The sequence below is a fragment of the Eschscholzia californica genome, unplaced genomic scaffold, assembly GCF_041429995.1.
Source record: "Eschscholzia californica isolate CP2 unplaced genomic scaffold, dmEscCali1.0.p SCAF_1, whole genome shotgun sequence".
NCBI lineage: Eukaryota > Viridiplantae > Streptophyta > Magnoliopsida > Ranunculales > Papaveraceae > Eschscholzia > Eschscholzia californica.
Window position 1 is genome coordinate 55,550,798 of NW_028238198.1, and position 144,179 is coordinate 55,694,976.

Consider the following 144,179-nt stretch of genomic DNA (forward strand, 5'->3'; position numbering starts at 1 on the left):
TGTGTAACTAAATTTTTTTATTTTTCTTTAAACTTTAAATCGATATAACTTTTGTTTGAGATGTTGGATTTCTATAAAAATTATATATTTAGAAATGATTTTTCATTAGCTTTCTAACAAGATCCACTTTCAATACTTTTTTTTCAAAAAAAAAACCAGAAAAAAACGGCGTTTTTTTCCTTTACGTTTTTTCACAAACGTGTTTGCAACAATCTGTTATGCAAACGTGTTTGCAACAATCCTGTTCTGCAAACGTGTTTGCAACAATCTGTTCTGCAAACGTGTTTGCAACAATCATGTTCTGCAAAAGTGTTTGCAACAATCTCATCTGCAAACGTGTTTGCAACAATCTCATCTGCAAACGTGTTTGCAACAATCTGTTCTGCAAACGTGCTTCCGAGACAAGCCTTACTATGTAGACCTATTGGATTTATTGAATGAGGTGACTATCTTTCTTTAGAGCATTTTAGTTTTTGTTTAATTTGAACACTCGAAGTTATTTCTGACTATTTCGATGTTTGAACAAGTTGAGTTTCAAACAACTTCGAGACAGATGATAGATCTAATTACCACACTTGAAGGAGAAAAAGATCTGTCGAAGTACACATTATCTGTGTAAGTACAAGAATCGAATTATGAAAAACTAAAATATTAGAAAATGACCATTGTAGCAAAACACATGTGGTGTTGTTCTGCAAACAAGTGTTTACAACAATCTGTTCTGCAAACGTGTTTGCAACAATCTGTTCGGCAAACGTGTTTGCAACAATCTGTTCTGCAAACACATAACTTGCAAACTCTGAAGAATATCATCTTGAGTTGCATATCCTGTAAACTCGATTTGCAAATCGAGAATATAAACTAAGAGTACGTGTCTACGAAATCTTGAGTTTAGAATAGATTTCATCATTCATCATATAAAACTCATGAAGAAATTTTTTGGTCGACTTCAAGATCAAACTTTCAAAAATTTTATTGTTTTCTACTTTAAGACCAAAATGTAATCGTGGAAGTCCATAACAGATCATTTTTTTAAGCTTTTGATAAAAAATATTTACGAGCTTCATCGATTTCACCACACTTTAAATATATATCAAGCAAAGAGCTAACAACAAATACATTTCTATCCGAATCCGTTTTTGTATTCAAAGAATTAATTTGTTTTCCATTTTAAAGTATTGCAAGACTCCCACAAGCATTCAAAATACTAGCAAATGTGTAATCTGTTGGATATAAACTGTGTCATTGAAAAGCAATCTAGCCCAGGCAATTTTTCTGTGTTTCGAATAACAACCTGAAGTCCACTATTCAGACTGAGTACAAGCACTCCAACTCTCATAACCTGAAAAAAAAATCATGGAGTTCACCTAATAAGAGAACTACTTACAAAAGTATTTTGTTCAAACCCAAATCTCATAACCCATTTTGTTGACCTGACAAGGAAACTACTTACAGAACTATTTTATTCAAACCTAAGTTCATGTTAGATGCAGGAACTTGCGTCAGCCTCAAAAAAAGATGTTTCAGGCTAGATCCTGATTTGCAGTTCGTATAACCATATAGTGCATTTAAATGACTACGCGAGATGATGTTTATATTTACCATTGAGATGTCTGAGAAGTTTGAAAGGACATCAGTGAGCTCAACAATGTCAATATGGCGACTGACGATCCGATCCCTCACTCGAGCCAATTGTTTTTCGTCCTCTTCGACATCTTGAGTATCATCTGCAAAGGTATCAAACCATTCAATCGAAGTGAAATTTATTCTTGAGTCTTGAAACTTGTTTCGTTGCCCGAAGAGAAGTAGCAAATTTTACCAGCTTCATTTTGCGTAATACAGAATTTAATGGTTACCTTCATGATCAACCATCCGTTATCTTCATTAGGCAGTTTTTTACCTGTCACGATAAGTATCTCTAGTTAAGAAAAATGATGGAATGGAAAGAGTGTGGCCGGGGAAGAGCTTAAAAATGGTATAATTATCAATGGGTGCCACAATATATCGGTCTTCCTCAATTGAATGGTTAACCTGGTCAGAGTTTTGGAGTTACGCTATTAAGCTTCATGTACGCTTTCATAAGAATGTATAAAAATAGAGACGGAATTACCGTGAATACAGAATCTTAGTTTCCGTAACAAAGAAATTACAATACAGTGTACCTCGCTATCCGAATCTGAAGAATCACCATTTGCATTGAATCAACTCCCAAGTTGACTTCATGATCATCTTCGTTGTTAGTGTTTTCATTCTGACACGGATCAACCGATCAAGGGCAGTTTTAACCTGCATAATGAACAACCTAAATTACTTAAGTACACCTGTTTTTTTCTAGTAAGACGCCTTATGGGAGATTGTATTGGATCTTAGCTGATATACCAATACAGGTGATATATTCGACCAAGTTACTTATTTCTTTAATCCTCCATATTCTATCTCAATCAAACAGTAAGTAATATATTTAAGTAGCAGAAACCAGATATTTTAGTCCTTACTTCAACATTTCAAGGCTTGTCGAAACTAAAACAACTAATCGGAGTCGTTATCAACATTCAGGAAGCATAATTCCATGTGTGTAATAATCAAATCAAGCTGAGGTTTTGCATAACCTTACTGATTACTAACCAAGTTAACATTAAGCAATTTATGAAATTAATGATGATTTCATTCTACTTGTACGGAAACAAAACACTGATTTTTGTTCTTGATATAGAGATACCACTAGTTAACCATATCAAACAACTAACAGCAGAAACCTAAAACTCAAAACCCAATCACGAAAACGTATAATTACTTAAGGAAAAAGTAAATTGCACAAACTGAAAGAGGGAATCTTACAAGAACAAAGATCAATTTGGAGTCAGGACTCCAAACAGCTTGCAAATACGCTTTTTCTCGTAATACTGAACCTGAATCTCTCTTGTACTTCCCTAATCTGATCTTATGCTGAGTCAAAATTTAGTATAAATCTAAAAACACAAGTTTAAAAACAACAAATTGAAATCAAACAACTGAATTATAACAACAAATCGATCGAGAGAAGAGAGAACCTGAGAGGAGCTCCATAGTTCAATATGAGAGGGAGCAACAACAAGTAAGAGACGATTAATGAGTTTAAGGTAGACGATCTTCTGAGAAACATGACAAAGTCCTGGTTCGAGAGGGATAACTTGAGGCCATCCGTATGCCATATACATCTTGATTCAATTGTTTATGGATGTGAAAAGGAAGATTGGAAGAGGAGAAGAAGATCTTAGAGAGAGAAAGATTAGGAAATTGAAGAGGAATGAAACATTTTAATGGAGATTGGAGAAGGACAGAAGGTGATTTGAGGAAAAATGGATCTGACTGCGATTAAGGAGGAGAACAATAAACCCTAAAATGGTTCTCGATTTTTTCTCGGGAGCAAGAGTTTTAAGGTTAAGGATATTTTGGGAAATAAAATGATAGAAAATGACCTGATTGATAATTACTAATATTATTTGAAACCTTATGTATCATTCCCGATATTATTATGACAACTTTTGGTTAATAGAAAAAAATGATGGTTTTTTTGGTTATTATGGTAATATTTTGAACTCAAATAGTCATGTTCCCTATTTTATTATAGAAAGAACAAGTACATAAATTAACACTCTTTAATGCACTGCCCGTGGGCCCCGTACCAAATGATGCTCTTCCCACACTAAAGACCAACTTTTTTACAATATTTGTCTAGTACGGGTCTACATCAACAGTCCCCGAAAGGAGAGGTGTGGTCCAAATTTGATATTGAAGTTTAACCAGAGATATGGTTGACTACTATCAAAACTTTATATGCACCCTTTGACACACATGGGAGTGACACTAGGCAGGTTTAAAGTCAAATAAACCCACTAAATCAAAATGGTCCACAACAAATTGATCGGACACATTCTTAAGAACCTTATTTCGTACTTTTTGTTTCTAGGCATTTGAGTTTTCCTTGAATTGTGTAAATAGACCTATGGAATTGGCTAATATAGTTTATAATATTTGGATATTTGAAAGAGTACAATATTTTTATATATTTTGATCTAAGTCATGTATGTTTAAACACATACTACTTTCCTGATGGAGACCATCCGGCGAGTGGGCCTCTCGGCCAAGACGCTATAGAGCCAAACGGCTAAGTTGCTATATTAATATAGTTTCCGTATTTAAGTATTATGAGTTTCTATAATTAAGAGTCCTAGCAATCAAGGAAAGTGTCCATAAGTTGTTATCTTCTTTTTATTTCCTTCCTTATTTGAGTCTATCTAGAAAATATTAATCTCTATAAAAGAGAAGTTCAGTCTGTCTATTGAATCATTGAATTGAATATCGAATAAAATCCTCCTTGATTGCATTGTTCTTCTTATTATTATTTAGTTTAATCTTGTTTAGTTTAGTTATTTAGCAATGAGTTCTTTAGTTAATTCGCTTCCGCAACAATCTACATCAGCTGGTATCATGAGCCCTCAAAATCCTGAGGAGAAAATAACAAATTTTTTTTCTTCACCAACACATCCGGAACGAAACAAGGTGTTTAAATCACGCCTAACAATTAACAACAAAGTTTGCGACTTCATAATCGACAACGGTAGTGAAGAAAACATGGTTTCTAGTCGTCTGGTTGCAGTACTACAACTACAGGTAATTAATCACCCAGTTCCTTATAAAATAGGTTGAATATCTAATCAGAGAGAGCTGTCAGTTACTAAACAATGCTCGTTTTCCTTCTCCATCGGTACTCATTACCATGATACAATTACTTGTGACGTGGTGGACATGGATAATTGTCATATTATTTTTGGAAGACCTTGGATTTATGACGTAGATGCTACACATCATTGTCGAGATAACACCTTCGAATTCCTTTGGTTGAATAAACGAATTTGTCTCCTACCACTGCCGGACGAACATCATCAACCAACAAGGAAGGATGTTCGGTCTCCACCAACCGAACCGAGGGGATTCCTTCTAGCAACGAAGGACTCTCCCACCGTCGGCAACCATCCACCACCGGAGGTCCAAACATTGCTCGATGAGTATAACGACCTCAACCCATCTTCTTCCCAACCATCGTTACCTCCATTGAGAGAAATTCAACACCAAATCGACCTTATACCTGGAGCTAACTTACCAAACTTACCACATCACAAGATGAGCCCGCAAGAGCATAAATTACTACAAGAACAGGTGGAAGAATTATTGAACAAAGGTTTTATCCGTGAAAGTCTTAGTCCTTGTGCAGTTCCAACATTGTTAGTACCAAAGAAAGACGGAACCTGGAGAATGTGTGTTGATAGTCGGGCTATTAACAAAATTACAATTAAATACGGGTTTCCAATTCCAAGACTTGAAGATATGTTGGATCACCTTTCCGGGGCTACAGTGTTTTCAAAAATTGATCTAAAAGCAGGTTATCATCAAATCCGTATTCGGGAGGGAGACGAATGGAAAACGGCTTTCAAAACAAAGGAGGGTCTTTATGAATGGTTAGTTATGCCCTTTGGACTCTCTAATGCACCTAGTACTTTCATGCGATTCATGAATCAAGTTCTGAAGCCATTCTTGAATAAATTCGTGGTTGTTTACTTCGATGATATACTCATCTTCAGTAAATCTAGAAGTGACCACCTTCAACATATTAGAGAAGTTTTCGACACCATGCGTCGTAATTCTTTATTTATGAATGTTCCGAAAAGCCACTTTTTCCTCAATGAAGTATATTTCTTAGGTTTTCTTATTAGTAAAGAAGGTATGAAAGTTGATCAGGCAAAAGTTCGGGCAATTTCTGAGTGGCCGACCCCTTCATCACCATCTGAGGTACGTAGTTTCAACGGTTTAGCTTTTTTCTATCGAAGATTTATACGTGACTTCAGTACTATAATGGCCCCTTTAACTGATTGTTTAAAGAAAGGGAAAATCACCTGGGAAAGCCAACAGGAAGAGAGTTTTCAATTAATTAAACAAAGATTATGTTCAGCTCCGGTATTAGCTTTTCCGGATTTCTCTAAATTATTTGAAGTGGAATGTGACGCTTCAGGTCTCGGGATAGGCGCAGTCCTCTCCCAAGAAAAACGGCCTATAGAGTTTATGAGTGAAAAACTCGGTGAAGCCCGTCGTAAGTGGACCGTGTACGAGTCCGAATTTTATGCCCTTTACCGAGCATTGAGACATTGGAACCGTTTTCTTATTGGTGTGGAATTTGTGTTATATACGGACCATAAAGCTTTACAAACATTGAATGATCAACGTTCCGCTGATCCAATGCATATGAGATGGATTTCGTATATTCAAAGATTTAATTTTGTGATCAAACACAAATCGGGAAAAATTAATACGGTAGCCGACGCCTTGAGCCGTCGAGCTAGTCTACTAACGACTATGGCAGTCCACGTTCCGGGGTTCGAATCACTCCCTACCTCCTACAAAGATGATCCGGATTTCGGCCCTATTTGGGAGGCTTGCACTACAAACCGGTCTACAGGTGAGTTTTTTTATTTCTGACGGTTATCTTTTTCATGAACAGCAGTTATGTATTCCTAATTCTTCTCTTCGTGAACATATTATTCGGGAATTACATAACGAAGGGCATGTGGGAAGAGATAAGACTTATACACTTGTGTCTGATCATTTTTTTGGCCGAAATTACGACGGGATGTAACCCGTATAGTTGAACGTTGTTATACATGTCAGACTAGTAAAGGTAATACTCAGAATACAGGTCTTTATACACCACTACCGACTCCGGTAACTATTTGGGAAGATTTGTCAATGGACTTTGTACTTGGTCTTCCCCGTTCACAGAAAGGTAGGGATTCAATTTTGGTAGTGGTTGATCGATTCAGTAAGATGGCTCACTTCATCGCTTGTAAGAAGACAGATAATGCTTCTAACATTGCGAATTTATTTTTTTGGGAAATTGTTCGTCTTCATGGTTTACCGAAGAGTATTGTTTCTGATCGCGATGTGAAATTTCAAAGCCACTTTTGGCGATTTTTATGGAAACGACTCAATACTAAATTGAATTTCAGTAGTACTTGTCACCCTCAAACTGATGGGCAAACTGAGGTCGTTAATCGTTCATTAGGGAATTTACTTCGTTGTATTACACGTGACAAGGGAATTAATTGGGAAACTGCTCTTTCACATGCTGAATTTGTGTACAATAGTACTGTTAACCGAACAACGAAGAAGGCTCCATTTGATATTGTGTATACATCAACTCCTAAACACGTGTTGGATCTCGTCCCACTACCGGTTATACCAGAATTTGACTCCAATGCCGAGACTCTAGCATCGTCCATATTATGCCTCCATGATGAGGTTCGGCGAAACATTGATTTGGCTAATTCCACGTACAAACTGTCGGCCGACAAACATAGGTCACTACGGTCCTTCGAAGTGGGTGATTCGGTTATGGTCCATATATCTAAGCTTCGTACTCCAGCCGGGACTTACAAGAAGCTTGGTCAAAAGAAGTTCGGTCCTTTCAAGATTCTTACAACGCTTTTGTTATCGATCTTCCGCCGGAATTCAATATTTCTTCCACGTTCAATGTCTCTGACATATTTCCTTATCACCCGGATGAACCTATTTATGACAACTCGGGGACGAGTTCTGCCTCGGTGGGGGAGTATGATGGAGACCATCCGGCGAGTGGGCCTCTCGGCCAAGACGCTATAGAGCCAAACGGCTAAGTTGCTATATTAATATAGTTTCCGTATTTAAGTATTATGAGTTTCTATAATTAAGAGTCCTAGCAATCAAGGAAAGTGTCCATAAGTTGTTATCTTCTTTTTATTTCCTTCCTTATTTGAGTCTATCTAGAAAATATTAATCTCTATAAAAGAGAAATTCAGTCTGTCTATTGAATCATTGAATTGAATATCGAATAAAATCCTCCTTGATTGCATTGTTCTTCTTATTATTATTTAGTTTAATCTTGTTTAGTTTAGTTATTTAGCAATGAGTTCTTTAGTTAATTCGCTTCCGCAACAATCTACATCATTTCCCTTAGGTTATGTTTAGGCCTCATTCGGGTACACACGTAGCTTATATGATGAGCTATTATATAAGCCCATAAATAAAAGCGTTTTTTAAAAATCTGTCTGAGTCGTTTGGTACGCTACATAAAAAGTGTTTTTATATCTTAAAAAACTAGGTATGACACTTGGTAAAAAAATGTAATCTTCATATTGTAGTTATCAAACAATATGCTTATATCATTATATTAATAAAAAATTTATAAACATTAAATACTAAAATAAAATAATAGAACTTTTTTAATTTTCATAAACACATAAAGATCAAAATTTGAACCTAATGCAGTGGTGATAGTGCTCAACGGTGGTGGACGTGTTATGGTGGTGCCCAATGGTGGCAGAGTTATGGTAGTGATGGTGGAATGGAGGGGGTGTTGGTGGTTAGGGGGTAAAGTTGCAACTACGGTAGTGAAATGGGGTTGGTGAAGGTGGTATAGTGTGGTGGTGGAGTGGTCGATTTGTGCCGATGGTGGTGAAGTGGTTGTGGTAGTGGTGGAGTTGCACCGAAGGTGAAGCTACGTCGGAGGTTATGGAGTTGCGGGGGAGATGGTGAAGCGTTCGGTGATGGTGGTAGAGTGGTGACGAAGGTGGTGGAGTGGTTGTAAAAAAAATTTGATGGTTGTAGAATAGTTGTGATGGTGGTGGAGTTGCAGCGAAAGTGGTGGAGTGGTGGTGATGGAATTGCGCCGGAGGTAGTATGGAAGTGGTGGAATGGTGGCATAGGTGGTGGGGTGATGGTCAGAGGTGGTGGAGTGATTGTGGTGGTGGTGGGGTGGTTGTGATGGTGGTGGATGTTTATTGATGGTGACAAAGAAAATATTTTATTTTATTTTCATAGCTAGCTTTTAATAAGCAGCTATAAAAAAAGCCACAAAATTGTGGCTTCTGCTTTTTAGAGAAAATGGGCTTTTCTAGCTTAAAATAAGCTACAGCTTTTTTGAACCGAACGCGTAAAGTTTTCAATAAGCGCTTAAAATATGCTAAAAGCTTACTTTTAGTTTTTTTAAGCGGAACCAAACGAGGCCCTAGGTCGCCATAATGAAATGTAATTCCCAAGAATCACATTTTTACAACGTGGTTCTTGGAAATTATATTATTTTAGTCTGATGTTTGGTTTGACTAGATATAAGAATTAGATTTGTGTCTAATTCCTTACTTAGTGTCGATTCCTATAGGAACAAGAATGTAAATTTCAAAATTATGTTTTTTCTTTTTACTTTTTTTCTTTTGTTGAACTTACAATGAAAGGAAAAAAACAACAAAAAGGAAACTAAACAAAATCCTTAATAAAAGCCGGGAGGGAGTTCCAAATATTCTTTCATTGATGCTTCCTACCCTATTTGCATCCACTTTTACGTTGATTGATCTCGAAATGTAAGAGAATTTGATGTTAGTAAATTCGTTTTTCAAGTGGAGGATTTCGTCTAAGTGCTTCCTGGATTGCCAAAGAGTGGAGTAGCTTAGATCTTCCAAATACGAAATAACATTGAGGTTGTCACTCTCTATATAGACGTGGTGAAGCTGAAGATCTACGGCCCATAAGAGAGCAGATTTAATTGCTAAACATTCGTATTCTTCCGTATTTTGACCTCTGACTGTATCTGCAAGCACTTTTTGTAAAATTATGTTATTTTCTTTTACTTAAACTACATATATTACACCTCGACTTTGTTATATATTTTAATCATCTCCATATGATCCTACGTCTAGCTATTAAACCCTCAAGAAATAGTGTAAAGATGAACTGTAGGTTTTAATTTGGCATGAAAAGGCTCTCGGCTACCGTTTATCGATTTTGATGGTAGGTGTACAGTAAGTCTCCGCATCAAAATCTATCAAAATGGGGATGAACAAAAAACAAAGATCACTCCCTCTCTTTCTCTTCATTTCATCAGCTTCAGTACATCCAAATTCCCTGCGCTGAGATATAAAATTAAAATTTATGGAAATTAACTTCATTTTCCCATACTAAAACTCTCGGCTGAAATATTTTATTTTTAAATGGTATGAAAGCGATTTAAATGAACAAAAAACGAGAAAGAAACAAATATAATGAGAGAGAGTGGGTTGCTATAGTGGTGGTTGAAACGCCTAGGTTGTTGATTCTCTTAGGTGTTAGTTTGTTAAAGATGATTTAAACATCAGTTATTCTAATATTTTATGAACGATAATTTTGTCCATAAATATTAAAACAAATAATTTTCGGAATGAGAATCACAAACCCAACCCCTCTAATGGTTTTTTTTACCTCCTTTAGGGGAATCTTATTCCTCTGAGAATAGGATTCTCTTTGCATTTCTGCGAGCCAAACAATAATCATGATAGTGATCCCCAAGAATCACATTTCATTCCCACGCTATTCCCGGACGCTAAACACGATTTTATGGTTCGTACAATATCACTTATTCCCTTACAAATAAAAGAATTTCTCTGTGGAAATAGATATTTCCACCATTTGGTACAAATTATATTTCCATGACTTTAATTCCATAGAGAATTTATTTCTGTAAAATACTCCTATCTTATACCCCCCCCCCCCCCCCCCTCCCAGGAATTAGTTTCCATGAAAAGTCAGAAATTTAAAAAATGATGATTTAATATAATTGGATACTTGAAATCTAATATATGTAATATTTATCTATATATGTGTTCAAAATGATCATTTGAATCATCAATATTAGCAAAAAATATTTTTAACTAATGTCAAATGATACCGGTGTCATGTTATAGTAACGAAATGACATACTTACCCATATATCGTCAAAATAACATTTTTAGCTTTATGATGTCAAAACTAGACTTTTATCCTTATATAAGACTAATGTCATTTAGGCAACAAAAGAAGTAAAAATGTCATTTCAGTGGCGTAAGGGGAAAAATGTCATTTTGGCAACACAAAGATAACAATGTCATTTACCATTATATATGCAAAAATGTCATTCTAAGAACAGAAGAGGAAAATTTTCACTTTCATAACATAAGAGGTAAGTAAAAGCTCTTACTTGTACACAATATTAAAATTCCAACATATGATTGTCATATTCCTGGAAGTTAGTTGTCAACTAAATAAAGAAATTATGTAATTCCACGAAATAACAAGTTGACAAGCAAATGAAAGAATTCTTATTCCTACAGAATATATTTCATGAAAGACTTTCTGTGGAAACTCTTTCGTTTCCATGACATTATTTCTCTGATATCAAAAACAACCTTAGTTCTCTTCATAGTAAAATATATTTTTTATGTTTTTCTCACTCTTTTTAATAAGATTATCTTCTATATGAGTAAGAATTATGTTCCAGGTGATGCGAACTAGCGACACTTTAATAGATTTTTAGTTTAGGTCACAAGTTAACTGTAATCTTAATTCGAATCATTTATCTTTCATGCGGTTAGAAATAACTTAATCACGCGTTTAAAACTTACTTCACAGTGCTAAAGTTAACACCGCAACCCATTTTGAGTTTTTGACGTCGTTAGTTGCATACTTCTTATATATTTGGGTGCTCTCTTCGACCAAATTGCGAAGAAAATTTGAACAGTCACAAATTCGTTCTTCAAATTTATTCTCTATAGTGATTTTAATTTTTTTGTAATTATTTGATCACAAATTTTTTAATAGTTAATATGAAATGATAGTGAGATTTTGTAGAAATACTTCTTTTTCTAAAGTTTTACCATGTAAGATCGATATGAAAATTTCGTCACAAACAAATATTTTTAGAGAATCAGTTACTCTAGCTAGTTTTTCTCTATTTGTTCATATGAAATAGAACTCTTACGTGGTAATAACAATTAGATAATCACATCTGCATCTAGAGTTAATACATACTTTTACTATAACTTAGATGTTTGGATTCACAATACAAATTGACAGTGTATTAGGGATTAGTGAACTTCATTTACAGTAGCTAAGGTGGATGAACAAATTAATTTTTAAGGTTTATTTTAAGGGTTCATCCTGTTTCTGCCCCTAAATTCTAACCAACTCGCGTTTTAGCTCCCGTAAGTATCCGACAGTTTGATTTGCGCGACAAAGGCTAAAAAGTTTTCAACTTTTTCAGAAATACCCTTAAGAACCTAAATGGAATTAATTTTCAAAATTTAAAAAACATTAAAGGTCACCTCATCTCCTTTTCTTTCCTCCACTTCTTCACAGCTCACCTCCATATCATCTCTCTCTCTCCAACTCAAAATCTTATGCGGTGAAGGTCGACGACCTTTAAATTTTAAATTTTCTTTTATTTCTTCTTCTTCATTTTTGTTCTTCTCAATTCTTCTCTCTCTTCACTAAGGTTTGGAATTTTTCAAACTCTAGGTCTTGTTTGGGATTCTCCAAAACCTAAATCTTCTTTGGGTTTCTCCAAATATCCCAGCCGATTAACTCGCCTCGAATATGAAAAACATATATCTTCAGTTAAAAAATATATTCAGCAACATCAACACTAATTGGGCATCATTTGAACGTAGATTCTCTTTTTCGACATGGTACTCATCTCCAATAAGTAGATTTTCAAAATCAATTTGAGAAATATTAAGGTCCCGAATTTGTCAAAAGGGAAAGTAGCATCAGGATTCAAATTACACTATCCACACAAACTGGTAAGCCCGATACTAATAAGGATTGATAGTCATTTCGTGGCTTTTCACGTTTAGACAAACCATCTGGTCCGTCTGGTGGTGAAAGGTCCCAGACCAGACCTGTCCGTCCACGTAGCCCAGATTAAATTATTTTCTGTACTGAACTATACAATACATATTCAAACATGAAATAATAAGTCGGGGAATGGTTGTACACCTCATGACGAACTTTTCCTTGTCTGGTAGTAGGTTGAAAAGTTTCAGTCGATGTAGAACTCATATTTTAAGAATCTCCTTCTTCCATGATTATCTTCTTTTAATAAGATGATATAACATAGTTCAAAGATGAATATCTCACTCGGATTGATTGTTCAGTTTATTTGAGTTGCCGCTGTTTAGTATCGGTGTCGGAGATTGTCGATTGTAGTGTACCTTTACCTAGGATTTTGTTTTGAAAAAAGAAAAGGAATTTTGTTTTGGAAGAAGAAGATTAAAATAGAAGGAGGTGAACTTTATCTACGTTGGGTGATTGGGTGCTTATAGAGAGCTCATTGACCCGAGTCAAGAAAATAGCCGCCCGCTTGTAGTAGTTTGGTCGGGTGTTTATAGTAGCGCCCTTGTTACCTTTCCTTCCATCCAAACCATCTTCACTATCCTTCAACCTTGTGCTTTCGACGAATGAGTTTAAGAATTCATTTTAATGACTAATTAAGCTATAAAGGTATACACTCATTTTCGGCAAACACCCAAATTTTAAGATGAAAAAATCAGCTATAAAATGTATAGACATGAAAGTATGATTTTAAGTTGTGAAGGAGGGATTCAATGAACAAGATCAGTACCCCTACACTTCGTCCGCAACCTTTTGGCGGGGGTGTGGCAGAAAAAGAGAGAGAGAACTCCAAAACTTTATGTAGGTCCTCATAAGATAATTTGAAATTTGGGCAAAACTCCCTATAAATTTTTTATTTTGGTGAAAAATGATCAATCAATTATTTTCAGTCTTCAGCTCCCTGTATACATTTTTAATTTGCAATAACTTGCAACAGTTTTGCAACACGTTGCAATAGTTTTGCAACACGTTGCAACAACTTTGCAACAGCTTTACAAAACTTTGCGACAATTTTGCAACAGCTTTACACACTTTGCGACAGCTTTGCTACAACTTTGTACAAAACATTGGGTTTTTACTCAAACAAAATACAAATATTTGATATTTTAACGAAAAAAAAATATAAATTGAGTTTTTAACCTAGAAAATTATAACTTGTCTTTTTAACTAAAAAAAAGTTTAAAATTGAGTCTTTAGCCAAATTTCCATTAATATAAAACTTAGCATGGTTCTTTATACTATACATACTAGAAGATATAATTCCGAATAATTTAAACTAGATAAGATTTTTATTCTAGATACATCAAAATGAACATTTTAACTATGTATTTGGTACCACAAAGTACTCAAAAAAAGAAGGATTGAGCTGAATTATATTTATTAAACAAAAACAAATCTACTTCTACACAAATGCACTTTATTTTTGTTCTCAAAAACACAAAAAAAATGAAAACAATAAATATTGAACTTGAAATTCCCTTATCAATATCCTAGAAGCACCATCTAAGGTAATCCTAATTGACAACTCCACAGAATATTCGAAAGGAGAATTGAACTCATGATTTCCTGCTTGTAAAAAAATCCTCACCAATTAAGCTACAACTCATCTACTATATACTTTAAGAGGAACTTGGTGTTTGAGAGGACCCAGTACTGCGACCGCACTTGTGGCATCCCTTCTCACGCTCCTGCCTGTTGGAGTAGGTTACCGTCGCAAGTCCAAGGAGGCAAGGGCCCATCTCCCCACACGCATTCTCTGATGATACACACAACTTACCAGTTAAATAAGAAGATCCTCCCGGAGTTAGCAGTAGCACCCATTGAAAAAAGTTATGAAAAGAAAGACAGCGAAAGAAGTAGAAAAGAATGAATATCGTCACTCAAAAGGAAAAGCACTGAATCACTAAAACTAAACATCCAATTATACTTCTTACCTTATTGAGTAATGGCACAAGAGTCTTAGTTTAGCATTCAAATCTCTTTTCTTGTCTTCGACTACCTCGATATTTGGGTGAACCCCGGCAGAAAAACTTTGTCCCTGTGAGTTCTTTATTGTTATCCTGGAAACAACATACCCCCAAAAACATTTCTTCTCCTCTTTGTTGTTCTGCTTTACTTGTTATGTCTTCTTCCACAAGGGGGATGTAACTTCTTCTCTTTATAACTTCATTCACATTTCTCTTCCTCTATTAAGAAATATATGAATCGATTTAAGTGATTACCAAAAGTCTCGACATGAACAATTTCCATCTTTGAAATGGTGAAACCTCAAGGAATCTCTTAAAGTGATCTGAACCCCAACAATCATGGACATGAACTTGATGGCATTATGGCAATCTCCACAAACTCTTAAGTTCTTGAACACACGTATAGATGATTCACCATTCAAATTTAATATAGCAAAAGCAACGGCAAGCTTCTCACTATGACTGCACAAAACTTGTTCTTTCTCCTCTTGATCCACATCTTGGAGGACGTAGTCCGTGTTGGGTAAATAACCAGCTAGCCTCATCTTCTTACCCAACTCATCTAGAAAATCATAGATTTCATCGCTCAGACCGTTCTTCTTATCTCCTGCTACAAAAGTGTACACCTTATTCTTCACTTGAACCCAACTACAACCTGGCATTTTTACTATCCCTTTTTCTCTCATTAGTTTCCTAATTTTGGATGCATCATCCCATTGTTTCGCACCAACTAGTATGTTAGATAACAATACATAGTTACCTGGATTATCTGGTTCGATCTCAAATAAGTGTTCTGCTGCAAGTTTACCTAACTCTACATTCTTATATACTCTACAAGCTCCTAATAGTGCTCCCCAAGCACCGGGAGTTGGTTCTATTGGCATTTTTGTGATAAAGTCGTATGCTTCTTCTAGCTGACCTGCACGGCTAAGAACATCAACCATACAAGAATAGTGATCTTTATCAGGTTCAATCATGTAAGTTCTGCTCATTGAGTTAAAAATCAATTTGGCATCGTCAACAAGCCGTGAATGACTACAGCCGGATAAAACTGCGGTGAAGGTAACAGAGTTTGGTTTCATACCCGAATTCAACATTGTGTGGAAAAGAGATAAAGCTTCGTCTCCATTCCCATGCATTGAGTTTGCCAAGATCATTGTGTTCCAAGCAATGGTATCTTTTCTGGGCAAGTCATTGAATACTCTCTTAGAAAATTCCAATTCACCACATTTTGCGTACATGATAACAAGACAGGTCGCTACCATTATATCTTTGATATACTGATGTCTGTAGCTATATCCATGGATTTCTTTGCCTCCCCTTAGGGTTTCTAAATCGGTGCAAGCTGGTAAGACACTGGCAACTGTTATATGATTTGGGTTGTATCCGAAATGTTGCATCCGTACAAGTAAATCAAGTGCTTGCTTCGTTCGTCCATTTTGTGTACAACCACCAATCATGGCATTCCATGTTGCAGTATTCAACTTAACTCCTTCATTCTCCATCTGCTCGAAGAGATTTAGAGCTTTCTCACATCCTCCATTATTGAAATTCATAGTCAAAATCACATTCCAAGATACAGTGTCTCTCCTAGACATGTTATCAAAGACAGATTGGGCTTGTTTGATGCTTGAACAATTAGCATACATTTTAACTAGTCCACTAGTAATAAAAATGTTATGTCCCATACCATTTCTTATCAAAAAACCATGAATCTCTTTACCCAATTTCAAATACTTTAAATCCGAACAAGCGGGAAGAACGGATGAAATTGTCAAAGAGTTGGGATTCACCCCATTCAAACACATTTGACGAAAAATCATAAGAGCTTCTCTTGGATACCCACAGTTAATATGACAAGACAAAATTGAAGTCCACGAAATCACATCTCTAATAGGTAATTCGTCAAACACCTTCTGTGCACCTTGAATGAACTTACATTTCCCATACATATAAATAAATGCATTCCCAAGTAAAAGATCTGACCCAAACCCATATCTAATTGCATCTTCATGAATATCTTTAGCTTTAACCAGATTTCCCAACTCAGAACAAGCCTTAGCAACAGATAATAAGACCAATTTATCAGGTTCTACATTCATTTTTCGCAAATTCATATAGATTTCAATTGATTCTTTGGGTAAACCATGTTTCGTATAAGCAGATATTAGAATTGTCCAAGAGGGAAGATCTGGTTGAGGAATTTTATCGAACATTCGATGAGCATTCTTAATATCACCAGAATTGGCATATAATTTCATGAACTTGACACTCAGATGGGAAGGAATATTGGTGGGTATCTTTGGAAACATTTTTTGTTCACATAATTCTTCACTGCATAGTAATCTAAGAACAGAATATATGCTTGACGAGATTGAGTTCTTGAAGAGGCTGTTTCTTTAGGTTGTTCTGGCGGGAAGGCTGGAAGCTCATAGTAAAAGAACGGTTAGACAATAAGTTCAAATCCTGTAACGGTCCTATAATGTAACAGGTAGGTGAAAGTGAAACAGTCTAACTACTGGAGTTGCACAAAGGGTAATCTTCACAATCTGACCAATTTAGGCGCCAATAAGACTTCGGAACCGCCTTTAAAACTATCCCTGCAACATACGAAAGGCCGAATCCTTAATTTTATCACATCTAATCTAATCCTATATTATAAAACAGGTCAGTCGGTTATGTTAGGTATAAATATGAATGACCATTTTTAATGAGAGTTTTATAAAGATCATATTCGACGGCTGATATGAATCCATCTTTCTGTAAAACTATTCAATATGGAAGGGTAATAGTGTCATTGATTATTATTATTTTTTAAATACCAAAGTCAGTTACGGATATCCCTCCACTAAATCAGTTATAGATTCCTCTCCATAACTACCACCCCATTTCCATAACTACCACCCCATTTCCATAACTACCACCCCATTTTCTTCTCATTCTACTTTACTTCTCACGGTTTCTCCAAGGAAATCTCCCCACTAAATGGATTATGGATATCTCTCCACTAAATCAGGAGTATCCTAAACTACATAAATCACTTGCCCACAACCGGACACATATTTTTCTCTTTCTCCCTCTTCTCTGTAACTTTCTCTTCGCTACTAATGTTGGAATCTAAAATATGAAGATTACCGAAATTATTGAAGTTGTTAATTCGCATAGAAAATTTTGAGAATATTACGGCGTTACCCAAGAAGAATCTGTCGCGTCTGTAGGACACGGTGGAAACGTAGTTATACAAATGTGACATCATCGTTTAGTGGAGAATCTAGCAGCAGAAATAGCTTGTTCGAAAGAAGGTAAGAAACTCTTCTTCTTTGACTATATAGATATGTTTGGAGCTTTTTCTCTAAAATATATTTCTCTACATGATGTTGTAGAGATAGATTTTCTCCTGAAACAATTTCACACATTTTCTGCTCTATAATAGTCCTTATATAGAGAGCCCTAAAGTTAAAATCATATTCCAAATATGATTGAATAAGAACTCCATAAATGATAAGACTCATAAACCTTTTCTGAGTGGGAATCCCACATGGAAGTTCTTTCCATCTAGGATTCCTTTTAGATATGGCCCGCCAGGGCAGCTAGTTGGGTTCTAGTTGAGCATTATGATCCCTAATTCGACCAGAGTAGATGATCTTCTGGATAAACTCATCATCATCATATTCGTCAAATTGACGCATTCGCATCTTGGTTAAAGGACACTCCTTCAGAAGGAAATCTCCTTCAGACCGAAAGGACATATCCTTCAGAAAGAAATCACTTTGACCGAAGAAATACATAAGTAAACCCTCGTCAAAGTCATTAGGAAAGTGGACTCGAAAGAGCTCTTCCACCTGAACCCTGACTTGGGAGGTTGACACGAGTCTCCTAGAATGTTTAAAAAAGGATTGTTTAAATTATATGATTGATATAGGTGGATTCTTTGGCGAATAAAAAAAAATCTCAGGGGAATAAAGTCTTAGTCAGTTAAGATTGACTTAGAGAGTCAACGGTTGGTAGCCTAAGTGGTTCCAAGGTGTTGACATAAACTCCATAAATCCCTGGAGGTCCCAGGTTCGAGTCCCAGAGAAGGTAGAATTTTTGGTTATTTGAATTGGGATTATTAGGGTGTAAATAATGTTGTTGGACTTTAGGCCTTGCCTAGTTGGGCTATAGGCCCGGTCTTGTTAGTGTTTGAGTGGGCGGTTATCGAGCTTATCACATCTATGATGTATCAAGTGCCAAATGTAACGACATACGTAGATCGTAGTCGACTTCCAAGAAAAAAACAAATTGACTTAGAGGACATATTTGTTTTTGGTCCAAAGTTAAATATGTTTGTACTTTAGCCCTTAATCTTCATCTCCCCCAATTCCACCCACAAACACCACCACAATAATTTCGGTCCACAACCATTATCACCATTAATTCTCTTTCTCCTCCTCTCACTCTCTCTCTCTATCTCTCCCTCCTTCCCCTTTTCTTTCTCATCCTTTCCTTGTTTCCCTTTCTAAAAAGCCTATCCGTTGCCCTGCTGCCATGGTGAAACGAAGAAGACGAAGGGGAGCCCCTTCATCATGGCTGTAACAGTAGATCCGCTTCCTTCATTGATAGATTGAAGAAGGACTCGAGCCGATTCCAAACCAATCCTCGAAACTATGAAAGCCCTAATTTGTTCATCTTCCCAATTTATTTCAGTGTCCTTGGAGTTTTCAGAAAAGGGGATTAACAACTTCACCCATCTTAAAAGATATACATCTATGATACAATCAGGACATCCAAAGTTTCTCTTACAATTTCAAATAATTCATTTGTTAGTCTTTGTGATTCTTTCATCTTTACTGTTAGGGCACAAAATTTACTATAACTTCTTAAAAAAATGAAGTTGAAGTTAGTTTCTCTTACAATTTCAAATAATTCATTTGTTAGTCTTTGTGATTCTTTCATCTTTACTGTTAGGGTACAAAATTAACTATAACTTTTTAAAAAAGTGAAGTTGAAGTGAATCCTAATATAGTTCCAGGATAAATTAATTTTGCTTCATATAATTTTAACTTGATTTCAAATTAAAGAAACTCCATTGAAGCAACTCTGATGAAGATATTTATATGGGTATACCTGGATGCTTTGGTGAAGATGAAAATAAAGATGAAGGATTAAAAAGTAATCAGAATTATTTTTGGACCTAAAACGAATATGCGCCACAGGTCAAATTTTATTGACCCAAAATCTTTATTCCCTAGAGATTTTTTTATATCCCAAAGTCGCGGCCTTGGTATAACAGGAAAAAAAAATGATAAGAGCAAAGCCAGTGTATTGGGCTCCCAAAATTCAAATTTTGGGAGCCGAGCCCCCATATTTGGCTGCCCAACCCGGGAGCCTCGGGGCTGGGCTCCCGGTGGGACTGGGAGCCCGGGCTGGGGGGCTCCCAACCCCAAAATGTTACCATTGGGAACCCAACGGTAACAAATGGGGTAGGGGATCCACCCCACTTAAAATTTTTTTTTTTCAATTGTTTTTTTGTTTAAATCTTCTTAAAATGTTTTGAGCTACTTTGAAATCTTTTTTTTTTTTTTTTTTTTTTTTGTGTTTATCTTTTCGAAATTATCTATCTCGGGTTGGACTCCGTGGGCTGGGGCTCCCAAATTTTGAATTTGGGAGCCCCACCCCACCCACACATTCAAAATTTGGGAGCCCCACCCCACCCACACATTGGAGTTGCTCTAAGAGCTCTAAAATTGGGAGCCCAACCCCATCACAGTAGGTTCGCTCTTCTACCGTGCCTTTCCCGAGCCAGAACGACTGAACTTACTTATAACCAAACCGAGGGTGTCTATAGAATTTCCCCTCAACCTATCACCCTGGGATCCTCACCGAAAGCTCACCTGAGAAGGCACACGAAAAGGGAGAAAGTCCCTTCTCCATATCTTATCTGGTTTCCTGCAACTCGCCGCAGCTGTAGATATCAAAGAGGTAAACAATTAGGTTTTCATCCATCTTTACATTTCAAAACCCTTCGCTATAATCAATCGAACATTGTTTTTATTTTTTTGTACTTTCGCAAACTAGGGTTTAGCTCAATCTTTTTAATTTCATTAAACCCTCACCCTCAATTTTGAGTTGAAAATCAATTCAAAGTTTATTTCTTCTTGAGTTTTCAGTTTCAATCATCATCTAAGGCATCTGAAGTATCATCTGAACCTTTAAAAAGTAACCCTAAAAATGCTTTTTCCAGAAATTTGAAGATTATGTGGGGAAACACAGTGATGAATTCATTGTTATATGTATCTTCTGCGGCTGTATTTTCAAAGACAAGTCATTTCATCACAAGGAATCCTTCTTATTTATTAGGGTTTTCTAGTTATGTATCATTATCATTGAAAAGAAGGATAAATTATGCTGGTATTCAAGCCATTAATTTACATGTAATGTTGAATAGATTTTGTTGTAACTCCTATTCTTCTGCTGCTCCTCGACGAACACGGTCTAAAAAATTGAAGGAGGCTGATCCTCAACTGTTGGTTATGGAGAAAGAGAAAGATGCTTTTTATGTTGTTCGAAAGGGGGATATCATTGGTGTTTATCGGACTTTAGCTGATTGCCAAGCTCAAGTTGGAACATCTGTAATTTTTCTCTTATACTACCATTATACTTTGTTGTAGTTCTTTTTGGTGGATAGAGTGTGGGTAGTGATGTTTTCTTGTGTTTTTTCTAGGTATGTGATCCTTCTGTTAGTGTGTTCAAAGGGTATTCTTTGCCTAAGGAGACTACGGAATATCTTAGCTCACGCGGTTTTCAGAATGCCTTGTATACTGTCAATGCCATAGATGTAAACGCGGATCTCTTTGGGGAGCTTGTGCCTTGTCCATTTCAGGTGAGGTACTTGAACTTTCTTTCTCTCTTAAACATGAATACGCAGTATGTATTGAGTTTCAGGATCTCATTGCTGTTATTACGTCTCTCTGGATGAGAGTAAATTGGGTTGAAATACAATGCTCTTGATGAAGGTTTCATTTTTTACTTCGGTTTTGTTTTCTTTTGAAAAAACTGAGCTGAAAACATAGCCAAGGGTTTCGATATGTCAGTATGTCACCTTCTGATGGTGCTATATTTCAAATAGAGATGCTCCAAAAGACACACATTCATAAATGTTGGTGGAAAGATGCTGTACATAATTTTCTTTGCAGGTAGTATGTGTTAGCGAGTCTTAGGATCTCATTGCTGGTTCTACATTTCCCGAGATGAGTGTAAATCTGTTAAAGGAGAAGACGTTTGATGAAGATTTTGATTTTATTTGGTTATGTTTTCTTTTGGAGAATTGCAGGTGAAAAACTTTTTCAAAGATTTCAATTGGTCATCTTCAGATGGTGCTATATTTCAAATATATATGTTCCAAAAGCCACAAATTCATGTGTCGGTAGAAATATGTTCTTTTCATTATGTTCTTTGCACATGCTCTAAAATCGTCAGATTACTATCCAGAGCGAAGCTTTTGAGTGACACCCATAAATGGACTCTGGGCCTGAATTTGGTTGGTTAGTAAATTTTGGTTAATAACTGTAGCCTGAAATACTGTCATTGGATTCCACATTGTAGATCCGCATAATGTGCTCTTTACAAAGAGTAGGATTTTTTATTTCCCATTCTCTACAGTTTTTTGCTTCTCCTTTATAACTTGCATTTGGATTCTAAATGCTCATTCTCATTTGGTGTATTTTTCTGGTTTTTGAAAAGTGCATTCTTACGATTCTAATGGTGGTCGATTTGAAGCTAGCCAGGAGATAACTCGTAAAACTATTAAATTATTCTCTTACAAATTTTTTCTCCTTTTGTTTAACAATTCTTTTCCTCGAATAAACTATAGTTAATTCTTATATTTGAAATTGTGCTGATTCTCCGATACCAAAATCTTTTTCAGCAACCACCACTGGAAAAGGTACTACCGTCAAAGAGATCAGGCGAAGTCCTGGGATCGAGCATAAACTTTGTAAGTTAAAATTTAACGACATAATATATTTAATCCATATATTTGAAACTGTTGCTAGTTTGCCGAAATCAAATTCTCTTGTTCTTTCCAGCAACCACCATTGGAAAAGGTACCACTGTCAAAGAGATCAGGGGAAGTGTTGGGATCGAGCATTCACTTTGTAAGTTAATATTTAATGATTATTTCATCATAAGGTCCTGTTGAAAGTAAATACAGTGAAGCCCAGTTCTGCAACAGCATTATAACTTAAACTATCCTACTTCTATGTATGGAGCTTGATGTTCGCTCTGTAATCATCAATTCATAATCTTATGTAGAACTGAATCATGTGTCACATTTGTACAATAATATCTAGAGGAGTGGCTTATGTCATGATCGTATTCGTATGTTTAGCTAAGTACGCAATGATCCACAGGTTTTTCGTTGAGTTTTTAAGGTGTTTTACCTCTTTGTATAATTGTATATGCTTTCACTTATTTTTCTTGGATATTCTTGCTGTTTTCAGAAACCATTGGACTTAACCACACCTAGCAAGCATATCAAATTAGATCCTTCGGTTACCTGTTCTAAAACTGTAAGTTCATATTCTTATCATGAAGATCGATGCAGTGAAAGATGTCTTTGTTGATATGATTGGATGTACTATTTTGATCATGTTATCCTGGAAGCTAATTACGTTTGATGCTTGTAAAAGTTAAAAATGTTGATTCCAAAACAAGACCATACGCCTCGTAACTTTTTGTAATCAATTTTTATTTAACTTAAGATTAGAAGAAATGATTCTTTTTTTCTCAATAAGTTGGAAAAATTATTAAAAATGGTGATGGGAGGATAGTACAAACCAAAAACTGATCTTTAACTTCTCTGTGACAGCTATAAGCAAGTAGGTGTCCAACTTGGACAAACCAGAATCCCTTACAGTAATTCAAATTTAGTGCTCTCACTTTAATGTAAACTATATAACTACGAATGATTAGGAGAATAATAAAATAAACTATAAATTAAAATATTCATATCATAACTTAATCAATTTCTCTTCAACTATTGTTCTCTCAAATTTTCTCTCTTTAGAATCAATTTCTTCTCTTCTTTTTTCTCTTCTCAAACTATTATTTGCAGTATTTAGCTATGTTGAAAAAGTCCTGACTAGTCCCCTGCTGGTCCCCGACTACTCCTCAGTCCCCACTTTGCCGACTCGCCTAGGATTGAAAACACTAGTCGGGCCTAATTTTGCCTAAAGCCCCGACTCGGCCCGACTAGGGTCGAGTTGACTAGTCCCGCTAGTCGGGACTTATAAGGGAGATTTTTTTCTTCTATTTTCCGACGAGAAGGCTGCTCTAGGGTTTGAAGTTTTGGCTTCTTCACTCATATTCTCATCTCCAAACATCATTCAAACAAGATTCAAGTAGATTTTGAAGATATTTTCCTCTTCAAACCAGATTTCAAACAAGTTTCTCTCTCTATCTTCTTCATTTTTCTTTTAACTACTCTTTCTCTCTCTCTAGAGACCATATGTTGCTTTTTCATCTAGTATGATTTTAGATTACTTTGGTTGGTCTGAATTTATTCATATTTGTCTCAAATGTTTATATTTATACATATACATAATTACTTATACAAAAGAAATTATATATTTATATTATACGACTAGTCCCGTGTAAATACGACTATTAGCGACTAAGCTCAGTCCCGGGTCCGTCGACTAGTCCCCGTTGCCGACTTTTTCAACATAGGTATTTAGGTCTTATAGCTTTCAAAGTCTCGAACTTGCTATTATAGAGATTCTTAAAGATCTTTTGGTCTTTTGTTATCTCTAAATACATTTAGTTCTACTACGACTAGTAGTTTCTAGAGTTTTTATTAGTAAATTTCCAAAATTTTAGATATCTTTACATGTTTCAAGAATTCAGAACAGCAATTAAATATTATATGCATCAAGTCAGATTTTAATTCCAAAATACTCCTAAAATTCCGAGTCATACCCGAGATTCCAAGTCACACGAGTCAGACCAAAACTCAGCCGAGTCACTTGGAAACCCCTATACTCGGGAGCTCGGCCAAAATCGGGTCGGACTACCCCCCGAGTCCGAGCAGGGTCCCGAGTCACTCGGCTCACTTGGTCGAGTTTAACTGCATAGTGCAGGGGATAATTGTCTCTAGATTACTAGGATAATGTGCTTTCGATTTTTCTCCGCCAATTGGTGAAAAGGTTGTCATTCCTTTATTATGACCCAAATAAATTGCGGCTCTTTTTCTTGTTTGTATTTGAGGTTATCTCCCGAAACGTTCTGCTAAAAAACTATTCAATTATCACAAAACTTATTCTTGTGTCGCGTTCTAAATCTTAAAATATTAATCTACAGGCCTCTTGTATTCTTGAGTTTGATGGTGCTTCAAAGGGAAATCCTGGACCAGCTGGTGCAGGAGCAATATTGCGAACTGAGGATGGACGGCTGGTATACTTTTCCTTGGACTGTGATATCTTTACATTTAACAAGTTCGTTATTGTACTCCTTTTGCACAATTTAGCTATCTGACCATATGTTTTGTAAAGCTTTGTCGATTACGTGAAGGTGTAGGTATTGCCACCAATAATGTGGCTGAGTATCGAGCAATGATTTTAGGTGTGAAGCATGCCCTAGAAAAAGGGTTTACAAAAATTTCCGTTCAAGGTGACTCAAAACTCGTATGTATGCAGGTTCGTTCTCTTGCTTCTCTGTGTTTTCTACTAGATTTATTGTTGTATCCTGAACAGTAGACCGGAGCTTTTTATTATTTGCATTATCTAGACCAAATTCTTCGGGTTCTAATAGTGCCATTGAACTGAATTCATTTTTTTTACATTAGATATAGATGAACACAAGACCATCGAGGAGATTATAATTCGTTTGGCAATGAAAAGTAAAAGTAATTTTCTTTGTAGTAGAAGTTCTTTTACTTAAAAATTCATAAATAACATAAAGTTAGTTTGGCAAAATACCTGCTTAAAAAACACTCACCCGGTAACCATTACTCGCATAAAAACCACCTATAAAACCATCTTCCTCTAACCAAAAATTAACCTATCTTCCTCTCTCTCCCAGGCATTCTTTTCTCAGTAGACTTTTTTCTCTGGTTTTTAATGTATGTAACTTTTTTATTTAGAGGAAGATGGGAAAGTGGAGCGTTAGTATCTAGGCGTCTATTTCAAGCCTGTGGTTGTTATGGCACATTTTGTAAGATTTTTGTTTCGCCAGGTGCTAAAACAACTCCCCATTAATGGAAAAAAGCGAAACAAGTTGGAACTTTCTATCGTTGAGACATCATTACAAACTCTTGGGGTGGTATCTTATTACAAGTTATTTTATTTGAATATCCAAAAATTCCCAATCAAATAGCCACTTTCTTTAGTTCTTTGAATTAGAAGACATCTTAGTTTTCCAGACCTGTGAGAAAGTTCAAACTTCCCCTACTTGTGCAGAGTCATGAGAGGGAAAGTTGATTGTTTAGTAGTTAATTTGATGAATCAGATCCTTCGATTCAGTAACTTTCTCTTTTTAGTGTTTATACAAAATGATGAATACCCATTATTTATAGGCAGGAAGAGTCAGGAATAGTGTGGCATGATGTACCGACATAGACAGAAACAAAGTCCATTAGAGAGAGAAATAGGAAGATGAGTTGTTCTACGCCCAAAGTATTGCCCACCTTTTCTCTCCAAAAAGATGGATTTTTTTTTCTACTTTCCTCCCTAAAACTGACTTAATTTTGAAGTCAAAAGCAAAAAAGATGAACTTAAAAAAGTAGTTTTTGACTTAAGTTAAATCGAGTTCATCTTTGCGTTGCCAAACTAACTTCTATACCTTTTTGCTTAAGTAAAAAAAGTTACTTTTTTGTGTTGCCAAATGACACCTTAAACTATGGGCAAAATTAATAACCATCATCTTGGAATAGCTTCCTGAACGGGCAACATCCTATGTTTCCTAGTTTCTCGTAATTATTGTCTTACATCTTCTCTAATCGATTAATTGTAAGCACTAGTTGTCAAGTCTTGTTTGTAATTTAAAACCTTTTGTTAGACTCTGGGAGCTGTCATGAGACTCATCTTGATTGATAGCATGATTTGGATTGCTTGAAACTATTTTAGGCTTGGTATTATTTATTGCTGTTGAAAATATAAATTTAGGCTTTGGGTCTGTTGTTGCACTTTCCTGTATTTGGATCTAACTTCTTGGTCATACTTCCCATCTACCAATTACTGTTATGCAGTTTGGCTGGATAAACCAATGTTAGTAGTGGTATCCTACCATGTTTTTGTAATGTGGTAAGATAGGGTTAACCTATTTGTTAAGCTTCTAGGTCCCAGTATGTTTTGTACTATTTGACAATCATTAGAAAGCATATATATCTTATTGGTGGACACAGATATCTTTACACTCCAGTGATCTCATTTTTGTCACACTTCAAATATTAAATTTAAATAGCTAAATATAAACACTTTTAGCTACTTGACTTGTTAATCCCATAATGTTATACAAGAAATTTTGTAAACTAAGGGTTAGATATTCGATACTCTAAATTTAGAATATTGGATCGCCGAAATACCCGAAAGGGGAATGATAATGCGGACCAAAAGGGTAGAGTTTCTAGTAACACTAGGATAAGCCCATTTATCAGCTTGATGGTACTTCCTTGATTATACGTAATGTGCATGTTCCATCAAACAGGTACAGGGTCTTTGGAAAACCAAGAATGATAACATGACAACCTTGTGTAAGGAGGCGAAGGAGCTCAAGAATAAGTTCAATTCATTCCAGATTCGGCATGTTCTGAGGGTATACCATCTCACCTGAATGTTTATATGTTTGCAAGCCTCTTGCCAAATGCATCTCTTTCGGTTAAGGGCTGACATCCTAAGCATCACGAGGATATGACATGAGTAACTCGATTAGTTTTTAAAAATGGTTAACCTCAGTATGTGCTCAATAATTGTGCAAGTAACCTGCTTTTTCCCTCTATATTGACTTCCAACAATTGATGTTACATGCTTGCCTTCTGTTGACTGGTTTTATCAGTAACTGTATGTGATATTACTATTCAAAATTGAAATGCCCTTGTAGAAGATTCATAAGAAGAAGCTCGTGTATCATCTAATAGAATTAAAGGGGTCAACTTATTATGATATGATCGGAATGTGTCTTAAGGTCTTTGTTGTCGGATGGATTTGTAAATGAGGGGCGTACACAAATGCCACAAAGCGTCTTCCGAAGTGGCGCAAAAGTAAAGAATATGAATCCATTTGCTTACCCCCAGTATTTACAATTCCTATCAGACGTACCATCAACTTATTTATTTCGTACAATATTTCGTAATTTGCGAGTGTTACAGTCAGACTTTCTGTAATTTTCGATACTTATGGACTGTAACAACACATCTATTTTCTTGTTACGTATCATAGAACATGTAATGGTTTTGGATTTGTGCAAAGGGTTCTTGTCCATGAACCCCATGGTAGGGTCTACATGAAGATGATCCAACTCTGATTGTTTTGAGGATAACTTCGAAGTCCATGGACTGTCAGATATTAATTCTTTAGTAGTTCAGCGGGTTCTTGTTTATCATGAACTGCTCACGCATCATCTATTTACTTTCTGCATTTATTATTATATTCTGATAATGTCCTCTCTAACATATTTACGCCTTTCTTCCCTAAGGAATTTAACTCCGAGGCTGATAATGAAGCCAACAAAGCTGTCCATCTCCATGGTAAGAAAACTGAACCTATTAACTCTTTTATCTTTCATTTGATTTGGCCCTAGTAGTTGATATATCTATATATTTATCCAGATGGTGAAGTTGAGGAAGATTGTGAGATATAGTGCTCGAATGCCAAAATGCAGCTTTTGAATCCTCAAACACCTGCTATTAGTCGGCTCAGTTTTTGGTAGCCTTTTGGCAGGTTTACCCAAAAACTTCGCGGTACATGATTACGGCTCGGACAACATGTAAACGGAAACCATCTTTCGTGGGTGCTATTAACATCCTTGTGATTCCAGTTTTGTCGACCACAATATCGTTATTTGTTGTAATGAAGATATTTAGCAGTTATTAACCGGCGAAGTATTTAAGTTTTGGGACTGCAAAGAGAACTTCCTGAAAAGGTTTTTCAGGTGAATATGTTGCCTATGATTCATTCTTGGAGATTGAAATTAAGATGTGAAGAGAATTCTTGCAATAATACCAACATCATTTCTTTTAAGATCTTTTTATATTTTATGCAGTGGATTAAATTGCTGTAAAGTACAGATGCCCATCTCCGGACTATTTGGTAAAATAGTTGCATGCGATTAGGTTATAAAAACAGACCATGGTGATCGTGAAAACAAAATATGTTTGACAATTTGAATTACCAAATTTTGACCATTAAATGAGACAATTAATGAAAATGACTATTAACATTAAATAGTTGCTTGGCATTCGAGGAAACACTTATTACATTATTCAAACACAAGGAATACTTACCTAAAATTTTCACATTTTAAAAGAAACGAATGTAAAATAAATACACAAATCCATTATTATAGATGGTGATTGCAAACTGTCTTCTTGGTTCACAACGCTTGTAGATTCGAAGAAGTTTAGTAATTCATATCCAGAGTTCCTCATTCAGATACTGTGTTCTCAGTCACCCCTTTAATGATTTCGGTGTCGCCAAGTTGACTAAAGTTTCCTTTCTCTTTGAAAAGCTGAGTGTGGTGATGCCTACAGTAGAGTTTGTGCTCAGGAGCAATATAGTTTGATGGACTAATTACACAACCTCCATATGAACACTTGAAGCATGGCTTGTGATATGATGCTCCATCCACTGCTACCTACAAAAGCAACACGATCCACTACTAAATCAATGTTTTGAAGAGAGGATGTTAGAATCTCCCATTTAAGCAAGAAAAAGAATTGAGATGATGCATCATTTAGTAGCCACTAAGGTCTGTGCTTTTGAGTCAAGTCAATCCGCGAGTCACTTGCGAGCCCAACTACTTGGTCAATACATAACAACTAGCACAAATGAGATTCAGTACATGAATACGAGGAAAGGGTTTAGGATACTTCCCAGTGAAGAAGCCCAAAGTGTCTAACGCATATTCCTTAACCAAGTTAACTTTTTTTTTTTTTTGAATTGGTAAGCGTGTGCCTCGAACCCTTGACGTTTAAGTTGGAAGACTTACCTCTTACCACCTGAGCCAAGGGTTGTTGGCGGAACCAAGTTGACTTTAGCTAAGACTTATGAATCCTAAACCCTTGGAGTCTGGGCTATAGGTGAGATGCCAGTACCTTGGAGTGCGCAAGGCCTTCTAGGTAGGCAACAAAACCTGGACCATGTGGTGGCTGCACCTATCCGGGGACAAAATGGCAAAGGTAGCTAGGTGTTGGGATTTACACAGCCTAACTCCACAAATCTAAGTATTGTGATTTGGGAGTCCTCGAAATGATCAGTGGTATATCGACTATTGGCAAAACCAAGCTGTGTCTTAGTTAACTTCCTATCCGTTAATAATAAAATTTGTGAAGAACAAAAACTAACCTTCTCAAGTGGATACACGGTTTTCTTGCAACCAACACACTTATCTTGAGTTCCAGCAAACATACTCGAAACTTTACTGCTAACAGGGGGCTATGAAGTTTCAATCAGAAACACGAAAAGGTATTATGTGTTTAGTCTTATGTAATATGAGAACAAGTAGAGCTACTACACAAACTGGTATGTCTAATGAAAGGAAAGTAACAAGTTTTCCATGAAAGTTACCTTATCAATAGGCCTCATAAGAACTTTAGGAACACCTAAAAAGGAAGAAAAATAACAAATTTTAGTTATGAGATTAAAAGAAGCAAAGCTAGAAATAAATATAGAATTCTGCAAATTCATACTAAAAAGTCACAACTCTTTCGACAAACTTAAACAAAATATATATTCATTGAATCTAATTTGAAGATAAGAAACCAACACTCACTCTCGAAACTTTTGTCCAAACTACCCGTCATCTTGAATAGTTGATCAAAGTGAGGCCTGCAATATAGAACACCTTCGAAGGATGAATAGTTTCCAAGCTGCAAAAAGAAATAGAAAGGACACAGAACATAAAGAGTTGCAGAAAGATTTAAATTTCGATAAACGCGACATTTTGTTTTCAGCAATTCATGGAATAATGAATCGGGGAAAAACATATGACTGTACCAGCTACAAGAAAAGACCTCATGATAGTCAATATGGGCCCTCATAATAAGGGTAAAAGTGGTACTCAAGTCAACAATTCCTGCCCAAGATATAAATCAGGGAAATATTCTCATATATATCTCCAAGATATAGATACACTAGAATTAGGATTATTTCTATGTTTACATTATTTATTTCCAACCATTGTAATTCTCTTCCATTATAAATAAACATGGAGGTATATAGTTTTCCTCAACCAAAACCTAAATCTTTCATGGTTTCAGAGCTACAAAACTCTAAAGAGTACAGTTTAGATCCTATTTTGCTTCCGCTTAAACGGCGGCGGTACGCTCTTCCATGACTACCGTCCGCCGGAATCATTGTTTTTTTTTTCTCTTTTATTTTTTTCTCTAGTTTTTTAATTAGTTTAGTTTATACTTCACAATAAATTTAGTGAAGGTTTACAATTGAAATTTTTTTCTTTTTTATGTTTTTTTTTTTCAATAAGGTTTCAATGGTGGAGATTCTAGTTATCAAAAGTATCGGTTATGGGTTTGGGAGGTTTTTGTTATCAATGATGGACGAATTATTTATAAAGGAAAGGGGATCTTCAATCTTAATGAGTTTTGTGGATGGACTTAAATTGGTGTTCAAGAAAGTGTAGGGTTAATTCATTATTGGTGCAAGACGGTAAGAAAAACAAAGTGGTGGTTTTCTTTTTTGCCGATCGATAATATCGGCCGTCGTGATTTGTCGTCATTTGGAGTGCAAGGTTGCTGCCTCCTCGTCGATGTTTTGTCAGTTTGTCTTCACAAGGCAGATGTCTCATGTTGTTGTCATGAGCCGCTGAACCTAGAATGGTTATGCTCACTAAGTGCAACCTTTCTCGTTGTTACTATGTCATGTTTGTTCGTTGTTACTGCCGTAATATTTCTATCGATCTTCACCAAAAATAAAAGTTTCTTCATCAACCAATTCCTTTATTGCCTTAATGAAGAATGTGTCAAGGAATCGTCTCATCAAGTTATTTCCCAAATTGAACTTCCAGTTTGATCCTCCGTTCAATTTGCGGGAGGGTAATAAGGGTAAAAGTGGTACTCAAGTCAACAATTCCTACCCAAGATATAAATCAGGGAAATATTCTCATATATATCTCCAAGATATAGATACACTAGAATTAGGATTATTTCTATGTTTACATTATTTATTTCCAACCATTGTAATTCTCTTCCATTATAAATAAACATGGAGGTATATGGTTTTCCTCAACCAAAACCTAAATCTTTCACCTCCCCACCCACGATGCATGGCGTTCTTCGACTGATCATTACTCTAAATAGTGAAGATGTTATTGACTGTGAACCCATATTAGGTTATTTACACAGAAGAATGCGGAAAACCGAACAATTATACAATATTTACCTTATGTAACGCGTTGGGATTATTTAGCTACTATGATTACCGAGGCAATAGCGGTAAATGGACCAGAACGGTTGGGAAATATTCAACTCCACTTCCATTAGAACATTAAATGCAATTGTCAAAGGGTAACACAAATATTTCTCATTGAACGAGAGCCCTAACATGAGGAACTAGGTATTGGAATAATATACAAATCAGTTATATTGATTTGGATATCATAACCAATCATCACCTTATATAGAAATATTATTAAAACATAATGTTGATCAAAGAGAATGGGAATGCCCAAATAATATGAAGGCAATCCAACAGAGTAGTAGTGTCAATCCAACTATTATCATATTAGTATTCCTAAATAAGTTATATTGTTTCTTTATTTATATTTCTAATTATGTAAATAAGTTTCATATAAAGTCTGTAAATGCTGGTGTAAGTGTAAATGAATGAATAAAATTAAGTCGCGGCTTTGGGGAATAAAGAAAAATCTTCGGGGCATAAAAAATTAGTCAATAAAGATGTATTTAGAGGGCATATTCTTCTTTTAATTCAAAAATTAACTTGATCAAATATTGGCCCCTAATCTTCATCCTCTCTCTCTCCCCCCTCTCTCGTTTCTTACTTACAATCTCTCCCCCCCCTCTCTCGTTTCTTACTTACAATCTCTCCCCCCCCCCCCCCCCTCCTCTCTCTCTCTCTCATTTTCTTACAATCTTTCTCTCTCCCACTGTCTCACATCATCACTCTCTCTCATTCTCTTTCTCTCTCATTATCTCTTTCGTTCTCACAAACTATTTCTCTATCGTTCTCACTCTAGATCTTTGTCTCTCTCTGTAGAGATCACAGAGTTTGTGGCCACGAAATGGTCAGAGCCACGAAATTCTCGTAGGGTTTCGCCCGAAACCCTCCTCGAAACCTGGTTCCGGCGAAGGGAACACTTCCCCTCGCCGGAACAGAGAGAAATAATGAGATATCGATCGAGAAACAATAAGATATCGATCGAGAGAGATAGATAGGGAGAACAATAGAGAGAGATAGTGAGAGAGAGAGAGACCGAGAAAGAAGGTAACAGTGAGTGAGAGATGAGAGAAAAGAGGTGGCAGTGGTGGTCGGAATTGTGGTGGTGGGAAGTTGTGGTTGCGAAGGTGATAAAGAAGATGAAGATTACGGAGCAATATTTGATCAAGTTCATTTTTGGGTTAAAAAATAATATGCCTCCGAGAATGTATAAAAAAACATGAATTCCCTAGAGAATTTATTCCCGGAGATTATTCTTTATGCCACAAAGGCGCAACATAAAATTAGCTTTGAATCACATTTCTCTCTTGTATCTCTCTACATCTCTCAATTTTTACATGATATAAAAGCAAGGTTATTAGTGGGATGTTCCATTCAAGTTACAAGGAGATTCATTGTGGTTTCGTTCGATCCTCTTACGATCAAGCAAAGGATTGTCAACTTTTTCGCTTATTACCATTCCAAAGGTCATTAACAAATTCATAACTTTTTTTTCCCGAGTTTTTTCACATTTTTGTCGAGGCTTTTATTAAGTCAGAAAATTAATATCACACTGTTCTGGAATTATTTTGACACTACTCTATTTTTTTTATCACCGTTACCATCAAAAGCAGATGAGAGAAAAAACTTTTATTCAGGAAGGAGAGATGTTGACAAAATTGAGTTAAGCAAAAACCCACAAGATATTTGAGAGGTAAAAGGGAATAGATCATCCATCATCAGTAACCAATTGAACCCAAACTAGGAATTGAAGATACAAAAGAAAGTAAAATTGGGATTTATCATTTAACAAGCAAAAGCAGAACCATCTAAGAACTGATGACGAAGTAGTCAGTCATATATCTATATAATCTAGAGAGAGAGAGAGAGATGAAACCTTGAGAGTACCCTTGCAATGAAACGGAAACAAGCTTTGTGATAGATTTTGTTATCAGCAGTGAGTTGATCCACTAAGTACACTGTCTTCTCGCAAGCCTTGCATTTCTGGGTCGTCCCTGCAAACGTAGCCATCTCTCTCTCCCTCTATTTTTTTTTTCTTGTCCGACTACAGAGTTGAAATGGTGTCTTGTCTGTGAAATACCAAATCAAATGGTCATATATATCGGCAGTTTCATAAGGGCATAAGGTAATGAAATTAACTCTGAGATAAGATACATTTACAAAGGGATTTTTGAGCTAGGGGTTCAAAAAGTGGGGGGTAAACCCAAAAAAAATCCACTCTTGCCCAAAAATTAGTTGCAGGTCCAAATGTCAGATTTTTTTTTTTTATCCCCCTCTTGCCCTTGGACGGGACATGCTGACGTTTTCTTGAAAAAAAAAATGTCTGGTAAATAAAATAATTTACCAGTATACGAAAAATTCAAAGTTTCAAAATTTTTTGAAAATTTGAAAACGAAATTTCAAATTCCCGCCCAGCAAACCATCTCTTCCCGGTAAATAAAATAATTTCCCTTACACAAAAAATTCCAATTTTCAAATTTTTTTGAAATTTTCAAACGAAATCTTTTTTTCGAAATTTTCAAATTTTTAAACGAAATTTCAAATTCCCGGGCAAATTTTGAAATTTTTTTGAAAATTTTAAATTCCCGCCCAGCAAAAGTGTCTAGTACAGAAAAAAATTTCCAGTAAATAAAATAATTTCCCGGTCTCAAATTTTTTTTTTCGAACTTTTGAAATTTTCAAACGAAATTTCAAATTCCCGCCCAAATTTTTTTTACGAAATTTCAAATTCCCGCCCAAAATTTTTTGAAAATTTTAAATTTCCGGGCAAATTTTGAAATTTTTTTGAAAATTTTAAATTCCCGCCCAGCAAAAGTGTCTAGTACAGAAAAAAATTTCCAGTAAATAAAATAATTTCCCGGTCACAAATTTTTTTTTCGAAGTTTTGAAATTTTCAAACGAAATTTCAAATTCCCGCCCAAATTTTCAAATTTTTTTACGAAATTTCAAATTCCCGCCCAGCAAAAATGTCTAGTACAGAAAAAAATTTCCAGTAAATAAAATAATTTCCCGCCCAAATTTTCAAATTTTGTAATTTCCAGTAAATAAAATAATCTCCCGAAAATTTCAAATTTCCAGTAAATAAAATAATTTTCAGAAAAAAAAATCGTTTCCCGAGAATTTTCGATGGCAATTTTGTAATTTTCGATGGCATGAACGGTAAATACTTTATTTTCTAAGGGCCCTTTACGTAATTTTGACCCCCAAACTGACACATTGGACCTCCCTTTCATTTTTAGGCAACTTTGGGTGAAATTTTCATTTTGGCCCCCTTTTTGGACCAATGGCTCAATCCCTCTTTACAAAGTCATCAGCCTTAACATTTGATTAAAAATCTATCAATTAATAGAAATGAAAACCACTCTGTCTGAATTTTTTATGTCAATTGGAGAAAATAATAAGATAAAACTTTTTACGATAAATGTTATTTGGCTTCAAAATGAGGGTCAACGACATCCAAGAAGTTGATGTAGTCGGCTCTCGTTAGTCTCTCTTCACAAGGCCGGATCAATAGAAGCCGGCCACTTAAGTTTTCTAGGTTGTGGGAAACCCCTATTTTCAGGCTAAATAGCTTTTATTTTTATATCCTTTGTTAATTAAACACACAAAGTGCTTGGTCTTTATAATCTATTATATTAAAACAGCTCGGTCGATTACTCAAGGTATAAGTCTGGCCATCCATTTTTCGTGTAGATTTTTCTTCCGACGGGTGAAAATATTTCAAAACTGTGATTTAAAATTCGTGTAATTAAGTTCCCCAATAGAGGTTATTTTGGTCATTTAAGAAAAATTCTCCCACGTTTTCTGGCTTCACCGAACCCAACTTTGTGTCTCTCTCCCTCTACTCCGACTATACCTCTACCCAACTATTACTCCCACTTTCTTTCAAAACAGTTCTAAGTTCAGTTTTTATCTTTCCCACAAATCCGAAACTCCCTAACTACTCCTAAAGATCTCTGTATCTCAATTTCAAGTCTATCCAAAATCTTTGCTTCATAATTTCAGGCGTTCTTGATTATATAACAAAGCTTATCGAGTCAAGGTGTTCTTGATTATTTCAGGCGTTATTGATTATATAACAAAGCTTATCGAGTCAAGGTGTTCTTGATTATCTCAGGCGTTATTCGTATTTGTATCGAGTCAAGGTGTTCTTGATTATCTCAACACTTGAAGTTTCATATTTTGATTATTTCTCTCTTCTGACAATCGTAACCTTCCTCTACAACGATTTCTAATCATAACCCAAAGTGAAGGTAAGTAGTAGAAATCTTAGTTTGTTTCTTACTTTTATACTTCAAGAATTTAAAAGTCAGTTAAGATTTTTGTGTAATTTTTTGTAGGAGATTGAAATTGTTCACTTAGGAGACTCATTACCTTTCAATTTCATCTTTTTGTTTGTTTGTAATCGTAACCCAAAGTGAAGGTCAGTAGTAGAAATCTTAGTTTGTTTCTTACTTTCAATTTCATCTTTTTGTTTTCTTTTACTTTTGATTCTGAAATTTTAGTATTCATAGGATTAATTTCAGTATTCATAGGATTAGTATCACAATTTTTGTTTATGCAAGTTTATATGAAGCTTCAATGATGCACTAAAGGTGTTTGATGAAATGTCTGTTAGGTAAAGCTTCATATTTTGATTATTTTTCAACATCTTTTGAATTGCTGTGAGTTTTCTTTTTTTCCTTCCATTTTCTCTCTCTCTCAAAATCACTTCTTTTTTGAGTTTTTTCTTCTTAAAATGCTAACTCAATGTCGTTTGATTATTTCAAGGTCGGACCTTTGGCTGCCTACTATCAAGTACCTTTGCGCCATATCCTATTGGTACGTATTTAATCTGAAATTTCAGTATTCATAGGATTAATTTCAGTATTCATAGGATTAGTATCACAATTTTTGTTTATGCAAGTTGAAGTTCATTACTTCAAGGTCGGACCTTTGGCTGCCTACTATCAAGTACCTTTGCGCCATATCCTATTGGTACGTATTGAATCTTTTTGTTGGTCATTGTAGGTTTATGACGAGATGAGCTTACCCAATGGAGTAATGAGACTTCAACCAAAAGGAGGACATGGTCATCATAACGGGTATACTTTTGGATACTATCAATTAACCGATGAACTAAATGTACATACATGTCCGTTATGTGATAGGTTTTGGACCTTTTCTCATTAATGAACTTTAACTCTCTCATTAATGAACTTCAACTCAAATGGCCAGATGTGATATGAAAAGCCTCAATCTGAAAGTATCTTTTAATTGAGTGATATCTTAAACTTTATGATAGGCTGAACTTTATTCATAGGATTAGTATCACAATATCTTATTGAGTGAAATCTCAATAAGATATTGCTCTCTCTAAAGAAGTAGTGCATTCTTTTAATTGATGATATCTTAAACTTTATGATAGGCTGAAAAGCGTGATGGACCATTTGGATCGCTGTCGGGAATTTCCTCGGTTGTGCATAGGTTGGCTTTTTCAAGTTCATTAATTTAACTTGCACTTCGCAGATTAGAAAAGAAAATCTGAAAACGTTAGTTGGTGAAAAACTTGAAATATAACTCTCTTTTACTAGGGATCGGATTTTGCAGTCTGGACGATCCACCTTCATTTGGTTCTTTTTTTTTCATTTAGATTTTGCATCATAATCAACTAATTTGATCATTCTAGGTCTGAATCCCTAATTATATTTGTTCTCATTTGTTACGGTTCTTCTAATACTTGGTTTTATGATCTTAGAGGAACTTAGATCAACTTGAAGCACTCTCAAAGAAGCTCAAATTTAAAGCCCTTTAATGTTTCAAATGCTACCCTTTTACTGAATTTATCATTAACCTTCATTTTGTTCTTTCATGGTTTTTGATAGGCCTAAAATTAGGTCTATTCTCCAAGTGTAGGGGTCAAGTTATAGTATTTCTAATAAGATCGAGTATCGTTCCAAAGGACAAGCTATTTTACCTAAATCTCGAATTAAAACCCCCTTTCAAATTTTTGATTTGATTTGGAAACTAGTTAAAGAAAGAAAACAATACTAATAGACTAATAAGAATGAAATCAAGGTGAGAAAAAGGATCTAGGGTTTTCGATTTCACCACATAAATGGACTACTTAAGACAAGCATTCAATCAACAAATCACTTTTTGTTTATAACTCAAACCTTAGCTTAATGAACTAATTAGGTTTCGGATAATATTCTTTAATAACACAATTCAAAATCAAGAATATTTGATTGACTATCATATAAAACTAAATTCCTACACTATCATTCATTATCTAAAAGGCATATCTCATCTAATAATTCAATAAAAGCATGAAATATCTAATTATAATGCATGAATGATAATAAGGTTATGGAATCAACATGAAATGACAATCAATAGGCATTGAAGCTCAATATAAGGATTCATTGATTTATAACATCTCTCAAAATAAGCCCAAATATGGGTTTCCTCTACACCCTAGATACAAATTTAGCTACTCATGGAATCTAAAGTAATATTTATTGAATTTATAAAGTAAATGTAATTACAAAAGATTAATGGAAAGAAATCACCAAGAATGTTCAAAATCCATATTCCCATGTAGCTCCATTTTGATGTCCAATATTAGCTCCAAATGTCTCAAGAATATTACCCAAAACTCCAAATAATAGCTTATTAGAAGATAAAAGAAGAGAAATTTTGAAGAGAGATAGAAGAAGAAGAGATTTTAGAGAAGAAGTAATGGAGAAATTAGAAGTTTAGAAGAAGAAATTAGGAGTAGAAAGAAATTGTAGAGAATAGATGAAGGTGGCTAGAGAAAGGTGAAAGAAATAGGTTTAGGGTTAGAAGATAGAAGGAGAAGTGTCTTAGAAATTAGAGAAGGAAGCCTTTTGAGAGGGATTTTAAGTCTAAAGAGAAATGAAAGAGGTAGAGATTTATTTATAGGTGGGTTGATGGCTAGGGTTTTAGGAGTTAATTGGGAGAAAATGGGAGAAAGAGGGTTAAAATAGGAAGTTAGGGTTGCTTTCTACTCAAGAAATGATTTCTTATTGGTTGAACATAAAGTGAGACAAAAAGGAAGGGGCTTTTAGGTAATTTCGGGGGTTAAAAACGAGAAAAAAGGGGACCACGGTATTCTGTCCGGTTTGTGCATTCAGGACGTGCCACGTCACCTGCTATTATCCCACCAGCCAGAATGGTGCCCGAAAGTGTCCCACCAGTCTACATTGTTTGACTCCAACTTTGACTATGCATATCTCACTCTTCCGGACTCCGATTTGACTTCCGTTTTCTCCTACGGACTCGTCTCGACCTCTACTTTTCACCCATGCACTGAATTTGGCCAAATCACCAACATATCCTCGACTCTAAATGACCAAATCATTTTCTAACCGTTTTCACATCTAACTCTGCAAAACATACCTAATCAAGAAAACCAACCATTTTATTATAATAAAGACTCGAAACGTACTAACTCGACTAATTTAAACGACTCCGATGGGACATTTTCATGACCCATCAGTTTTTAATGTTTATGTGCTTATATTTTACTATTCTTGTGCGAGGTTATAGGGAGGTTTTTGTAACTTTGAAGATATGCTTCGCTCAACCACTATGCTGTCCAAAGTGGTAAATTCATAACACCTTCCGTAAGTTGTAAATTCATAACACCTTTGTTTCATTAACATAGACCACTAAGTTGTGGTTTTGGGTGAACTATCTATAGTGGTACACCTGTTGAACTTAACTGTGAAATTGGTAGGCGAAATTTAGTGGAATGACACGTAAAAATGCAGGATATGGTTATTGTCACATGTTAATTTCTTTTGCTAATGCTTGATTGAATTGGTTGATGTCATAAACCAATTCGTTGCAACCAATGCTGAACTATGGTTGATGTCATAAACCAATTTATTGAAGTAAGAACTTTTATGTGGAAGAAAAGGTTCTTCGGTCCTTAAAATCTGATTTTAGAGTTTTCTGTTTGTAAAATCTGATTTTAGTTCCATATTGTAAACATATGTTGTAAACATATTGTGTATGTTGTAAACATATTGTGTATGCAGGTTTCTCTGTCTCTTTTCCTTTGATCCCCCAAAAATTTGCGGTAGAGAAATTTCTGGCTAGAGGTATACAAATCTCTCTCTCAAAATTTAAATCTTTAGATTTCACTCCACTCTCAATGTTTAAGCAGTTCAGACATGTTTGTATAGGTCTTTCAGGATGGCCTAACACGTCATTAGAGTTCAATACGCATATATTCTTCTCATAGATTTGTATATTCTTCTCATAGATTTGTAGATTATTTTCTTATAAGTTTTTTGAATTGCAGGAAAGTGTTTGTAACTTTGAAGAAATGCTTCACTGAATCTCTATGCTGCCCAAAGTCGTCGAAACCTTCGGTAAGTTGTAAATTTCACAGCTTTTATACTTCTAAATCAGGACATTCAAGTTGTTTAATAACTTCAATTTTCTTATACTCTCTCTCTCTCTCTCACACACACACACACACACACACAGAAAGACAAACACACTGACACACATGTAGTTATCTTCATGAAATCTGACCATGTCATGGCAGAGGTTGATTAGCTGGACTATAGGTCTCTTATTATGGCCTAAAACGTCATTAGAATTCAATTTAGACAGTTAGAGTGCTTATTTTATATCTCTTTTGATTTCATGGTCATTCTTGGTTGATCTTCTTTAATTTGATTTTTATAATAGATGGTTTTTTGAATTGCAGTGAGGTTATTTCATGGCCTTTTGAAGTTCCTTGGTCTATTTTTATCTTACAAACCTCTCCTGACTTTCTATTATAATCTGTTAGATTAGATTATTTTGAAATTAGACAATCCTAAAGCTATATAGAGAGTCAGAATAATGCTTTTGTTAATTTACGTCTAACACAAGAACATATCACTAAAAAAAATTTATACTATATTGTGTTTACTACATTTGTAGGTGAAATAAAATCTAAAGGGCATGGATTCTAATCGTGAACAACGAACTCCACCGACAGAAGGAATTGAGACATATCCGGACGTAAGTATTAACATCTCTTTGTCTCTCTCTCAAACGTGCACACACACTACCCCTCCTCTCTGACACACATTTTCATTTTCTGAATGACCCGCTTCAATTTTGACTTTTACCAGCTTCCAAACTTGACGGTTTGTACAACGTCTAATCAAGTTCCCTAGGAAAGTAGAAGATTCACACGAGAAGAGAAGGGAAAAAGAAAAGCAGCAGATTTTGATGTAAGCATTAAATATCTATCAATTTTAATGTCACAATATGTAGTATTTGAGTTAATTTACATTTAAACTTTTTGGTAGGATACTCCGTTATCACCACGCACATTAGCCCAACGGACGCGTCGTGAAAGAGAGATCTTACAACGAAGATACCGTTCATCGTTGACAATTGGTGAAAGAAGAGAAAGATCTGAAGAGGTGTTTAATTAAAATTGAGACTGCATATTTTAATTTACATTTATAATATCTAATTATATATTTGTTGATAATATGAATTTTTGATTGTAACTATCAACTTTTGCTAATTTCTTAATAGATTGTATGTGAACCTCACATTCATAATGCTATTCCTGAAGAGGTTAGTGTGCGTGCCGTCATTTCATTTTGAATTTAGAATTTGGTATATTGAATTATATTTCTGCTGATGACAAAAATATTTGATTATAATTTTTAACTTTAGCTAAATTTCTTAATAGATGGTATGTGAATCTCACGTTCATAATGCTATTCCTGAAGAGGTCATTGGGCGTATTGTCGTTTTACTTTAAATTTTGAAAATTTATAAAAAATTTATATTGTAAATTACAATTTCATTTTAGTGGACTACTTATCATTTTACTTTTTAAATTTAAGGTTCCAAGTATTATTAATTATTAAAATTTGATTATTTTTTATATATTTTATTTTATAGTTGACTATGCATAATCTTCAAAACGAGCAACCTGAGAACGAAATTAATGAAGTATCATCGATCGTACCTCAACTGAAACATCAAAGTCAAAATAGTGATCACTCATTGCCAAATTTGACCCAAAACAACTTTCAACTCTCAATTGAACGTCATTTCCTCGGACCTATGGATATAGTTTGTCCGAACTGCGAGGCTTTACATTGGATTGACGAAAAATTAGTGAGGTCGTCTATTGTTAGACCAAAATTTGGAACGTGTTGCTTGCAAGGTAAAATACGTCTTCCTCGACTGCTGGAACCACCTCGAGCTCTAAAAGAATTATATGAAGGAAATAATCATCTTTCATCTTCATTCCGTTCAAATATACGACGTTACAATGCGGCGAACGCATTTACAAGTCTTGGATGCTCATTGCAGCGGAGAATTTTAACGTCAGGTGGTCTAAATTCTTTTACGATACATGGAGAATTGCGTCATAGAACAGGGTCTCTCTTGCCAGATCGTGGCACAGAAGGTTCATATGCTCAACTATATATTTATGATGATGCATACGCTGCTTTAAACATTCGTTCCGCAAGAAATGAAGACCTTAATGTAGATGTCCTGAAGATTATTCAAGATACTTTGTTAGAGTTTAATGTATTTTATCCCAAATATCGCCAGGCTTATTCTATTCTTAATCAGGTGAACAAAACGTCCGACCAAAATATACCTGTCTATCTACATTATAATTCGGCGACGAATAAAAGACGTTATAATCTACCAACTGCGGACGAAATAGCTGTTATATTGCCTGGAGATGGTACTGAAAAGCCTATGGTGAGAGATATTGTTTTACATTTAAGGGGTAATACAGAACTAATGCGGATATCTGAATGTCATCCAGCTTATTTGCCGCTCCATTATGTATTGTTTTTTCCATATGGTGAGCTTGGATGGGAACCTGATCTTAAGCAGTGAGATGTTCAAAATGATCGACAAGGTAAGGTACGGATAACTCAAATGGAGTATTTCAGTTATAGACTCTTTCAGAGGCCTTCAGAATATTCTACTATTCTAAGAGGGAAAAATTATTTTAAGAGTTCTTAGTAGATGCTTGGGCTTCAACAGAACAAAGTCGATTGATGTTTATCAGATGTAGGCAGGATGTGCTCCGTTCTGAGCTTTACTGTGGTCTTACTAATATAGCTGGAGATGGGTTGCCTCCTGATCAAATTGGTAAAAAACTCATTCTACCATCTTCATTTACAGGTGGAGCAAGAAATATGTTCGAAATTTATCAAGATTCTATGGCTATTACTCGATTCAACCATCATCCAGATATTTTCCTCACCATGACTGCAAATCCGAAATGGCCAGAAATAACCAGTGCTTTACTACCACATCAAACGGCACTGGATCGTCCAGACTTGGTCGCACGTGTATTTGAGCTAAAACGAAAACATCTGATGAAAGTGATAAAAGAAAATAATGTTTTTGGTGAAGTTGTTGCTCATGTCTACACGATTGAATTTCAGAAACGTGGTTTACCACATATGCATGCCCTTATATTCCTTGGAAAAAAAGACAAGATTCGGGATGCAGACCAGGTCGACAAAGTTGTTTGTGCAGAATTTCCGGATGAAGAGGAAGATCCCTTATTATTTAATACTGTTAAAAATTGTATGATCCACGGTCCTTGCGGAGAAGAAAAACCAAATGCACCGTGTATGAACAAGGGTAAGTGTACGAAAGGATATCCTAGAAAATTTGTAGATTCTACAGTTCTGGGTGAAGATGGTTATCCACTCTATCGTCGTCGTAATGATGGACGTGTTTTTAGTGTACGTGGTCGTAAAGTTAACAACCTAAATGTGGTTCCATATAATCCGTACCTCTCTAGAATGTTTGATTGTCACATCAATGTTGAAGTGTGTGCAAGCGTCAGATGTGTGAAATATATTAACAAATATATTTATAAGGGGGGAGATTGCACGACTATGGTTATTGGGGGGGGGCAGATGAGATTAAACAGTATCTTGATTCAAGGTACATTGCTCCGCCTGAAGCTGCTTGGAGACTCTTCGGTCATTCGTTGCATGAGTAAAATCCTTCTGTTGTGAGATTGGCAGTACATCTACTGGGTATGCATAATATAGTGTTCGATCCTACAGATCTACCTGAAGTTGTTCAACAAAGAGCAGAACTACAAAGGTCGACGTTGATGGGATATTTTTTGTGTTGTAGAGAATTTTCAGATGCAAGAGTCTATACTTATCAAGAGTTCCCACAACACTTCGTTTGGGACAAAAGTCATAAAATATGGAAACCTAGACAAAGAGGTTCTGCTATTGGCATAATATATTTTGTTAGTCCAAACGCAGGCGAGAGATTTTACTTGAGATTGCTACTCACAGTTGTATCAGGTCCGACATCGTTTGAATGTTTACACACAGTAGACGATAATTTACATGATACCTTTAAATTGGCATGTGTTGCACGGGGTCTTTTGGAAGATGACGACGAGTGGATACAATGTTTAGAAGAGGCAAAGTTTATGAATTCTGGTTACCAGTTGAGGAGGCTTTTTTGTGTCATTCTCATTGAATGTTGTCCGTTAAACCCACACCTGTTATGGGAACGATTTGCACTTAATATATGTGATGATCTTGCACATAACCTTCGTACCACGCGTGACATTCCTAATCCGATTGAGGAACAAATACTTGATTTTGGATTGTTTCTTCTCAATGAGCTACTTCTAGAGTCCGGAAAAAACCTTCAAAACGACTTTCCCTCCATGCCAAAACCGATTGGAATATGGACTGAAATTGTTGGTAATAGGTTTATTTGGGACCACAGGCAACTTCAAATTGCTATTGAGATTTCAGATGTTGACTCTAATGTTGAACGTCTAAATTACGCACAAAAAACAGCTTTTCACTCGGTAACTGAATCCGTTAATGAAGAAAGAGGTGTGATATTTTTTTTGAATGGTGGAGCAGGAACAGGTAAAACCTTTTTGTACAACACGATTGTTGCTAGCTGTCGTGTAAACGGTTTTATTGTTATCACAGTAGCTTCTTCTGGTATTGCTTCTTTACTATTAGTTGGAGGTAGAACTGCCCATTCCACTTTTCGTATCCCTCTGGATGTTCATGAGGATTCAATATGCAACATTGGTAAGCAGACTCCACACGCAGATCTATTTAGACAAACACATCTAATTATTTGGGATGAAGTTCCTATGCAACACAGATATTGCGTTGAGGCAGTCAACCGTACCTTACAAGATGTTCGTGATGACACCAGACCGTTCGGTGGTATAACAGTCGTCATGGGGGAGATTTTCGACAAATTTTACCTGTGATACCAAAAGGAGTTAGGGAGCAAATCGTAGGTGCGTCGCTTAGGCGGTCATCTATTTGGGACTTTATTAATGTCCTCACTCTTGACCAAAACATGCGGTTATGTCTCGAAGAACCTGCAAACCTCCATTTTTCAAATTTTTTACTCGAGGTGATTTTTATTTTCTTTCAGTAACATAAAGCATTATATTTAATTTCATTTTCTTTTTCAACTATATATCCTTTTACTCATCATCTTTTATATTTTTCGAAGATTGGATCAAGTACAGCCGAAAGAGTTAACTTGCCGTCTTCTATCAACAGATGCAATAATTTGCATTCTTTGATTTCTTCGACTTATCCAGGATTACATGTGGTTGGAACAAGTTCTTCTGAATATTTGACGGAAAGAACCATTCTCTCCGCACGTAATGACGATGTTAGTGAAATCAATATTTTGGCATTAAATATATTTCCTGGAGAAACAGTTACTTATTTTGCTGCCGACAAAATGGATGAAGCTGAAGCAAACGATTACACTAACGCTGCTCGCTATCCCTCTGAATTATTAAATTCTCTTAATCCACCTGGATTTCCACCGTCCAAATTAGAATTATAAGTTGGTTGTTCTGTTATGTTGTTACGAAATCTTTCTCCAAAAGACGGGATGTGTAATGGCACGAGATTGATGGTTATCAGATGTGCGTCTCGGGTACTTGAATGTAGAATTTTGAATGGAGATAAAGCCAGAAACTTGGTATTTATTCCAAGGATTTCTCTATCACCTACACAAGGCGTCAATTTCCTGTGAAGCTAGCGTATGCAATGACAATAAACAAATCTCAAGGTCAATCAGTAAAATTTGTGGGGGTTGATCTTCGCACTCCAGTATTTAGCCATGGACAATTGTATGTTGCTTTATCGAGGTGCACATCTGCTACTAAATTGAGTATATTGTTGCGGGAAGATGAAAAGGCATTCACTACGACAAATGTCGTATATCCAGAAGTATTATTGTGATGATTCAGCATTAAGATATTATTTAAGTTTTTTTTCCATTCAGTCGGAATTAATAAATCATTATCTTTATGGTTAATAGATCAATTTTTAGTTTTCCCTTTCAATTTCATTTTAATTTTTTTTACCATGAAATACATGATAACTAGGTTCCCACCGCGCCCTACGGGCGCGGTATATCCCTCTTGGCTAACGCCGTTGTGGTTCATTACGCCCCGATTTTACGAGTAAACTAGGTTCCCACCGCGCCCTACGGGCGCGGTAGTTCCCTTTTGGCTAACGCCGTTGTGGTTCATTACGTCCCGGTTTTACGAGTAAAGTATTTTCGAGCATTCTCCGAGTCTGCTTATACTGTGGGATCTATGATCACGTCGTTGACATCACGTTGGGTCGAGCTTACCCAAGAAGTGTAGGTACAATGATGTCCATTTTCACACAATGTGGGGTCACGCGAATACCTGTCATCCGAAATCATGTACTGATTTCGAATGAAATCACGTACTGATTTCGGATGACAAGTAAACACATGACACCAAAAGGTATGAAAATAGGCATCATTGTACATACACTTCTTGGGTAAGCTCGACCCAACGTGATGTCAACGACGTGATCATAGATCCCACAGTATAAGCAGACTCGGAGAATGCTCGAAAATACTTTACTCGTAAAACCGGGACGTAATGAACCACAACGACGTTAGCCAAGAGGGAACTACCGCGCCCGTAGGGCGCGGTGGGAACCTAGTGCTTATTAATATTGGGTCAGCACAACTCTTTGAATATTTCATAAGTTTACAGGAATGTTTTATAAAGTAAGATTAAGATTTATTTAATTACACTTGCACCAGTTGATAGTTTTGAGTCGTTCAACTAATTTTTTTTATAGTTAATTTCTATTTGGCCCCCTACTTTGTGACCAGCTTTCTTTATAAACCCTTATTTCTGTAAATTCAAATATGACCCCCTTTTTCGGTGTAAATGTCCTAACTACCTTTCCTATAAATATTTATTTAAAATAAAATTAAAAAGAAAACATAAATTCCACCTCACTTCCCTCCCCGCCACTTATCTCTCTCCACGTGACTTTCAAAAAAAAAAAAAATTCTATGTCATCTCTCTCTCCAAACCACCTATCTCTTCTCCGACAAAGGTCGTCGGGAAAATTTCCCGGCCGGCAACCTCCAAACTTAAAAAAAAACTCTCATCTCTCTCTCTCTCTAACCACTCCGGCGAAGGGAGAGATGAGAGATTTTTTTTGTTTTTGGTAAGTTAACAAACTTTATTAAGTTTGATGCAGTAATTGAACTTCTCCATAGGATGATATTGAAAACCAGTCACATCTACCATCTACTTCAGGAACAACCTTCGGTGACTCGTGTATGGGAACATCCGCTTCGGATGCAAATACTCCAATTTTGACAGGAGAAGGTGGGGGATTCTCAGGGACCATGAACTTAAGTATATCTTGGATAAATGGCACTCTAGATATTCAGAAAGTGGATTTAGATTTTATTGATCCCTTGGAATTAAGACTTGAACCCAACACCATAATGTAGATCACATTCTTATGGGAATCTCTAAGGAAGTTGGACAAAGATGATGAGGGTCTTAGGCGTGACAAGGGTAAAGATTCTGTGTACCATAATTCAGCCTCTCAGTTCCATTCTTCTTTCCTCAGTTCCTCCATAGTGTTTATGGACCAGGCAATTCCGAGGAGTGAAAGTTTGCCAACGGATGCCTTTTATTTTTCAAATTGTGCAACAACAATTGATACTATGATACACAGCTCACATGTTATAGCGGATTGGGTGCCCTTTTCGTCCAACAAAAATCAAAATAGCATAGGTGACGCAGGATCAGATATTGGAGCAAGGTTTGTTTTTCTATTTGTACCTTGATAACATAGATCTGTTGAAGAACAGACCAGAACTCCGGCGAAGGGCGCCGAAGTGGTTAGAGAGAGATGAAAGTTTTTTTTTTAAGTTTGGAGGTTGTCGGCCGGAAAATTTTCCGATCGGGGACCTTTTTCGGAGAAGTGATAGGTTGACTTGGAGAGAGAGATGACATAATTTTTTGGGAGATTTTATAGGGCCCCCTCGTTTTTGTTAAAAGCCCCCCCCCCCCCCCCCCCTCGATGATAATTTACCAAGTAAAATGGTTTATGGGGAGGCCTTTTAACAAAATTGGGGAGGCCATATAAAACTTCCCTAATTTTTTTTTGAAGGTCACCGGTCGGAAATTTTCCGGCCGGCGGCGCCCTTCGTCGGAGAAGAGAGAGGTGAGTTGGAGAGAGAGGTGACGTAAGAGGGAAGTGAGGTGGAATTTATGTTTTCTTTTTAATTTTATTTTGAAAAAAATTTAGAAGAAGGGTAGTTAGGACATTTACATCAAAAAAGGGGGTCATATTTGAATTGACAGAAAATAGGGAGCCATAAAGGAAGCTGGTCACAAAGTAGGGGGCCAAATAGGAATTAACTCTTTTTTTTTTAACTATATACCTTCATGTTAGATTAGGAATAGATCTACTTTAGATCACTTACAAGAGATCCGAATATGTTATATAATGGTGATCAATATATACAATTAAATATCTTATGTGGACAACAATTTTCGAGTCCGTTGTAAGTCAACAATATTGATATTATTGACTTATATTTGCTGGGGGGCAATATTTAAACAATAATTAGTATTTCGTCCATAAACAAATATAACAAAGAAAAATTTATCCCCCTTATATTTGCTTTCTTCCTTCTTCTTCTCATAATCATAACCACCCAAGAAAGGATTGTTCTTATTGAACAAACCGTAGTAAAATGCATTGTAACCACCAAAAATCAAACCCCAATGTAGAAAGAGTTGGTAAGAGAAGTGCAGAAGAACTTGAAGTTAGAGACAGAAAAGGAGGAATTTGATTGGGAAAGGGAGATGAGTTTTTAATAAAAATACACAGACCTAGAGAGGGAGAGAGTCATCGCAGGTTGGAAAGACTACTTGAATGGATTAAAGTGATAATAATTATAATAAAAATAATAATAATAATAAATGTATAAGTTTAGGGTTTTGTAGTTTTAATGGAATTGAGATGAATGGATTAGGTTTTTCTACAGAGAATTTAGGGTTTGAGAGTTCTGATCAAATAGAGATTGAATGAAGAAGATGGTGGTAATGAGTCACTCAAATGGGTTTCTAACATTGAAGTTGATTTTGAAAGATCTAATGAAGTAATATTTGATGAAGGAGTTGACAAGGCATGGAAAATTTTGGAGAATATAGATGTTCTTGTTCATTGTTACCTAGTGGTACTCAAAAGGCCGGGCCAGCCCGTTCCGTACGCCCGCACCGTACGAAAAATGCGCCAAGTCACCCGGGTTCTGTCTCGAGCCGGGCTGGGTCTCTATTCCCGACCCGACCCAGTAAAAGCACGGGTTGAGCCTGTCACCTTTTTTTTCTTTTATCTTTTCTTTTTGTTTTCTTTTTCCTTCCTTTCTTTAAATAATTATATTCCTATTAAGGTTGTATATCTTATCTAGAAAATATAAACTACTGAAGTTAGAGAATAATTTTTTTTTTGTAAGTTAGAGAAAATTTTATGTAAAAATAAATTTAGGTAAGTTCCTAAGTTAGAGAAGAAATGTTTCCATTAAAGATTTATATCTTATGTAAAATTAGATAATCTTTTCCTTTTAAGTTAAAGAATATAAAAAAATTAGGTAAGCTCCATAAACACTGTTTTTGTGTAAGTTCTACAAAATCTCTTCTTTTCAAGTTAGGGAAGAAATTTTAGGTTAATACTATAGGATCTTTTAGGTAAGTTTTAATTTACTTTTAGTATTAGGTAAGTAATATTTTCTTTTAGGCAAATAATCATTACTTTATGGGTCTGTGGGTAAATAGACCAAAATAATATTCAAAAAAGGTTTATGATCCAATCTTCCCAAAACATGGATATTTAGTCCTTTTACATTATGGACATAATAACTCATTCTTTATGAGATAACTACCATCCCTAACCCTCCTACAAAAATCACGGGATTTTTAATTTTCCAGGGTGAATTTGGAATGTTTCTAATGTGGGCGTGATTTAGGGGATTTAAAGCAACTAACGTATAAATCCGAAATTGATTTTTCTCTATCTTCTAACCGTTTTGGAAAGCAAATTTATTTTCAAATCAATTCAAAACAAAAATCGTAACCAAATCAATTTTCTCTCTCTTTACAGATTTGGAAACCAAATCAATTTTCTCTCTCTTACTATGTAAATTTTTTTCGATTCAAAACAATTCTCTCTCACTTAACTTTCAGATTTGGAAATAGTAAATTTTCTAGGATCAATTTAGCGTGATTTGGGGGTTAATATACAAAACATATATATATCACTTTCTCTCACTTAACTTTCAGATTTGGAAATAATTTTTCTGGGAACATTAAAGCAACATATGTTTTCGTTTTTACTCATATATAAATACACATAGAATACAAATTATAAAACAAATACGTAAATTATGTATTATTTATGACGAGAAAACCATCATTTGTCAAGTATACAACATAATTTATCAAATGTATGTGGGTCTTGTTCAATAAATTACACATAATTTCTTTTACATTACACATCCTTTACATTCTGTTACAAAAACTAAGTACAAAATCTTCTTTTGTTCAAAAATGGTGCCCATCCATGTACTCTCCATTAGTTTCGTTTACTCACTTTGATTTGATGATTCTCTTTGAAATTTCATCTGGTACATCAAATCTACACACATAAATACACATACATTAAAGAAAAAAAATCATATTATAAACTACATGTACTTTATATTGTGTTATAAATACACATACATTAAAGAAAAAAAATCATAAATTGTGGTAATTTACGATAAAGTACATGTACTGTAAATTCTGTTATGAGTAACCGTACGAAAAAACAAATGTTTCATAAATCCGTTCGGATTGAAAACCAGATCTGAAGAAAAAAAATGAGAATATCATTAAGCTTAAACTACAAATCTAAAGATATCTGCTATGATGATTGATTGCAATAATGTCAAACTCGAGTTGAAGGATTAAACATCAAGATCAAAAACATAAATGAAATTTTAAGAGAGGGAAAGAGAATAAACATCAAACATTCGATTGATGATTGATAATCTGATCTCACGAAATATCAGAAACAACAGAAGATTAAACATAGATCTAAAGAAATATGATATTATCACTGGATGCAAACATAACATACTAACTTTGAAGGAATCATTGAATAAGGAAATAAAGATCTTAAACAGTTATGAAAATTTTAGGGTTTAGTTATGAATCATTGAATAAGGAATAAACATAAAGATCTTAAACAGTTATGAAAATTTTAGAGAGAGAATAAACATTATACATTTGAAGTTAATGAATTAGTAAACAGATCTTTTAGATATGTATCATAAATCTGATACGTTTTATAATAGAGCGAAATAATTAGGGTTTTAGTTATAAGAAGAAATATTAGATATTAACAATGGTGTTTATAGAGATTTCGAAAGTATTAAACCTGATAAATGATGAATTTGGGCAACAATATAATGTAGAAGAAGAAGATTTTCTGAGTTTAATGGAGGTTTGTCAAAAGAATCGGTTTTAGAGAGATAAAATAAAAAGTTTCCGTTACTTAAAATAATGAAGATATCCTTACTTTGAATAGAAACATGATTGGAGAGAAATATGGGAGATAAATCTGGAAAAAGATATGCATAGACTTCGAAGGTAAATCAGTTATAAAATATGGAAAGGTTAGATTAGGGATTATAAAATAATATTTATTCTAGAGATCTATATGAGACCAAATGGACTAGATATCCCTTTATATTATTTTTTTGGTTTTAAAACCCCTTATAGGATTAGAGAGGATTATATCTATTATTAGGACCCGTTTCGAACATATAAAATTATGTATTAGTAATTCTTTGAATATTTTGACAGACACTTTTTGTAGTGCAGTTTTAGCTTTCAATTTGGTTGAGTTCTTTTAATTATTATGGACTCAATCACTTGTAACTTTGGGAATTGGGCCAACAACCCTTGGTTGGAGTGGTAAGAGGTATAATCTTCCACCTAGAGGTCAAGGGTTCGAAGTACACGCTCAAAAATTCAAAAAAAAACTTTGGGAATTGGAACCAATTCAATTTCTTAGTATTCTGATCTTTGTTTTTAGAGATTTGAATTCGAAAATATTGGGTTTGGTTTGGTTACGGAAAGAGGTTATTAAGTTTATGATAACCGAAGCCCTGTGTGTTACACGAAGGTAAGTTAATTTTAATAATAGCAGGTCAACCATTCTATAACACTTAAATGGTCAACGATAACATGCATGATATAAATGTATCAAATGCTTCGTACTATCACATGTACGCGACCAATGTCCATGCATGCCAATGGGATCATTATTTGTACCCTTTCTAATGTTATGCTTTGGTTCAGTATAATTCGGTTGTCTAGTGAACGATTTATTTTTCGAACTTTCACACTTTGCTTATAGTGCTTTGATTGGTGGGTTTTGCAAAGTTAATCAAATTGATTTCGATACTGGAGTTTTGAATCGAATGTCAAATCATGACCTGATATTGTGACTTATAATATAGTTATAAAAATATTTGTAGTAGAGGGAAATTAGGGTTGGCTATGAAGGTTTTAGATCATTTGTTAGAAGATAATTGGCATCCTACTGTTATTACCTATATGTAATTGATTGGTTCACTCTGTCATGAAGGAAAAGTTGAAGATGCCATCCATATTCTGAAGGTTATGATGTCTAAAGGATTATCACCAGATACCCATGGTTATGATATATTAATTTCTGCAGTAGATCTGCTGCATCCATGACGAAGGGGAAAGCCCCTTCGTCTTCTTCGAATGGAAGATGACGAAGGGGTTTCCCTTTCATCATCTTTTCAAGTCAAGAAAAATTTCAGCTGAAAAAGATAACTTCTAGAGAAATAAATAGAGGGAAAATAAGAAAAGAAAAAGAAGGGAAAGAGATGCCAGTACCTTGGAGTCTGGGCTATAGGTGAGATGCCAGTACCTTGGAGTGCGCAAGGCCTTCTAGGTAGGCAACAAAACCTGGACCACGTGGTGGCTGCACCTATCCGGGGACAAAATGGCAAAGGTAGCTAGGTGTTGGGATTTACACAGCCTAACTCCACAAATCTAAGTATTGTGATTTGGGAGTCCTCCAAATGATCAGTGGTATATCGACTATTGGCAAAACCAAGCTGCGTCTTAGTTAACTTCCTATCCGTTAATAATAAAATTTGTGAAGAACAAAAACTAACCTTCTCAAGTGGATACACGGTTTTCTTGCAACCAACACACTTATCTTGAGTTCCAGCAAACATACTCGAAACTTTACTGCTAACAGGGGGCTATGAAGTTTCAATCAGAAACACGAAAAGGTATTATGTGTTTAGTCTTATGTAATATGAGAACAAGTAGAGCTACTACACAAACTGTTATGTCTCATGAAAGGAAAGTAACAACTTTTCCATGAAAGTTACCTGATCAGTAGGCCTCATAAGAACTTTAGGAACACCTAAAAAGGAAGAAAAATAACAAATTTTAGTTATGAGATTAAAAGAAGCAAAGCTAGAAACAAATATAGAATTCTGCAAATTCATACTAAAAAGTCACAACTCTTTCGACAAACTTAAACAAAATATATATTCATTGAATCTAATTTGAAGATAAGAAACCAACACTCACTCTCGAAACTTTTGTCCAAACTACCCGTCATCTTGAATAGTTGATCAAAGTGAGGCCTACAATATAGAACACCTTCGAAGGATGAATAGTTTCCAAGCTGCAAAAAGAAATAGAAAGGACACACAGAACATAAAGAGTTGCAGAACGATTTAAATTTCGATAAACGCGACATTTCGTTTTCAGCAATTCATGGAATAATGAATCGGGAAAAAAACATATGACCGTACCAGCTACAAGAAAATACCTCATGATAGTCAATATGGGCCCTCACCACCCACGATGCATGGCGTTCTTCGACTGACCATTACTCTAGATGGTGAAGATGTTATTGACTGTGAGCCCATATTGGTTATTTACACAGAGGAATGGAAAAAATTGCGGAAAACCGAACAATTATACAATATTTACCTTATGTAACGCGCTGGGGTTATTTAGCTACTATGTTTACCGAGGCAATAGCGGTAAATGGACCAGAACGGTTGGGAAATATTCAACTCCACTTCTATTAGAACATTAAATGCAATTGTCAAAGGGTAACACAAATATTTCTCACTGAACGAGAGTCCCAACATGAGGAACTAGGTATTGGAATAATATACAAATCAGTTATATTGATTTGGATATCATAACCAATCATCACCTTATATTGAAATATTATTAAAACATAATGTTGATCAAAGAGAATGGGAATGTCCAAATAATAAGTTATATTGTTTCTTTATTTATATTTCTGATTATGTAAATAAGTTTCATGTAAAGTCTCTAAATGCTGGTGTAAATGAATGAATAAAATTAGGTAGCAGCTTTGGGGAATAAAGAAAAATCTCTGGGTATAAAAAATTAGTCAATAAAGATGGATTTAGACTGCATATTCTTCTTTTAATTCAAAAATTAACTTGATCAAACATTGCCCCTAATCTTCATTCTCTCTCTCGTTTCTTACTTACAATCTCCCCCCCCCCCCCCCCCCCCCCTCTCTCTCATTTTCTTACTTACAATCTTTCTCTCTCCCACTGTCTCACATTATCACTCTCTCTCGTTCTCTTTCTCTCTCATTATCTCTTTCGTTCTCACAAACTATTTCTCTATCGTTCTCACTCTAGATCTCTCTCTCTCTCTCTCTCTTTGTAGAGATCACAGAGTTTGTGGCCACGAAACGTTTTAAATTGTGCTTAAAAATAAGAATAGAACACTTGATATTAAAATAATTATTACATCGGCCAAGACTCAACGATTCGCAGATCGTATAAATCTTGAAACTAAAATAATTATTACACCGGCCACACATTTGTGCTTAAAAACAAGAATAGAACACTTCTATGGTCATACTAGTCTCCGCATTCACATTTATACATACACAATAATATGACATTTATAATATAACAAGGTATGTATGAGATTTGCTTCTAAGGTCAAATCTAGGTTTGTTATATTCTAAATAGCTATTTGAAAAGAACTATTGACATTTACTTGTCATACGTGCCCTAAGTTTGATTTTCGTAAAATTCTAACTAGTGGCACGTATCAGTTTTATCCTTAATGATTTCTAAAATCTTATTTTACGAAAAACTCTGTTTGGGCCTATAGATGGCTCGGTCAATTTCGGAAACATTTATCCTTTATGATTTCCAAAATCCATTTTAGGAAAACTTTGTTTTGGGTCTTCGGATGGCCCGAAACAATTTCGGTAGAATTTAGGTGGAACCGGAAGAAAAAACGCTAAAATACGAAAAACTCCCACTCAGATTAAGACCCGAAAATATTTAGCCCGTGGTCAGAGACAACTCTCGAAAAGGCCCGAGACACTCTCGGGTCAAGGCGTGCCTTGGTATGGGCCGAACAAGTTATGGGCCATAGTAAGCGTGTCTTGGCCTGGGCCAGGACATGGGGCTGGACGCGTCCGGCCATAACGACTAGTGTTTAGAAACTTCTAAACTGCTCATGTTTCTTTCCCCTTTTTCTTTTGCTAACTTTTAGCTGTTGTTCCATGCTTATGGCAACTTCCAACAAACCCTAATTTGATTTTCAGAACTTATAAAATTTACGAAAATCAAATCTTCTTTTGAAACTCTTTTCAAAACCAAAAATTATAGGGTTTTAATCACTGAAACTCTTTCTAAAACCTGTTTGATTACGTCTAAATCTCATTCAAAATAATCAAATTGATGTAGAAAACCCAACAGTGGCATCACGAGCCAGTTGCACAAACTAACTTTGACTAGACGAATTAGATTTAGACGTAATGTTTAACATTAGCTACCAGGATCGCATGCAAGAAAGAAAGATGAACTAAAACTGAAAGAAGATTACCTTAATCGCTTTCCCTCGAGCTAGATTCCAATCCCTTTATCCCGAAAATGAGACCTCCAATTGTAGTTCCTCTACTTGAGACACCCGAGCAAGTTGACTTAATCTCCCTTCTTTAATGTCAGCTAAGACCTTATTGAAGATTGAGAAGAAAAACTATTCTTCTTTTGACTAGATGGATAGATTGGAGCCTTTTCTCTAAAATCCATCTCTCTCCACTTAGCTGTCTGAGAGAAAAAGAGATATGATTTTTCTCTATGAGAAAATTCTACACCTTTTCTGTTCTATAATGGTTCTTATATATAAAAAAAACTCTAATTAGGATCACATTTAGATTAAGATTTAATCTGAATCACTAAAAAGATAAGTCACAAACTCTTTCTGACTAGGAGTCCTAGATGGGAGGGATCCCCATCTAGGGTTTCTCTTCCATGTGGCCGGCCAGACCAGCCCCCTTAATGGGCTTGGTTTGTTCGGCCCATGCATGTGGTCGGCCATCATATGGCTTCCCATTGCAGGAGTTGAAGGAGATGTCCTTCGACCAAGATGGCAATGCGAACAATTTGTCGGATAGGACAATTGATGTGGAAGATCATCAAGTCCGATTGATTTAGGGATCGTAGAGTTGTAGCTAGAGACCAACTACGATCGTCGAATTACGAAGTAATTCGCGGCTAACTTCGATCGGATCCTACAACGGGTTACACATAAGAGTGACAAATTGATCTAGGATATGACTAGTGGGAGTGAGATATAATCATGGGAGTGTCCCATAAACATATCTCATAGGCCTAAAAAGGAATTAGGCAAAGATAGTACAAAAAGGCCAAAAATAGGGTTTTTGGGCCTTAGCCAATTCGGGCACTTCTAGGGCTCGGATTTGGCTGATTTTTGGAGGGACGTTTCCTTATGTTATGAACATTAAATCTGCCAATTTTGGCTGGGTTTGGACGTAATCTCCTTAGGGAATTGAGAAAATACCAATAGTTGCTATTTTCGACTATTTCCCTAAATCTTATTCTAAAGGGTGTTTTAGGAAACCTAAAAGGAGGTGGATTCTTATTAGGGTTCTATATAAACACTCTTAGGGCAGAAAATAAGGTGTGGAATTTCTCTCTAAGCTTTCTTACTCTACCACATCAAGTAGAGAGGAGAAAGTGAGCTAATTCCCATTAACTATCTATCTAGTCAAAGAAGAAGGTGTTCTTCTTCCAACCACCATTGTTGTGCTAGCTATACAACAAGGTGGGAGATCAAGTTGATTACTCGTGTCCCAAGTAGAGGAGCTACACTTGAAGCTCTTGGTCTTCTTTAATCAATTCAATTAGTTCGAGGGAAAAGCGATTAAGGTAATCTACTATCTCCATTAGTTTAATTACTAGTTTTGCATGATGATCTTGGGGATACTAGTGTTAAACATCAGATGTCGTTATCCGCTATAAACACTAGTATAAGGGTATAAATCCCAACAGTGGCGTCAGAGCCTCTTGCAATGAACTAGTTTTTGCTAAGAATCGAACTAGTTCATATTAGATATGATTGATAGTTTGATAAATTGAGTTTATAAAAGTATTTTAAAAGTGTTTTAAAATTATTTAAACTCACAATTTGATATTATTGAATGGGATTCAATGAATTTTAAATTGAGAATGAAATTGATGATTAAAAGTGTTTTAAAAACTCAATTTGATTGAATTTCAAACTAATCCATGCTTGATTAAGTTGATAGTTATGTTTAAAAAGGTTTTAAACATAAAATTTGATTAATTTTGAATTGGATTCAAAGATTTTTCAAATTGATTTCAAAATTGTTATTTGAAAAAGTTTCAAAAACCTAGATTTTGATCCAAAATTGGTTTGATTAAGAGTTGTTTTTAAGTTTTGGAAACTTTTGAAAAACAAAAATTTGGAATTTTAGAAGTGTTCTAAAAGGAGTTATTTTGAGTTTAGGAAACTCCCAAAACAAATTTGGAAAATTTTAAAAGTTTCTAAAAGTTTTGAAAAATTTTAGAAGTGTTCTAAAAAGAATTTCAAAATTTTAGAAAAGCTTTAAAATTGGAAAATAGCAACTTAGAGTTGCATAAGAAAAAAAAAATTGGAAACTAGGGTTTTTTGGAGAAACCCTAGTGTCCGGCCAGGAAGCTTCCTGGCCGGCCAGAAGCTCCTGGATGCGTCCTCTGGACGTGTCCAGAGCAGCTGCTGAGACGCGTCTAGGACGCGACCAGCAGCTGCAACAGAAGCTTCTGGATGCGTCTTGGAGACGCGACCAGCAGCTGCAAGGGAGCTTCCTGGACGCGTCTAGGATGCGCCCAGAGCACTCGACCAGACGCGTCTTGGAGGACGCGTTTGGGAGGTTCTGGGAGTCTCGGACTAGTCCGAGACACCTAGTGCTGGTCCGGTCCAGCACCCGACGCGTCTAGGACGCGTCCGGTGCATGGACTAGCGTCCTGGCTCCGACCAGGACGAGACCAGGCCTTGATAGGCATCGGCCAGGATATGCCGGCCCTATGGGCCGTGCTATGTCCGGACCTTGTCCGAGCCCTTTTGTGGGCTTGGGCCGGGACTTGTCTAGGACTTGTCCCGGGCTTTTTCGAGGCTTTTCGGACCACGAAAAGGGACCATCATTCGAGTGGGAGTTTTTGCCAAAATTTCTTCCGATTCCAACCAAATAATTCCAAAATCAAACCGGGCCATCCAGAAGGCCAAAACGGATTTCTCTTTAAATTGATTTATGAAATCATTAAGAATCGAACCAATATTTTTTCCGAAATTGACCCGGGCTTTCAGAACCCGAAACGGAGTTTTTCTTAAAGATGATTTTAGAAATCATAAAAGATAAAACCGGAACGCACCATTAGTTGAATTCTTCGAATTTAGACTTAAGGTCCGTAATGTGGCATGTGATGTCAACAAAAGTATCTCCCAAGATAATCATGCATATATAATTCTTAGCCTTGATATATTATATGATTGCATGTGATATGAATGCGGAAACTAGTATGGCCATAGATTTATATCTTATTCTTGTTTTAAGCACGGATGGGTGCATGCTTTGTAATTAATTTTAATTTCAAGTTTATACGATCTGCGAATCGTGAGTCTTGTAATTAGAGTTTAGGGTCTATGAGTCCATTGAAGAAGCTCGAGGATGGGATCCAAAGGCGAGTGGGAGAAATCAATGGAGGTTTAAAGATGGCGGTCTTAGACGAACCTAAAGGGGAAACAAGACAAAGACCAAAGGAGATTAGATCTTCTAGGTTAGGGGCCATACTAGGATCCATGTCTGCTTGATTTACTTTCTCGCGCGCATTTACTTACTTATTTACGCTTTATGTCGTGGATGTTAGTTAGGCTAAATAGTTCACTATAACAAACGCCAGACTAGCGTAAAAGTCCCCAAAAGTAATCTTGAGTAATCGCCTATCCAGATTAAGACACTCGTTGCGCCCTTGTTCGAGGAAGGTGGGTCGGCCAAAGCAGAGTACCTCCTCTACCTTGGGACAATGCGGGTAGGTCTATAGAAGAGGCCTACACGTCTAAATGGTTCTACTCAACGAGATCAGCAAGAGAGTCTTGGATACTCGAGGCAAAAGGATAGATTAGTCATTCATCAATGACTATCTATCAACCAAGAGTCATAAGGGTATGATCAGTGAAGTAGTTCACTCACCTAGGACGACGGAAGTGGAGGGCAGGGCCAAAGTCCGCTTCACTCCGAAGAAGTGGGATCTTGGAATCACTTATTCAATCGGGGACGATTTTATTGAATAATGTGAGAAAAACTAAGTTTTTCAAAAACGATAACGAGTTTTAAAACTTTGCCATTTCTTTATGTAGTTTTAAGATGACACAAACGATTTCAACATTGAATCACACCTAAGGGAGGTGCTGATCCACTTCCTAGAATGGAAGAATGAATCCGAGAATAGTTCTCAGATTCAAAAGGAAGGTCACTAGAATATCCAATCCCAATGTTGACTCATACAAGAGAAGGTCAAAAGCCATTTGCAAGCAATCGTATAACATTCTCTGTGCAAGAGTAATGAATGCTAGCATAACCATTAAGACAAACTAAGGAAGAAATTCCTACAGAAGTCATAAATGGAGAGGTACGAGACCTCCAAGGCAATCTGAAAGTCATCCTAAGGGAAGACAACAGAATACATCTATCACCCAATTCAATATCGATTGAACAAAGATTGATAAAGACCTTAGATGAGTCACTCAGGTTGTTACAAACAAACTGAGCAGAACATACGGGAATATCCAGTCTAAGAAAGGTTCTTGAGATTTGGTACAAAGAATCTAAGAAAGAGATCTTGAGATTCAAAAGGGCAAAAGGATCAGTCAAGTGAGACAAACATTTGATCAAAGAAAAGCAATTGCCGAGTACATGATCAAGAGTATTCCTCATTACTGTGAATGTTTCTAAAACAATGGCTAGACCATTTAAAAGGAAACTACCTTTAGCACCTGGAGGACAAAAGGAATGGAATTATGAATTCCGGTTCCGTATCCTTGCTAACAAAGTTAAAAACAAGTATCGTAAAATTCCTTCATCAGGTATTTAAGACCAGATGAGCGGCTCAGTGGGAGCTTAAGGGAATTACATACTTGACTAAAAGAAGTAAAGATCCAAGAGGGAGCAGAAGCAGTAATGTTAGGGATGCTGAAAGGGATCAAAGTCTTCTTTTAGACACTGATCTAGCTTAGAACTTAATAGTGATTATTTTGTTCTTCTAGAAACATATGATGTTTTAAACCAGTGGTAAAATTAACTGAAGGTTAACATTGATAATGGCTAAAATCAAGAGATTCAAACTCATTAAACTTCAGCATTGTCAATTAGGTCTTAAGGACTGAATTGACAAAGTCACCCTTTTCAAAAGGCATAGAGACTGGTAATCTATTAGGACTCATACAGTGTTATGCAGACCTATAAGTTTACTTGCAGAAGCTAACGAGATAAACTTCAAATACGTACTCTGACAACTTCATGAAGTATGGAAACGTACAAATCATAAAGTATAAGTCGGAATGTTTGAAAGGTTCAAACAAAGTACAAACCGAAGTAAAAGAATCATTTTGACAAGAGAGTTCAAGTCATCCGATTAGATTGGAGTGATAAAAACTTGAGTCAAATACTAAATAACCATCAAAGGAGTTGAGAAAACGTTTCCCAACTCGCTCCATGGAACACATCTGAGGGATGGTGGATTCAGTGGGAGTAATCGAACATTGCTATGCATAATTCGATCAAAGATGGGTTTAAGCCAGTCTTCCGAATATTTTGGGACATATTCTATAAACGATTGTTTTCACACTTACCAAAGTCCGTCTAACAGCTAAGCTTGTAAAATCATTACAAAATTAGCTAAAGTCTGACGCAATTTCTTTAGAAGAAATTTGGGCTTTTTCCACAAGCAATCAAGAGAACAAAGTGTTTGTTGCTCATGATAGTATTCTCCTAATAATTAGCACACCTAGTAGTCTGGGAGAAAAGCACTAATTATTACAAGAATAAGTGGGAGAAAAGTACAAGTCGATTTAATTCGATCATGAGAAAAATCATGAAGAGTCATGAAGAACAATCATGAAAACTTGTACAAGACGATTAAATTCGACCAAGAGCAACAAACTGCGGCTCCTCGGAAAAGGAAAGGTCAAAGATATGATCTTGTAAACCCACCACACAAAAGCGAATGTCATTCGCAGGAGAACTCTCAAAGTGAGTGAAAGTGTCTCTAAAGGAATATCTCAAAGTAGTTGAGAAAATTCCAAATTGTTGTTCAAAAGCCCTAGAAAGGTCAAAATAAAATCTTAAAGACTCAGAAAATAAAGGTTATTTCTGAAGAGATAAAAGACCTGCGCAGAAACGGAAACTGACTCTAGATTTTGGCTAGAAGCCAAAATCATCGTGGAATCCATATCTCGTCAAGACATGAAGCTTGATAATTTAAGTCAACAGAAGACCTAAATTGGTTTTCCAAAATAGAAAACTGAGAAGGATGGAAACATTCATGTTTCCCGAAACTAGACAAGAAGAATAAGATTCTTCCAATCAAGTTATGTCCATAAGCATGCTTCAGAAATCTATCGACGGATTAAAAGCACGCAAGAGTTAGAATCTTCAAAAGGCAATCAAAGAAGTTTGATTCCTGAGGAATGAAGAAAATCTTGAATCACGAGTTTCAAGAAGGTAAGTGGGAGAAACAAACCTTCCGGGTCCGTATGCTGAGTACATACAAAAGATTGAGTACGACATAAGATGTTGTGTAACAGTGAACACACTGACTCAATAAAAGGACCACACACAAGGATGAAATGCCATTTTGGGCATCTGAAGATCTATAAGCATAGATCAAAAGGATGATAGGATTGGAGAGACTCAGTACGCTAAGATGCTTGAGATCCGAAACAGAAAATCTAAGACTCGAAAAGTCTAAAAGAATTTCGACCCAAAACTCATGACTAAGAGCGTTGTTAAATCGGAGTTTTAAAAGACACCGATGTAGCAAACAAGCATGAGAGGGAGATTTATGTTCGAATACATAAAGTCAATCATATTGGATATGATTAGCATTTGAATATCCAAATTCGGATTTGAAAATCGAAACACTACATAGAAACATCCTAGAAGGCTAAAGGATGAAGTAGTACAAAAGTTGAACATGTCATCGCAGCAAACTTCCAGACATGGAAGGAAAGTAGGCTAAAAGTGTTTTAAGCCGGGAACTGTTGCAAATACTACATAAAGAATTAAAAGCCTTAACTCTAGTAAAAGTTACTAGAAATTATCAAGGTTGAAATAAGCAATCTTCAAATTAATTGATAATTAGCAAAGTTTAAAACGGACTACATACGTAGTCAAACTAAACTGTCACCTAAGACATAGTATGAGACTCATACACAGTCTAAGGCATGAGGTAAATTTGGAATAAACCTCGACGAGTAAAACTGAGTGGGTAAAAGAGTTTTACGGAATTTACAACTCTCGTTATCAGAAAAAATAGAGTTATTTCACAAGTCGTCTAAATTTGGTTTAGTGTTTAAACGACAGTCCATTGATGATAAAACATTCCGAATAGGTTTGTCAGATACGTGATCTGATGAATGAAACCCTATTAAGTGAACTATGAATATTTATTATCGAATCCCTGGTCCAAGTCATTGCATGGACAACAATGACTCACGAAGACTAGCACGGGAGTCGATGGGATAGCGCAGTTTCATGAGCTATAGGAATAGTATATTCTATTCGACTACGTGGGTGTGTAAAAGGTTTATACACTGGATAACCCTCAAATGAGAAGTACATCACTCATGATGAACGTCAATACTTCTCATAAAGAAAATTGGAGAGATTCCTCAAAACATGAGTGCTCCACTCATCTTATGAAAGGAATGTCCGACTTTGGTTCCGTCAAACGTCGCGCCGTAAAAGGAGGTTATAAAGACGGATACTGGGAAGGACAGGATAGACATGAAGTTAAGTGGGAGCGCAAGAATGGATTGTGTCATCCTAATCACATTAGGTACAAAGTGTCTCAAGGCCACTTGATGAGTAGCAACTGAAAATGCGTGGCCACGCTCTAACGGATTAAGAGTTAATCGTTTGTATTTTACAGTTGTACTCGGATATCAAGAAAGTCTGAATGACGTGACGTGTCAGATGGGATACTAAATTGACACGGGAATCGAGGCATTGCACTTGTTCTAAGTCCAAGTGGGAGTCTGAAGGAGATGTCCTTCGTCCAAGATGGCAATGCGAACAATTTGTCGGATAGGACAATTGATGTGGAAGATCATCAAGTTCGATTGATTTAGGGATCGTAGAGTTGTAGCTAGAGACCAACTACGATCGTCGAATTACGAAGTAATTCGCGGCTAACTTCGATCGGATCCTACAACGGGTTATACATAAGAGTGACAAATTGATCTAGGATATGACTAGTGGGAGTGAGATATAATCATGGGAGTGTCCCATAAACATATCTCATAGGCCTAAAAAGGAATTAGGCAAAGATAGTACAAAAATGCCAAAAACAGGGTTTTTGGGCCTTAGCCGATTCGGGCACTTCTAGGGCTCGGATTGGGATGATTTTTGGAGGGACGTTTCCTTATGTTATGAACATTAAATCTGCCAATTTTGGCTGGGTTTGGACGTAATCTCCTTAGGGAATTGAGAAAATACCAATAGTTGCTATTTTCGACTATTTCCCTAAATCTTATTCTAAAGGGTGTTTTAGGAAATCTAAAAGGAGATGGATTCTTATTAGGGTTCTATATAAACACTCTTAGGGCAGAGAATAAGGTGTGGAATTTCTCTCTAAGCTTTCTTACTCTACCACATCAAGTAGAGAGGAGAAAGTGAGCTAATTCCCATTAACTATCATCTAGTCAAAGAAGAAGGTGTTCTTCTTTCCAACCACCATTGGTGTGCTAGCTATACAACAAGGTGGGAGATCAAGTTGATTACTCGTGTCCCAAGTAGAGGAGCTACACTTGAAGCTCTTGGTCTTCTTTAATCAATTCAATTAGTTCGAGGGAAAAGCGATTAAGGTAATCTACTATCTCCATTAGTTTAATTACTAGTTTTGCATGATGATCTTGGGGATACTAGTGTTAGACATTAGATGTCGTTATCCTCTATAAACACTAATATAAGGGTATAAATCCCAACACCCATGTCCCCGGTCGGCCATGAGAGGCCGGCCAGACCAGCCCCCTTAATGGGCTTAGTCTGTCTGGCCCATGCATGTGGTCGGCCATCATATGGCCGGCCCATGTCTCTGGTCGGCCATCTCATGGCCAACCCCTTTTTAGCCTTCCCGGGCTTCATTTTCGAGCCCGTTTCTTTCTATCTTTTTGGGCCTATCAAACTGGATCACATCCATCTGTAGGCAGACTCCCACTAGTCAACTCTCTCCGATCAAGCCACCATTCTTTGGTGTCAACCCTTTGTAGGATCCGATCTACGTTAGTTGTGGATTACCGACGATAGTAAACGGCTCCTAGCTAAGTATTACGATCCCTAATTCGACCGGACTAGATGATGTTCCGGATAAGGTCATCGTTATCCTAACTGAGAAATTGATCGCATTGCCATCTTGGTCGAAGGACCTTCCTTCGTAAGGACATCTCTTTAAGACTGAAAGGATATATCCTTCACATTCCCTCTACTTAGATCTTCTGATGTAGTCGACACTTTTTCGTGCAACTAGTTGTAAGATCCAGTCGTAGTTAGCCACGGGTCATCTAAATAAGCCGCATATCTCAGTTGCTTTCTAGATAAACATTACATCCCTAAAACGGCCACACTCCTGATCTCCACTCTTTGTCCTATCCAACAAATTGAACGCATTGCCATCTTAATTGGAGGACATATACCTGAGGATTATCTTAGTTTTATACATAGCACTTGATTTTTTTTCCTAACTACCACTTAAGGAGACTAGTAACATGACAGAAGAAAAAATTAGTTCAGAATAGACCTTAGCACTACATTAAATCAACATGTAAACCAAAATGGGAAGCTTACCTCATAAGGCCTGAAATCGCACTTGAAGTTCTTAGCATTTTAATGAGCATGGCTGTTGTTCAAAAGGAGAAAAAAGAAATGAATAGAGGAATGCGATATGAAAAGAAAAACCACCTAAAAGGAATTCCGCAAAGGAGAACCGTGGGTTATTAGCTATAAGAAAGTGCTAAAACAATTAGAAAGAAATTTAGAATGTGTATCTTCAGCCAAACTGGGTATGCTCTGATCGTGACAAAATATTTATGGATAATATAGTACCGACAACATAATAAAACAAAGGATTACGTGTTCAAGAAGTCCGGGAACCAATTAATATTCGTCTCCAAAATAATTTTATTAAAATAATTATCAACCAATAGTTGTTCTTCTTAATTGCCTTCATGTTTTTTGTTTTGGTAAAAGCTATTTTCACGTCAGTACATTGAGGTTTACTTTAAGTACGGAAACTACTTGATAGATATTTATTTACCGAAATACATTAGAAGCTTGATCTGATATGAAAAGTTTGTTTAACTCATGACATACCAACCTCTAAACTTTAACGAGATGATTGTTCTGTGATGTATCAAGGCTGAATACTATTTAAGTATAGTATCTACATATTAATGTTATGATGCCTAATTAATCTGATTTTAGTGGCTAATGGAGCAAATTTAGCAAAGAAACGATAAATTGGACTATATTGTCTTTTTTTTTTTGTTGAAGGGGACTATATTGTCTTGAAGTCAGAAGCTATACACTACCTAAATTCTGAGAAGAGGAATAATATATCATGGTACGGTTATAGTATTCCTAAAGGATTGTAAACAAATACCTAGGAAGCTAATGCATTCTGTAGAAATTCTAATTAAGATATGTGCAAAATTTAATTAGAGTTTCTATTCAGTTTGTTCATGAGCTGCCGACTTGATATTTTGATACAGTGCAGATATTTGTGGAGGACGAAATAAAATTTGGAAATGGATCTATAATAATGAAAATTCTGTAATAACAATAAAGAATATGTTAAACAAACCTGTGCATGTAAAATATGATCGAGTTGTATAACAATCTTTAGCATCTGAAAGGGCAATGCTCACTAAAATTGGTGACGAAATTTAAGTTGGATATCCATAACGAGAAAACAAGTAAAAAAGAAGCAGTGAGAAACACAATTACAACATGACTCTTCAAATTAGTGTTATTGTTCTTTCCCAAATGCAGAACTACAATGATTACCATCAGTCAGTTTGATTAACCACATAAAGACATCTAAAGGTCGGCTACTTTCTTAAGCGATGATTGAAAAGAGGGGTTTGACGTTTTTAGATGGGTAGAAACAGAGATCACCAATCACCCAGTGGATTAACTACCATGTAAAGGATAATACTTTGTTCAATTCAAATTAAGATTAATTGTTGTTAGTGAACTTATCCTATACGATAACATTTATATGCATATATATAATTTCGACCATGGCCGGAATCTTTTGGTTTTGGCAGCAACCTAGATGAAAGGTCACTCACATGATCCGAAATAGAGAGAATACTTCAACGTGACATAATCCAACGCATGCCTTGCGATGAACAAGGGTGAAGTAAACGATCCTGCAATATATATTGGGACTAATTACAAAACTATTTATATAGTTTACTTCAGGGTTAGAGAATGAATACATATAGACACAAATCGCTCATAATATTTGTCCCTGATTTCCTTCCTTAGTTCTTTAAACGTCAACACCCCCGCACAAGTTGCAGCAGGAGAAGAAATAAAGTCGAGCCCATGTTGGATAGAAGACAATGGAACTGGTCGGAGCCAAGAGGTTTGGTGAAGATATCAAATACTTGATCAGCAAAACGCATGTAACGAGTTTGAATGATACCTAAGTCAACCTTATCGCGAATGAAGTGGCAATCAGAGCTTGAATTGCTTGGTGGGTTCATGAAAGACCAGTTTTACAGCGATATGCTAGCCGTTTTGTTGTCATAAAAAACCAGAAATGTTTCGGATATAAGGGTGCAACTATATTGAAAGAGGTATTGCAACCATTGGAACTCGGCAGTAAAAGAAGCAAGAACACGATATTCTACCTCATTAGAAGAATGGGAAACGGTCGGTTGTTCCTTAGAACGCCAAGATAACGGACTGTTTACCAAGCATGAGGAAATAACCAGTCGTGGAACGCCAAGTAACAGGATAATTTACCCAATCAGAGTCAGTAAATCCTAAAATTATCTGAGAACTAGCCGAAGAAAGGAGAATCCCATAACTGAGAGTACCTTCAAAATAGTGTAGAACTCGAGTAGCAGCATCATATGAAATGTGCGGTTGAGCAACAGTAACATAAAGAAGTTAGATCGCCCGAAAGGGTACCGTCTGTAGGGGGAAGTTAAATCATCCAATGTATACTTCCGTTGGGAGAGGAAAATCCCTTTAGGAGACCGTGAGACCTCTAGGCGAACGAAGTATTGAAGATGGCCTAGGGTTTTAAGAGAAAAATGTTTCTCGAGACGGAGCCTAAGGGAATGAATTTCCATAGCATCGTTTGGCAATGATGATGATTCCATTAACATCGACAAGAATACATACAAAGGCCGAAACCCGAAAATAAAAAGAAAAAGGGAGTGGTCTGAGGAAGATGGAGTGAAGCCCTCAACCAAAAGAAAATTTGACGAACCATTGATGGATGCAAGTTTCAAACCATAACGAGATTTGTTCAAGCGGCAAACACGATTCTCACCGGTATGCTGAAACTGGACGGTATGTTTACTTCTTCGTGCGAGTCAACACCTCTATTTGGATAAAGCATTTCGCAACAAGATGTACCTCGTGCGAGGCTCTTTTGGGTGGGTTTGGCTTCCAACCAAAACCCTGAAAAACATGTTGAATGGGGTAAACTGACAAGAGAGCTAGCTACCTATACTATATTTAGTCATGAACTAACTGATGAGCATCACTCTAGCCAAAAGAGAAATGCAATTCTTCCAAATGGTAAGTGTAGAAAACCAACGCTGGACACAAGTGTAGCACTCCTCACTACGTAAAACATGAAAAGATACTCTCCAATTTGTTTGTTATCCTACATTAAAGACACGAAATAACTTGATTACCTTGTCCTTTGCAATATAATCATTTACTAATAACCCAAATCTTTGTTGTGTGATGTGGATCAATTAAAATTGCATTACTAACATCTAGTTAAGTGTTTATATCTGAAGAGGTAATAATCAAACAGTTGTTACTTATTATCACATGTTTGAAAATTTTAATCGAGATTATTATACTTTTTATGAATAGCAATTCATCTTTTTCTATAACTATCCCTTAGGGAGACTAACATAAAAGAAGTAAAAACTATTTAGGAAGACCTTAGAATTAAACAAGGAATGAAACTTCCCGAAATTTCACCGAAATTTCGCGAAACGTTTCCTAAAATGAGATTAGGTGCACGAAATAACACTTACAACTATTTACTGCATAGTTTCCAGTTTCCACCGACATGATCGAAGTTTCCACCGAAGTTGTTGGAAATATCGAAGTTTCCACCGAAGTTGTTGGAAATATCGAAATTTCCACCGACATGATGGAAATTTCGACCGACATAGTAGAAATCTAGCAAAAAAACGGGAGAAACTAATACTAGAAACATATCCATTTCTTCGTCTTTTTCATCTTCATTTCTCTTAGATCTCTCCTGATTTTTATGTTATGTTTTCCATGGTTTTTAAATCTATTTGAATGATTTACGCCTTAACTTAACTGCCTAAATTGATTTTTTTTTTTTGAAACTTAGAATGAATATATTAAAGGAGAAAAAGCTATATACAGAGAGAGGGGTGGCTTAAAGCGGATATCTCACGACATCCAAGCCTCCCAATGAACTACAACATCTACAGGGGCGGAACCAGAAAATAGTGTGAGGGAGGGCAAAGCTGAAATCTAAAAGAAGAGATCATGCATAAAAATTCTGTGGGAGTCAAAATTACTATTAGAAGTCAAATTCCAGGGAGGGCCACTGCCCTCCCCGGCCACCCCCTAGTAATTCTCCTAACCCATGAGAAAATAGTTCCCTTAACGTCTTCAATTCTGCCTAAATTGATTTTATCTTAGTAACACCTCTAATATAACTGCGTAATTGACGATACCTTCTCAAACTAACATAGTTTGTTATCAGTAAGAATGTTATCTTTTGGGTGTTATAGCCAAAAAATTATTCAATTTGCCCCCCGGAAGTAACTGTGTAATTGTTAATACTCCCTCAAACTAATAGATAATGTTAAACATCATTTTTATGCATCATTATGGTTTAATAATCTTGTTATACATAATTGCATCATATTTCTATCATTTCTGTAGATTTGTAAGATTTCCACACTGACCGACACATTTTTACGAAACGTTTCCACTTTTGGACCGACCGAAATTTCCACCGAAACCGAAATTTCATTCCTTGGAATTAAATGACTTCAACATGCAAAACAAAATAGAAGAACTTACCTCATGTCACCGAAATACATTTGAGGTTGTTAGCATTTTGATCAGCATTGCTGTCTCTACAAGGAGAAAATAAAATATATAAAAAAAATATTCAATGTAGAAAAGAAATACCACTTAAAACATATTAAAAAGCAATTCAGCTAAAAGTGGGTACATTTATGATCGTGATAAAAACCTAAATTAATCTAAAGAAAATGAACAGAAAGGAGCTCACGACATAACAAAATGAAGGATTATGTGTTCGACATATAAATATTTTTCTTGTGTTTGTGGAAGAGCCAGAGTTTGAAGCTGACATCTAGGTGCCAGAAGCTTTATTCGGTCTATTTCCGTGATCTCGTGCTGAGCAAAAAATGAGATTAAAGCTGCTTACTTCTTCGTTCACCAGCAACGCAGTGAAATCTCTCGTATGTAGCTTGGTGCATCAAGACGGCGAGAAGCTCCCAAGTTCTTCTTCTCGGTTGTATAACACTAGCTCCCAAGTTCTTCTTTTGCTTTTGATATACGCCACTTTTGTTCGATCTTTATTCGTTTGTACCTGCAGAATTAAATCCTGTTATTTGATACTCATTTGTTCCGGAACCACTTTTGACAGAATTACGCAGGCACTATTGAGATATTGGGCCCTTATGGTATCCCGTCGCTAATAGATGTTCCCTTACTCAGTGCACCATGGATTATTAGGAGATAGATCCGGAAAAAGAAAGAATCAACCGGTGGAATCTCTCATTATGCAACTTGTCGTCTACTTGAAGGAGGTAGGGGGGATTTTCTCCTACATTGCCACTGGTATTTTTGGAACGCTCTTAAGATTCTTACAAGCCTGTCAAACTAGTACTTTTTGCACGAATCGTGTAATGACTGAAACAACCACCGCATAGTATTTATGGTTCTACAAAGATTGGTCAGATTGTTCGCCTTTGCAGTCGAGTCACTCCGTACCTTTTAGTCGAGCAAGTAAACTAACTTCCTTACGTTAATTAAAGATGGGATTCAGTAGATGAGTCTTCGATCGTTAGAATTATAAGGCGCTTTTGTTCATCCCCTAGCAGTCGAGCAACTTCGTTTCCATCTCCTTTGCCTAGCACCACTATATTTTATTGGGATTTGAGGGATTATACGAGACTTTCCAACTAGTACTTTTAGAAGATCTGTTTATGTCCATATATTACTTCTTTTCCTCTTTCAAAAGATGGATTCCACTCGACTAGTGATGCAGAATTTACTATTACTTTTAGGCAAAGGGCCTTGATCGAGAAAGTGACACTTGGTCATAGCTTTTGGGGCATCTTTCTCAGGTCGAGCAGCTTTAACATCTGTATTAGATGCTACTTCCCAATTCCTCGGGTTGATGAGCTGGGATTTGCATCTCCAGCACCAGAAAAAGCAGAAACAAGACCGACGCCTTCATTGCATTTAATTTGGGTTTTCCTTTGGCTATAGCTTTCCTCATAGTCCAATAGTCTGGTTTTGACTCTAATTTCAGGGTCGTGTGGGGACACGTGTTGCCCATTCTGTTTGATCTTGCTCGTTATGAGTGAAGTCGGGCTTGCATTTCTCGTAGGGGGATCAGTTTTTATTAGCTCGGTTCGGCCTCACGACAATCAAATTGGGAGATTTTAGCGAGGGATGGATTTGCCTATCTCTCTTTCACCATCTTATCCATCCTTGGGCTGATACAAGCCCAACAAATCTATTTCTTTTGAGAGGCTAATGGAACAATAATATGGCTGGTCTGGATGATGGAAAAACCAGCTACCATTCAACGATCAAATGCAGTACGTAATGATACAGACATGGACATGCAAGATTAATTGAATATGAGGGAACAAAGAGCAGCTTTGTGTGAATAATTGAATGGTAAGCAGAAAATATATGAATTCACCTTTATTACCGGGATGCGAGTAATTCTTTTGGAAAGGCAGTAGCAGCTCTTCCATCTCCCGATGGTCGAGCAAGTTAACTTCTATACCACAACATTTCTGATTCGCTTATCTCGATCCTGATTTCTAAGCTTGAGTTCGTATGACTCACTCCTTTGATTCGCAAGCTGCCCTCCTCCTCCCTTTGGCCGAGTAACTTCGTTCACATCTCCTTTTCTTGTGTTGGGGAATTCCAGCTATCAAGGAGACTAACTAAAAGCTAGGGGAATCACCTCTCCCTTACCTTAGGCTTAGGTCGAGAAGCTCAAATAGTCTCTGTCTATCTAGAAATTCTTCCTAAAGTCCTCCAACATCTTTAGCGCTAAAATCGCGCACTTGTTTCTGTGAATCGATAGAAATTAGGACTTACTACTGCCCCATCTAATTATGTTGTATAAGTCTACTGAAGCTTCCGATGCCTTACTATTACGGGCCAAAGTTACTCACGGAATTGATGCCCTGACAGGCTGACACCTGAAAGGAAGTCGGGATTTCGATCTTCGTTTGTTTGAAGGATTGAGGGGGCAATCCAACTGCCTTGCAATAGAGTTTTTGCCTCGTCTTTTGTATGAATGATGGCTCCGTGGAAAGAAAACATCATATGTCGAAGAGAAAGAAGCTCCTGATATAGGGTAAGCAAACTGAAATGGCCTGATCGTAGCTAGCATACTCTACTCAACGATACAAGAAACTTCTATTGCCATATCTATTTCACATCGGGATAGGAATTAACAGAAAGAACTTGCTATCCCGAGTTAGACTTTCAAGCAAGACCCCGGGGGGGTTCAATAGCCTAGTCGTTATGCCTAACCTTCTTCCTAATTGAATGAGTAACTAATCCTTCTCTGTCTCACACTCACTACGGGATAGATAACTCATTTAGATAAAGGAAATTACCTAGGAATCCCCAGCAATAAGTTAGCTCTTCCTTCTGCTAGCCTGGGAATGGGTCATACGAACTCGACCAAAAGAAAGATGCACCGCAAAAAGCAAGGGGATAGCCGCTTCACGATCCATCATAATAATATTGCTGCCATTTTCCCATCATTGAACCTACGGTGCTCCAATCTCACTTCGAACAAATGCAATATCTATTGGTTTAGTAGTCTCAAAAGAAAGAATACGAACTTTCCTACCAGGAGGATGTGGTTCCTTCTTGTTGCCATAGGTCTTTCGGCTGATGGCTTCGCAAAAAGACTTCTTCACGCCTAAGAATAAGAATAAAGGCATGATTAGTTTCACAACTCTCACTGACGAAAGAATGGTGCTCACAGACCTAAACCAATCCCGCATCTTTCAGGCCAGCATTCAGAGAACCACCTATCTATCTATCTATTCTCGCGAAAAAGGTATGGCGGAGCAACCACCGGAAAAAAGGGTACAGAGTAACTCGCTCAGAAGAAAGGAGTGGAATCATCAAAACAAGCAGCAGACACTGGACTACGAACATCTGCTTGCCCGCTCGACAGAGAGTTAGTTGCTTCTCCAATGCTAATAAAGCATTCATTCTTTTCAGTTCATTTCAAAATACTTCAATTGGTACGCCCAAGAATTCAGTTCTACGTAAGATAGCCAAAGTACGATTGAGCAATCGACATGATATATTTGCTCACATTCCGGGCGAAGGTCATAATTTGCAGGAACATCTTATATGGTCTTAATAAGAGGTAGATGAAAGATTCGCCAGGTGTGAAATCCCATTGCACCCGAGGAGTCAAGGATTTGCTGGGAATTTCGGATCGAAGAAGGGGCCAGATCTAAATATAGTGCGGAAAACCCCAAATTGATATGAATGGAAAAATGCCGGGAACTTGGTTTTCTCGGTCAGTCGAGGGATCAGCTAACCAAATAGCACGATTCTTTAAATAAGTGCATGCATCTTTTTCAACAGCAAAACTAGAACTCCTTTCATATAGTATCAAAATGACTACAACAATTACTACCGGTCAGTATGATTAACCACATAAAGACATCATAAATGGTGGACGGTTTCTTGTGAGGGTTTATTTAGAAAGATGTTTGATGTTTTAAAAAGGGTTGAAACTCTAACGAAGATCAACTATCAATAAAATGTATTTTCTACCATGTAAAAAATAATACTCAGTTCAGTTCAAATTGAGGTTTTACTGTCCTAATTGAATTTATTCTGTCCGTAGCAGAGTAAGGAATCAAAAAGTCGAAAAGTTTTGGCTGGAACTGCCGAATCTTTTCGGTTTTGGAACTGAAGTGCACGAAATCAAGGGTACAGAATAAATGTATAATTTCGGCAGTTATTTGCGAAACTTCAATGGAATGAACTTATGCACATATATTTGTTAAAAGGCATTTCAAGTCCACAATTAAATAGAAACAAATAAACTAAATACGAAATCTAGAAAATTTTCAAGTCAAAAGTGTGGAAAAAGAAACAAATATATTCTCTGAAAAATGAAACCAAATTTATTCTTAAAAATATATTTTCAAGTTCGAAATTTTTATTATTCCTTAAAGTAAAATGCTAAGATATTCAATCAAGGAATATAAAAAGTACAACCTAAATTGAACAAGATAAAGGTGTTGGAAGAAAAAAACGTATATGCATATATTAGTTTTATGGGGATATATGTTTATAACTAAACTGTCTTAATTACGTATATCTTAAATTTAAAGTGCATATTATATTTATTGCTTAAGTCATACTATAATAATTTCCAAATTTAATCAAGGAATATAAAAAATATCATCCTATAATAACCTCCAAAATTTAAATAAACTCGGAAAAAATTATTTTAGTTTCGTTTCTACTCTCCATCGATTATTGTCAAGGACTCAAGGTACCCCTTATATCAACTCTTTATATAGCTATTCACTCTAAAATGTTATCTTTTGGTGTTATTGTGAAGAAATATTTCCACAAAATATTCGTAAAGTTTCCACACTGACCAAAACGTTTCCACTTTTGGACCAACAGAAATTTCCTTCGGAATCGAAATTTCACTCCTTGGTAACATATATATGTATACTGAAGTGGCCAGAATCTCTAGGTTTTGGTAGCAACTAAACGGAAGGTCACTCACATGATTCAAAAGAGAGAGAACACTTCAGCACGACAAAACAAGATATGTTAAAGATTGTTTTAACAAATCCCAATAAAATAAAGAAAGCACTAGCAAACTGAGACAAAAAACAATACTCCAATCTTACCCGTTTGCAACAATAGGCTCAGCAGAATAAACCAACGCATTTGCGATGATTTGACGAATAAGGTTATCATAGATGAAACATCCATCGAGAGTTAGGACAGTACGAAGTAGTCAACCCCAGAATAAGGAAGATACCTAACAGAGTATCAAACCGTTATCAACTACATCAACTTCAGATGGGGAAGCCTAAGCTTTGTAATCCAAAAGCTCTAGCAGTTGGTATTGGTTTTCAATGCCACCTGTAAATCCATTAACAAATAGGTGGTAAAAAAAAGAATTTCAACTTCCAAGTATAGGGTAAGAAAAGGAGAAATTGGAAATAATTATGAAATAGAATTATCGACACATAAACGATAAGGTCTATAACAATGTCAGTATTTTTCGGCAAACATCGCCAATGGAAGCAGCCATACTCGTACCTGTACCTTTTTCATACAAATCGCTGAAAATACCAAGGTTCAGAATTCCCTACTACATGGCTGATGGAAGAAAGAAAAGCCCAATAGTCTAAACAATAAACGTTATCATAGCAGAATATGGAACCAGCGATGAAGCATTCCAGCTGTAAAATATGTTAGATGTTAACACTTCCAAGAAATATAGTTGGAATAACCCTGTAATCTGTAGGCAACTATAACTTACCACTACTTTTTGTGAACTTCTGACGGTTGAAGAGTATTTTCTTATTGAAACAGCATAGGAACACCCAATTTAGGATCCGACAATCCGTAAGACTAATAGCTTGTAAATAACTTATAGTGCATCTCCCACCTGAATGGTAAATGGTACAAGAAAGAATGGAATATCTGCAACAACAGAGCAAAACGTATTTGACTTGCTATTTGAAAAATATTCTATAAATATTAGGTAACTCGTATGAAAGTAAACTTCGGTAACGTGAGGGAACAGTTCCCAAAATTTGATACCACATAACTGAGTCTCATTTATTACCTCTAGGACAAACATAAAAGTATTTCAATTTCTTCAGGAAAAACGATGGCTCGGGTACAATTTGCAGACCGAAATATCTCTGAACAACCAACATGCACTTCGACAGTTCAACAATAGGTTCATTTCCACTCAACTACTTCTCAAGATCAGTAAGAGTTCTAACAGCTCGTTTGTAGTTCCAAAAGATGAGATAAAGGAAGCACTGTGTCTCTGCTTTGAACAAAATACTGAGCTGAAAGGCAAGAGGACATGCCAGAGCAAATATGCATTATCAAACATTTATAATGAATCAATCAGTCATTGTTAGTATATTATATTCTAGACCAAATCATTAGTTGGGAGTGGGACTGAACAAAAAAGTCCGAAGACAGGAATAACGGGAGGGGAAGGCGAGGAAGTCGTCAATGCGACACTTCATCTTGACATAATTATACGATATTTAAGAAGGCGAAGAACTCTGATCTTTAAACCAACACAATCTCAATGTACTAAATCAGCCTACGAGATGGGATTTTTTTACCGAACTGCAGCAAATAAATCATTTTTAAATCCAGAAAAAAAAAACTCATCAGCCACCAGCAGCATTTCACTACAAATGATTTTCCTTGTCTACCTTGAAGGGTGTAGTTCTTGTTTGTGTAGAACATAGATGGACTAATATAAAATGCAGGTTCATTGCGCACCAGCAGCCGTCGGAGCGGGGGGGAGAGGCGTATCATAAGCATTCTACCTGTTTCACCAGTGACTGATCAAACCCTCAAACATGGTAAGAGGGACTAGTCCATCTTTAACTCCTTAACCAAAAGTCTATCTTTTACTCCTAAGTTGACAAAACAGATAAACAAGTCTTAGGGAATAATTTTTATACAGGACAGAATCAATTGTCTGTAAAAAAACCGCACCCAAGAAAGCTAACTTCCAGGTAGCAAATGTCCTTCTGAAAAGTTTTTATTTGTTCTGCTAGACTGTCTAAGATTGCAAGCTTAAATTCCTTACTGATTTTGGAAGTGTTGTTCCTCTTATATTAGATGTTTCCATTGAATGGAGTAATAGAATTAGAAGTGTACTTCCAGAATTCAAAACAAGGTATCATAGAAAAGTATTTTAGTTACTTACATTATCGTTTTTGTTAGAGTGCACCCATTCGTCCATTCATTTCAAACACATGATAGTAGGCTTCCAGCTTCAATACATGAAAGATGAATCAGTCAATTAACTCTGATGGAAAATACCATATTTATTCTACAATGAGAATGTCAGAAATGCGTTCGCCATAACATTAAACAGATGGTTTATTTCACCGTTGTCAAAGAGCTCTAGTCACTGGCAGATAGGCAGTGGAAGGCAGGAGCCAACATATTGCACTTTCTCTTTTCAACTACAACATGAACAATGAGTTTCAATATACATAGTTGTTCATGTTCAATCTCAGCTTCACTGAGTAAGAAAAAGTGGGATTTCGAGGATAGATCGGACAGGATTTGCAGATCCATCTCTCTTAAACTCTTTGGACAATAATTATGCGCTTTGATAGTGGGGTTCATGTCAAATTAAAGAGACACAATGCTGTAAACAAATTCCAATGTTTTATTGAGTCTCATTTGTCGCATGCGACAAATTCCAACACAGTAATCAAGTCAATTGTTCCAAAGGATGACATGTACCAATAATGATGGCTTTCTTTAAACAAAAAAATTCCAGCAGGGAGAAGGGATGTGATTTGTTTCCCTCCAAAAGAGTTTCCAGCGTCGCATAATTGAGTCTCAACAGCTAACAAATTTCAACACAATTGTTCCAAACTATGAGATAATAATATGATAATGCCTTCTCTTCATTCAAAAAAAAAAATGCCACGAGGGGACATTTGTTCCCCTCCAAATGAGTTTCAAACAGCTCAATGACACATAATTAAGTCTCATTTCTGCATATTAACCATTTTAAACAAAACGAATACCTTCTCTTTAAGCAAAAAAAAAAAAAATTTAGCGAGCCGGGGACGGGGGATATTGTTTCCCTCCAAACGAGTTTCCAACAGCTTAACGGGACATGATTGAGTCTCATTTGTCACATGCTAACAAATTTCAACACATCATTTGTCACATGCTACAAATTTCAGCACATCATTTGTCGCATGCTGCCAAATTTCAACACATCGTTTATCTCATACTAACAAATTTCAACACATCATTTGTCGCATACTAACAAATTTCAACACATCAGTTAAATAAATTGTTCCAAACTATGAGATACACCAACAATAACACTTTCTCTCCAAATAAACGAAATTCGCAAATTGATGCAAAGGGTGCACTAGCTAGTACCCATGTAATTCAACCAGTTTGGTACTAAATATAAGAAATTCTCAATCCAACAAAAGTGACTTGTAATTCAATCAGTAAGCCCGTCACCCTTTCACTTCATTCAGTTATATACATTTCAAAAGATAAACATCACCCTAGATTTTTCTTTAGGTTACACTTGGTTCTCCAACAGCCATATACAAAAATGCATACTTAAACTCCAAACTCAAAAGGCTTAAAGACTCAAAATCAGAAAATGAATACTAATATCAAGATTTAACAAGCAACCAAAAAATCCACATAAACCATCATATTTTGGCTTCCTAGAGCGTCACATTAATAACTGTTTTGAGAAAAGTGACCAGTAAACACAATTGCTTGAAACAAATTGATTGCCTTTATGTAAGTAAACCAATGCCAACTTATTTTCGAAAACAAAAACAGAAAAGATGAAATAAAATAAATAAAAGATAAAAAAAATACACAAACAAAATCTCCATACATCATAAGTATATCCATAAACTCAAGCCAACTGCCAGCCAGTGTGTCTATTCAAATGCATACCAACCTTAATCTCAAATAGGACCCACATCTTTGGAGTCATACCATTATGTATGGAGATACTTCTGTAACAAGACTAAACAACAATAAAAGAAAGAAAACAAAAATAAATGAAAGAAAACAAATCTAAATGAAAGAAAACAAAAATAGCATCTCCATACATAATATGTACATACAGTACATTCATAAACTTAAGCCCACTGCCAGCCAACGTTTGTAATCAATGGATACCAACCTTTATCTCAAATAGGACCCACATATCTTGGTACCGTACCATTATGTATGGAGATATTTATGATTATGAAGCTTACAAAATAGTAAATACTGTTACTAAAAAATAAAATAACTATATATCGATAAAAATAAGTCTTTGCACACATTAGTAGCTACCAAGATACAAATACTGCTTACTCAACCTCGATAGAGTCCATTGCCAACTTAGTCTCGCATAACCCACACTTTTGTTAATGTTCTCACATTACCCCACATTACCCCACATTACTTGGTAACTTACTACGACGTGTGCAATGACTTGTTAAATTAGAAAGCTTCACCAAAAAAACAATATCGTCCAAACCATCTTTGGTGTTATACCATTATGTATGGAGATACTTCTGTAATAAGACTAGCAAAATAAAAAGAAAGGAAAAAAAATAAGTGAAAGAAAACAAAAATAGCATCTCCATACATAATGTGTACATACAGTACATTCATAAACTTAAGCCCACTGCCAGCCAACGTTTGTAATCAATGGATACCAACCTTTATCTCAAATAGGACCCACATCTCTTGGTACCGTACCATTATGTATGGAGATATTTATGATTATGAAGCTTCCAAAACAGTAAATACTGTTACTAAAAAATAAAATAACTATATATCGAAAAAAAGAAGTCTTTGCACACATTAGTAGACACCAAGATACAAATACTGCCTACTGCAACCTCGATAGAGTCCATTGCCAACTTAGTCTCGCATAACCCACACTTTTGTTAATGTTCTCACATTACCCCACACTACTTGGTAACTTACTGCGATGTGTGCAATGACTTGTAAAATTAGAAAGCTTCACCAAAAAAATAATATCGTCCAAACCATCTTTGGTGTCATACCATTATGTATGGAGATACTTCTGTAATAAGACTAAGCAAAATAAAAAGAAAGGAAAAAAAATAAATGAAAGAAAACAAAAATAGCATCTCCATACATAATATGTACATACAGTACATTCATAAACTTAAGCCCACTGCCAGCCAACGTTTGTAATCAATGGATACCAATCTTTTATCTCAAATAGACCCACATCTCTTGGTACCGTACCATTATGTATGGAGATATTTATGATTATGAAGCTTACAAAATAGTAAATACTGTTACTAAAAAATAAAATAACTATACATCGAAAAAAAGAAATCTTTGCACACATTAGTAGCCACCAAGATACAAATACTGCCTACTGCAACCTCGATAGAGTCCATTGCCAACTTAGTCTCGCATAACCCACACTTTAGTTAATGTTCTCACATTACCCCACATTACTTGGTAACTTACTGCGATGTGTGCAATGACTTGTTAAATTAGAAAGCTTCACCAAAAAAATAATATCGTCCAAACCATCTTTGGTGCCATACCATTATGTACGGAGATACTTCTGTAATAAGACTAAGCAAAATAAAAAAGAAAGGAAAAAAAATAAATGAAAGAAAACAAAAATAGCATCTCCATACATAATATGTACATACAGTACATTCATAAACTTAAGCCCACTGCCAGCCAACGTTTGTAATCAATGGATACCAACCTTTTATCTCAAATAGACCCACATCTCTTGGTACCGTACCATTATGTATGGAGATACTTATGATTGTGAAGTTTACGAAATAGTAAATACTATTAGTAAAATATAAAATAACTATATACCGGAAAAAAAAAAGTCTTTGCACACATTAGTAGCCACCAAGATACAAATACTGCCTACAGCAACCTCGATAGAGACCATTGCCAACCTTAGTCTCGCATAACCCACATCGCAAATGATATTCTCGATAGAAACCCACGCTTTTGTTGTTGTTCTCACATTACCCCACATTACTTGGTAACTTACTGCAATGTGTGCAATGACTTGTTAAATTAGAAAGATTCACCAAAAAAATAATATCATCCAAACCATAGTTTTAAAATCTTGAAGTTTTAGATTTGAGTAATAAGACTAAACAAAAATAGGAAAATCAATTTTAAAGAAAAGTAGAATCCCCATACATCATATGTATAATCACAAACTTAAACCAACAGCCAGCAAATGTTCGTAGTTAAACTGACACCAACATTATCTCGAATAGGACCCAGATCTCTTGGTGTCCTACCATGATGTATGGAGATACCTATGAAGCTTACGAGACAAAAGCCATTGCACACGAGTAATAACCAAGATACAAGTACAAAAATATTGCCTAATGCAACCTGAACAGAGTCCATTGCCAACTTTAATCTCGCATTCCCCACATTATAAGTGACTTGTTGTAATGGCAAACCAACTTATTTAGATAAGATTTCAACATATATCGAAGTCGAACCACCAATCTTTACATATCTCAAGATGATATTCTCGGACGAAACCCATTATTGTTAGTGATCTCACATTACCCCAAATTACTTGGTAACTTACTTTGATGCGTATGCAATGACTAAACAAAAATAGGAAAATCAATAAATAAAAAAAAAAAAAATCTCCATACATCGTATGTATAATAATAAACTTAAACCAACCGCCAGCCAATGTTTGTAGTGAAATTGATACCAACGTTATCTCGAATAGGACCCAGATCTCTTGGTGTCATACTATGATGTATGGAGATACCTATCAAACTTTTAAAAAAAAAGTAAATATTGAGTCTTTACATACATCAGTAACCACCAAAATACAAGTTTCTCCTAAGGCAATTAAGATATAGTCCATTTCCAGCTTAATCTCGCATGAACCGACATTTCTAGGTAGCTTGTTTCAGTTTGTATACCAACTAACTTATCAAAAAATAGATGGCAGCATCTGTCTAACCGTCAACTTAAACTTACACCAATGATATTCTAGGATGAAACTGATGTATACTGGTGGTATACTGGGGTGCAAGAAGAGACTGAAACACCTATTTTTGTCACATCAAAACTGTACCGTGAAAGTAAAATAAGAAACTAACTTGTTGTACAAACTTTTGTATAGAATCCTTGAATGATAGAGTATTCCCAACTGCTGTTAAAAATAGAGACTACACGATCTTAATCTTAATATTGATAAAGTTTCATAATTATTGGCGGCAGAGAAAGCAAAGAAAGAAAAAATATTCTCATATTCAACCCTAGCCACCAAACCCGTTATACTTACAGCTTAGAACAACGAGATCAGATTAATGAAGAGATGCATAGACCAGATGAGTTCTACTTCCTCATATATATTTTCAAGCTTCAATTAATGAAGTGGACTAGAATGAATGGCAACAAGAATTACCAGCAATATCCAGCGACAAAGAACCAACAGTCATACATACCTATAGCGAGTCAACTCAATGAGATTTCAAGGTTTCCCTCCTGTTTAGACTAATTGATGGATGAAAGAAGCCAGAAAAGATACATTTTCTTGATGTGAAGAAAAAGATCCATTAAAATTTTTCTGATCAAACCACAAGGAAACTAGGGTTTTATAATATCAAGATTTAGCGATCCTTTTGTTGCAATACCTAAAGAGGGAGAAAGCGAGAAATTTCATGAAAAGAATAGCTAGATATGGTTTCTTTTTAGGGTTTTCAAAAATAAATATCGAGAACAAGCATAAACATTCATCAATTAGGGGTTCAACAGAGCGATAAATGCAGAATTTATTAGGGTTACGAATCATACCCTTCTCTTATCAACAAATCAAGATTGCAGCTCTTGGTGTCTCTATTATCCATCGTCCGTCGCTCTTATCTCGTCGCCCGTTCCCTAGTCTCGAGTGTTACCACCGTGAGGGTAAAATCTATTGCCTCTTGTTTTATAGTTTGTTCTTCCCCATTTGGTCAAATTAGAGTTATGAGAAATTGATTCGAAGTGAAACCCCGATATGTTGGGGTAAATTTGAACAGGATAAATAAAAAATCCTTTATCTGAATCATTAAAGATTAACAAGGATATGGGTTATGTTACAAGGACGAAGTCTTCAGTAATGAGTAGTGGAGAAGGATTAATTTCTTCTCAAGAAGAAAAAAGTGCTTAGGGTTTAGTTTCAACAAAAAAAAATGCTTAGGGTTTGGGGAAGAAAAGAAGAGGAGAACTTAAATTATAAAATTTAGTTTTTAGAGGACATGAATGAAACAAATTAAAGTAACGTCTCCATCCCTAAAAATAAATGTCACGTAATATTCCTCACGGTCCGTGGGTATATAGACCCAAAATAATGTTCAAAAAAGGTTTAAGGTCCAATCTTGTCAAAAAATGGATTTTTAGTCCTTTTGCTCTTGGGTCTAAAAACCCATACTATCTATAAAGCAATCCCATTCGTGTCCCAAACTATTTTCACGGGATTTTAAATTGTGTGGTCGGACCGAAAATTCTAACAACTTAATTAACCGTGAATTTGGGATAAATTATAAGAAACAAAATCGAAACTTTCCCAAAACGAAACGTTTCCAAAAATCCTAACCTAAATCTTCGAAACGCCATTACCAGAAACTAATCAAACGCTGAAAAGAAGGAAATCAAATTTGGGAGTGATTTGGAGAATTTATTAGCAAAAAACGGATAGAAACAAATCATAATTTCTCTCTCCTCTAAACAGATTTGTAAATTAAATTTATTTTCTCTCTCTAAACTTTCAGATTTGGAAAGAGTATATTTTCTGAGATCAATTTAGCGTGATTTGGGGGTTAATATACAAAACGTATATATCACTTTCTCTCACTTAATTTTCAGATTTGGAAATAGTATATTTTTCTGGGAACATTACAACAACATTTGTTTTTGTTTTTACTAATACATAAATACACATCGAATACAAATTATGAAACAAATACGTAAATTATTTGTTATTTATGACGAGGAAACCAACATTTGTCATGTATACAACGTAATTTATCAACTGTACGTGTGTCATGTTCAATAAATTACACATATTTTCTTTTACATTACACGTCGTTTACGTTCTGTTACAAAAAAATCGTTTACACTATATTGTCGTAGAGCATATGTAGTCTTGAGCAGGACAAACAACATTTACACTATATTGTCGAAGAGCATATCCAAATGCTTTTGCACCACCAAGAAACAAATGACCAACTTCAGTAGGAAATTCCATAAGTAACAGCAAAACTACAAAAAGAAAACATATACATTTGTCAACAAAACATATAATTTACTAGAAACGACATGTATAATGGAATAAATTATGCATACTGTTTGTTAAACTTCATAATGTGTTAGGAGAGAAACATAACTTTAGTTTGAATCCTAAGGTCACTGTTATGTGAAAAAATATGTATAATGTGCAATCAATTACATATAATTTTTGGAACATTTATTGTACTATAAACAATTGTTTTGGGGAAAAAGTACGTGTAATGTTGAATAAATTATATATAATTTATGCAGATTTATAAGATGTTTTTTATATTATTTATAAAATATGTATAATTTGTAACAAAATACATATATTTTACATTCTGTTATAAAAACATCGTACAAAAGATGTTTGCGTTATGTATGTGTTATGTTCAGTAAACATTATGTAATGTCGTGTAAATTATATATCGTTTACATTCTGTTACAACCAAATCGTACTAGATCTTCTCTGGATAAAAAATGTTATGTAATTTATTGTAAACGATCCGTAATTTATTTTAAATTATATATCGTTTGCATTCAGTTATAACAAATCGTTTGATATCTTCACTGCATCAAAAATTGTACGGAAACCTTGATGAAGATTTGAAAAAAAGATCTAAAAATCAAAATCTGTAACCTAAAACTACTAAAAAGTAACAAAATACATAGAGACAAACACTTTTTAATCGAATAAAATGAATTTGTAAAGACGGATTTAACATTAACATCATAAAATCGGTTATGAATTTTAGAGAGAGAAAATACTAAATAATGATAAAGATTTGATTAGATGATACAGAGAGAAATTTGATTATAATGAAATTCATGAACAAAGTTAAAGATGAAGATGAAAAACATTAAACAGAAAAGAAGAAACTAAAACCTTTAACATTACCTGAAAAGCAATATTAAATCTGATTCAGAATCTGTTTCAATGGAATGAAAAATGACTTTTGTAATGTGTTTTACCTGATAAACGATGAAGAAGATGATTTCAGTTGGTCTAATGAAGAAGAAACAAGATTTCTGAGATTAATGGATGATTATCAAACAGTTACTTTGTTTAGAGAGAGAGAGAAAATAAGCAAGTTTCGGTTACTAAAGATAATGAAGATCACGGTTACTTTGTTTAGAAACGTAATTGGAGAGAGAAAGGTGAGAGATAAAAATGGAAAAAGATATTTTGGATTTTAGAATGTATATCAGATTTTATATATAAAGAAGGTTAGTATAGGTATTATAAATTAATATGTATTATAGAGATTTGCGTTTTCTCTCTAGATGACACCAAATGGACTAGATATCCATTTGTATTATTTTTTTGGTTTTGAAACCCTTTATAGGATTAGAGAGGACTAAATGTCTTATTAGGGCCCATTTTTTGGGCTATAAACCCAAAAATTCTATTCCTTAATTCCTTTTACACAAAAGTTCATGAATTGTCCATATACTAGGGTATATCCCGTGCCCTAGGGTATATCCCGTACCCTAGGACACGGGCACTTGTATTACGAAATTTATTGGTATATTTTATTAAGAGAGAGAGATTTTTATTAGTTATTATTTTTTGTTTCTTTTCTCTTAAATTAGTTATTATTTTATTGAGAGAGAGAGAGATTTTAATTTCTTTTTTTAACCCTTGAAATTTATTTTGTTTCTTTTTTTCTTAAATTAGTTATTTTATTTCTAAGAAGGAAAGGATTATTGTTTTTTAAATAGGTAACTTCATTTCTACGAATGACTATATTTTAAATTTTGAGAAGGGCTTCTAGACAATATGCTTTATTAAAAAAGGATGTTTGTCCCCGTCATCGTTTTCCCTTCTGTTTTATTATATAGATTTCATAAAAAAAAATGAATGATTGTCCATATATTTCATCAAAAAAGAATGATTGTCCATATAATATCTCTAAATTTATTATTTGTCCATGTAAGATATTTGGTTGTTATTGGTCACCTATATAATAAAAACTAAAGTGTAGGGTAGAAGATAATATAAATTAAAGGAGGTGTCGTTAGACAGTGTGTGCCTTTAGAATAGTTGAGGTGCCTTACATTGCTCTGGGTAGGTTTATAGGCGTCGCTCATAATTGTTGTGGGCACCCTCCCATAGCCAACTTCTGCAAATGCCTAATGCCCTAGGTCAGTTAGGTGTACCAGGGGGCCCACTTTAAGTGGTTTGTTTTTTTTTCTCAAAACAGAACCACATGTAACTAAATAAGAGTATAACTACAAGTCAGACTAAGAAAGGGGGGCTATTACAGACCAAATTTAGTTACTATCATGGACACGAGTCCATTTTGAAAGTTTGTCTGCACGAGCATTGTTATTGCGGTGAATGTGTGAGAAGGTAATAGAAATTTCATAATGAGATTTCTGATTTTCGAGATGTGAGCTTTTATTGTATCGTCATTTTGGAATTGCGCATATGACTGATGGGGCTTTGATTATTACTTTCTAAGTAGAGAAATTTGATGTTCTTTTCCAACGCTCATAAGATTCCATATAATATTGTTTTGCATTCACTTTCTTCTGCACTTAGCCCAGGGAGTTGTTGTTTTGTATTATAGACCAAGTTCTATTACTATTGAAATTTGATGTTCTTTTCCAACGCTCATAAGATTCCACATAATATTGTTTTGCATTCACTTTCTTCTGCACTTAGCCCAGAGAGTTGTTGTTTTGTATTATAGACCAAGTTCTATTACTATTATGGACAGGAGCCCATTTTGAAAGTTTGTCTGTTATTGCGGCGAATGTGTGAGAAGGTCATAGAAATTTCATAATGAGATTTCTGATTTTCAAGATGTGAGCTTTTGATTGCCATTGTATCGTCTTTTCGGAATTGTGATATGACTGATGGCGCTTTGATTATCACTTTCTAAGTGGAGAAATTGGATGTTCTTTTCCAACGCCCATAAGATTCCACATAATATTGTTTTGCATTCACTTTTTTCTGCACCTCTAGCTCGGAGAGTTGTTGTTTTGTATTACAGACCAAGTTCTATTACTATTATGGATACGAGCCCATTTTGAAAGCTTGTCTGCACGAGCATGGTTATTGCGGCGAATGTGTGAGAAGGTAATAGAAATTTCATAATGAGATTTCTGATTTTCGAGATGTGAGCTTTTGATTGCCATTGTATCGTCTTTTTGAATTTGCACATATGACTGATGGGGCTTTGGTTATCACTTTCTAAGCGGAGAAATTTGATTTTCTTTTCCAAGGCCCATAAATTTCCACATAATATTGTTTTGCATTCACTTTCTTCTGCATTTCTAGCCCGGAGAATTCTTGTGTTTTGTAGCCATGAAACGCGCTTGAAAATTATAGATAATATGTGCTTTCCTTTGCTAAAGAATTTGTTTGGATATTAGTGACTTTGAAGGATGGAATGCCAATGCCAGAATTTGATTAATAACCTGCATAGGAGAGTTAAACTTTTTTTGAAAATGATACATCTAACTTTCCAGATGAACCAAATTATAGTGGCGTAAAGGCTAGCTCAACTCAAATTGTTATTATTTTGGATTTAATTCCAACAGTTTATCTAATCTTTAATAAAAATAATATAGTTGTACGTATGTTAAAGTAAAACCATATCAATCTCGCAAATGTGCAGTGTAAATGTGCATGATCAATCGAATATGTCTTATAAATAGAGATGGATCTATGTAATTGAACTTGATTTGCAAGTTTTCACTTGAAAATTTCTGTAAGAGATGAATTTTAACATGGTATTAGTCTTGCTAAATGATCGTCTTTCGTATTCGTCTTCTTCCCTTTCATCTCCTCTATCTCTCTCTCTAGTAACCAAAAGCTCTGTTAAAGGCGTTTTCTCCTTCATGATCTTCCTCAAACCTGGTTTGATCTCTAATATCACTTACTATATATTAGAAAAACTTGATAGAGCAAATTACTTGAACTGGAAAAGATCAATTCGAATCGATCTTCAGTAGTTATCATATGCTAGGTTATTTGGATGAAACCATTAAACCTCCACCAGAAACTGTGGTTGTTGAAGATAAAGAAGTATCAAATACAAAGTTAATCTAAAAGCTAATAGTTTCATTAAATCATACTTAAAATGGAACTTTTAAGAAAGAACATATAATTAAATCTAAAAAAAACGTATTAGAACAAATTAAAGATAAATCAGTGTCATTGTTCGAGACGAAAGAAACCCAAAAAAAACATAAAAATGAAGTATTTTGTCCAAATCGGGCCATACTTACTGCTTCCGTCCAATTAGTTAAAGTTAGAATCACATCTTTTTAGACTAATACCAGAGGTGATAAATTTCCGGTTTGCTCCTGTTTGGAAACATGGGGATTTCGCCACCAAAGGAGGTGACCCCCTTGAGAACACATAGCCTTTGAGCGCCTAAGCGTTGCTTTCAACAATATAGTGTGCAAGCCTTTAAAAGGACTGCTAGTTCAGTGCTTTGGGTAGGTTGCAAGCCTTTAAAAAGGACTGCTAGTTCAGTACTTCAGGTAGGTGAATTCAACTGGGGTGGTTGAGCAAGTGGGATAGTTGGCGAGGGGCGCAGGCCCATAAAATCAGTTGCTGGCTTGAGCGCATGGTGGTGCAGGCAGATGATTCACTATTGGAGAGGGTAAGCGGGCAAAGGTGCAGACCTATCGAAGATGTGTGCTGTCTTGGTGGCCCGGGGAGATGAATGCACCTCGAGAAATGTAGAGGATACGAAACAACTTGTGTACTCCAAACTAGACATCAGTCGGAAATTTAAGATTACAATAAGAACATTATTTATTCTAATACCAATTTTTGGATATCATTTAGATTAAACACAACAATGAAACTAATCAAAATGGAACCAAAAACGTTTGTTCTTTGATAAAGTAAAAGCAGTACATGTCTCTAACTGATCTTTATTTCTTGACGTTTTCAGATATATTCACCATTCTCATTCGAAGGTCTTCTATATCCAAATATCACAGGGCCGTGGATGGGGGAGTGCGGGCCGTGCGCCCGCACAGGGCCCCCCACCACAAGGGCCCACCATTTTTAGTTTCTTTGGTTTTAGAGTTTAACAAATTAAGTACCGACTAAATCACAACTTAAACAGCGAAGTGGCACTAGCTCAACTGGTTAGATCCTTTATTCACGGACAGGAGGTCACGGGTTCGAGACCCCCTGTGTTGGCATTCTAGCATTGTTTTTTTAGAGAGAGCAATGCTTATTCTTTTTTTTTTGTTGATAGCTAATTATGCCATATTAAGTTTTATAGTTAATTTTAATTCTTATAGTATTTACACATTAAATAATTTTTATATCAACATCATAATTTGAGTTTATATTGATCAATGATTAAATCATTTCAAAATGAAAAGAAAAAATATGTAAAAAGTCTCTTTACACTTTCATATTTTTCATACAAAGGGGCCCTGCTCGGAATTTGGCACTGGGCCCATAAATTCCCAGCCACGGCCTGAAATATCATATGCTTCTTCCACTTATTCAAATGCTCGAAACATAGGAACCTTGGGAGAGAAATCTTAAAGAAGCTAATGTTGCAAACAAAAAGGAAGAAGAAATATGAACATGCTTACAAAATACACACATGGACATGGTTATGCTCCCTCGCTATTAGTTTGTGCCTGCTTACGAGCTTCTTCACGCATTGTCGCTCTTACATATATCTCGTAGCAACAACCTGAACAATCACCCAATGTCGTCAAAACAACATCCAAAAAGAAATTACGTAATTAATTAATTCTTTGTGATCTTATATGAGGGTGTCTTATCTCTAAGCAGTTGGTGTCGGGATCAGCTCAAGATCGAGTACAAACCCAGTTACAATCACAATAACTTCCAACCGAGTAAACTTGGAAGTGGTTTTCACTTCCATATATATATGCCAGAAACTTACTGATATTATTTAAGTATATGCTAAAAACTTTACTCTAATAATTCAAATCGAACTCCAACTTTACTCTAAAAAGTTTCGTGCATGATAACAAACTTGGGGGGTTCGGCATGGGATCGTTCAGTCTACCCCCAAAGCGACCAATCCACTAATTATTCGATCGGTCGATCCCCATTACTTAGTATATTATAATTAAGATTAAGGTTGTTCTTTAACTTTTTCATTAATGTATCACATTGTGATATAGATAATATTATCATCCAAGAGAAATTAAAAAAGAAAAGTAGAAACCGAATTAAAAAGATTGTAGTAGGTTATTAGCGTACCTGCAACAACTACAATTGTAAGAACATCTCCGAATCTTTTGAGGCGAAAGACACTTTTCTTATACGACTTGAATCGCTTTAGAGCTGGGTCTTCTTCCAATAGCTGTATGATAAAATAAATTTCTAGATTTGTGTAACATAAATATGGTCAGTGAGAAAAATTCAAAGGTTAAATGTACTCAATTTGTAAAAGCCAGAACAAGATAGAACGGAATAAAAAAAAAATTAAGTGATTGATAATTCACATAAGAAGGCTTTAAAGAAATTAAGCGAATTAGACAATAAATATTATGATTCAGGATAACACTTCAACCCTTCACACAGGAAGAAAATTAAAGCACTGTCAAATCGCCAATAACGAAAAGCAATACCGTAGCAAGAAAAAAAGAAATATGAACTCCAATAGCAGGATAGAGATTTAGCTCTTGAAACCATTGATTAACCTTGCAGGAATATCTTCACTTAGCCCAGTAATATGAGTTAATCATCTAATGAAAACTGCCCATTCACGATATACTATGAAATATTAAGATCAAGCGGACATAATCTAGGGGAAAGTCGCATAGACTAATAGTGTTTACTTAAAACCGTTAGCCACTTCACCCATTGATTTGAACAAATATTGTTTCTATTCTAAACAATCAATCTTTTTATTACTTTCTCTCAGTGCAGCGGAATATGCAAACATCTGCTTCTGCAAATAAATCCTTCATAATGTGTGATTTTCGAGAGTCAACAACAAAAATACGAGTCGAGAATCTGTGTGTAATTTTAGCTGATTAATACTGTCACTAGAGTAAAAGAAAGTCTAATAATGCAAGTAACATATTTATTCCCAATTAGTGTTAGCCAACAAGTAGCTTCATATGATTATTGCTAATAATCATTTTCTCTCAGATATATACGACAATATGTAAGCATATTTGTGCTAAGAGATATCAGAAAAGACTAAAAAAAAAGACAGATACAATTAGCTACTGAAGTGAAACCCTGGAATAGAGGAAAAGTTTAGAAGTACTAACAGCTTTCTCCCGAGGACCTAGTTCGATGTGAAATTTACGTCGAAACTGAAGAGATGGATCCTCAATCTTCTGCTTTAGAAATGAGAAATTAGAAAAATAACATAATCAATAGATGATCAATAACTACGAAAGAAGACAGAGAGAGATAAAAGAAAGAGATATTAACCTGGGTGGAAGAACGAAGTCCAGAAAACATTGTTGTTTTGTGGAGTAAAAACGCCATTGATGAACAAAAGGTGATTCAGAATTTCGGATAGGAGAAATGTTCAGGAAGAAGGGAGAAGTCGACGACTTCATCACTTCTTACAACACCCTACAAATATGATGAAAGTTTTAAGACGCCCTTAACTTATGCGAAAGGAGCCCATTTCAAGACAAATTTTGTAGCGGTTCGATTGGAGAATGCGCCTTTAGCAACCTAGCGACACCCTTCAGTTATTAGGACCCATCAGTAGGGTAAGAATTGTGGCCTGCGACTTGGAAGCCGTGAAGGAGATGTCCTTCGACCAAAGATGTAATGCGAGCAATTTGTCGGATATGACAATTGATGAAGAAGATCATCAAGTCCGACGATTTAGGGATCGTAATGTTTAGCTAGAAACCAACTACGAGCGTCAAATCACGGAGCGATTCGCGACTAACTTCGTCCGGATCCTACATAAGGTTACACCAAAGAGTGTCCACTTGATCGGAAAATATGACTAGAGGGATGAGACATAAAAATATGGGTTAGACTTATAAATATGTCCAAAAGGCCAAGCTAAAAGGCTAAGGCAAAGATAGTAAAAGTGTCGGAACATAAGGGTTTTGGGTCGGGCACTTAAAGGCCCATTAGTGGGCCGGGCATGTCATGGTCGGGCACACTGAAGGGGCCGCCCATACCCAGCCCATTAGGGCATAAGGGTGGTCGGCTAAGCAGAGTAAGGGAAAATAGAAACTAGTTTTTATTTTCTCAAAAATCCTAAACCTCCTTCTATTTTGGTCTTTTAGGAAACCTAATTAGGGTTGAACTCTAACTTTGGGATTCTATATAAGAGCCTCATTAGAAGATATTTAGGTGTGGAAAATTTTCAAAGAGATTTCTAACTCTACAACATCAAGTTGAGAAAGAAAGAGAGAATAGTTTCCAACTATCTATCTAGTCTAAAGAAGAAGGTGTTCTTCATCTAACCACCAGTTAAAGTTCTAGCTAAATTTTAGGTGGGATATCAAGATGATTACTCGGTGTCTCAAGTAAAGGAGCTACAATTGGAGCTTTTGGTCTTCTTATTCAACCGTATTAGTTCGTGGAATATTTAGCGATTAAGGTAATCTCTAAACTAACTTAGTTCATATTAAGCTTATGCATGAGATCCTGAGGATACTAGTGTTAGACATTAGATTTCTGAGATTCCCCTTAGAACCCTATGAGACACCATAACCTAATAGGGGCGTCAGAGCCTCTTGCACGTAGTAAATTTTGGCTAAAATTTTGGACTGTTTTATGATTGTTTAGATAGATAGGTGTGTATGTAAGTGTAATAGACATCAATTAGTTTAGTTTCGAATTAGATTTAAAAGTTATTCAAATTGATTTCAAAATTGATGATTGGAAAGAGTTTCAAAAGAGTTTGATTTTGATAAGTTTCGGTTTTGAAAAGAGTTTCAAAAGGTAGAGATTTTCTGATTTTAGAAGTTGTTGAAAATCAAAATTGTGTTTTTTTAGATGTTCTCTAAAAGTTATGGAACAACAGCTAAAAGTAGCAAAAAAAATTTATAAAAAAAAAGAAGGAAACTTGGAGTTTTTAGAAGTTTCCAGAAACTTGGAGGCAGCAGCTCTCGTCAAGGACGCGACCAGGAAGCTTCCAAGACGCGACCCAGCCCTTATGGGCCAGAGTGAGTCTGGCCCATGCCAAGGAGCACTTGGCTCGGGCTAGAGCATGTTGGCCCATGGCCGAGCCATGCTTGGGCCATTCCAATGCATATCCTTGGCCTAGGCCGAGACAAGCCCATGGATTTGGGCCGAGATGGTCTCATGCCTTCTTCATCAAGGCTTGACCCTGGCCATTCCGAGATAGGTCTCGGGATACGGGTTAAGATTTCTCGGGCCTTGACCCGAGTTGGAGTTTTTCTGTCGAAAATCCGATTTTTCTCTCAATTCCACCCAAATTTTACCGAAATTGTTTCGGGCCACCCGAATGCCCAAAATGGATTTTTCTTAAATTGATTTAAGATATCATTAATAGTCAAACCAAGTTTTTTCGAAATTGACTCGGGCCATCCAAGACCCAAACGGATTTTTTCTTTAACTTGATTTTGGAAATCATAAAAAAACCGAAACGCACCATTAGTCAAATTCTTCGAATATAGACTTAGGTCCATATGTGACATAGAGATGTCGACAAAAGTATCTCCCGGATAATCATGCATATATAATTGATAGTTTTGAATATTATATGAATGCATGTGATGTGAATTCGAACCTAGTATGGCCATAGAAAGTTGTTTTCTTTCTTTCTAGTTTTAAGCACTAGTGAGTGCACACTGTAATAATTTTAATTTCAAGTTTTATACGATCTTCGTATCGTTCGAGTATTGTAATTAGAGTTTAGGGTCTATGAGTAAAGGAGATGCCCTTCGAGCAAAGACGCAACGCGAGCAATTTGTCGGATGGGAAAATTGATGAAGAAGATCATCAAGTCTGGATGATTTAGGGATTGTAGTGTTTAGCTAGAAAGCAACTACGATCGTCGAATTACTAAGTAATTCGCAGCTAACTTCGACCAGATCCTACATCAGGTTACACAAAAGAATATCTATTTGATCGGATGATATGACCAAAGGGATGAGACATATAATCATGGAAGAGTCCCATAAAACATCTCTCATAATGTAGTACATCCAAAAGAGGGTACTTGCGCAGGGGCATAAAAGTGAAGTTTTAGGGCCTATTAAGGGTCAGGCAGATCTGCCCAAGAAGGGCTTCATATGGCCGCCCATGCTAGGGATACCAAGAAATGGAAACTAGTTTCTATTTTTGAGTATTTCTTTAATCTTATTCAAAAGGGACTTTTTAGAAACCTAATTAGGGTTGGACTCTAACTTATGGTTTTATATAATGTCTCTTAAGGAGTTGAATAAGGTGTGGAACTTTCTCAAGGAGCTTTCTTACTTTACAACATCAAATAGAGAAAGAAAGAGAGAAAATTCCCAACTATTTATCTAGTCACAAAGAAGGAGTTCTTCTAATCAAACCACCATTGGTGTTCTAGCTAGCAACAAGGTCGGGATCAAGTTGATCATCCAGGTGTCTTGAGTAGAGGAACAACCATTGGAGCTCTTGGTCTTCACATTCGATTGAAAAGGTTCGATGGAAATTTTAGCGATTAAGGTAATCTCTAACTCTTAGTTAATTATTAACTTATGCATGAAATCTTGGGAAATACTAGTATTAGACATTAGAGCGGAACTAATGTCTGCGATTCCGTTAGTAACACTAGGGGACACCCTCACCCTATAGTGGCGTCAGAGCTTCTCGCAAATAGCTAACTTTTGCTAAGTTTCAGACTAATCCATGATTGATTAGATAGATGGTTATGTCTAAAAGTGTTTTAGACTTCTATATGTTTAGTTTGAATGTGATTTAAAGTTATTCAAATTGATTTTCAAAGTTGATGATTGAAAAGACTTTCAAAAGATTCGATTTTGATTGATTTCGGTGTTGAAAAGTGTTTTCAAAAGAATTAATTTTCGTTGATTTTAGAAATCGTTTTGAAATAAAATTTTGGGTTTTTAGAAGTATCTAAATTGATGGCATAGCAGCTTTAGAAGTAACAAAAAAAAAGTGGAAGCTTGGTTTTTCACTTTTAGAAGTTTCTAAAAGTGTTGGTCGGGATGCATGCAAGACGCATCCCGGCCAGACGCGTCTCTCTGGGACGGCGTAGGGTGTCTCGGATTTGGTCCGAGAAATCCCAAATGGCTTGGCCTTGGGCCAGACGTGTCTGGGCCTAACGTTGGCGTCCTGGCCTAGGGCCAGAACGCGTCCTATGCCCAGGCTGAGACCAATATGCGTCTAGCCTATGCCAAAACGCGTCTGGTCTCGGCCAAACGGTGATAGGCCTGGCCTAAGCTCTCGGCCTTGGGCCGAACCGCACTTGAGTCGGACCTACGCACCACCTAGGCTTCTTTTGGCCCGTACCACTCTGTTAGGCCTTGACCTTAGGGTCTTTGACCTTGACCAAGAATTGTCCCGAGCCATTCTGAGTTTGACCTAGGTACATGGGCCGAAATTTGACGGGTCTTTACCCGCGTTTCGACGAAAAGTCTAATTTTTCTTTCGATTCCACCCAAATTTTATCGAAATTGTCTCGAGGCCACCCCAAGGCACGAAACAGGTTTTTCTTATAGATGAGTCTGTGTTGTCTCCCGAGTCTAAACCTTCTACTCATTTTATCATAATCTTTTGGATCAAACTAGATGTCTTACTAAAGATGAAGATGAAGAACTAGGCTAGTTGAAATGTCCAAAGAGAGTGATGACTCACTCGACTTAGGTGGAGTTCAAGATACTAATGAGATCATGATGAAAGAAAGTTTGTCTGAGTCTTTACCTAAGTCAGAATCTAAGGAACTTGAACCTAACTTGGAGGTAATTATACAACAAGCCAAAGAGGATATTTTAGAACCTCCTACTTTGGGTATTGATCTAGGTGAGTCAAATCTCTTAAATAATCATGCACTGTGTCCCTCTGAAGTTCAAGTAACCCCAATGCAATCACTTGTGAATTTTACCATTGTCTCTCAATCCATTTGTCATGTCTATCAGGATCCGTTTTATCCAATGTCTGTCAACTCTAGTTTATCGCTGAACTTAATAATTGTAACTTCGTCTAAGTTTGGGGTAACTCAGCCACATTAGAAGTCTCACTTAAATCGTCATATTTTTCGCGGACGTGAGACTGAACCTTCTTGGATACTTCATTTTTTTGGGTTGACCCTCAAATTTTTCGATTACTATTGTATGGGGAGTCATCAACCCGCAATCCAGTAGGTTTACAGTCATTTTCCTTCTTTCTTCCATCATCATCTGGTTGAAGACGATAAATTTAGCGCTTCTTGGGAGGCAACCCATGCATCTGCTATAGGACAGTGAAGTATGGTAATATCTTTCCTCTCATCTTTTTATTTTTTGGATAGTCTTCAGAAAATTGAGGAGAATGTTAGGTTTAAGTTTGGGGATAGGGAAGAACTTTTGCTAAGTCATTCATTTCAAAAATTCAAGGGGGTTCAAAATTTTTAAATTTTGAATTTTTAAATTTTGGACTGAAAATGTGAGTTTAATAGTTGTTTTTGACTTGTTAATAGTTATAGAGTCAAGTTGATCGTACTATCCGGGTTTTAAAAGTTTCTTCATGAATTTCGAGTCCTGAGGTCGTCCTTGTGCTAGCCATGTGAGTATTATGGAGGTGAAGGGTAGACGGTTCTGAGAGAACTAGATTAATCATTAGTGGAGACTTAACCCTTGTGAGATTTCTGAGCCTTTCTATTACCTTCGATCGTACTCTTCTGCGCTGACTCTAAGTAGAATGAAGAGCTACTCAACCTCGTAACTTTTAAATAGAGCCCATTTGATCCCGTGTGCTCAACTTCCATAGCCACTAGGAGTGACATCAGGATAGAGAATAAACCTTACTCTTTTAGTCCACGAAATCCGATAATAGTGTCAACTTTAAGAAGACGGATACTCCACCATCCGTTGATCATACCACTCCCGAGAATGAAGGCATGAAAAGTAAAGAAAGAACAATGTGAAAGCAAAGTTTGAAAGAAAGAAAAAAGTTGATTGTTGAGAATACTAGTATTTGTATTTGTGTGTTGTTTGAAGTTGTGTTTTGAAAAAAAATGAAAAAAAGAAAGTTTGTGTAAAAAGTTCATGTGAACTTTAGTTGCTTGTGTAAAATAAGTGTTCAAAGCAAAAAAGTTAAGTTTGGAAGTTGCTTAAAAGTTCTCTAACATTAAAGACGTCGACATTCTCGGGATCTCATCTTCAATCTCATCACTTGTATCCGTTGACCTTTAGGAAGCATTAGTAGAGGGTAGAATGGGGGAGAAGGGTAAGTGAGCTTCCCCATTCCATTTAGTGGTTATATTCCTTTTCGAAGATCATTCGTTCTAAAATGTTGTCCCCACCCCTTTTTATGTGTTGAGTCGAGGTTAGTGATCACACTCACACATACGAGCGAACCATTCTTGAGAGATTTCATCTTTAGAGCATATGCCTGTGAGGCCAAAGTCGAGGCGAAATGTATTAAGATAAGGGTCAAGGTTCTGTATGTTCGGAACTAAAGTGATTCTCATTGTGGCTAGTCACGTACACTTCGAGTCTAGGTTACTAGTGAAGAGATTTTTAACCCCTGTATTGTTGTTAACTTTGACTAATTTATATTAGCTTGCTAAAATTTCTAGGAAATAAAAATTTTTTGTCCATCTTAGTTGACTTTGAGTGTTTTTTAACCCTATTTTATTTTTGAATTTTAATTTTGTGGGTATATTATCAGGAAACCCTCACGTGACAACACTCGTGCACTATGGCAACCTAGGGGTTTAACGGCTTCTTGCACATGCTAAGTACAACCAGGATTCCTTTGAAAGTGAGTTAGATTTTTGTTTTGTTTTGCTGGGGGACTAGCAAAGTTTAAATTTGGGGATGTTTGATGGGTCATGAAAATGTCTCATCTGAGTCGTTTAAGTTAGGCGATTTAGTCCATTTCGAGTCTTTACTATAATAAAATGATTGCTTTGGTTGATTAGGTGTATTTTAAGGAGTTAAGAGCGAAAAACAGATAAAAGGGGCGAAAGGTACACAAACATTGGATCTGTTCGATCAGTTTGTTTCAGAGAAGTTCCATGATATATCTTTTATTTCCTGAGTTTGTTCTAATAGAAATCAATTTGTATTCTAGAGTTTCATTTAGATGTTATGATCTTTTACTTTCTTATTTTTCTATATTGTAAAACAGTAAAGATCTTATGCTATTAATGTTAAAAATTGTTTGATTATAAGTTAATTAGTGAGGAGTACTGAATCTTACTTTAAGAAAAATCTCTCATCTTTATTTTACACGATCATCATGTCAATTGATTTTAATTTGTAATGATATTAAAGATTAGTTCATGCTTTTGTTCTTAAAGACATAAAGTTACTTGGGTGAGAGAATGATAACAGTAAATTGTTCAATAATCTTAACCTAAAACTGGATCTTAGATTAGAGGCGTTAGTATTATCCTTGTTTAACCTTCACGACTGGCATTGTTGATTGAAGTTTCCCTTCATTCTAGACAATTGATTTTCCAATATTTTGGTGTTCGAGATTCCTACATGAAATTAAGTATACTGCTTTGTATACCAAATAGGGTTTAGTGTAGTGATTATTTTACTTATTTGTTATGTTTTTTTAGTCAATTTAGTTAAAAAATATAATTATAAATGAAATTAAGGTAATTAACAAATATTATGTTATTAAGTTATTTTTTATTTATTTTTTGTAAAACCCGAGCCCGTTCGGCCCGTGACCGTCGAAGCCTGATCGGGTTGGCGAGCACGGGCGGGCTACGGGCATCAGCAAAGGCCAAAGTGACCGGCCCGATCCGCCCGAGTCCGAAAAAAAAAAATCTGCGGATGCCTGAGCCCGACTGATTCCCTCCCCGTCCTAGGACTGCGCTATATCTGCGTGAGGCCCTTAGAGCAAGTCCACCCAGGGGTTGTCCCATGCCCTAAAACCACTTTTTCACCCAAATTTTACAGCCTCAGCTCAGCCCCTAAAATTGAGCTCCAACCTCAGCCTCTCTTAGGGCCCTAAATAAGTGCATGTTGGAAACGCGTGTGTGGGTGTTTTGTGGGTGTGCGAAGAACTTTAGTAATTTTGTGTATGCACGAAACACTTGTTTGAACTATTTTCGAAATAGTTTTTTTTTTCTAAGGTTGAAAAAATTATTCGAGAACCGACACGTTAGATTTTAAAAAAAATGTGTGAGTTTTTGTTAGATTTAAAAAAAAAAAATTAATGTGTGAGATTTTGTTAAATTTTAAAAAAATTGAAGTAACTAGTTTTGTTTTATTTTATTTTGTCTTTAAAAAAAATATTGGACCATTGATGTGATCCAACGATCAAATCTGACAGTTAGATCACATCCAACGGCGGGATGTGATTCCCAACATGACCGTTGGGACCTCCCCAACGGTGATGTTGGGGGAGGGGCCCTTAACGTGAATTAAGGGCCCCTGGTTGGACTTGCTCTTATATTGAAGCCCAAGTTTGCTTGATGAGTAGAAGACGTGGTAAGTTTCTCACGTGGAACCTCTGTGTCCACGCAGACATAAAATGTCCAGACAATTTTGCTACGACTTCGTCGAATCCTTTCGCATAGCCGTTTGAGGCTTATCTCAATGTGGAGCCCACAAATTACTTTACCATTCGAAGCCGTTGATTGGTGACTTGACTCTCGCAGGTGCGACAGCATTTCTTCTTTCCCCTTCTCTAGAAATCACAACGACCGTATAAATTCGAGAAATAAAACAACTTCCGGGGATCAACAGAAACCAAATAGAGCAAATGGCGTTAAGAGTTTCTGCTGCTGTTGCTGGATTTGTTGAAAGAGGAAGAAACCCTAGATTTCTATCGATTTACCCTCACATTAACCCTAGATTTGGTTCTTCTATTCCACCTTCTCATCATCTTCATACAAAAATCTCATTTCTCCAACCAAAACAAGGTATAATCTAACATGGGCGTATGTTAATTTCTCTCTATATATCTAGCTGTCTCTCTGTGTTAACACTTCTTTTCGGGTTGCAGATGGGAGATGGGATAAATTAATTGAAACTTCATTCGACCATCAAATTCGTGCAATTAACACAAAATCTGAAATTGAACCAAAAGGTTCTTCAATTACTGAGGAAGAAAAAATCTCAGAAAATTGGAAGATTAAAATGCTTTATGATGGAGATTGCCCACTTTGTATGAAAGAGGTCTGACTCATTTACCCCCCTCCATTAAACAACTTCCAAGAAATTGGGAATTTAGGTTTTCATTTTGGTTATGACTAATTTTTTATATTTTTAGGTAAACATGCTTAGAGAGAGGAATAAGCTTTATGGGGCTATCAAATTTGTTGACATAAGTTCTGATGATTACTCCCCAAATGAGAATCTAAACATTGACTATAAAACTGTATGTGATCAAACACTATATTATCTTCATTCTTTTGTTTTCTCTAATGAATCATTTTGACCTAATTTTGGGTGTTCGTAACATTTTTTTAGGCTATGGGAAGAATCCACGCTATCCAATCTGATGGAACTATAGTCACAGATGTCGAAGTATGCCCTTCGTAAAACTTGTGATAACTTTTTGTTCGTTTTTCCTTTTTTTATTTGAAACTTCAAATTGACATTAATATAAAGAAAATGCATTAAAACAGTATACCTGGTCTTTGCCCCGATATTGATGGAGTATATTACCCATTTGAAAAACCTGAAGTCCTTCTTTTTTCGTTATGCCTTGAACTTTAAGAAAACTAGCAACCAATTGTAAAGGTTTGTTGCATGCGGAAATGCGGTCCCATTAGTCGACCACCTCAATTATATTATAGGCATTATCTTCTAAAATCGTATATATTAACTCTTTTGAGTTAAATATTGAGTACTCTAAAAATGAGATCTTTTTCAGGCATTCAGAAGACTATACGAGGAAGTTGGTCTTGGATGGGTTTACGCTGTTACAAAATACAAACCCGTAAGTCTTTATTTCTCTTATATCTCGAACAAACTATTCTTGTGATAATCAGAGGCTCAGACCGGAACTAAGAATTTCTGTAGAGGGGTCTCTGGTTTATATAGACCGCTCTAATGGATAAATTGGCCTGAACCGAATATACTGTACGTATGGAAATAATTAATCTATTAGGCTATCAGTACAGAGAACCATTAATGCGCTGACTCGGTGTACATCCTTGGTTAGCCAACTGTTTCTTTCCATGGGCTTCCAACGTTAGATGTCTCAGTAGAAAGTATAATAGGTTTGTTCTTCATAGTATATGGTTGATAAGCGTACAGTCTACTCACAGGTCGCGGTCATAGCTAATGCGGTTTATGCTTTCTGGGCTAAGTATCGTATGCAAATAACAGGTACTTCTAGTTTAAATTTAAATAATCTCACTCGTGGGTGAAGTTCTTTTTGTTCTAATTGCATACACGTTTCAACAGTTTGTTAAGGCTCAATCATAAGTTATTATGTTTGTAAACACAATGACCTGCTTTAATCGATCACTCACTCATCAAAGAAAACTCTGTTTTGAAGTTAGAACTGCTCTGAATTAATATGTAGGCATTGCATATGAGCAAGGAATGAAACTTCCCGAAATTTCACCGAAATTTCGCGAAACGTTTCTTAAAATGAGATTAGGTGCACGAAATAACACTTACAACTATTTCCTGCATAGTTTCCACCGACATGATCGAAGTTTCCACCGAAGTTGTTGGAAATATCGAAATTTCCACCGACATGATGGAAATTTCGACCGATATAGTAGAAATCTGGCAAAAAAATCGGAGAAACTAATACTAGAAACATATCCATTTCTTCGTCTTTTTCATCTTCATTTCTCTTAGATCTCTCTTGATTCTTATGTTATATTTTCCATGGTTTTTAAATCTATTTGAACGATTTACGCCTTGACTTAACTGCCTAAATTGATTTTATCTTAGTAACACCTCTAATATAACTGTGTAATTGCGATACCTTCTCAAACTAACATAGTTTGTTAATTATTATCAGTAAGAATGTTATCTTTTGGGTGTTATAGCCAAAAAATTATTCAATTTACCCCCGGAAGTGACCGTGTAATTGTTAATACTCCCTCAAGCTAATAGATAATGTTAAACATCATTTTTATGCTTCATTATGGTTTGATAATCTTGTTATACATAATTGCATCATATTTCTATCATTTCTGTAGAATTGTAAGATTTCCACACTGACCGAAACATTTCAACGAAACGTTTCCACTTTTGGACTGACCGAAGTTTCCACCGAAACCGAAATTTCATTCCTTGCATATGAGACATTCATTGAATTTCTTTTCTTTCAACTACTTTGAGAACAGTAGAAACTTTATCGATCGCTAGTTACTTTTATAATTGTTTTCACGATAACATAGTCAAATTTTCCGGTAGTAGGAATATTTTCCCAGCCAAACCAGAAACAAATCGTAAATCTTCTATGACAGCTAAAGATTGAGAAAAAAATAACTTTTCATTTTGGTTAGCAACTTTTGAAAATTCTCTTGTATATTATATACATTTGATCTGCACTGACAGAGTTATTATGTAAATGCAATTTTTGGTGTTAGGTCGACCGTCTTTGGAAGATGTTTTGGAGGCAAGAAGTAGAAATAAGGTAAATGGTTTCAATTACATGAATTCAATTGGTTCATTTGCTATGATCATGTTTCTTTAGTGAGTTATTGTAACGCCCCAAATCCAGAATCGGAAGCTTACTTCTTTGAAACTCAAGACTGAAGAACTTATTTACTGAAATCATGAACAACACCAACAATGTGTATGCCTGCTTCCCTAAACTAGGCAGTGGGTGTTGCTCGTGATTCTAGTTAGGAAATCCCCTAAACCCTAAATCCTAAACCCTATAAGTTTCACAAGAGTAAATTTCGGTTAGAGATTGATTTGAGGCGATACTGTAGTTCAGTATTTGACTGCACAATTTCATTATTTTGCAAATTGAATCTACTTTAGCCAGCCTAAATAATCTTATCGGTAAGTACTTTGATGTTAACATGCTCTGTTTCGATTCACCTGCAGGGCGAAGTTTGCAATGACAACAAAGCTTGTAAAATGTGAATCTCCTCTCTGTACTGCTAAAACAGCACAATATGAAGATTGGTGGAGGTAGAAGCCGTAAATTGTAATTAGTTTACTGTACTAAAATATTGGTATTTTGTACAACTATGTATAAAAATTTTAATGATGTATACAAAGTATGCAAGAGAAGAAGATAAAAATAAAAATTTCTGTTAAAAGCTCTCATTATATAGAATAGTACAGTGTAAGCATTATATTACCTATTATGGGATATATCAAATTGATGGAATAAGAAAAGACTCGATGCGTTCAACAAAAAAAAAAAAAAGAAAAGACTCGATGCAGATTCATTATTAGGAGTATTGGTGGTATATGGACCCTAATAGCAGAAGTCCACTATTGTGGCAGAATAGGCCAAAAGTCCAAAAATAAATAAATTATTTGAAATATACCAAACAAAACATTTTTGCGTATACCAATTTTGGGATTTACAAAAAAAAATTGTTTTTGTATGACATCATTATCTTACTGCATTAAACAAAAGGTAAATAACTCTATACATTTCACTGTTGAACTTCACGAAATTTGGTTTGTGTTGCGTACAAAAAGAAACTTATTCCTACACATATCTAGACATTCACTAAACAATCAACACATTAGTGAGACACTTGTTTATTTGTACGAGGCAAAGATTAATAATCACAAAAACGAATTTTTTTTATCTATTTTCTGATTAAGTTTGGACCTTAAACTCAACTTATTTTTTATTTTAGACTATTTGCCCACATACCTGACCCTAATATTATGGTGTTAGCTATAGAAACATAACATAGAAAAATGATTTTTGTACGGTTTCTTTGAGTAGAACGTAGGTACGGTTTCTTTGGTAACGGTTCAAGACAGGGGATTGTGAAATGACGATATTACCCCTTATCTTATATGGACGATCATTGGAGTAGTTGGGTGTAGGCCGTATGTGTAGCAGTTTTCTAGAACACATGTCAGGCGGCGGGAGTAAACCCTATGGGACCGAGTCGTTTTGAAAGATTCATAACTATCAAATACTATTTTGTTCAAATAAAATTATTTACTAGAAATCCCATTCGCGACTCCGTACGTTTAAAAGTAAGAAAAACACGCCAACGCATGTTTAATATGTCAAACACATGGTTTACTAGTAAAGGACGCATACGGGTAATAGTAAAAAGAGCTACCTACTGCTTTACGTAACCGTCTTTGAAGAACACTACAGAGACCTTTGTTTTCTTGGGCGGAGGTAGGAATCCCTCCGCCGGATTTCCATTCACTTTGGTAGGGATGTTATTTCGGTTTATTACTTATCGTTTCCATCATCTTTTCAAGTTTATTTTGCAGTAATATGAGAGGAAAGGAACATGAAACTAATTTAAGAGGAAGATGGATTCGCCTATTACTGAGATCCATCACCGGATTCATCATCACCATCGTTACTAATGTCTTTTATGATTATTTGTATGATGTTGCCAACTATCTTTGACCAATTCATTATACAAACCGACAATAACGATCTACAGTCCATTGAAATTGGATCGGAGATTGAAGAATTGCGGTTATTTTAAAAACCCATTAATAAGATGTACCATCAATTTCATCAATTTAGCCATAGATACTGAACATCTAGTTTGATTACTTCTCTATCTATTTGATTGTTATGATGGTAAAGGATATGTATAGTGAGATTACTTTTCTTAGTCGTCATTGTTTCCGAGGAGAATTTGAAAATAAATAAGGATTGTTTCTCTCTATAGATTGTTTCATCAACATGTCTTCACCCTTAGAAAATTCCGAATTTGGTCACCTAATTGGGATCTTATCGAGAAAATGTTGAAGACAAGGGTCTGACTAGAACAGATGATCACCATCATGAAGGTGTAAGTAAACAAGAAATGCAATTCGTCTGTTCGCCATAACAATTTCAGTTTGAAAAGTTATCTCCACTCTCTAATCACAAGAATTACTTAGTTAGACCTTAGACCTTTAGATGTTCTAGGTATAATATAGATTACGACCTTTAGGGTCTTCTCATCTGTGATCTTTAGGATCTTTTCATTTTACTACGTTTAGGGGTATTTCTTTTAGTTTTTGTAATATTGTACTCTTATACTTTCATGTTTTCCTGTACTTTTGTAAGTTTCATGTTGTAATTTACTTTAGTAAATTTATGTTGTACTCAAAGGAGTCAAAAGTCTCAAAACCATATAATGTATTGGATTGAATCCTATATGAATGAAATTCTGATTTTATCTAAAAAAAAATGGCCACGGCTTTGGAGAATAAAGAAAGTTTTCCGGGGAATAAAGACTTTGTCAATCAAAGTTGACTTCGGGATATATTTTTTGTTTAGTCCAAAATTTCACATGATTGTTTCAATCTCCTAATCTTCATCTCCTCATCCTCATGTATTCTCTCTCCTTCTCTCTCCCTTTGTCTCTCACTTTGTTAATTTAACAAAGTGACCTAGGGTTTGAGATACGAAGTAATATAGTCTTCTTATTCTACTTCTCTTTTCTTTTCTACTTTGAAAATCCTAACTCATTGCACCAAGTCTCAAGATAGATCACCTCGTTAACTTTTGTGGTTTCTTCTGTTCATAGGATAATTATATTAGATGTGAGGATCTTAAACACAGAACAACACGCTGGACATCTTCTAGTTCAGAAGCTAGATGGATTAGGCCAGTTTAGCCAAGTACTCATTCCGTTTGACCATGGCCTTTGTCCGCCCAAGAACTCAGAAGACCTGTGAGTGAATTCATTGACCACAAGCATCTTTTTCACTGAAAGAATCTGGGATGCATAAAATACATGATTCGAGAAGCATCTACACCGATTTTGTTTGTCTACACAATTTTTCCCAAGGAGGCAGCAGCATTTTGTCTATGCATGGGTGAGATGATGAGTATAGTATAAAGGAGTCGTGGTGAGGAACATTGAGATGATAAAGTTTAGGGTTTTTTTTGGGTTTGATTTGGTCAAATATAGGGTTTGATGAGTGGAAAACATTAAACATTTGGTCTAGGCCATGGGCAATGTTGCAATCCGGGTTGGATCAATTTTAGGATTTTATTTTGATAGTGACACAGGGAGAGAGAGAGCATCAGGAGAGAGAAGAAGGGAGAAGGAGATAGAAAGATATATGGAGATGAAGATTAAGGGGCGAAAACCAATCATGTAAATTTTTGGGTTAAAGAAAAATTATGCCCAATAAGTCGATTTTAGTTGACTAAGTCTTTATGTGCCGGAGACTTTTCTTTATTCCCAAAACCGCGGTCAAAAAAATATGTCAAACACATTAAATAGTTGACAAACAAAAAGACAACAACAACCTCAAAATACACAACAAAATCAGTAGCGTACAATATAGTTTATATTGGGGAAACTCGAAAACTACATTTATACCTGCATATGTAAATACTACATACACACCCATCTTCTTAAACAACACCAGTCTGTACTCAAAAAAAAAAAAAAATTACTATCTCTCTTGGGTTCACTCAAGATGCAATAGTAATTACTAGGGGCACCAATATTAAGTGAATATTACCAAAAAGATTACTAGTGAATAGTACCAAAAGTGTTAGGGAGGAAGAAAAATTAAACAGAATCTAGACAGAAATCTCTTATCTAGTTTGTTGTGATTCGTGTTCTAGTGATTCTGATCTAGTGAACTAAATACAAATCACGACAACCACATAGAAATTTTGGCTGGAGTCTACCTAGTTTTTCTAGTCCCTATCATCACTCAAAGATTACTAGGGGCATTTAGTCTTGTTACCATGGGTAGTCATTCCAGTGTAGCAAGTACCACATACTTCTCTATTACCACTAGTACCTGGTGGTACACATTTACACCTCACACAACAAGTCCCACAAGCTCTCATACAATAATTTGGTCTTGAATGTGCACCGCATCTTGTACCGCATAAACCATCACAATCTATCTCCTCCATTAGCCTTCTATTTCCACCTCTCACTGCCTCCCCCTACACATAACCCACACCATGCACCATCAAAAGACTAGAGAGAGAGAAACCAAATCTATATACATAGAGAGAGAGAGAGAGAGAGAGAGAGAAAGTTTTACCTGGGTGATTTTGTTTTCTACTTCGCCATCCATTGTTGAAACCTGGGTTACAAAGAAGATCAAAATCCCCATCAGAATAAGCATACGTACAGCCATTGCAGGTTTTGTTGGAGAAGGAAGATGAGTTATTTCTTGGGTTTAGTTTTAAGTAGCAGAAGAAGAGTGAGGTCTCTTTATATAGCTCCTTCACTTGAATGAGGTAAAAGATAATAATGTCCTCACTTTTGTACTTATTTACCATTCCACCACTAGTTCATACTTATCTTTATTTGTTGGGTTAATTCTTTGTTTTTTTGTTTTTTTTTGTTAAGATGGGTTAATTCTTTGTTGGTCCGCGATGTGAATAACTGGATACTCTATAGCAGATCACTTAGCTAAATGGAGTCGTATGCACGTGGGAGGGTGTGGCTTTCTATATCAGATCTTCCAGAATCTTTGTACCACTGTTTTAGTTAGGTCCTCTTGGTTTGTGTTATTTCGTTTGTACCTCAACAAAAAAAAAAAGAACTGGCTACTCGGTATTTTAGACTCTCCTATTATTCTTTTCTGGCCCCCCCTAATCAGTTGTTCTATTGGAGACTTCCGACATTGTTGTTTGGGTTATTTAGATATCGACACTCAACTATTCAGTGATATTAAAGTTACACCTCCAAAATGAAAATACCTATGGCGTTGACTCTCATTCTCAATTTTTCTTTTAAATATCAGTTAATTGGTTTATATGTCAACCACATGCTTGACTTACGACAAAAAATCTTTCATGAAATATTAGGTTATTTAAACCCCCCTCGCCCCCACTATTTACTAATATTAGGACCACACCCACAAAACAAACATATGTTTAGGGTTGACTTCCATTCTCGTTTTTTTCGTCAAATACCAATAAAGAAGTTTGTCTGCGGTTTCATATTCCTCTCATTTTTATACGTTTTGAAAGATAGTTTTTATGATAGAAAAATCATCGTAATCTGACAGCATACGAATCTAAGATGAAATATTAAGTTATTTAGACCCCACAATTGTTGTAAGCTCTTCGATCCAATAGGCAATGCTCGTTGATTAACGTTTGATCGCTTTCCTTTTTTTTTTGGTTTGATTTTTCTTCTAAAATTTTCAGTAGGATTCGTAGATATTTTTTGTGATCTTTTAGGGTTACCAATTATTATTCATTCTTTGAAAATTCATTAAAGAAAATTTTCAAAAGACCATCATTTTTATTAAACGATATTTTATATATAATTTTTTAAATAAATTTATCCATTAATCTAGTATTTGAAAAGTTCTCGGCTAGATCTCGTTTGATTTTTCTTTTAAAATTTTCACTAGGATTCCTAGATATTTTTTTGTGATCTTTTAGGGTTACCAATTATTATTCATTCTTTAAAAATTCATTAAAGAAAATTTTCAAAAGACCATGAAAAATAATATAATTTTTTTAATAAGTTTATCCATTAATCTAATATTTGAAAAGTTCTCGACTTGATCAAACCCTTAAATCATGTTTATATCAGTTTTTCACTTTTTTGCTGATCTCAAGTGTTTTTAGAGTGATTTGTAAATGCTAAGACATCAGATAAATGTGATTAATTTCAAAATGGTACCTCAAGTTCTCTTGTCCGCGAGAATAAGCAAGCCTTCCAATTGACCAATCCAAAAGAATAAGCAAGTTATTAAAATAAGCATGCATGCTCTTGGATTAGAGCAGCCGAAAAATCATTTACATTGGCCAATCGCCCAATCCAAAGACAATAAACATGCTCTCGGACTGTCAAATCGGAGCAACTTATTAAGATTGGCCACTCTGAAATTTCACTTAATTTTCCAGACTAGATAGTTTTTTTTTTGTTGAGATTCCGGACTAGATAGTGGGAGAGCCAAAAAAAAACTATAGAGTATAGGGTGTGGCAGTGGCAGGCAAATGCGTGAATAGCCAAATAGCATGACGCTTGTAGCAGCACCCAATTGTTCGCAAATTGAGGATGACCTCACTCAAAGCGGAAAGGTCTTTATATGTAATATTTCATAATTTGGAAGGAGATGATAGGGAACTAAACTAGGTATGTAAGTTGTTCATAATCTTTCAACAAAAAAAAAAAAGTTGTTCATCAATAAAAGCAGAGGATGACAGCTAAGCATTGGGTGGATGGAGCTGACCAAAGTTTTTTTGTTTTTTTTGGTTGAGATGAGCTGACCAAAGTTGAATTCCAACATACCAAATACCGAATTATTTTATTAAATTATGATCACCAAACAATCACGTGGGTGACCAAAATCTATGAGCTTCAAATAATAACACAGGAGGGTATAGCCTGTAAACAATGAGCACGAACCCTTCTATAATCAGAATTCTCAGCGATAAATTTGAGAGATGTAATCTTAGTTATTGGAGATAAAAAAATTATCTCAACCATTGTAGATAAATTTGTGAGGTATAATCTTAACCATTGAAAAAAAACAATAACATAAACAATATATTCTACTCCCTTATTATATAGATAATCCGAAATTGGTTAGAGCATACATCCTGTTCTCAGACAAGAACTAACTGTAATTTGTCTATCATATTGAAAATGTGGCTGCAATGAAGCTGTTTATAATTGAGCTACTTATGCTAGTAGGAATAAGGTAATTCGAGTATAGGTAGAATTTTGAATTACGTTCTTATATTCTAGACAGTCTCAAGACGGAAATTAGAGATTGACAAAATATATTTAGTGCAAAGAAAGTACATTTTTTTCATAGACTTCAATAATAATTATATTTTATCATGAATATTGTATATATTATGAATCCGGTAAATCTGATAACTGTTATAAATAAAGACATCCTAAAACATATAACCCACATATACACACTTCAAATCATATATGCTTACATTTATTTCATTTTTATCTTTTGACACAATTTAAATTTTTTTGTTTATTTTACTAAATATCAAACACAAGTATAATTGCCCTAATTGCAACATTACTGAATCTAAAGGTATATGCACCAAAGCGTGGTCATATATATGCCTCCCTAAAAGTCAGGGAGGCTTAGGTATTCATCTCCCGGATATAGACAATAGTGCGCTTATAGCTAAGATGGCGTGGCGCCTCAAAACCGAACCGGAAGCTATTTGGGCCAAGCTTATCAAAGCTAAATACTTCCCCAACACGAGTATTCCGGGTCCGGCCAAAAACCATCACTCGTGGAACTGGAAAACTATAAGAAAGCATTATAATATGGTTAATGATCTGTCCACGTGGGAAGTGAATTCGGGCCATGAGGTGAATATTTGGACGGACAGCTGGATCCCAGATCTTAATACCCCCATCATTAATGTCAACAACTCCCCCCTTACCAAAGTTGCACAGCTGATCACAAATAACGACTGGAACGACGAGATTCTCAGAGCGACCTTTGATACCCATACGCAAAATCTGATCAAAACAATACCTATTAATCATGAAGGAAAAGATCAACTAAAATGGAAGCTTACCAAGACGGGAAGGTTTACAGTAGCCTCGATGTACAAGTATCTTACCAACAATAACATAGCGATCAACCCGAATACACGCAACTGGAAGTTCATTTGGAATCTCCCGACCATCCCTAGAATCAAGAACTTTATCTGGAAGGTCTGCAATGAAGCTCTCCCAGTGAGAGGCATAATTGGTAAATATATAGGTAACAAGTATAATTGCCCTAATTGCAACATTACTGAATCTATAGAACATGCCCTATTACACTGTGCATTAGCTAAAAATATTTGGTTCTATTTTGACATCATCTCGGAGAATATCCCATCCGTATCGGACTGGATTTTCTCATGGGAAGATAATGGGAATCTTTGCTACACCAAAGGTAACATTCATCTATCTACAGTTCTTTGGGTGCTATGGAAAGTTAGGTGTGATCACTGCTTTCAGCACGAGATAAATGAGTTGCATTACATTATAAAAATGATAGAAAACTACCCGAACTTAAACAAAAAACCTAGTAATAAAGATAGAAATATAAATGCTTCAACTGATGAAAAATGGCAACCCCCACCTCATAATATGATAAAAATAAACGTTGACGCCTCATTTACTAATATTTCTTCTAATATGGGAATGAGCATGATTGCACACAATGATAAATCTATATTCATCGGAGCTCAAGTTATATCTAGCAGAGCGAGAAACAGTGAAGAAAGTGAAGCCAAAGCCATCCTTTTGGGAATTGAATGGGCCAAAGAGATGAACCACCTTTCCATCATCATAGAAAGTGATAACATTAATCTTATAAATCATCTTCTCAATGGAAAACATGCAGTTCAATGGCAATCTATCTTGCATATAAAGAAAATCAAATCTTACATTCAACAGTTCCAGATGATCAAATTTCAGTACACTGGGAGAAAGCTGAATCAGAATGCAGACAAATTAGCGAAATGGGCAAGGACGAATCGGCGGAATAAAGTGTGGAGGAATGTACCATGTATTTTAGTAAATAAGTATTGTAATAACGCTTTGATTTAATCTAATGCAATCTATTTCAACAAAAAAAAAAAAAAATATCAAACACATGATTTTCAACAAAAAAAAAACACATGATTTCCAGATTTCGGAGTAATACGCAAATCAATGACAGATTGATTGTCAATCATTTCTACAACATTGTAACGCTATAAACAAAATAAAAAGTTTTGTAAATCTTCGAAGAGAGTATTGGTGAAAGGCCCAAAATATGGTCAATAGTTGGTAGCCCAAGTGGTTCCAAGGTGTTGACATAAACTCCAGAAATCCCTGGAGGTCCCAGGTTTGAATCCCAGAGAAGGTGGAATCTTTGGTTATTTGAATTGGAATTATTAGGGTATAAATAAGGTAGTGTAGTTGAGCTTTAGGCAATTTATCTAGTTGGGCTATAGGCCAGGTCATGTTAGAGTTTGAGTGGGCGCTAGCAAGTTTATCACATCTTTGATGTATTCAATGCCAATTGTACGACAATGTAATCGGTTTCCAAAAAAAGAAAGGCCCAAAATATGTACCATAATAGCACAATAAGTCCACTATTAATACAAAATAGGTTGAACTTTTTTAAAAAATACAAATGTTTAAATGTAGCAAACAAATAATTTTTGCATGACATCGTTACTTTAAGGTGAAATTGATCAAAGAAATTGTTTTATTTCTTGATGGATTACAAAGAAAATATAAGACTATTATAGAGTTACAATACTACTAGTTTCTAATTTTACTAGTTTCTAATATTTTATTAGTTTCTTAATAGTTTATACTAATATATTTACTAGTTCCTAATTTCTTACTAGTTTCTAATATTTGATATTTCCTAATATCTGTTATATGGGATACTTAACATATAGAAAGATATTTCAACACTCCCCCTCAAGTTGGTGCATAGATATCGCACATGCCCAACTTGTCTACCATTTTCGAAAATATTCGACTTGAAATTGCTTTGGTAAGAACATCAACCAATTGATCTTCAGATCAGATCTTTGGTAACTGTACAATGTTGTCTTCCATCTTTTCTTTAATAAAACATCGATCCACCTCAACATGCTTTGTGCGGTCGTGTTGGACTGGATTGTGAGCAATATCACATGTTGTTTTATTGTCACAATATAATTGAATTGGTCTTTCAGAAGGATATCCTAAATCATCCAACAAGAGTCTTAACCATAACGCTTCGGATATGCCATCAGCCACTCCTCTAAATTCAGACTCTGCACTTGAACGTGCAACAACGTTCTGGTTTTTACTTCTCCACGTAACAAGATTTCCACCAATAAAGGTAAAATATCCTGCAGTTGATCGCCTACCATTTACTTCTCCGACCCAATCTGCATCAGTATATACATTAATAGTTTGATGACTCGAACTTTTAGTAAACAAAATACATTTTCCAGGAGCCGCTTTCAAATATCTCAAAATGCGCACAACAGCATTCATGTGTTTTCACCGAGATTGTGCATAAATTGACTAACAATACTTAACGCATATGCAAGATCTGGCCTCGTGTGCGCCAAGTACATCAACCTTCCAACCAGTCGTTGATATCTTCCTTTATCAACCGATATCTTATTAGGCTCCACTGACAACTTTAATCCTTCTTCGACAGGTGTATCAATCGGCTCACACTCTGACATACTCACCTCATGTAACAAATCTAAAGTATACTTTCTTTGGGATAGGAAAATTCCATTACTAGATCGAGATACTTCAATTCCAAGAAAGTATTTCAACGGACCAAGGTCTTTCATCTCAAACTCTTTAGATAAGTAATTCTGTAAAGTCTTTCTCAAGATCATCCCCAGTAACCACCATGTCATCAACATATACAATAAGTGTTGTGAGTTTTCCTTTCTGCCTTTTTATAAATAAGGTATGGTCAGAATTGCTGTGGCGATAATCGAATTCTTTCATAGCCTTTGTAAACCTTCCAAACCACGTTCTTGGTGATTGTTTTAATCCATATAATGACTTTTTCAAACTACATACCTTCTAGTTATGTATTTCTGGTATCTTGCACACCGGTGGAAGGTCCATATAGACTTCTTCTAATAATTCCCCATGCAAAAAAACATTCTTTATATCAAATTGTTGTAGTGGCCAATCTAAATTTGCTGCTAACGATAACAAGACGCGAATAGTGTTGATTTTTGCAACTGGAGCAAATGTCTCTGTGTAATCGACTCCATAAGTTTGAGTGCAGCCTTTTGCCACTAGTCTCGCTTTGTAACGTTCAATTGTACCATCTGCTTGATACTTCACTGAATAAATCCACCGACATCCCACTGGATTTTTATTTTTTGGACGAGCAACTAGCTCCCAAGAGTCATTCTTTTGTAAGGATTTCATCTCCTCATTCATAGCTGCTTTCTATTTTGAATCAGATAAGGCTTCCTGCACATTGTTAGGAATATATACAGTAGATAATTGATTTACAAATGACTTATTTGATTCTGACAACCGATGATCTAACACATACTGACTCATAGGATATTTGACTCTACTAGACAGCTCAGGTTCATATGTCGATTTAGGAATACCTTTGGTTTGACGCGACGGTAATATTTTCCTAGGTGCTTCAGAAACATCCTCGACAACTGATTGGTTTGGTGTATTACTAACCCTTGGTTCAACGACTTCAATTGGAGGTGAATCCACAATTTGTTCAACGATTTCATGAACACTTTCTTCCATTACCGATTCAAGTGTTGGTAATTCTGGAAATTCATTTTCAGCTCTAATTATTTCTTCAGGAATCAAATTTACTTCAATATTAGATCCAATTTTGTTCTCTTCTACAAGATTATCCGTTTCTTCATAATTAAGTGTAAGAACTTCCTTCTTAGTTTTCTCCCCCTGAAGTTCAGACTCAGGTGAAAAATACTTAGAATCTTCATGGAAGATAACATCCGATGTAACAAACATTCGTTTAGTTGGAGGATGATAACATCTGTACCCTTTCTGATGTGCACCGTACCCTACAAATACACATCTTAATGCACTTGTAGTTAATATTGTACGTTGGTGCTCATGAAGATGAACAAATGCTACACACCCAAAGACACGAGGAGGTAAATTTGAAACTGTCGAAGAAGTTGTAAGATCCGAGAAAGCTTGAAAATGAGTCTTAAACTCAATAGTACTAGATGGTACTCTATTAATTAAATAGGTTGCAGCAAGAAGTGCTTCTCCCTCATTTAATAAATAGCGATGAAAATAATTTCTTAAGGTAACCGAAGGAGGCATGCCCCAGACGGCGATGCCATAACCATATTTCATCTTTATTTTTTTATTTCAGAATTGTTTACTACTAATGCCTGAAGTAATTTATTAGAGCTTTCAGATACTAAATCTAAGTAATACAACTTTCCTCGCCTAAAACCATAACCAATTGTTTGCCTTGTCTGAATCTCCTTAAATACACAAAATTCAGGCCAAAAGATGACAACACAAAATAGAGTGGTGGTTGTTTGAAACAATGATAATAAATTGTAATCTAAAGATGAGACAACCAAAACAGAGTCTAAGTTTAATGTGTTCGTTAGAGTTATAGGTCCTTTCCTACAACAGGGGCTGAGATGCCATTGGCAGTAGAGACATATTTATGTGAAGATTGGTTGATGGTTGAGACGTGTCTAGAATCAAAAGTCATATGATCTGTAGCACCAGAATCAATTATCCAAGTACTATTCGAAACATGTGTAGACATATTTAAAGTCTTGCCTACATTACCTGTAGTGGTTACCGTCGATGAAGCTTGCTTAATAGTTGGATCTACAAGGGTCTACTTAGAGTTTTTCTTTCGATTATGATCCCACCATTCTGGATAGCCTGATAGTTCATAACAATGACTTTTGGTATGACCAATTTTGTTGTAGTGAGTACACTTATAATAATTTTGTCAGATTGACCAACAACTTTAGCAAAATTTAAATTTGCCTTATTGCGAGTCATTATTGCGGAAGCATCAATTGCCCTTCACTTTAGCTAAACCGGAAAAACAAGATGAAGATGAAAGCTCTTTCTCTTTCAATCAATATAAATTTCCAAACACAAATTTAAGACTATTGGCTCTGATACCAAGTTGAAATTGATCAAAGAAATTGTTTTATTTCTTGATGGATTACAAAGAAAATATAAGACTCTATTTACAGAGTTACAATACTACTAGTTTCTAATTTTACTAGTTTCTAATATTTTATTAGTTTCTTAATAGTTTATACTAATATATTTACTAGTTCCTAATTTCTTACTAGTTTCTAGTATTTGATATTTCCTAATATCTATTATATGGGATACTTAACATATAGAAACATATTTCAACACTTTATTGCATTAAACAAAACGTAAATAACCTTATACATTTCATTGTTGAACTTCACACAACTTGGTTTGTGTTGTGTAAACAACAAACTTATTCTTACACATATTTAAACATTCAATAAACAATCAACACATTACTGATACATTTGTATATAATACGAAACAAAATTAAATATTCGAAAAAAATGATTTTTGTTTATATTTTTTATTCTAAATTTAGACCTTAAATCCAATTTATTTTTATTTTGGATTTTTTTTTGCCATGGCCCATCTTTGAAAACCATTATCGTCGTTATATGCCATGTCATTTTATTACCTACTTTTTTGTTTTTGTGGATTCTAGGTTATAAAAAGACAAATAAACCACAATTACGTCGGAAGGCTATACATTATTGTGTTGTGAGGATATAGCAATGGCAGAATTGATAGGTTTTCAGGTAGGTTTGATAATAATTTGTAATAATGGAGGGTGGCATATCTGGACGAAATTGGTTGAAGGTTGGAGAGATGAGAATCCTGACGATCATAATAATGATTGGGTTGGATTAGGTTGAATTTCATTGCAGAAAATGAACTACTGGTACGGGAGAAACCCAAAAGAATCGTGTCAACAAATGGGGCACAAGTGTTCAACAAAAAAAAGAAATGGGGCACAAGTGCACAACTTATTGAACTCATTTTCTCAACAAAAAAATAAAAACTTATTGAACTCATCAAACCCTAAGGTGGTGCATTTGACACTCCTCCACCCATTTCCTTTTTTGCAAGTAACAATCTGCTAGTACACTTATACTTACAAATAGTCAAGCGCTTTGGGGAAAGCAAAATAGTTTCGGGGGTGTGAAGACTTGGTAAAAAATTGGTCAATTTTGTTTGACAATAAAGCAAAATAGCTCCTCCACCTCATCTCTCTCTCTCTCTCCACCTCATCTTCTCTCTCCCCACCACTCTCTCTCTTCTCCGACAGGTCGCCGGTCGGAAAATTTTCCGGCCGGCGACCATTAAAAAAAAAATATTTTCACTCTTTCTCTCTCTAGAAACTCCGGCGAAGGGGTTTCCCTTCGCCGGAGTTCCGGTATGTTCTTCAACAGACCAGAACAAGTTTGTTCTTCAACAGACTGATTCCGGTCTGTTCTTCAACAGACCGGAACTCCGGCGAAGGGAAACCCCTTCGCCCGAGTTTCTAGAGAGAGAGAGAGAGTGAAATTTTTTTTTCTTTAATGGTCGCCGGCCGGAAAATTTTCCGGCCGGCGACCTGTCGGAGAAGAGAGAGTGGTGGGGAGAGAGAAGATGAGGTGGAGAGAGAGAGGTGAGGTGGAGTGTTTTTTTCCCTTAAAAATTATTTTTCCGGAAAATTTTTAAAATTCTACATATTCCCTTCAAAATTTCACACCCCGGAAAATATTTAGCTTTCCCCAAAGCGCTGGCCTACAAATATTCTATTCATCCTTCCATTTTAGTTTCTCTTCCAGTCCTCCGTTGATGTAGCGATATATCATTGGAGTATATTTTCTCACCAGTCTCTCTCCAATTACTCCACACTCAAGTGATATGTCGTCAGATTAGCCGTCAGATTAGCAAAGGGCTAAGGGAATGATCAAAATGGAGGGATGAAGAGAATTTTTCTTTTACTTATGATCAACCAATAAGGTATAGGGCAGTTGGTATGCTCTAAACCTAGTGATTATGAGGTTTGGTGTTCAATATTCACTGTCCTTACTCCTATCTGCCCATTTCTGTTTATTAAGATTTGGAAATAGATTACTCCTTAAATAAGTCACAAATTTTGCTTACATTGTATGTGTAAAAAATTGTTACCATTTACATAGTTCAACTAAAGCTTCACATTCTTGTTAAAAAAAAAAGAAACTAAAGCTTGGCATGGAACTCTAAATTCTCAATTAAATCACTGGTCCATATATCCTTAGAAAAAAAAGGTCACTGGTACTTAATAGTATTACTTTAGCTTCTACTTTTCCCTAAAAATTGTCCACCAAAACAAATACTTTGGGTTTCACTCCTAGTCATTTGTACTTGCCCACTAAACTCATTATAACTCTAAATCATTTCCATCGACCAGAAAAAAAAATTAAGTAGAACAGTTGTAAATGTCTAAAGCTCTTGATCGGTTAACTCATATCTACTCTCAAATTGTTCATTATTTATCTGCTTCATGCATTTCAATGGTTTGATAGACCCCCACTTAGACCTAGTATGGTTCATTTGGAGTCTGACCAAAAATAAATGTGAAAGTCTTTAAAAGACCATAAAATATCCCTAACTAACATAACTCTAATTTAGACTACTAGTGTATATCCCGTGCCCTACGGCACGAACACTTGTATTAATTAAATGTTACGAAATTTATTGTTATATTTTATTGAGAGAGAGAGATTTTTATCAGTTATTATTTTTTTTGTATTAATTTTTTGTTTCTTTTCTCTTAAATTAGTTATTATTCTATTGAGAGAGAGAGATTTCAATTTCTTTTTTTAACGCTCGAAATTTATTTTGTTTCTTTATTTCTTAAATTAGTTATTTTAATTTCTAAGAAGGAAACGATTATTGTTTTTTAAATAGGTAACTTTATTTCTACGAAGGACTATATTTTAAATTTTGAAGGGCTTCTAGACAATATCCTTTATTAAAAAAGGATGTTTGTCCCGGTCATCGTTTTCTCTTCTGTTTTATATAATAGATTTACTTAAATTAGTTATTTTATTTCTAAGAAGGAAAGGATTATTGTTTTTTAAATAGGTAACTATATTTTTTTAATAGGTAACTATATTTCTACGAAGGACTACATTTTAAATTTTGAGAAGGGCTTCTAGAAAATATGCATAATTAAGAAAGGATGTTTGTCCCAGTCATCGTTTTCCCTTCTGTTTTATATAATAGATTTAGATTAAAAAACAAAACATATTAATATAGACGTAATTCAGACTATTTAAATTCACACAACAAAATAACAAAACCATCGGCCTCCGAGGTGGGGGGAATTCTCTTGTAGTGGAGAACAGAGCCTATGCCAGACCAGCAAGAAGAATCTCTCTCTCTCTCTCTCTTTTCAGTAGCTGTCATATGGCCTACGTGGGGTTCTTATAGGATGGGCACCTTAATAGCTGGTGCTGAGGTGTTTCCTTGTTTTGGGTTCCAGATACGAATCCCCAACTCCAACACATCATTCACCTAACTTCTGCCATCCTGCTTTCAATGACAACTTCATTTATTTCCTCTCTCATTAATCACTCACATTTCACAATCACCAACTATACTTGACTTATCTCATAACAAAAAAAAACTATACTTGACTTGTTTACTAGAGTCATACTACTCGTACAAGTAACTACACTATATTCACCTTATATTTAGGTAGACATTACTTCATCATTTGATAAGCTAATTTATCTTATCAATCAACACTCTCCATTGGTATAAGGTTTTTTAACACACTCTAGGTAAAGCACACAAATTGGCGCAATCGGATACTCTGGGGAAGTGCCGAGAGAGGAGTGGGCTAAGAGCAAATGTCCACAGAGATTGCCAATAAAAAAAGAGGTGGGCTAAGGGAAAAATGATGGGGTACAGACACTATTCTTTGTTCTTTTACTACTAGTGTAATTTCTTTGCATGTTTTAACAAATTTGTGTTTATTATCAAACCAACCTCCTTATTTTTGTCGCAGACCTAAATGGTGTACCAACAGTTTGACAAACATTGATTTTTTTGACTCATATATGAATTTTTTGCATGTTTTAACAATTTTGTGTTTATTATCCAACCAACCTCCTTATTTTTGTCGCAGACCTAAATGGTGTACTTGCAGTTTGACAAACATTGATTTTTTTGACTCACATATATTTACGAAAAGTGACTCAAAGGCCCAAAAAACGGGGAGTAAATAAGCTTCCAACCCAAATCGAAATTGAGGAAGAAGTCCAAAATGTCGGAATCACCTGACAATTCCCTCTCTTTTTCGTTTTTCCTTCCGTTTTTGCCCCTACCTGGTACATTAGCTGACTATTCCTTCACCTCCCTTAATTATCTGACTGATTGAAGCTTAACATTAAATGCCTCCATTAAATGAGGGAGTTATCTTGAGGAGGAAATCTTCTAAAATCGATTTCCTTCCAAATCTTGTCGCCCAATTCTCTCCTGATTAGTTCTTCTTTTTCTTCTCTACAACCAAAGATCTGTCTCCTGTTTTGAACTCAAATTTTCGGCTGAAATATTTGGTTGAAAATTTCCTTCCCGCCCTTTTATGTTTTGAACTCTTTCTTCTTCCATTTATACATCAAAGGATCATCAGCTATTGAGTAAGGTTTTCTGTTTTTTGGGTTATTAGGTCAGTGTATTTTAGGCTATAAAACTCATCTTCTTGCCTTGAATGCTATCATTTAATATTTCTTCTGCCATGAATGATACTTAAACAATAACAGTTAGACTCTTAAACTCATTTTTTTGCCTTGAATGATAGCATTTAATGTTTCTTCAACTCATCTTCTTAAATATGATGAATATCATGTAATGTTTCTTAAAAATGATGATTATTCTTCTAACAAAACAGTTAGCCTCTTAAAGATGATGAATGTTCCTTTAAAAAATAGTTAACTAGAATATTTTTGATAAATGAAATGTCTGGAACTATTCCATAATTACATTTAAAGATGATGAATATTCCTTTTGAAGATCGTAAATCTTTTACGGTTATCTTGAAAATTCTTTCAAAACAAACAGTATACTGGAACACTGGTTCATTCCTTCTCTTCTGCAGAACAGAATACCTAGTTGTCGAAGCGAACGAAACATTAGCAGCCACTGATAAGATTACAAGCCTTACGACATCCATATCAACCAAATTTCAATAGTTGTTCTCAGAGCTTCGGATATTTAGTGACAGGTCACATAACCTGGTACGCCTCCGAAATATTTCAGACAAAAGTCAATTTGTGGTTGCTTTAATACCTTTGACTTGGGGAAAACATCTTCAACTTCCCCTTCCATTGGCATGCCCAGTATTAGGGCAACAACTTCAGGGTCAGCTGAACCTGTTTCCCCGCCAATGAAAAAAAAACCCTTTATGGAGCTATTGCAGAGGCACAATAGTTCAAAAATAGCTTTGTTTGGACGACTGAGGTTGTCCACGTCTACTAAGGATATAGTCCTTCGGTCTGAAGGAGATGTCCTTCCGAAGGAGTGTCATTCGACCAAGATCGCAATGCGTATAATTCGTCAGTTGGGATAACGAGGACTTTAACCGGAAGATCATCTAGTCCGGTCCAATTAGGGACCGTAATGCTTAGCTAGAAGACGCTTACGATCGTCGGATCACTTCAGTAATCCGGGGCTAACACAGACCGAATCCTACAATGGGTTACACCAAAGAGTGATAGCTTGATTGAAGAGAGTTGATTCATGAGAGCTTGCATATAGATGGATATGATCCAACCTGATAGTGCCAAAAGATAGAAAGAATCGGGCTCGGAAAAGGAATCCAGAAAAGTGCAAAACCCTACAACTTTATCCTCAATGATTATGTGTATTAGATACATACAGAACCCTACAACTTTATCCTCAATGAAAGCTCTAATCAATTATCTGAATAGAGTCTCATCCAGCAACTCCTTTTGCTTCCTCGTCATTTTCGCATAAGGAACCTTCAGCTGCTCCCAGGTCTTACGGAGGGAGTACTTATACACCTCTGATAGTTTTCCTTTAAGATCAATAGGTCTGTTCTTGAACTCAGAAGCTTCAGAGGCACTTGTTTTATCGGGAGCTTTGGATGCGCTAGCTTTCTTTTTTCTGTTGGGCCCCCCTCCTTGTTCTCTTGCCTTTCTTTTACCTTTTGTCTTGTCGACTTTCTTCCTTGTCTTCGCAGGGGCTTGCTGTGGAGAATAAATTGATTGGTAAATTTCGATTCCCCGTGCAAGTATAATAGTACACTAAATTATATTGTGTACATCATAATAAAAACTGAGTTAAAGCATAGTTGGGTGGAGAAGGATGGACATACATTTGTTTCATTGGTTTCCTTCCCTTGCTTTTTCTTGCTCGACTCCTCTGTTTTCTTTGTTACATTCACTTTCCTTTGGAGGGCCTCACTTCGACACTTGTCTCTGGCTGAACCACCTGGGGATATTTTAGTTGTTAGTAAACTGTATCATTGATATGGAAGTGAAATTATATTGTGCAATCCATTACAGAACAAGATTCTTTTTTCTTTTATTGTTTGGGAATTAAAAAATTTACATGCCACTTGACCGTGTACATGAAATTATATTGCGTACGGCATAACAAAAAATGTCCAGTTAAGTGAGTAAATCCACAGTTGGGTGGAGAAGGACGAACATTCATACTGTTAACCATTTACATTTGATCTTATTATGTTTGACATTAGAAAATCATCATCCAATCGTTTGGACATACATTTGAAATGTTGTAAAATGCAGTAATAATCAAGACAGATTTTGCACGACACATAGAAGAATTTACATTTTTAAATTTATGACACTGGGAACAAAAGTCCGGAAAAAACTTTGCAGCACTCAAAGGCACAACCGTGGAAGATAATGAAAGAATAAGAGGTATGTTGTTAACAAAGGGCGAAAATGCTTGGTGAAACCCTAGAGGAAAATGAACCGAAATTGTACCCTAAAATATTATGAACTTCAAAATAAATCATGTGTTTGAAAGAAATGTTTTTTACCTTCTTTTTTCTAGGGTTTGTCCTTGTGGCAGCCTGTTCTTTCGTTTTTTTTTGCTTGCTTCAAAGTTTTGGATCTGGTTGATACTGGTTATTCATTGATAGTTAATGAAGAAGTCTTTCTAGGTAAATTTTTCTTCACCACCTGCAGCGACAAAGGGAAGTTGTAAGAGAAAGATTTTTAGATTTAGGTTTTTTGTGTAATATTGGGGAGAGAATGAAAAACTTACTGTTTCAATTCTTTTCTTCAAGAGTAGCTTTTCGATGGAGGTTTGTTTGAGTGAAATGCAGAAGGCGAATAAGAAGAACTGCTTTTGAACTGATTTCTAGAGAAAGAGACGGAAAAATGTGGAAGATGATTGGGAAAGTCACCATCTTCGTCGAGAAGGCAAACTTGTTTTGGAAAAATCTGAGCGGCGTGGGTAGTAATTAATGAAGACGTGACCGTTGCCTCAACAGGTCTTTTCAAAACTGAGGGGACGTCAAAGTTTCTAAAAAGATCTCCAAAATTTCACGGCCATCTTTGCATGGCATTTCCGTAAATACTTAAATAACCAAGGTCGTTCACGTTTTTCGTTTAAGAGGCCTGACGCAATGGACCTGCCCCGTATTGTTCATCTCACGCGAGCTGGGTTCTTATTGTTGGGCCAATTTTGGGCGTATTGTACATTTATACCCAATTCTAGTTAGTGTATGGGAAAGTTCACTCTCTACATATGTTAGTTTCTGAGTCTGGATCAATTGGACAAGTCTACAAGCACAGACATTTTTTTTTTCGTATTAGATAGTTTAATAAATCTTTCAGCCAGTTACAATCACTTCAGAGGGTATAAATGTACAATACGAAAATCTGCAGATATATCTTTTGTGCACACAATTCTTCAAAGACCATAAAATTTTACTACACATAATGCTCTGCTGCTTAGGGCATGAAACTGCTTATAAGTTTGAAATAAGTTAATATACTCCGTAATTATGTTGATTGCTGAAAATCAGATGAAATTGTACAAAGGGCAACCTGTATAATTTGTATATAAAATGCTCTATTTGTTCTCAGTAACTAGATTACATAACCACTTACTGTAAGCTTCAGTTCCCTAATCGTTCTCGACTGTCTTTAATTTATTCTTTGCTGGAAAAAGAATGCTTTGTTATAGTGCTTCGGTCAGAAATTTATTGACAGATAATCAACCTATGAGTAGCCACAATCCACAGTAACCAGCGATGCTGCATGTTCTTTTCCTACAAGAGAGAGAGTCGGTTCCACATTCTTCGTCATTCATACATCGGTGGTTAGTACGGATATCGGGTATATGGCAAGCACTCTCAACACGATTACTATCAAGTCTTCCCCTGGAGTTTATTGGAGTAGTATCTGGACAGACTTGCAATGACATTGAACTCGCGCGGTTTGATGGGTAGTTTGCGCCCTACGTGAGAAAAATCTGTTAGTTTCTTCGGTCTATTTGATAGTTTAGACGGTCTGATGAAAGAGAAAAGATAATGTCAAATGAAAGGGATGTTGAGAGACAAATTAATAATTGAAGGGTTGAAGATAGACCTTAACTGAAGTCCAGTTCACCGAAGTGTAGGCCTCTGGAAGTTTTTCGTGCCAATCACTTAATATTGGAAGAAGATGCCCTTCGGTTGTAAAGATATAGTTTTTACCGACAAGAAATGAATCATCAAACAGAAGGTAAAGATATTTGCACCTGCAGAAATAAAAAGACGGTGATTATGTACCAGTGAAGCTTCATGGATAATAAAAGGCAGCACTAGTCTCTCTCTCTCTCTCTCTCTCTCTCTCTGTGTCTCCCTCTTTCTCAAAAGATTGAAAGAGAAAGCTCACGTTTCAGCAAGAAAGAAACTATGCTGATGATCTTCCAGCTTCATAGTTGTCACGTCTTTAACACTTGCAAAGCCACCTTCCACTTTGGTGTATGCATTAAGAGAATTCACAATCGATTCCCCCACATCCACGTACCAAGGATCTGGGTATGCAAACAATTCAGACAGTGAGCCAAAGCTAGAATGTCGAAGACAGTAAAATGATCTATACAAGATGAGCTTTATGCTAGGTAATATTAATACCCATTTTAGTATTTTAACCTTTTTTTGCTGAAAATGTTAGTATCTTAACCTAGTTAGGTAATACTAATATCCATTTTGGGTACATGTGAGATTCGTATGTACGATGTACCTCATGTTTGCCTTCTGAATCATAAAATACACCTCTAGGTTAACAACCTTCTGATATACCCCATCAACGGTTAATCCCGAAGGAAATCTATGTAACAACAAACAGAGGACCCTAATAACTAAGGCAAGAAAATATATCTAACTCAGTATCTCGTATTACTCATTTGTATCTGACACCTGGTGCCAGTGTCAAATACCGCTACCTGTATCGGTATCCATGATACATAGGTTTTAGGTCTCTTGTACAAGTCATAGCAGTCCGAGTTGTGACTATTATTTTTTCTTGTTTTTAGGGCGAAAGGACGCACTTTACTCGTCAAACTATGAACCAAACAAAATTACCAGACCTTTGGTTGCTTGATAAAGGTAATATGTGGACTCCGCTAATTCAGGGCGTAAAGGATAATATTTCTCTGTAGGATGCAACATATCACGGTCCAGCAAGTACCTATATTGCAAACCACCAATTAGAGTAAAATCAACTTTAGAAGTTAACAGGATTGGACAACTTAGGTCATAGACCATAAAGAAAACATGAGGATGAGAAAATAAAGATATTTGTATATGACATGATTCGTAAAATCTAACTAGTTTAGAATTTTTCCCAACCGACCTGTGCATACCTTTCAGGTAGCACCCCAAACTTCTTCCACACGTGGAAAAACTCACGATGAGAGGAATTAGCAGCTGCCACATCTCCAACAAGAACCTGTTTTAGGACAATTGAAGAATTAAGCTCAAGCAAATTTGCAACACAATTTGAATTATTACAGAAAAAAGTTTCTAGGTTCTCTTGCCTGCAAACCGGGCCAAAAAGCTTGAAGACTTGTAAGTTGCCAGTAGGTTGCCTTTCCTGTTCTCATATCTGCTTCATGGTACCTATATGATAGATATATTAGTAACCCTTAGAGTTCGAAATCGGTTCAAAAGCAAAGAAAAAAGCTAGAAAGCTAAAATGATCTTGGAAAAAAAGAAAAACTTGGAGCACTACCAAGGACCATGCCGGAAGTATTTCTGCACTGCGAGATAAGCAGGATGGAACATGTCCCAGAATTCCTGGGCTCCGAAAAGAATATGGGCTTTCATTAAATACTCGTAAAAAGAATCAACTCCTACAATAGGTAGCAATGGTATCAGATCAGAAACAAAACTTATTTTGCGAGTAAACAAGTGAGATGTTCGACAAATTTCATCTTTCTAGAAATATAACGACTTATAATATTGTGTTTTCATTCCATCACTGTAATGGCTTAAACTAAATCTTTTTTCCTGAATGAACATCACTAAATGACTAGGTTAACATACCAGCTCCAATGCCAGATGAATATTCAATCCATTCTCCTGTGACCACATCTAGTGTTGTACCTAGAAGATTTAGAGGACTTCGCATACTCCAGAGCTTACGAAGAGCACGCAAAGCTGCGGATTCAAATCGAGAGTCACCTGTTAATCGTGACAATGCTCCCATTTCGAGGATGAGTGAACCTATATTTGGAAAACAAAAAATTAGCGAATTTCAGGACAGATCTTTGATTTATCCCTGCATTTACAATGTTTAAGTCTTGAGGGGATCTCCTTACCACACCCTGATGTGCTTGTTTCAGTTGTTTCATTCTCCATAACTCCGTACTGTCCAAGAAAGAATTTAATGTTTATATGATAAAGTCAATAATCCCCTCTTATAAGCAAGCCAAGCACAAAATGTGAAGGAATGAAATTTTGCGGAATTTGACTGAAATTTCGCGAAATATTTCCTAAATTTAAATTAGGTGCATGAAATCACACAATCAAGTAATCAACTATTTTCTGCATAGTTTCCACCAACATGAGGGAAATTTCAAAATTTGCACCCACATGATTGAAAATTTGACCGACATAATAGAAAGCTAGCAAAAAATTAGGAAAAACTAATACTAGAAACATATCTCTTCCTTCATCTTTTTCACCTTCATTTCTCATAGATATCTCTTGATTTTATGTTATGTTTTTAATGTTTTTTAAATCTATTTGAATGATATACGCCTTAGCTTAACTGTCTAAATTGATTTTATCTTAGTAACACCCCTGATATAACTGTGTAACTGAGGATAGCTTCTCAAACTAATATAGTTTGTTTACTTTTAACTATTATTATTAAGAATGTTATCTTTTGGGTGTTATAGCCAAATGTTATTCAGTTTACCCTCGGAAGTAACTGTGTAATAGTTAATACTCCCTCAAACTAATAGATTCTGTTAATTCGTCAGAAACATCATTTTTATGCTTCATTATCGTTTCATTCCTTGCTTAACATAACTATTTCCATAAGCTAAAAAATTAACAATAATTGTCAGATGTGTTATCTCCTGTGTGATGGGTAACACCCATTAGATAAAACTTTGCTTCTTGCTAGATGTATGCTTGTTTTGGTTTATTCTTAAAAGCTATATCACTTCCAACAAGCAACGGTGAGGTTATACTCCAAAATTATAAACAACTCAAGACACTTGGTCCAGAGCTATATGCTCTTTAAGTTAATAAAAGTACAGCTATTCAATGATAAAGAGAAGAAATAACTAGTACACCTTTTTGAGTCTCAAATCAATTTGCTGATAACAACATAGTTTGGCAATGACAGAAAAAAATTGTTTGATCTGTTCCATTTATAGGGTGGTACCTTAAGATTTATCCATGCATATGGCAATCCAGTTGGAGTTTCAAATGCACGTAAGAAACGTCGCCCTAAATCTTCAGCAAGAACAAGCAATTCATTGTTGTATATTCCTTTAACTAACCTGCTAGTAGAATCAGTTGCAAGAATATGAGCAGACACAAGCCCTCCAAGAACTCTTATGTTGCACTACAAAATCGAGATAATGCAAAAGGAAAACTATCAGAATAATTCATACTTCAAGCTCGTGACAGATACCATTCCTTAAATGACATGGCCTGTTATACCCGCTCCATTTTAGCGAGATCAATGCAATACTAACATGAAGTTTTTGAGAATACCTCAAATAGACTTATCCTTGCATCAATATCAAATGTAAGATTCTCTGAAAGCCAAAGAACTGCTCTTTCAAATTCTGTGTTGTTACCCATGACAACAAGACTGCAAAGGAAAAAAATCAAGAGTAGATAAACCATATCAGCCACATGATTTAACTTCGCCGCTATTAGGAGTTGGAACATATTAGAGGAGGATGGGGATATTTGAGAAGGATTGGGAGGATGGGGAACAAGGCCCCGGATATTGTCTCCTTGATGTGAAACTAGTTATTTTATAGATTTAGAATTCCACTATAGAGAAGGAAGACAGTCGAGAATCCTACATTCAATAGTCACTCTTTTCTCTCCCATTTGGGACAAGACTAAATTTTCTATGGTAATAGACTAGAGAAAGTTGACATTATATTGATGTCAAATTATCTTGGTAGAAGCGTTAAGACTTTGAGGTTGAGAACAAATAACTAAACAAGAAAATGGAAAATATAAGTATACAACCAAAAATCATTTTCACACACCATACCTGGACAATGACTCGATAAGTGTCATGGCGGATCCATTGTAATTCTGGGGTAAGTGTTCGAGCTGAAATTGAGACATGAGAAGGTTAACTAAACAGTTTTCATGATCCTTAACGTTTATAGATCTAACAAGAACACTTCACACATAAAAAACAATACCTTCAAATTTCCCAACTCACTAAGGGAATCAGTATATGATTTTGTAAGAGGTTTTAACTCATCATGCTGCAAAACAATAGAAGAAGTTACATAGTATGGCGAAACAGACGGAAATTGATCCTATTAAGTTTGTGGGCGACAAGCCTAAAACCAATTGACAATGAGTAGAGAACTCCTAAACATAATGTTCTTCATCATTAGATGATCCTTTGTCCACGTGGGACTATTATGACCTATCGAATACATAAAATTAATTGCAAAAAGTAACTACGAATCAGTATATAGAAGAATGATCACTTAATTATATGCTAGTTATTGTGGGTATAGGAACTAACCGGAAATGCATGAGTCATGTAATTGTCATAAGCATGGTAAAACCTAAAAAACATAAAAACATAAAAACAACACCATTGTAAGAAACTTCCTCAAAATTAACCTAAAAAGAATATGATATTCAATCTAAACAAAATCTATCAAACATAATTCAGTTGAACAAACAAGCACAAAATAGAAAAAAACCATGATCATAAAAAGTAAGAACAACCCATATCTCTAAAAAAATCTAAATTGGAGAAACCCATGAAACGAAACAATGATGAGATTTCAGAAAAAACCCAAAAAAATAACGAGGAAGTGGTGAATTTACTAACATTTTCCGGACTTTATCCCTCATATGTCTCTTCTTAGCTTCTAATCGGAGATCGACTTCTGACCTAGCTAAGATGGAGATGGTGGAAGAGATCAAAAGAAAAAGAAGAACCCACAATCCTAATCTGATGGTGGATACAGGAATCGACATGATTACTCCAGATCGATTCCAATTTCAGAACCGAGATTGGAGATACCTGTTTCAAGAGCTGTTGTAATTAAGTTTTACAGCCGTTGGATTTAACTCAGCGGTATTCTTGACTATAGGAGAAAGGAAGAAACAACCAGAACAACCACACCTGAAGGAGTATTAGGTCGCGTTTGGTATAGCTTAAAAGCTGTGGAAAAGCCGCTTTTCACTTATTTTTAAGTGCTTTTACATTTTGTCATGTTTGGCAAAATAATTTTCAGCTTTTTAAAAGCTCTAAAAGCACTTTATTAGCCAAAAAGCAGAAGCCACACCCACACGACCTGTGTTCGAACCCATTTTCCCTCTAATTTGTTTGAAAAGGTCCCTTCACATTTTTCTCTGCTTAGGTTCAAAATGCAAAATGTCACTTCCTACCCTCTTTCTCTACATCTCTCTAGACTTCTTTTTTTCTCTCACTAAAACTCTTTATTTTCATTGTCTAGAAGACTGAAAACTTTTAAAGAGGCATTGTTCTTTCCATCATTACTCTAAAGTCTAATCATTATTTCTCCTTTATACTTGTAGGTTAAATTTCATAGTATACAACAGTATTTGTCTTTTTCTAATTCTTTTAATTATGTAGACTATTTTTTAAATAATATTTTATATAGGGTCCTTCTACCATATGCAAAGAGGAATGAGGTAATGTTTTAGAACAAACTGAATAGTGCATTTAACTTTTTGAATTTCAATATTGGTTCCCCAACCTAATCAAAATTTAATTTGTTATGTATAACTCAAATTTTGATTCCATTTTTCTAACTATAAATTGTTTGTTCGAAATATAATATTTAAGTTTAAAATTTGATCTAATTTTCAAGAGCTGGATTTTTAAAAAGATTTGATTTTTTTTACAAAAAGACAAATGCCAGCTCTATGGGGTTCGTTGCGATAATCCGTGACTGTAACTCCAAAACAAAGATTCACTTTTTTTTTTTTATTGTTGGATATGTTAATGTAACATAACATAATAAAAAAAAATTAGAAACTAGAAAATTAATCTAAGAATTAAGGTATCTCACACCTGTGATCATTATTTTTTTTTTGATAATATGTATTTTCATTATTTATTTAGTTCAATATATCATTGGTTGGATAAAACTACATTCAGCTTATTGTTACCAAATGTATTTAACTAGTTTTACGTATGAAAAAGCACTTTCCACATATATTACCAAACAACTAAAATTAATTTTTTTAAGCGCTTCAAATAAAGCGCTCATATAGAAACAGCTGTGGAAAATTTAAGCTTTCCCAAATGAGGCCTTACATTTTTGTGAAGTCAAAGTATGCTTGCCTTAATTAACTTTGATTTAAGAGGGGATGGATTTTAGGTCCATAACCACGTCATCAATGGATCTCGAACACAAAGATAATACTAAAGGTCCGTTTGATCCGTGTGAAAATGTGAGTAAGAATGTCGTTTTCTCAAGAAAATCAGTTTTTCGCTGTTTGGTTGGCCACCGTAGGTAAGAAAATCGATTGAAAGTTGATTTCTCACACTCTCCCTCCTCCCATAACTCTCCTCCTCCCGTAACATTCTCTCTCTATTTCTCTTATACCATAACTCTTTCTGTTCATCTCTGTCCAAGTAATAAATAAAACTGAATTAATAAATAAGCTGAAATTCAAAAGGCACTCCTTATTCTAAAGGCACTCTTTAAATGCATAACATTTATATATTGGTTAAAGGCCCAATTAATAAATAAAACCTAATTAATAAGTATTTGTCAAAAGGCACCCCCTAAAATTCTAAAGGCACTCCTTAAATACCTAACATTTATATATTGGTTAAAGGCCTAATTAGTAAATAAAATATAATTAATAAACATTCGTATAAAGACACTATCTTTCTCAACTTCTTATCAAACACCTAAAATTTGACTTTGAGATAAGGAATCCTTTTTTCTTTTTAATGGGAAAGACAACTGTTTTCTTACCCATATATTTTCTCGCGTATCAAACGGACCCTAAATAGAAAATAAATCCACTAGGAGTATTTACATGTCTAACCTCTTTTTCTTTCTATTGCTACCTAACCTATCGAGGTTAAATAAAATTACCTAGATTAAAAGATTAAAATAATTCCTTAATAAGAGGTTTTTATCTCTACAAGAAGTTGTCTTTTTCTTTTAAATGAATGTTTTCATAATCTTTTGACCCAAAGAAAATCTATTATAACTCTCTCTGCTTCAATTCACTAAGAAAAAACCTAGAGAAATCGCAGAGAAAAATCATCTACGTTTTTTAGTCTTCACCTGGAGAAAACCTACAAGGACATGATGTTCAATAGATTTTTTTTACCATATACTCGTTTTTTTTAGCGATAGATTGTTGCACCGTGCATGATTTTGTTGTTCTTATTCTTGAAGGTAGGATATCAATCTTTTTCTTAAAAAAATCTTTCAGATCTTGTCCCGTTGTTTCTCTCTCTACAATATTATTTTATTCAAAAAATTTACATGAAAAGTAATTAGATATTTTTGCAAATATTTTGCATATTCTCATAGCATTTTCTTAATTCTAACAACATATTTACGTTTTATCGGACTTACCCAAAAAATCATTTACGCTTTGTAATTTTGAATGAGTGTGTTTGTTTATGCAGTCGACACCACCCTCAAATTTGTTGTAGCACTTCTTTGATTTTGCATAAATTGTGCAAATTTTATCAACATTTTCTAAACTCTGACAAAACATAACATATTTTACAAACATAACAGCGTTACTCTCGAAATGACTTTATCGGTAGTAGAACTGTACAGATTTTTCGTAAAGTTTTACATTTCGATTCTTTTACTTTTTATTTATTTTATCATTCCATGAATTACAAATGCTTGTTTCAACAGTAATATATTTTACAAATCCACTAACGAGATCGTGGAAGATTGTGGTTGTATATGATTTTGCACGTAGCTAAATTTGTGGTCGAATCTAACTATAAATATTTTTCGCATGGAATGTTAGCCAAATATTTAACAATACAAGCGCAAAGAAAGATGATTAAATTAACTTAGTTGTTACTGGATCAAATGAAGGATGAATGGAAAAAAATCTTTAAGTTATTAGTTCTTGTAATAGATTATGTTGTAATGACTTTCTCTTAATTTTAATTACTCTAAATTTTAGAACAAATATCGTGAAATTCGTTAAAAATGTTGAGAGTTAATGGAAAATGCTAGAATATATCACAGAAATGTTAAAAATATCACAACGATGTCGGCAATATTTTTTTTAATATCTTTGAGTGTATCCATATAATGCTTGACCGACATGGGTGAATATATGACCAATGTAAGAGGCAGAAGAATTTTGTGCTAACATCTATTTCATGACCGGACAACATGTTTATTTACATAATAAATAAACATTGAATGATACGAAAACATCAATGTAAAATAATAAAAATGTAAAACTTTGCGAGAAATCTATATACTTCTGTTATAGTTAAATCCAACTTATTTATGTCTGTAAAAATATGATGGATCCTTGAAAGTTTAGAAGATGTTGGTAGAGTTGCCAAAATATGCAAAAATCAAAGAAATGCTACAAAAAAATTTATGATTTTTTTTACAACGCATATTATTATGTTAGAATCAATAAAATGCTACAAGATTATTGAAAATATCAGCAAAATATATATATGTTAGTTTACATATATATTTTAAATGAAAACAAGATTAAATTTCTATTGTAAGATATAATTGTGTTGTTAAAATCAGTAAAATGCCTAAAAACAAGATTGAATTTGTATAAATTTGTAGCTTCTTTTCGTACTGATAGAGTAATGACCTAGAGCATCTCAGAAGGATTGAACCTCACTTTCAAACCCTTGACCGACGTGGGTGAAAATTGGACCCCATACATCTGCCTTAGTTATTTTCCATTTAAGGTAACATCTATAAGAACTTGCATCACTGAAACCCATTCAATGATTGAATAACTGTCCATAAAAATGTAAAAGCATTATGTGTAATAATAATAAAGAAAATTTTAGAAAAAAGTTTAAAATGTTGTTCTTCTAATTTCAGTAATACAGGGGAATCAAGGAAATGCTAGAGAAATGTTAAAAATTTGGTTACATTAATGTAAGTAAGTCAGAAAACACATGCCACATTATTATGATGTTGTTACATCGATTCCTCACCTAAGTTGCTTTAAAAACTTAGAAGCATTTTTCAGTGTTAGTATATAATTGTGTTCTTAAAATAAAAAAATACTAGAATCTTTTTTAAAATTATCTTATATCTAAGAATGTTGTTAGAATCAATAAGATGTTAGATAAATATTTAAACTTTTATTCATTTACTCTAACTAATTCATAACATATGTCACGCATATTATGCTAATAGAATCAATAAAATGTTAGAAAAATACAGAAAATGTTAAGCAAAATAAATATCAGGTTACAATATATTTTTTTTTATGAACATAAGATTGCATGATGGAAAATTCATCTTCTTTTCTTACGAAAAAAAAGTGATAAAAATGTTACATTTAAGTATGTTGTTTACATAAATGTTTTAAGAAGATTCGAAATCTAATCAACATATATATAATTTTCATAGTGATTTTCAAGACAAACTAATTTGTAGAGATATAAACGTTGTAAGAACATAGAGAGAAAGAGAGAGAGAGAGAGAAGGGAGTCTCGTTTTTCGGACAAGAATGACTGATTTGGTATGTTGGTCTTGGAAACTATAAATTTTAGAAATAAATATTGAGAATAACTTTTGACCATAAATTTTCTCTTAAAATTTATGGAAAGAATATATTTATTAACTCAACCACTAAAAACCTTTTGATTACAATAGGTTAAAATATAGGGTTCTTTCCCAAATAGCCCCCAACTTTATGACCATCTTCCTGCCTAGCCCCCTACTTTATTGAAAATACTCAGATGTCTCCCTTTTTCAATTACTGTTATATGTCCGTTAACTAGTCATCACCTCTCTCTCCTCCATCTCATCACCTCTCTCTGCCACCTCATCCTCTCGTCACCTCCTTATCTTCACCGGCGAAGGGTGCCGGTCGTTCAATTTTCCGGCCAAAGACCTTCAAACTTAAAAAATACGTTTCCTTTTCTATCTCATCTTCTTCATCTCCCTTTTCTCTCTCTAACTAATCTTCCTTTCTCTCCAATCTATCTCCCTCTCTTCAATCTTCTTCTTCGTCTTAGTTCTTGTTATTAGGGTTTAATATTCGTTGATTTGAACATATGTGGATGTTTTCAGCAATCAAATTAGATAGGTTTATACCTGAGTCTTCAATTTTAAACCTTGAAAGAAGAAGATCACTAGAGGTTGAGATAATTGAACAAAATCAAATTCCTTCATCAATTTACAAAACTTCTGGATCAAATTTGAAAAGGGTAAAAGAGGGTAAGGTTGATGATGCTGATAATGGGAAAATTTCAATCAAGAATGTTCTAGAAATTTCTTCAATGATGAATGAAGTTGGTGGTAATATCTCTGGGAAGGGTTTTAATGGTGTGAAGATTGAAATTAATGATTTGGGTGATGATGGATTGGGTGGTAGAAGTGGGTTTAATGGATTGGGTTTAATCAAGAAAGTAATTATTGATAGTAACAAAACTGAGAAGAAGCAGCAGAGAACTGTCGCTACTGCTGTTGTCGTCACCACCAACTCCTCCTCGAATTGAATCGACCATTAAAGCCGTAGCAGAAACTGGAACTCACCGATCGAGATAGTTAGTCGATGGTGAAGATCATGAGTCGTGATTTGTGGGAATGGATCGGGTTTTTTAGGGTTAGGGTTATCTATCACCCTGGCTGGCATCAACAAATAGAAATCCTTTTATCTGTTACCAACTTTTAGACCTAACAAGATTACGAAACTGAGAAGAAGAAGAAAGAAAAATAATTATGTTTGAAGGTCGCGGACCGAAAAATTGGCTGGCGGGTGACCTTCGCTTGTGAAGACGATGAGGTGGCGAGAAGATGAGGTGGCAGAGAGAGGTGGCTGAGATGGAGGAGAGAGTTTATGACTAGTTAACAGACTTATAACGATAACTGAAAAAGGGGGCCATCTAGGTATTTTCGATAAAGTATGGGACTAGGCAGGAAACTGGTCGTAAAGTTGGGGGCTGTTTGGGAAATAACCCTTAAATATATTTATAAAAGGGAAATAATTAGAGAAAAAAATAAATTGCTTGAAACATGGGGCCCACAAAAAAGTACGATTTTCGACTTATTTTCCATTTTATGTTTTATTTTGGTCTTATAGTGTTTATTGATTTAGAAGTGAATATATGACTAATTACCCCCTATATTTTTGGACATTAGACTAAAAAATTCTTGATTTGAATGTTAAACAGTAAGTAATCTTAGGACCATAAAAAAATACAATTGAAAATAGAAAACCTCTTCTTCTTCTTCTTCTTCTTCTTCTTCTTCTTCTTCTTCTTCTTCTTCTTCTTCTTCTTCTTCTTCTTCTTTTAGTAGTTAAGAATAACTAACCAAAGAATCCAATAACAATAAACTAATAGTGGTACTGTAAAGCTCCGTTGCTAGATATCACCGTGCACATAAACCTTAAATATTTGATTTTTCCATTAATTATTGTTCACAGTTCTTGAATGAACATTTCCAACCGTGGGAATTCCACCTAACTCATAAATATGGATATCAGAGTTATCACCAAGAACTACTTCACATCCTCTTACTTCACTGCGAGGGGTCGAAATCGCGGGTCAAGAAGTCAAGAGGACCGAGCCGTTGCCCGAAAATCAAACCTTCACCTGTTAATATTTTTGCGGGCACCGACGACGTCTTTGGGCTTAACTTGTGACAAAAAAAGACACACACACGTTACCATAAGATCCCCGGGACACCGGGATGGTGCCGGCCTAAGGGGGCTTCGACGGTCAAGTTAGTATTCTTGACAAAGTATGAATAATAAACCAGAGATTAAGCTAACGAGTTAAATATATTATCTGGGCAAGACGATCATTGGGAGAAAAGGTGATCCAACCCAGGTGTATGCTTGCCTAATTCTCCGGTCGTCGAGTGGAACAAAGTTCTTGCACCCCTTGGTCTTGAGGAGAGAGCAAGATCAGTCGTCTTCCTTAATCAGGTAGGCGTCAGTGTTGGGTTTCATATGTCTGTAAGACTACCTAATGTTGTTAGCGGAATCTCAAACATCTATATGTTTAACACTAGGTTTCAGGATCGCATGCATGAACTAGTAATGAGTTAATAATGGAAACAAAAATACCTTATTCGCTTTCCTCGAATTCGATTCTAATGCCTTTTCGGATGATCAAGAGCTTCAAAGTAGTAGCTTCTCTACTTTAGACACCGAGTAGCTTGAATTAAACTCCCTCCCTTTAAGTCAGCTAAGATCTTGATGAAGGTTGAGACGAGTAACTCCTTCTTCTTGACTAGTTAGAAAGAACTGAGAATTTTTTTTTGGAAACTGCCATTCTCACCTTCTTCCTCGTTTTTAGGGTTCCAAAACTGATGTTTTTGTGGTAAAAACACCAAAAACTCCTATTTTTAAAATCCCTTTTCAAATAATCATAAGCCATTAAACTCGTTTCCAAAAACTATGTTCAGAAAACATTAAATCTAATGTTTATATGCTTTGAAATAGCTTTAAAAACCTATTTGATTATGTCTAACTCACATTCAAACTAATTAAATATGTGTCCGAACCTATATTCAAACTCATCTATCTAACTAAACAAGTCTGAATCTAATTCGACTAACAAAAACTAGTTACCATGCAAGAGGCTCGTGATGTCACTGTTGGGGTTTCGTATGTCTCTAAGACTACCTAATGTTGTTAGCGAAATCTCAAACATCTTTATGTTTAACACTAGGTTTCAGGATCACATGCATGAACTAGTAGTGAGTTAATAATGGAAAGAAGAATACCTTATTCGCTTTCCTCGAATTCGATTCCAATGCCTTTTCGATGATCAAGAGCTTCGAAGTAGTAGCTTCTCTACTTGAGACACCGATTAGGTTGAATTGAACTCCCTCCCTTTAAGTAAGCTAGGACCTTGATGATGGTTGAGACGAAGAACCCCTTCTTCTTGACTAATTAGAAAGAACTGAGAGTTTTTTCTCTATACTCTTCTCTCTTTAAGATATGTGAGAGAGTTAATTTTCTCTTGTGAAAATTCCACCCCTTTTATGGTTGTCTAATGACCCTTATATAGAGAAACCGTAATTAGAATTTCAGTCCAATCAGGTTTCAATAAGAGTCCCAAAAAAGATAAACTCCAGAGTGCCATTTAAATAGGAATCCCTGGAATTGCCATTAGGGTTTTCCTAATGGTGTGGCCGACCACTTAAGCCCCTTAATGGGCTTACCCTGGCCGGCCTACCCCTTACTTCTGGCCGGTTATGATTAACCCATTACTTGGCTTGATCTGGTCGGCCCAGAAGTGGGTTTTACACTTTTCCGGGCTTCCCTTTCGAGCCCGGTTCTTTCTTTCTACTTGGCATTATTAGACTGGATCATATCCATCTATAGGCAAGCTCCCACTAGTCTTATTCTTCGTTCAAGTTACCCCTCTTATGTATAACCCTTGTAGGACCTGGTCTATGTTAGCCGCGAATTGCCGAAGTGATCCGACGATCGTAAGAGGCTTCTAGCTAAGCATTACGACCCCTAATTTGACCGGACTGGATGATCTTCCGGATAAGGTCATCGTTGTCCTATTCGCCAAATTGCACGCATTGCCACCTTAGACGAAGGACACTCCTTTAGAAGGACATCTTTCTTCAGATTGAATGAATATATCCTTTAGTGAGGAGAGAGAAAGATCACTCGTCATCCTTAAGTAGGTTGTAGGCAGGAGAGAGAAAGATCACTCGTCTTCCTTAATCAGGTGGTCGTCAGAAGAGATAAAGATCACTCGTTTTCCTTAATCAGGTGATCGGTTGGAGAGAGAAAGATAAGTCGTCTTCTGCTTGATCAAGTGGTCGTCAGGAGAGAAAAAGATCACTCGTCTTTCTTAATCAGGTGGTCGTCTAGAGAGAAAGATTAGTCGCCAGCTGCTTGATCAAGTGGTTTAGATGATCGATGTGAGAGAAAGTAATCGGTTGATTGCGGGAGAGTTGGACGTCGAGTGTTGTTATCCATGATTCGATGTCAATGTTAAGTACTTGATGTGTTCGCCGATTACCAGATGCCCTCTATCTTCTTCTCCTTGGTCCTTTTATAGCGTCTGTCGTCCACTGTCGCCTGGAGGCGAGCTGTATCTTTAATGTGGCAACGTCTAGAGCTGTCACAATGAATAAGATACTGTAACTCCCATCTAACAGATATATTCGTGATATCATTGATCAACCACTATCTTGAATAACAGTAACACACCCAACGGATATATGTGAGGAAGGTTCGCTTGGGAAATGACGACTAACCCTTCTGTGCAGGGTTGACTTCTTCATCCAGGGCTGATTCTCTTGTTTAATGCATGTGTATCTTCTCGTTGTTCCAGGTGCCTGAAGATGAAGGGGCCGGGCCCATTTGTTATTTGTCCCTCATGTGGGCCCATTAATTATAGATTTTTAGGGGCGCTCCCGATGACGAATTTTGGCGCATACAATTTGTCCCTCACTCTCTAAGTCGACGGAGTGCGAAGTCTTAGAGAATAGTATTTTTCAGAGTCGTAGAGACTGATTCGGAGTCCGTCTCGTTGTATCTTATAACTTGGTACATGTGCCGTGGGGACGTGGCAACAAGGAGTGTCGCATTTTGTGAGTCTCTTGGAGAAAGGATAAGAGAGGAAAGAGAAGAGGAGGCAATGGTGGTCAAAATGGTGGTAGTGGGAAGTTGTGGTGGTTGATGGTGGTAGAGAAGATGAAGATTAGGGGGCAATGTTTGATCAAAGTTAAGTTTTTGGTTAAAAAATAATATTCCCCCGAGAATGTACAGAAGAACATGGATTCCCTTGAGAATTTAAGCCCCGGAGATTATTCTTTATGCCCCAAAGCCGTCTGCAAGAATGCATAAAATGAATGAAACTGCACTAAGAATGTCATATCGACATTATAGAGTTCACTGAAACATTACACCGAATAATTGAAATGCATAAAAACCAACCAAGCACTACCCATAAACTCTATTTTACATTTCCAAGTCTTCATCAGCTGACAAATCATATAACAAACCCAATAATATGAATCTATAACTCAAACCTATATTATTTTTTAAGTCTGAAAAGTTTAGTAACTAGTGAGTGATGAGACATGAAAATTTTCATGTCTCATCTGAGTCGGTTGATTTTAACAGGTTAGTCTATTTTGAAGCATTATTCTAATAAACTCATTGTCTTTTACCCATGTGTCTTCTACAGAATGGAGCACGAAAAATAGATAAAAACCAAAGAGAGATACACATTAGGGGCATTCATTCATTTGTCTATAAGGGTAATTTTGGCCAATGTTGATACTCCTATGAAAATTACATTCCAAGACGAAGCCAACGGCGAAAACGAAAGTCAAATCGGAGTCCAGATGAGCAAACAAGAGCAAGTCAAAGGTTAAATGTTGTTGACCAGCTGGATAAACTCAGGACGTCTTCAAGACTACGTGGTGCGGCAGGTTCATAGCTGAAGGCCATACCATATTCGTGTAGCCATATTTCACGGGAGATTCACACAGATCGTTAATTCTGTGTTACTTACCATAACTTAATCCTGTACACCCAAATCGTAAGATTCACACACCTCAAATTCGACGGACCATCTAACACGTGGGCGAAGCAGGCAACTGTCTCAATGTATTTCAGTGGTCTGCGATGCACCATGTCTGTCCTGTACGACCAACAGATTACACCGTGATTGTCTCCCACTTTACTGGTTGTCTCGTTCGTTTTAACTTTTAATTGATTCGAGAAGGAAAAGGAAAAAAATCTAGAGAGAGCATGAAATGGAAAGAAAAGAACACCAACGATCGAAAGTAGGAGTTGATTATAGATTATTCACAAAAAGAAATGTTGTTCCTCTGGTTATCAATTGATGAGTTGAATTGTCTCTGTCTTGTCTTGATTAAGACAGAGTTTCCTTTCTCTAATTTGTAGAGAGATAGACTGTAAGAGAATAATGATTTATCAGTATTCCTTCTTGAGATTAACCGAGTTAGACAAACGTTAATGTAGTCGAGGCGAGAATAAATTCTCTTTCCTTAAGACATTTTACACCCCCCGTAATAGTACCAGACGTTAGGGTGTATGCCTTCGGGATACAACGACTTTCTTTTCAGAATTTTAAGATGGTACTTCTATATTCTGAAAGCGGACGAACCTTCGTAAGTATTGTGAGCTCTTAGACTTATGCGAATGATCTTCTAGACGCTTTAAATTCACTCGAAACTTCTTTCTTAATTTTTCTTCTAGATATTCTAGGCAAACCAAAACCTCTTAAATTACTTCTCAATCAGATAGTCTAGGCAAACCAGAACCTCTAATTGTTAGAAGAGAAGAGAAGAAGAGAATGAATTTGATGTACTAGATGCTTTATGATTATCACTTCAATCAAAACTTCTTTCTTCGTTTTTTTAGATATTCTAGGCAAACCAAACCTCCAGAATTACTTCTCAATCAGATATTCTAGGCAAACCAGAACCTCTAATTGTTAGAAGAGAAAAGAAGAGAATGAATTGATGTGTAAAATGAAGTGGGTTTAGGTGGTTTATATAGGAGTTGAATGGGTACATATGTCTGTTGGGGTTAAGGGACACAACTGTTCAAAAATGAGGACTAAACTTGAAATAACTATCCACACAAGAGTCGGTGCAATCTGGACAGTTAGATTTCGGTAAAAAACGCGGAGGGAACGACCACCCTTGGATCACGCCCGAAATCTTCCCAACAGGTGATGGACTGAGCCGTTAGATGAAGGATCTGCGTTATCCCACCTCCTGCCCGACGTGGGTGTAGATATGACCGTTAGATCCTCGAAGATCCAAAGCTTCAGGGTGAAACCCGAAACTGTCCCGAACAGCCTTCACGCGAAATCGTTCGATCAGGCCCAATCCCGCGGAAGGAACACCCACTGTCCAGATCTGATCGCGTCCTCTTCGCTCAAATGATCCCCAAATGAATTTTACGTTTTGCCTGTTTAGTCCCTTTGTTAACCGAACTACGTACAAACTTCAAACTTGAATTTCTCATTCATCCGGAATCGGATTCGAGTAATTCTTGGCTCTAAGTTTATGAGCTCGACGAGACGAACGCAATGATGCATTTCGTTTCTGAGTTTGATGGGTCGAGCCAAAATCGGCTCTGATTCCAAAAATCTCCCACATGAATGAAAATTCGAGGTTAACTATGATACAAACATACTATACTAATATACTAACACAAGAAGGGCTCATATGCGGAACTTCGCTGCATCGGAAGAAGGTAGTCTTTCGACTTTGAACCTTTCCTAGTGAATAACTACAAGGTCTACAAGGACGACACTGAACTTATCGTCTTGAACTGTGTCCTGGAAATTGTAAACCTGAATAGCTATCACACAGCTAATCCCTTACCTACTTAGGTTCTCGGTTGTGTTCATTTCGGCCTTGAACAATCCCGAATTCATGTGTGCTTTAGGGAAGTCGGCCTAGACAACCTTCCCATAGAACCGGCATTAATTCACACACATATAGGTTATCTGTAATAAGACATCCTGCTATACCTCACGTTAGAATCAAGTTCTAAGTTTTCGGATTCATTAAAAGCTTAATGCTTAGCCTCTCACTGTAGGCAACACTGTTTTCATCCTAGGAATGGGTAAGAGATATAATTCTCTTACAGTGTTACTGTCGAGTCAGGATATAGCTTCAGTTGCCCTTTGAACCTAGATCGTGGGATCTCCAGTCATCTAGGTAGGGTTTCCCCATGCCTTTACTCATTTACTTTAGGCGTTTTTGCCACATTCCCCTTGATGATGCAATTTCAACTCTCTTGTTCACCCTTGTTCTCTATGGATCCGCCAGGTAACTTAGGATTGAGCATAATTTTAATTTATGCATTTCTTGAGAGCAATTGCTTTACGGTGCTAGTCTATTTATTTGAATTCTTTAGACTTACTGTATTAGTGCCTACGCAACAACTACTTAGGTTTATTGCGTGCACTGGCTTCAATCACAAACAAATATCCTCCAGGAAGTTCACCTACTTCCTATGCTTTCTCCAGAGCAATGTATCCATCAAGGCCTTTAGGATTTCATTGTCGATCCAGCTATGCACGTCTGCCTCTGAGGATTTTGTGATATCGTACCCTTAATGATTTTTTAAAACCACTGTTAGACTTTATATCTGAGATTCGAGTGTTGTCCACATATTTTCCTTTATGATATGAACAACCAAATTATACGAGTCTTCTCAAATACCTAAGAACTATTTGTTACTCAGATAACTCTTTCTTGAATTTGTTCAAATTCATGTATTTATGCTTATCGTGGTTCTTGAGTGGTTATCCTACCATTCTCTCTCTAACCATGCACTTAGATTATCAATCATGAGTAACGATTCAATCTGGAAAAACATTGAATCATATCTTCTCAAACAATTTCTTATTCCTAACTAGTATTTTATGTTATTTTGAACAGATGATTCACGGTTGAATCTCACTACTTAGTTTAAGATTAGAAAGAGAAGTTCACGTCATCACTTATATTCACACACTTGATTTCTCAATCTTGTCACAACTTAGTGAATATAACAACATATCTTAGCTCAATGAAACCTTATGGACCAAAGATTATTTTTGGCTAAATCTGGTTTCCGAGGAATTCCATAATTTCCCTCTTCTCACGTCCCTACGACGTTATATCTTAAGGAGAATTTGGAGAACTTTA

The 144,179-nt window shown here is 35.6% G+C and overlaps 6 protein-coding genes, 4 long non-coding RNA genes and 3 pseudogenes across 20 annotated transcripts; 6 read left to right on the forward strand and 7 right to left on the reverse strand.

The window, feature by feature from the left end:
* Positions 1 to 1,070: 1,070 nt before the first annotated feature.
* On the reverse strand, positions 1,071 to 3,390 carry LOC147567706 (meiosis-specific protein ASY1-like). 3 transcript variants are annotated; one of them, XM_086669968.1, is made up of 6 exons: positions 3,051 to 3,390; positions 2,839 to 2,935; positions 2,163 to 2,286; positions 1,857 to 1,900; positions 1,603 to 1,727; positions 1,071 to 1,342 (listed from the first exon to the last, which is right to left on the reverse strand). In XM_086669968.1, exons 4-6 carry the CDS (start codon positions 1,870 to 1,872, stop codon positions 1,208 to 1,210), a joined length of 276 nt encoding a protein of 91 aa, XP_086526094.1. In that variant the 5' UTR covers positions 1,873 to 1,900; positions 2,163 to 2,286; positions 2,839 to 2,935; positions 3,051 to 3,390; the 3' UTR covers positions 1,071 to 1,207. The 3 variants fall into 3 exon arrangements, 2 of the variants coding, with proteins under 2 accessions (XP_086526094.1, XP_086526090.1); XM_086669964.1 differs by lacking the exon at positions 3,051 to 3,390 and having other exon boundaries at positions 2,839 to 2,977; XR_015237861.1 differs by lacking the exon at positions 1,071 to 1,342 and having other exon boundaries at positions 1,601 to 1,727; positions 2,839 to 2,946; positions 3,051 to 3,326.
* Positions 3,391 to 14,105: 10,715 nt separating this feature from the next.
* On the reverse strand, positions 14,106 to 17,482 carry LOC147567707 (pentatricopeptide repeat-containing protein At1g20230 pseudogene; annotated as a pseudogene). 2 transcript variants are annotated; one of them, XR_015230826.1, is made up of 2 exons: positions 14,679 to 17,482; positions 14,106 to 14,576 (listed from the first exon to the last, which is right to left on the reverse strand). The product of XR_015230826.1 is annotated as a pentatricopeptide repeat-containing protein At1g20230 pseudogene, transcript variant X1 (transcript). The 2 variants fall into 2 exon arrangements; XR_015230827.1 differs by having other exon boundaries at positions 14,106 to 14,500; positions 14,679 to 17,396.
* A 2,979-nt stretch (positions 17,483 to 20,461) lies between these two features.
* LOC147567708 (uncharacterized) lies at positions 20,462 to 28,924 on the forward strand. 2 transcript variants are annotated; one of them, XM_086654313.1, is made up of 11 exons: positions 20,462 to 20,672; positions 21,139 to 21,322; positions 21,415 to 21,573; positions 22,618 to 22,686; positions 22,778 to 22,846; positions 23,192 to 23,260; positions 25,050 to 25,142; positions 25,241 to 25,384; positions 27,393 to 27,500; positions 28,380 to 28,431; positions 28,513 to 28,924. In XM_086654313.1, the coding sequence occupies exons 2-11, from the start codon at positions 21,224 to 21,226 to the stop codon at positions 28,542 to 28,544; spliced, it is 894 nt and encodes a 297-aa protein (XP_086510439.1). In that variant the 5' UTR covers positions 20,462 to 20,672; positions 21,139 to 21,223; the 3' UTR covers positions 28,545 to 28,924. The 2 variants fall into 2 exon arrangements, with proteins under 2 accessions (XP_086510439.1, XP_086510438.1); XM_086654312.1 differs by having other exon boundaries at positions 20,496 to 20,672; positions 20,935 to 21,322.
* A 177-nt stretch (positions 28,925 to 29,101) lies between these two features.
* Positions 29,102 to 34,352, reverse strand: LOC147567709 (LIM domain-containing protein WLIM1-like; annotated as a pseudogene). Its single transcript, XR_015230828.1, has 5 exons — positions 34,191 to 34,352; positions 30,675 to 30,771; positions 30,470 to 30,504; positions 30,248 to 30,337; positions 29,102 to 29,537 (listed from the first exon to the last, which is right to left on the reverse strand). The product of XR_015230828.1 is annotated as an LIM domain-containing protein WLIM1-like (transcript).
* Positions 34,353 to 36,549: 2,197 nt separating this feature from the next.
* LOC147567710 (uncharacterized) lies at positions 36,550 to 41,927 on the forward strand. Of its 3 annotated transcripts, XR_015230830.1 has the most exons (11): positions 36,550 to 36,567; positions 36,933 to 36,978; positions 37,241 to 37,291; positions 37,325 to 37,398; positions 37,722 to 37,780; positions 39,866 to 39,922; positions 40,360 to 40,422; positions 40,626 to 40,695; positions 41,258 to 41,338; positions 41,452 to 41,553; positions 41,632 to 41,927. It is a non-coding gene; the product is annotated as an uncharacterized LOC147567710 (long non-coding RNA). The 3 variants fall into 3 exon arrangements; XR_015230829.1 differs by lacking the exon at positions 36,550 to 36,567 and having other exon boundaries at positions 36,785 to 36,978; XR_015230831.1 differs by lacking the exons at positions 36,550 to 36,567; positions 36,933 to 36,978 and adding an exon at positions 36,893 to 36,932.
* Positions 41,928 to 42,247: 320 nt separating this feature from the next.
* LOC147567711 (uncharacterized) lies at positions 42,248 to 46,186 on the forward strand (annotated as a pseudogene).
* Positions 46,187 to 53,896: 7,710 nt separating this feature from the next.
* LOC147567712 (uncharacterized) lies at positions 53,897 to 83,573 on the reverse strand. Its single transcript, XR_015230832.1, has 16 exons — positions 83,458 to 83,573; positions 77,822 to 77,888; positions 77,319 to 77,435; positions 76,706 to 76,937; positions 76,397 to 76,560; positions 76,174 to 76,316; positions 75,756 to 75,993; positions 71,024 to 71,188; positions 70,651 to 70,706; positions 67,677 to 67,757; positions 67,187 to 67,231; positions 66,172 to 66,223; positions 54,568 to 56,857; positions 54,324 to 54,420; positions 54,119 to 54,153; positions 53,897 to 53,986 (listed from the first exon to the last, which is right to left on the reverse strand). It is a non-coding gene; the product is annotated as an uncharacterized LOC147567712 (long non-coding RNA).
* A 6,937-nt stretch (positions 83,574 to 90,510) lies between these two features.
* LOC147567713 (succinate dehydrogenase subunit 7A, mitochondrial-like) lies at positions 90,511 to 92,377 on the reverse strand. Its single transcript, XM_086657675.1, has 4 exons — positions 92,321 to 92,377; positions 92,155 to 92,223; positions 91,133 to 91,235; positions 90,511 to 90,593 (listed from the first exon to the last, which is right to left on the reverse strand). The coding sequence occupies exons 1-4, from the start codon at positions 92,375 to 92,377 to the stop codon at positions 90,511 to 90,513; spliced, it is 312 nt and encodes a 103-aa protein (XP_086513801.1).
* An 8,178-nt stretch (positions 92,378 to 100,555) lies between these two features.
* Positions 100,556 to 104,225, forward strand: LOC147567714 (Putative thiol-disulfide oxidoreductase DCC). Its single transcript, XM_086654314.1, has 8 exons — positions 100,556 to 100,904; positions 100,988 to 101,160; positions 101,255 to 101,362; positions 101,455 to 101,511; positions 101,861 to 101,926; positions 102,258 to 102,318; positions 103,542 to 103,588; positions 104,008 to 104,225. Exons 1-8 carry the CDS (start codon positions 100,745 to 100,747, stop codon positions 104,044 to 104,046), a joined length of 711 nt encoding a protein of 236 aa, XP_086510440.1. The 5' UTR covers positions 100,556 to 100,744; the 3' UTR covers positions 104,047 to 104,225.
* Positions 104,226 to 108,085: 3,860 nt separating this feature from the next.
* LOC147567715 (uncharacterized) lies at positions 108,086 to 108,809 on the forward strand. The gene is made up of 2 exons (XR_015230833.1): positions 108,086 to 108,328; positions 108,441 to 108,809. It is a non-coding gene; the product is annotated as an uncharacterized LOC147567715 (long non-coding RNA).
* Positions 108,810 to 112,073: 3,264 nt separating this feature from the next.
* Positions 112,074 to 112,634, forward strand: LOC147567716 (uncharacterized). The gene has a single exon (XM_086657682.1). The coding sequence runs from the start codon at positions 112,074 to 112,076 to the stop codon at positions 112,632 to 112,634; it is 561 nt and encodes a 186-aa protein (XP_086513808.1).
* Positions 112,635 to 122,384: 9,750 nt separating this feature from the next.
* Positions 122,385 to 123,991, reverse strand: LOC147567717 (uncharacterized). The gene is made up of 3 exons (XR_015230834.1): positions 123,658 to 123,991; positions 122,965 to 123,080; positions 122,385 to 122,836 (listed from the first exon to the last, which is right to left on the reverse strand). It is a non-coding gene; the product is annotated as an uncharacterized LOC147567717 (long non-coding RNA).
* A 626-nt stretch (positions 123,992 to 124,617) lies between these two features.
* LOC147567718 (Glycosyl hydrolase family 47 protein) lies at positions 124,618 to 130,479 on the reverse strand. Of its 3 annotated transcripts, none has more exons than XR_015230835.1 (15): positions 130,169 to 130,479; positions 129,854 to 129,896; positions 129,519 to 129,584; positions 129,362 to 129,423; positions 128,845 to 128,944; positions 128,510 to 128,692; positions 127,434 to 127,482; positions 127,159 to 127,338; positions 126,845 to 126,965; positions 126,651 to 126,732; positions 126,467 to 126,562; positions 126,201 to 126,301; positions 125,504 to 125,645; positions 125,216 to 125,366; positions 124,618 to 125,084 (listed from the first exon to the last, which is right to left on the reverse strand). XR_015230835.1 is itself a non-coding variant. In XM_086654315.1 (15 exons), exons 1-15 carry the CDS (start codon positions 130,315 to 130,317, stop codon positions 124,842 to 124,844), a joined length of 1,758 nt encoding a protein of 585 aa, XP_086510441.1. In that variant the 5' UTR covers positions 130,318 to 130,479; the 3' UTR covers positions 124,618 to 124,841. The 3 variants fall into 3 exon arrangements, 2 of the variants coding, with proteins under 2 accessions (XP_086510441.1, XP_086510442.1); XM_086654315.1 differs by having other exon boundaries at positions 126,477 to 126,562; XM_086654316.1 differs by lacking the exon at positions 129,854 to 129,896 and having other exon boundaries at positions 126,477 to 126,562; positions 130,169 to 130,446.
* Positions 130,480 to 144,179: the final 13,700 nt, after the last annotated feature.

Excerpts from the sequence above, each read along its gene's own strand:
- LOC147567714 (XM_086654314.1), top strand. The coding sequence starts at position 100,745 with ATGGCGTTAAGAGTTTCTGCTGCTGTTGCTGGATTTGTTGAAAGAGGA. Across the intron at positions 100,905-100,987 it reads ATTTCTCCAACCAAAACAAG|ATGGGAGATGGGATAAATTA; the intron begins GTATAATCTAAC and ends TTCGGGTTGCAG. Across the intron at positions 101,927-102,257 it reads CTGTTACAAAATACAAACCC|GTCGCGGTCATAGCTAATGC; the intron begins GTAAGTCTTTAT and ends GTCTACTCACAG.
- LOC147567713 (XM_086657675.1), bottom strand. The coding sequence starts at position 92,377 with ATGGCGTTTTTACTCCACAAAACAACAATGTTTTCTGGACTTCGTTCT. Across the intron at positions 91,236-92,154 it reads TAGGTCCTCGGGAGAAAGCT|CTATTGGAAGAAGACCCAGC; the intron begins GTTAGTACTTCT and ends TTTATCATACAG. Across the intron at positions 90,594-91,132 it reads TACAATTGTAGTTGTTGCAG|GTTGTTGCTACGAGATATAT; the intron begins GTACGCTAATAA and ends GTGATTGTTCAG.
- LOC147567706 (XM_086669968.1), bottom strand. Across the intron at positions 1,343-1,602 it reads ACTTCTCAGACATCTCAATG|GTTATGAGAGTTGGAGTGCT; the intron begins GTAAATATAAAC and ends TTTTTTTTTCAG.
- LOC147567718 (XM_086654315.1), bottom strand. The coding sequence starts at position 130,317 with ATGTCGATTCCTGTATCCACCATCAGATTAGGATTGTGGGTTCTTCTT. Across the intron at positions 126,733-126,844 it reads TACTTCCGGCATGGTCCTTG|GTACCATGAAGCAGATATGA; the intron begins GTAGTGCTCCAA and ends TCTATCATATAG. Across the intron at positions 125,085-125,215 it reads TGAACTGGACTTCAGTTAAG|GGCGCAAACTACCCATCAAA; the intron begins GTCTATCTTCAA and ends TTTCTCACGTAG.
- LOC147567708 (XM_086654312.1), top strand. The coding sequence starts at position 20,948 with ATGTGGGGAAACACAGTGATGAATTCATTGTTATATGTATCTTCTGCG. Across the intron at positions 22,687-22,777 it reads TGGGATCGAGCATAAACTTT|CAACCACCATTGGAAAAGGT; the intron begins GTAAGTTAAAAT and ends TGTTCTTTCCAG. Across the intron at positions 28,432-28,512 it reads CAAAGCTGTCCATCTCCATG|ATGGTGAAGTTGAGGAAGAT; the intron begins GTAAGAAAACTG and ends ATATTTATCCAG.
- LOC147567716 (XM_086657682.1), top strand. The coding sequence starts at position 112,074 with ATGATAGAAAACTACCCGAACTTAAACAAAAAACCTAGTAATAAAGAT.